At 40.7% G+C, this 144,179-nt stretch overlaps 5 protein-coding genes, 1 long non-coding RNA gene and 2 pseudogenes across 8 annotated transcripts; 5 read left to right on the top strand and 3 right to left on the bottom strand.

The window, feature by feature from the left end:
- Nucleotides 1–4,328: 4,328 nt before the first annotated feature.
- Nucleotides 4,329–13,985, bottom strand: LOC139450939 (acyl-coenzyme A thioesterase 8-like). The gene is made up of 6 exons (XM_071232767.1): nucleotides 13,864–13,985; nucleotides 12,601–12,740; nucleotides 9,713–9,938; nucleotides 8,153–8,310; nucleotides 7,234–7,422; nucleotides 4,329–5,557 (listed from the first exon to the last, which is right to left on the bottom strand). The coding sequence occupies exons 1-6, from the start codon at nucleotides 13,983–13,985 to the stop codon at nucleotides 5,448–5,450; spliced, it is 945 nt and encodes a 314-aa protein (XP_071088868.1). The 3' UTR covers nucleotides 4,329–5,447.
- Nucleotides 13,986–17,843: 3,858 nt separating this feature from the next.
- On the top strand, nucleotides 17,844–23,046 carry LOC139450928 (uvrABC system protein C-like). Its single transcript, XM_071232756.1, has 3 exons — nucleotides 17,844–17,851; nucleotides 20,595–20,610; nucleotides 22,595–23,046. The coding sequence occupies exons 1-3, from the start codon at nucleotides 17,847–17,849 to the stop codon at nucleotides 22,943–22,945; spliced, it is 372 nt and encodes a 123-aa protein (XP_071088857.1). The 5' UTR covers nucleotides 17,844–17,846; the 3' UTR covers nucleotides 22,946–23,046.
- A 4,044-nt stretch (nucleotides 23,047–27,090) lies between these two features.
- LOC139453834 (IgGFc-binding protein-like) lies at nucleotides 27,091–36,110 on the top strand (annotated as a pseudogene).
- A 624-nt stretch (nucleotides 36,111–36,734) lies between these two features.
- On the top strand, nucleotides 36,735–46,401 carry LOC139453832 (uncharacterized). Its single transcript, XM_071235288.1, has 5 exons — nucleotides 36,735–36,750; nucleotides 38,442–39,695; nucleotides 40,334–40,530; nucleotides 43,243–43,646; nucleotides 45,987–46,401. The coding sequence occupies exons 1-5, from the start codon at nucleotides 36,735–36,737 to the stop codon at nucleotides 46,168–46,170; spliced, it is 2,055 nt and encodes a 684-aa protein (XP_071091389.1). The 3' UTR covers nucleotides 46,171–46,401.
- A 5,818-nt stretch (nucleotides 46,402–52,219) lies between these two features.
- Nucleotides 52,220–57,020, top strand: LOC139453831 (uncharacterized; annotated as a pseudogene).
- Nucleotides 57,021–75,386: 18,366 nt separating this feature from the next.
- On the bottom strand, nucleotides 75,387–83,701 carry LOC139450917 (acyl-coenzyme A thioesterase 8-like). The gene is made up of 6 exons (XM_071232745.1): nucleotides 83,607–83,701; nucleotides 82,708–82,847; nucleotides 80,678–80,903; nucleotides 79,946–80,103; nucleotides 79,105–79,305; nucleotides 75,387–77,375 (listed from the first exon to the last, which is right to left on the bottom strand). The coding sequence occupies exons 1-6, from the start codon at nucleotides 83,696–83,698 to the stop codon at nucleotides 77,269–77,271; spliced, it is 924 nt and encodes a 307-aa protein (XP_071088846.1). The 5' UTR covers nucleotides 83,699–83,701; the 3' UTR covers nucleotides 75,387–77,268.
- Nucleotides 83,702–87,391: 3,690 nt separating this feature from the next.
- LOC139454401 (uncharacterized) lies at nucleotides 87,392–96,156 on the bottom strand. 2 transcript variants are annotated; one of them, XR_011652454.1, is made up of 3 exons: nucleotides 96,096–96,156; nucleotides 87,741–87,842; nucleotides 87,392–87,452 (listed from the first exon to the last, which is right to left on the bottom strand). It is a non-coding gene; the product is annotated as an uncharacterized lncRNA (long non-coding RNA). The 2 variants fall into 2 exon arrangements; XR_011652455.1 differs by lacking the exon at nucleotides 96,096–96,156 and adding an exon at nucleotides 92,624–92,703.
- Nucleotides 95,745–135,638, top strand: LOC139454400 (docking protein 5-like). 2 transcript variants are annotated; one of them, XM_071236076.1, is made up of 14 exons: nucleotides 95,745–95,911; nucleotides 118,754–118,871; nucleotides 119,980–120,202; nucleotides 120,854–120,910; nucleotides 121,647–121,833; nucleotides 124,341–124,453; nucleotides 125,477–125,515; nucleotides 126,319–126,477; nucleotides 128,497–128,583; nucleotides 128,912–128,986; nucleotides 129,643–129,696; nucleotides 132,181–132,196; nucleotides 134,105–134,146; nucleotides 134,719–134,767. In XM_071236076.1, exons 2-13 carry the CDS (start codon nucleotides 118,800–118,802, stop codon nucleotides 134,106–134,108), a joined length of 1,086 nt encoding a protein of 361 aa, XP_071092177.1. In that variant the 5' UTR covers nucleotides 95,745–95,911; nucleotides 118,754–118,799; the 3' UTR covers nucleotides 134,109–134,146; nucleotides 134,719–134,767. The 2 variants fall into 2 exon arrangements, with proteins under 2 accessions (XP_071092177.1, XP_071092176.1); XM_071236075.1 differs by lacking the exon at nucleotides 132,181–132,196 and having other exon boundaries at nucleotides 134,719–135,638.
- The last annotated feature ends 8,541 nt before the right edge of the window (nucleotides 135,639–144,179 follow it).

Genomic DNA, 144,179 nt, shown 5'->3' with positions numbered 1-144,179 from the left:
GTTGCACAAATAGAAGTGACTGGAATTGTATGTGTTGTAACACGTGAATGTAGACTTTAAGAAATAATGGTCATATAACAGAGGTTATGAAACTGGGAATACAAAACACCAGACTTTCTGATGCTCTTCTTTATTTGGTTTATTTAGAAATCTAAGATTCTGACAATACTCATTGTTGGTTAATCCCTGCATGGGCGGATACAGAGGGGGTGGGCACCACCCCTTTTTATTTCGAACAAAATCTGTATTTCTGTATAAATTACCAAAGACAATAAATAGATCTTAATTATGCACCCCCCTTTTAAAAAAAGCTGTATCTGCCCATGCCCTATGCCAAGTATTTGGCTATGCTGTCTTCTGTCTTTCTTCAGTGCCACTAATTTTTGCACATATTAAAGATAAGAATTGTTTCGGGGATAAGTAGAGTAATAATGGGCATTGGGTACTTTCTAATATGTATTCTTTACATAGGTATGCTCAATCTGCAACCACAGCCACAAGTCCCTATACCAAGTCGCTTAAAATCTCATGCCTAGTTAATCCTTTAGTTGGTATGTCTAATAATAGCTAATAGAACTCTACAGTCTACTGAAAGTGACGCCAAAGGTTTTGACTCAAAGGTTTTGGCAAAGAGGAAATGAATGTAATGAAGGCAGATGGGCAATACAACTGTACACATTGCTGACTGACTGACTGTTATATGCCTGGATTCACAATGCAAGACTATGAAGAAATGTTCTGTGGATATTTAGTACTGTGTCACGTACCAGCTGGCTATTTGTAAGTGTTGTTGTCATCTGTGGTTGAATATAGATGCCCGTTTCCTCTTATTGGGTTACACTAGGGCAGCATAGTCAGCTGTGATATATATATATATGGCGTTATTACTGCTTCTAAAATAAAATATAAGTTTGAATGTGACTTGTTCATGTGAATATTGTAATCCTGTTTTCTACAGATGCATTATTGCATCTCCAATTGATATATTGTTTAGTATGACAGATTGGTTCCCCATGAGCCCTGAGCCAGTGAACTTGCTGCAGTTCCCCAACCGTTTAATAAACATGAATTATAACATTAACTTTGTTTATCCTTTGTGAATGTATTGCAAGGGCAACTGTTTACAGTACCTTTATTGTCCGATGTGAAAATATTTGGAAGGAATTATAATGCAGAGTTTAAAAGTAGAGATTCTATTTGCCTTCAACTTGTTTGATGTTTAAGGTGGGATAGCGACCTAGGGTCAAAGATCATGGTTTGCAAATAGCCCTTTCTTGTGTCCCCATGTAATGATGAGGCTGGAATATTGTCAACATGGCTTTAACCGGCATAAAAACATACTCACTCACATATTCATATCAGTTTCCCCAAATTGTTAACACAAGTTCCATCTCTGTTCCTTGTGTTAAGCATAGAGATCCAAGCAATATTTACATCCTGACTCATGAAAGTTAAACATAACCATCTATTGAAACGTGTCATTGATACACAAAGCTTGGGGTGCGGTTGGGTAGCCTAGTGGTTAAAAGGTTTGCTCGTCACGCCGAAGATCCGGGTTCGCTTCCCGACATGGGTACAATGTGTGAAGCCCATTTCTGGTGTCCCCTGCTGTGATATTGCTGGAATATTGCTAAAAGCGGCGTAAAACCATACTCACTCACTCACTCACTCACTACACAAAGCTTGGACTGTAATATTCATTTTCCAGAAGATGATGATGATGCACGTAATCAGATTGAATGCATGCAAATTAAGAATTTACAAATAGTAATTGTCTGTCCACAGAGCAGAAAAAAAATATATACCATACATGGTATGCAACAAGTTATGGATATTAATTATGAAGTTTGTACAATGAATGGAAACGTGTTCGTGCTATTTCTTGGTTTCTGATACCAATTTTTCCTTTTTGAAACATGTAAAATGTATGTTCACCATTTATCAAATCTATTTATTTGTGATGTGTACATAAACATGTATTGTATATTAGCAAGTTATGGTGCAAATTTGGGTGCATTCTTCATGGATATTCCCTTTGTCGAGATAATTAGCTCACTATTCACGCAGTGTTTGAAAATCTTATATTCTAAGGAGTCTGGAAACTATTCATGCCAATTCCTAAAAATAATTTTATAGAAATATTACTGGTGCAGGCTATTTTTCCACACTCATGCTTATGCAATTCAGGACAATCGTTTGAGGCGATTGCGAGGTGAAATGGTTTGGAACATTGTTCAAGATTATTGCACTCATAAAGAGACGAGCATGTATGTGGGTGTGGCTGCTTGTTCTAGTGGTTTTAAAGTGCTAGCCCACTGAGATACCATGCCAGAGTTTAAAAAAGATCCCCTACTCATACATGGTCTACTGACCTTGTGGTAACCAGTCTTTGTTTTGTACCCTTAATGCTGAACGTCGGGGCAGGGTAACAACATTACCATGTTTTAACATCTTTTGGTAGGACTTGTCCAGGGTGTCAAACCACTGACCTCCCACTCTACAAATGCTCTATCCACTACACCATGGAGGCGATCCCCAGCTTAATTGAACTTTTATGTATAAATCTTGCTAAATCTTACTACAAAATGTAAATTTTATTTGAAGATGTTTTATCTCAAATTTAAGTCTTAGTATGAACTGTTAGACAGAGCCTGTTTTAAGAATAGCCCAGCAAGTATATAGATGGACAGCATGGTGAGTTTGACTGATGTAAATGCTGTTGTAAATTACTACTCGATTTGTGATTCCTTCATTAATGTCCATAGATAAGTAACATGTGCAATAAACTGTGAAGCTCTAGTTGATTTAATAATGTCACAATACATAGACAGCTGTGTAATATTAGATATGTCTTGTGTACACACTGTGGAACCTTGATAATCCAGACCATTGTGATGCAGGCAGATTCCATCTTAGCATCTGGGGGGCATGGGTGGCCCAGTCGTCTAAGGTACCGCGATTCGTGGTGCAGAGTTGCGTCCCTTGGGCACACCAGAAACCTATGATTGTGGGTTTGAATCCTGGTTCGCCCGGATTATGTTTCTAGGTTTGTCATCTCCATACCAGTGCTTGTGGATTTCACCGAAGTGGTAAACGTCTGAGACCTGCAACACTTTGGGCTTTCCTCCCACATTAAGCTGACACACTGTGATATAACTGGAATACTGTTTAAAGCGGTGTTAAACCCAACTCACTCACTCACTCACTCTTAGCATCTGTATATGTACAGATTATTTCTCAAGTCTATCTGCTCACTCAGCTGACTGCTTTTACAGGCATGTGATTGGCTGTTGGGAAATTAGTTTTTGATTTGTTTAGTAAGAACTAGCAGTATTCAAAATGATTATCATATTCCATGTATTGATGACAATTATCTTTCCTTCATGAATTAATTTGGTTTGGCCCTTACCAAGATCAAGACTTGAAACTAATTTTAATTAACTTGTATAGGAGGGATGGGTATTGGAGGTGTGAAGTGTATCACAATATTTAACGATGCACAAGAGCGAATTGCAATATGTATCGTGATATACTGTATGATTCAAAATTTTGAATTCAGAGGCAATTTGAAACATTGGTGTATGAATTGAATTTTATAAATGGAACAAAACAAGATGCTGGTACAACATAATGTTTACTCTGTTATTAAATACGCATGGATGCACGCTCCGGGTACTTGGCAAGTGTATAACACTAAACACATGATAAAAATCGCTATTTGAAATCACCCATTATACCGAGCATTGAAAAATGATATTGTGATACGTATCATGCAAAAGAACGAAGCTCAATTTACCGATATACCATGCAACCTTATTGTATTGTGTAAGTTAGTATGTATTTGTTCATTGTATAATGATGCATTGAGCAGGTTATTCAATATGACATGGTCTGTTATAAGCATGTCTTGATCAGACAAACCTATGATTGATATGAACAGGTACTGTCAGGGTACATGGACATGTCGACCAAGTCACCGAGTCTGACCACCCAATCCTTCGTCACCTCATATGACAAGCATAGTTTGTTGGAAACCTGGAATCCTCCTGGAAGATCGAAGTTAATAATGTTCCAAAGTGTAAACATACACAAGGTGGTATTCCTGAAATAGTGTGGTCTGGATTCGTCATGTTCCACAGTAGCTGTCGATTACATTTTTCATCATATGCATGTTATGACTGTTTTGTATATAATAATGAAGCAACCTTTTTACTTTGTATTTTGCAAAGTAGTATCAATAAATCATTTTCAAAATCTGTTGTGTAAATTGTTTCTTGGATTTTTCTTTTATTAAGCCGCAGTCAGCAATATTCAAGCTGTATGACAGCGGGCTGTAATCAATCAAGGTTGTACAAGAAACTGACATCAGTAATTGAACAGTGCATGGTAGTTGCACCTGAAATAGTTCTTGTTAAGATTAGGGTACAGGTGGCCAAGCCGTTTAAGGCGCTGCAGTTCGTTATGCAGAGTTGCATCCCTTGAGCATCCCAGAAACCAATGATGATTTGATCCCGATTATGTTTCTGGGCTTATCAGCACCATACCTGCCTTGTAGGTTTCACCAGAGGCCTACATCATTTCGGGCTTGGCTCTCACATTAAGCTGACATGCCATGATATAACTGGAATAATGGTCAAAGCGGTAAAAAAATCAACTCTTTCAGTCACTCTTGTCATGATAAACCTTGTTTATATCTAAAAATTATGGTGTTTTTACTTTTGAAAATCCCTCAATTTTTGTAACTAGTGTCAATATCTTTTATTTATGTCAATACATATATATTCCAAACTACATAAAAAACATAACCGTATTTCATCATAATCCCTTTACTTGATATTATAGTATAAAGTTTCTGTGTATCCCTGTCATAAGTTACCGGTGGTATAGATGGTGTGTATCAGTATGATGGAAATGTGAAAACTAACTTTGCCATGTCATGATTGTGTCTGGAGAATGTACGCATGTTTTATTCTGTTGTTGAGTTTAACCGTGTACTAATTTTACAAGAAGCTGAGCTAGTGTGTTGTAAATCAGTATTTTCTAGATCATGGTACAACAATTTTGGATTGCATTGTTGAATTTGACAAGAAAAGTATAAATATACATATCATTACGGTACAGTTAACATAATTCTTGACCCTTATGGAGATGTGTTACAGAAACCAACATCTCTGGCTTCACATGATGTAAATTATTTTGTGAAGGAGGTTACAAACAATTCTCAAATTAAATGAAAAGCACATCTATGTTCTGTTCTCCATATGTTTATATATACATGTATATGTATGTACAAAAAAATATAACTGATAAATTCCGATACCAAAGGACAGGCACCTGCTTGAAATGTGACCATGATACCTTTCACTATGACCTTAGATTTGACCTTTAACAGTCTTGAAAACCAAGAAACGAAAATCTTGTACATTGATGGCACATCCTGAGGTCAGTCAGAGTTTGGAATCTACAACTGTCCTGATTACTCCTTCCTGGGATATAGACATGGCCAACACCCCGTCAGACCTCCACAGTCGGCCCAGGGACAGCGATCGTCCAGAACCTGAGGAACAAACAGCCATGTAATGCTGGATGATGTGGAGAAGGAACTATCATTGTTCACATGGGAAGGGTTTTACGCAATGCACAAATGTTCATCCAGTACTCACAAATGTAGAGAATGGATGCAGAAAGAATACATGCTGCATCCCCAGGGATGCACAGTAATATTGGTTGTACCTACAGCACAGTTAAGGGTGTCTCTTAATTCATCCATCAATCATGACCACTGTCCATATGATCATTGATTCATTCCAGGCTCTAAAGTAATTATCTAAATGTACAGTACACTACATCATTTCAATACTTTACAGAACCCTCATATTGCCTGAGCCCGCCTTCATATAGCTGGACTATTGCTGAGTGCGGCATTAAACAAACAAGCAAAGAAACAAATCATATTGCCTGCAAGGCACATTCAAATTACCGTATTCGACGTAATAAGCGCCCAGGGGGGGCGAATAGGGGGCACTTATTGGAATATTATTTTGGTGGAAAAAAAAACAGAGTTGAAAGATACATTTCGTGGTTTATGCTGACGGCCTGAACTGTTTATATACGACAGATATATTTTTCCAAAATTTAATTGCCCATAATAAGGGGCACATGAAACACACGAGTACGTATGATACACGAATAAATAAGTCTTGTGTACATTGATCAATCTGAAGGAGTGATAATTGGGATTGTTCACTTGCCAATATATTAGCAAATATCGCCGTGGGCGCTTATTAGAGTGGGGCGCTTATTACATCGAATCTGGTATTATTTGGGGTCCCATTTTTTTAAGTCAAGGTACATTAACCCTGCATGTACAACCGACACTGGTACAAAATGCACTTGGTCTTTAATTTCTTAAGTGATCTGGTTAACAAAATAACTCAAAATACCTGTCAAACAATGGCATCATTCTTATGAAAAATGTCAACCTGCAACTAATTTTAATCTGAAATGAACCATCTCGGTAACAGCCGTGGTTCCTGCAAAGATTCATGACCGTAGTTTTATGACTATATAAAGCCAAGTTTGGGTAGAATGGCTATGAAAACCCCCCTCATCTTTCTAATGACTATTAATAATTATAGAATAATGTGTGTTGAAGTGTTTGAGACAAATCCCCAGAACTGAACCCAATCATTGTGTTAAAGGGTCGAAAATAGAAGGATATTTTCAGAAATAATCTAAGGCTAAAAAAATTATAGTCTTGGTTCTCAGGCACCACCCGCATCATCATTAAGTTTGCCGCACCTTTTGTTTTCATTTCCATTTTAAAAAATATATAAAAATCCTAATACTTAAACACGATGCACAAAAAAAATTGAAAATGGAAATGTAGCGGCCATTAAATTTCCGAGTCCCGTGATGGGATTCGAACCAAGGACTTCTGATCTGAGGTCAGACGCCTTGTCCACATGACCAAAGAGGTTAACCCCATCAGCAAGATGACAAGGTAAGGATGTCATCTGTGGGATGACTCTACGCCCTGCTACAGAAACAAAAACGAAACATGCAATGAACTTTATGATGATGTGGGCAGTGCCTGAGAACCAAGACTATTTTTTTTTTAGCCTAAAATTTGTGGAATAGGTTATCATTAACCCACTACAAATGTATAGGTGGATTTGGAGACTGCCTTCCTTGAGCCTACTGACAAGTGTAAACCACCTTGTCCAGACTTACCACAGTGAGGACTCTCCATTTCATACAGCATCCATTCATTGGCATGAAAGGGGTTGTGGAACCACATGGAGTGATCAAGGGAGGTAATGCTGAACGACGTTCCCGTCTCCGCGGGCATCAGGGCAACATCTAGCAACATGAGGTCCGACATGTAGGCAGCAGCACACTTGTGCATGTTGATGTCATCACCTGGAATAAACAGAAATATATTGATGTCACTGGACAGAACAAAGAAATTATTTACAGTGAGACATTATCTGTCCTCACCTATATGTCTGCACACACCCATCCAGACCTCTCTGTGAGAGCATGGATGATATTCTTGTCTGTCCTTACCCTTGCATCCAGACTTTTCTGTGAGAGCATGGATGATATTCTTGTCTGTCCTTACCCTTGCATCCAGACTTTTCTGTGAGAGCATGGATGATATTCTTGTCTGTCCTTACCCTTGCATCCAGACTTTTCTGTGAGAGCATGGATGATATTCTTGTCTGTCCTTACCCTTGCATCCAGACTTTTCTGTGAGAGCATGGATGATAGTCTTGTCTGTCCTTACCTATATGTCCACACACTCTCATCCAGACCTTTCTGTGAGGAGCATGGATGTCTTGTCTGTCCTTACCCTCGCATCCAGACCTTTCTGTGAGAGCATGGATGATAGTCTTGTCTGTCCTTACCTATATGTCCACACACTCTCATCCAGACCTTTCTGTGAGGAGCATGGATGTCTTGTCTGTCCTTACCCTCGCATCCAGACCTTTCTGTGAGAGCATGGATGATAGTCTTGTCTGTCCTTACCTATATGTCCACACACTCTCATCCAGACCTTTCTGTGAGGAGCATGGATGTCTTGTCTGTCCTTACCCTCGCATCCAGACCTTTCTGTGAGAGCATGGATGATAGTCTTGTCTGTCCTTACCTATATGTCCACAAGCTCGCATCCAGACCTTTCTGTGAGGAGCATGAGGCTTGACCCTGGCCAGGTGCATCGGGTTGATGGGTCTGACCTCCACATTCATCGGCTCATCAAGAAACATGCCAAGCATTGTTTTCCTTTTTTCAGGCAAATTTCTGCTCCTGAAGAAAACAATGGATAGATTTAAAAACACTAGATCAATGATATCCCATCCCCACTGATAGTGCTATGTGGCAGAACCATGACAAAATCTAACACTCAGTTTGTACAAATATTTCAGTGGGAGATGGGGAGAGCTTCTCCTCAATATTTGAACATAACCTATCAATCTTTGGGTAGAGTACGTGGAAAATGAAGGTCTTGCCACAAGGGTAGCTTCAGAAACTTGTTAAGAAAAATATTGGTGTGAAAGTTCCATATCACAGCAGTTACTCAAAAGAATCATCATCCCTACCAACCTGAGATGGACAAAATGTTCACACCTTTTAGTGCTAGCGCCATGGGGCACATGGGTAACCCACTGGTCTACGGTGTCACTATACACTCTGCAGAGTTGTTTCTCCTGGGCATGGGTTTGAATCTCTGTCAGTCTCCACAAAACTTATGCTCATGAGTTAACAAAGTTATAAATATCCAACTTGTGTCAGGTCAGGCTTTCCTCCCACATTAAGTTGTGACATAATCCAGTTCAAGATTCAGGCACTGCACATTTTCCAGAGGCAAAATAACTGACTATGAAAGTCCAGTTTCCACCTTTGCCGAGCTTGGCTGGAATTTGTGGATTCGATTGTAGCTCCACCAGTGGCTATTACAAGTTATGTCCCTTCTATGTCCCTCTTATTGACCAATCAGGTTCCACCTCTGATATCACTTGCATTTGCTTCAAAGAAAATGGTGGCTCCCAGTGACGATGATCAGATCGATAATCAAGATCTATATTGTAAAAAAACGGGTCTTATTTAACGAGATTTGAAAGATTACCTGTTAACACAAAGTTGACGGTACACATGCTTTGCAAATCATGCAATTGACTAAAATCTGCACGACAGTTTACGAACCGATGTTGATTTTGTTACATGATTTTGATTGGACTATGCACAGAGTTGTTAGTTGAACCAAAACATAACTCCAGCCCAGTTCAGCAAGGGTGGAAAGTCAGTTAACTCATTGTCTCGGGAAGATGGGCACAGCATGCACTAGCATCCAAATATATCAGCAACCTCATAACAGAGCACATTCTAATCATGAAGATCATGTAGCCAGCATGTGTTGTCCACGCCAAAATCACACACCAGCACCTTTGGGGATGAAGCCTTTGCCAAAGCTGGACCAGTACTGGGGAACAATCTTCCAAATCATCTCTGATGTATTCAAGAACTATCTTCCTTTGAAGCTCTGCTGAAGACTGACTTCTTAAGACAGACATACTTGAACGACATGTTAGAGCTGTTCTTTCCTTAGCGCCTTTCAGTAGTTATCACTAAGTGACACTAACTGGAGACAGGTGCTCCACAAATAATGATCATTATGAGTTAAATAGTGGTTCTGCTTAATGGCACTTACTCTAGTGCTATCTTGGCCAAGTCCATTGTGTTGAGGAGGTTGTCGGGTCCTACAGTCTTGGGCATCTTGAACTGATGTTGATAGGGGTCAGTTTCTTCCTTCTTGAAAGAGGTCTGCATCGTCAGCACGGCCTTCCCCCTCTGGATGGCCTTGACTGTGCGGCTGCAATATGTCTTGCCATCCCGTGTACGGTCCACATAGTACACAACAGGGCGATCACCACTACCTACAGTCAATCAAAACTTTACATCAGCTGGATAAGACCATGCTTTCTTTATTAACTGTTTGATTGGCATTCTAGAAGTTGATGAGTAAGTCAGTAAGTTTTTAACAGTATTCCAGTTATATCACAGCATGTCAGCATAATGCATGAGGAAAGCCCGAAGTGATGCAGGTCTCAGACGTTTACCACTTTGGTGAAGCCCACAAGCATATGTATGGTGCTGACAAACCTAGAAACATAATGGGGGCGAACCAGGATTCGAACCCACGACCATAGGTTTCTGGCGTGCCCAAGGGACGCAACAATGCACAGCAAATAGCAGTGCCTTAGACGAATGGGCCACCTGTGCCCCCCAGAAGTTGAGGAGTAACTTAGAATACCTACAACTTGATTGATAACAACTTCTGGTTTATTGCATATAGCGACATTTCGATGTAGAATCTTGCACCATTAAGCTAGAATGGATAATGAAGAAACTACAATGAAATGGTACGTTTTCTTACTTTCTTTATTAGTTGCTTTACATATTTTGTAGGTATGTCACCAAATATCATGATGTTGATAAATAAAACTTAATGTCAGTACTGTATCGATACAAATGTAAAAATATTGATTCTAAATAAATATTTCACTGCCACAGATTATAAGATTACCATGGTGATGAGAAGGAAGAAAATTCAATCTTCAACATTTATTGGATCAGCTTATTTAACATGAACTTCATTAATTTAGGTCTACATAGGTAATTTTTATCTCGACACATGTATACGAAATAAGTAACTTTATCATATAATGGGTAGGTTTCTCGGCAGGATAAAGCCAACGGATAAAAACGATATCCGTTGGGGTCATATGCGGATAGAGATGCAAATATCAAAGGTCAAGTAGGGACTACTTTCAGTGTTTATAAACAAACATGGCGTCGCACTTGTCATTCGGCGATCGAGTCAGAATTAACCATCGTGAATCCGGATAAACTACAGGTATAATTGATACAATTATTAAAAAAAACAGTCTTATATACTGAAAGTCAGTGTCGAACTGCGACGTAACTAAGGCATTTTATAAGTTTGGGCAACTTTGGAGATATAAATTTCGAAACAATTTTGCGAGGGCACTAGGCCTAGCCAAGCGGGATCAGTAGCCATATCTGTGCTTGTAGGCCTCTGCGGCTTGAAACCTTTTCCACAAATAAAAATAGTTGGGTTTAGGCGAAATATGTATGAATTGTTACCTTGTTTCGTTTTGGCGCTGTGTATACTTCTTAACGTTATGACAGACCAGGCCGACTGTGAACAATCACTGGCCGTGATGTCTCATAGACTAGGGTTAGAGTAGCTTCCCTTTGACAAAGGGCAGTTACTCTAGCGGACAGACCGATGGATTGTCGCGAAAGGCAAGTAAAAACAATTGTTGTTTTGCGTATATGTTGCTTCGCCACTGTATAAGAAACAGATTTCAGTTTGAACTATATTGGCTACTGTCACTGTCCGACTGACACATCACCTACCCTGTGACGTAATAAATATTAATGCGCGCATTCCAGGAAAACTCGCAATGTTTAGGTAATGTTTGTGAGTGAGGGGAAGCGATTTTCAAGCACAGAATTGAAGAATGACATTATATGATAAAGAGGTTATCACGCTTGTGTGTTTAGGGATGGTAAATATCCTGTATTAGGAATAAACACTATGTATTTAGCTCGCCAAGGCTCGCTAAATACAATGTTTATTCCTAATGCAGGATATTTACCCTCCCCAAACACACTCGCGTGATAACCTCTATTTATTATTAATCGATGTTGTGATATATTGTGACACTTTTGAGCCGAACACTGTCAACACTAAAATGTTCAAATCTATGATACTGCTAGTTGGTGGGGACCTAATCTAAAACTGAATACAGCGAGTGTTTCAGCTATGTGATGGTGGCCTATAGATGATCAAGTCTGGACCCCCAAAAACAATGACAGATACCATGAGCACAGTGTTTGATCAACTATGCCCCCCAGCCTGACCCGTGTGTGTGTGTGTGTGTCTCTGTGTGTGTGTGTGTGTGTCTGTGTGTCTATGTGTGTGTGTGTGTCTATGTGTGTGTGTGTGTGTCTATGTGTGTGTGTCTGTGTGTGTGTGTCTGTCTATGTGTGCGTCTATGTGTGTGTGTGTGTCTCTGTGTGTGTGTGTGTGTCTCTGTGTGTGTGTGTCTGTCTATGTGTGTGTGTATATGTGTGTGTTTGTCTCTGTGTGTGTGTCTATGTGTGTGTGTGTCTCTGTGTGTGTGTGTCTCTGTGTGTGTGTGTGTCTATGTCTGTGTGTGTGTGTCTCTGTGTGTGTGTGTCTGTCTATGTGTGTGTGTCTATGTGTGTGTGTGTGTGTGTGTGTGTGTATGTGTGTGTGTCTGTGTCTATGTGTGTGTGTGCGTGCGTACATGCGTGTGTGTTGTTTAACATCACACTCAGCTACAGCAGTCTGTTAATAATCAAGTCTGAACCAGTCATTCCAGTGGTGGTATTGTGAGAAACCCCAGTCCCCCAGTGAGGTACACTGACATGTTATCAGCCAAGTCACTGAGTCTGACCACCCAATCAAAAGTCCCTAAGTCCCCTCTTATGACCAGCATAGCTTGCTGGGGGCCGCTTCTGACCCCGAATCACCATGGCCTTTACCTCCTTGCAGAAAATAGCAGTGTAGGCTGTGTGCAAACTGGGACTCCGGAACTGTCTTAGCAGCCGCTACCAACGCTTGACCAATCAGCTGACCACCGAACACCGACTTTGTGTACTTGGGGTGCAACAGATACGTACTCCTGTTGAAGATAATCAAGGAATCATTGTGAGTTAATGTTGTCAATAATGTCACAGCAGTGCACAAACAAGAAAAAAATGGATCCAGCAAAGACTTTTGATAATGTGAGGCAGAATGGTTGTACGCTGCTTTTAGAAATATGGCAAGGGACACCAGAAATGGGCTTCACACACTGAGCAGGTAGCTTGTTCATTCTCGACCTGGGTACTGCCAAATTGAAGGGTACAATTAGATAAATAAACAATTCCTGTTCAGTCCACATCACGTGACTGGATGTCATCCATATCATTGTCTGGACTGAAAATGAATTGTAACAAAACAGTGAGCCTTTGTAATAAAAGAGAGAACCTGGCATTAAAATGTACAAACATACAGATCTGGGTACAATTCATAATATGAAAGGATCCAGCTGGGCCCACTTAATTGCACCAAGTGATCTTAGCTCTACGACTATTGTAAGCCTATGTTAAAGTATGGGAGTTACGATCATCTTAGCGCTAAGATCACTTTGTCCAAGTGGGCCCTGAATATTGGTGGTACCCTGGCCAGGAACGACCAGATCACCATTAATGAATGTGAAAGGGATAATTAATTTTATCAAATAATGGACACAGCCTCTACTAGAGACCTGCCTATAAAAGAGCCCCAGGTTCTTTTTAATGGACGAAATGTATGATCTGAATTCAATATTTGAGTCGTGTAGTTGAAATCCAGGGCACTGTTCCTCACAACGATCTTAGCGCTACGATGATCGTAAGCCAATGTTAGAGTATGGACTTACGATCACCTTAGCGCGAAGATCGCTTTGAGGAACGGGACCCTGGGCGTCTAATCGAGGAAATACGGTATCTACTGAAAACAACAGCTCAAGCACCACACACCCACACCTCCCCTCACCCCACCCACCAATCATACTTAGTCACTGCACTTCTATCCTGGGTTGTTTACAGCTGAGGTTGATACATCGCCTATTAATCACTGATTATATATTATACCGGTTACTTCGTAAATTATATAAGATGGACGGCCTGATTTCCAGGTAGGTTATCCGACAATGACATCCGATATAAAACGTACCCCCAAGATAGCAAATCGTAAGAGCTGCGTAGCTTTTAAAAACAAACCTGTATATATTTTCGTCAATCTTATCCAAGTTCAGAAATGATTTCTTTAAGAAATCGTCTAAATCGGGTTCAGAGTCCTCCATTCTGCTATCAAGGGCAAGTAACTCTAATTTACGGGACATGACATTAACATTCTGGTAGAGAACCCGTCCCAGTTTGTTACATGGTATGATACAGTGGGAATGGCTCAATACCGCTGCGCGGCATAGATACCGGAAAATGTAAAATGTTACATGTATTTTGGGGTCAGCAAATTATGATACAGTCCCAAGACCAGTCTCACCCCACCGAAAATAACCAGTCCCTTCTACTTTCATTCCGGCCGTCAACCATCATGTTGGGTCCCGGTTTTTCACAACTATTTTCCATTAAACACAATCACGTGACAAAAGTTGGTTGTTATGGAAAAATAATCAGTAACCGATCTAAAAATACCAAGTTTTGTCATATTTAATGTCCGATTAAAAAAATGTTCTCCATTGTTACCATGTAATGTTGTGACCTTGACATGATCCTGGAGTAGAACGTATAATGTAAGTACAGAAGATTCAACGTCTCACAGCAGTGACATGGTTGCTGCATGCATGACACCTCCAAGGTCACCCTATATACTTACCGTATTCGACGTAATAAGCGCCCCGCTCTAATAAGCGCCCACGGCGATATTTTCCAATATATTGGCTAGTGAACAATCCCAATTAGAACCCTTCCGACTGATCAATGTACACAATACGTGTACATTTATTCGTGTATAATACGCACTCGTGTGTTATATGCACCCTTAATTACGGGCAATTAAATTCTGGAAAAATATATCTGTCGTGTAAAATACGCAAAGACTTTTCTTTTGTATCATTTAAGGCTGTCAGCAGAAACCATAAAATTTACGATCTTTTCGACTCTTTCACCCAAATTATATTCTAATAAGAGCCCCCTATTTCCAATTTCGAGAGCACCCTGGGCGCTTATTACGTCGAATCCGGTATACCAACAGTGCCGGGACAGGCGAGAAATCTTTTGTTACGTGGAGATGTGTTGTCACAGTATATGCGCGTTGTATCATTCGTTAGGTACATTGTTTTCTTAAACGTGAATCATATAGAAAAACACCCCCTATATCTCTTCGTTCTTACACAATATACGGTAATGAAAACGCCGATAAAGCAGCTAAACTATCCCTCAAAATCCCAGAAATAAGCTTTAACTTACCCATCTCAAAATCAGAAATTAAAAGTGTAAACAAACAAAAAATCACAAAAAATGGCATAACCTATATCTAAACTCAAATAGCCAAATCAAAAGAGTGCTCAGTAAACCACTAACCAAACCAAAAATTCTCCATCCATCAAAAAAAATCGACAGAGTAATCACTAAACTCCAAACAGGACACACCAACCTAAATAACCACCTAAAAAAATTTAAAAAGCACACTACAGGTAACTGCCCACACTGCAAACAACCAGAAACCCCAGAACACGCACTCATCCACTGCACACACTACCTAACACATCGAACCGCATTACAAACCACCCTCAATCTAAACAAGGCTCTCACTCTAGAAGCAATACTAAACCCACAAAATAAACTAGAAAACTTCAAGGCCTTAGGCGTATTCTTAATCAAAACGGAACTAATAAAACGCATCTAAAACCATAATAACCTACCAAATCAAATTCACATAAACAAACAATCATCCACCATACCCAGCTCCCTTAGTTCTCCTCTCCAACCCCATCGGCATCTATTCCAAATCTCAAATTCCCAAATTCTATAAAAGCAACCCCTAAAGCCCCCTCTTGGGTTGCACAGACCACCCTCGCCCCTTTCGGAAACACATTAAATGGCCTGGCCGGGCCCGTGTGCGAAATACGCATCAGTCGGAAAGCGCACGTTAAATCTCCAAAGTAAGTAAGTAAGTAAGTAAGTAAGTAAGTAAGTAAGTAAGTAAGCAAAGAGAGTTGCATGCAACTAACAGATCTCAGAGGACTTAGTTCCGACTTCGCGCCTCTGATAAGCGTTTAAAACCTGCAGATGGCTAACCAAATGGGGCCTTCTCCAAACCCCAAAAGAGAAAAGCTAGACAGTTTTGACAAGCGGTTATTGATGGATGTCATTACACCTATCGTTATTGATGTAAATACATATACTACAATGAAACGGGCATTGAACTCGAATTTTTCGATGACTACGATCTTAGTTAATGTCCCGACTTTCAGCTATTTGGAAAGTGTTTAGTCAATAATTCTAGTAGATTCTATAATATTATAAATTTTTATATACTGAGGATGTTTAAATCATATTTCACGTCATGAAACGTTGAATCGTTCATTCTTACACCAGACAAAAGGCTACGACAACAGAGTGAGAGGAGCCACACTACAGACTGGAGACCGCAAGCATACATGAATGAATGTATGTATGATAAGGTGAGTGATTATTGTAAGTACATAAAAATGTTTACATATTATGTAATATTTTACATTATTCTGACATTATGCATATTAATGTTCAATTATATACAAATAGCTCAGTGTCGCATACATTTGAGGGCTATTTCCTATATTTTATTGTATATATTCTTGTTGTTATAAACACAAATAATGTACCATGGATACATGTAATTATCACCACTATATAGAACTTACGTTTGTCAACTGACATTACATAACCCCGGCGTACCATCAACTCATCAAAGACCCCAATCAGCCATAATCCCGTTGTTTATATTACTGGCTTCATCCTTTGTTTATGTCACTGACTTCACCGATGATTGTCATCACTACCCTTGTGTGTACATATTTGTATTTGTAGGTATATTGCATAGCCTAACTGTGCATTTATTTCCACAGGGCCTTTCGCCTGTCTTTAAAACTCCAACCTGCGTTTGTGTTTACTTCAATAAACCACTGGTTACATTTAAGCAAATAAAAGAGGAGTGATATATTATTAGAGATTATTTGGGTTTTTATGCCTGAAGAAATAAGGCAGGAGGAGCCCATTGTCCCATGACCTACGTCATGACCAGCGAACAATTAGTTTTTCGTGTAAACCCCGAGACCACCACCCCCCCCCCCCCCCCCCCCCCCTGCCCTCTCCAGAATATCAATAGCTCACCGGTTAGTACTCTATGTGCATAATTCATAATTCATGCTTCTAATTTAAAACGTTGCCTACATATCTTCATAGTCATTAACGTCCAATGGCTGTCTCTTATATCAGTATGTGGACAATACACCTAAACCATTGAATATAGAGAGATAACATGTCAGGTCGCTATGACCTTCGTATTGGTCCTTGAATTTCCCAGGTTAATTTCATGACTCCTACCCCAAAATAACCTGGAAAAAACACGAATAAGTAATTGCCTAAAATATCTACCAATCACGAAGAAGTATATATCAGTATTTTTCTAAACCATTGAATATAGAGAGATAACATGTCAGGTCGCTGTGACCTTCGTATTGGCCCTGGAATTTCCCAGGTTAATTTCATGACTCCTACCCCAAAATAACCTGGAAAAAACACGATTAAGTAATTGCCTAAAATATCTACCAATCACGAAGAAGTATATATCAGTATTTTTCTAAACCATTGAATATAGAGAGATAACATGTCAGGTCGCTATGACCTTCGTATTGGCCCTGGAATTTCCCAGGTTAATTTCATGACTCCTACTCCAAAATAACCTGGAAAAAACACGATTAAGTAATTGCCTAAAATATCTACCAATCACGAAGAAGTATATATCAGTATTTTTCTAAACCATTGAATATAGAGAGATAACATGTCAGGTCGCTGTGACCTTCGTGTAGGTCCTGGAATTTCCCAGGTTATTTTCATGACTCCTACTCCAAAATAACCTGGTAAACCCATGATTAAGAAATTGCCTAAAATATCTACCAATCACGAAGAAGTATATATCAGTATTTTATAAATACTGAAGGGTATCGAGAATCCGTTACATTTGCATCAGACAGGAAAGTATGGGGTAAGCATTGATTTACGCTGTAAGCAGGGACTATTCAAAAACACTGGAATAGTTTCATGTAACGACTATATGTTATGCGTTTCAATGGCATTACATTTCTTAATTCATTTTTGGTATCATCACAATTTGATGTATTAACAGGTGCTCATGATATACTCTTCAAAAAAAGAAACGCAAAGCCAGATGTGTGTGAGGTAGGACAATACATGTATACGAGGAACTGTAAAAGGTATTCAGCCAAAATGTTGTGGAGAAAATACTTGGTGATTGTAGTCGTCTCAGTTATCGTTAAATAGGAAAAGTACAAGGTGAAGGTCAGCTACCATCAATAACGCTTACATGTACGTCCCCTGTTGGAGTCGATAGCGGCCTGACATCTCCTGCCAATGGAAGAGACGGCTATGCGAATCACATCCTGGGGAATGGTAGCCCACTCGGCCTGCAACGCAAATGCCAAATGCTGCAACGTCTGGGGTTGTGGTTGACGTCGGCGTGGCCATCTATCCAATTCATCCCACAGGTGCTCTATCAGGTTCAAATCCGGGGATCTGGAGGGCCTGGGGAGAACATGAACGTTGTTGTTGTGCAGACAGTTTCTTGTGATCCGTGCTGTATGCGGTCGAGCGTTGTCCCGCTGAATACACCGTTGTCGTTGACTGTAATTGGGAGGACGTGTGGTAGGAGAATTTCGTTGATGTATCGTTTAGCCGTAAGATTGCCCTGGATATGGATCAAACCTGTCATGCCATGATGAGGGATAGCCGTCCACGTCATAACGCTACCCCTACTTCCTATGCGCAGTTTCCGGCGTAACGTTCTCCCCGACGTCTGTAGACCCGTGCTCTTCCATCCCCTCGACGGAGGAGAAATCTTGATTCTTCGCTGAACCAGACATCTCTCGATCGCAATTGAGGCCATACCCTGTGTTGACGACATCAATGCAGTCGTTGTTGACGATGTTGTCGACTCAATATGACGCGTCGAACAGGACGTCTTGCTCGGAGATCTGTTCCTCTTAAACGGTTTCGTACGGTCTGGTAGGAGATTCTGCGCAGTCCGGGTATTTGGAATGCGGTTGAGATGGCTTTGGTCGTCCTTTTATGTAGGTGGCACAGTCGGATGTAGCGATCTTGGGCGGGGGTGGTTACTCTTGGTCGTCCCGACCATGGCCGATCACGTGTTGACCTATGCTGTTGAAACCAATCCCATAGCCTTGTGATGGTGCTGGGCGCTACATTGAAAACCCTGGCTACAGCTGATCGGGATTTTCCTGCCTGCAACCGGCCTATGACGTTGTTTTTTTGTACTTCTGTTAATCTTGGCATGTTGTTGAGCTGTCACTGTTCGATTGACGCAGATACCAGGTAATCAAAAAACCCTCATTTTAATACCGTTCATAGTGCTGCTGCACGTGCACTACGTGCAGCTCCAGGGCCCTTTTGTTAATGCACCGGGTGCGTTTTTCCGAATCGTACGTGTTTCCCGACTGATGGTTTGCATATCCTTGTTATTATAAGTTTGTTCCGGAAAATTTGTCACACAATAAGACATTAAACCTCTTCATTTATACCTCTTGGTCCGCTAATTTTGCTTTTATGGCCAAAAATATCCGTATTGCGTTTCTTTTTTTTGTGAAGAGTATGTATAGTAGGAACTCTGCTTTGTAGTTTTGTAGCAGAGATTTCTTATGTTCCTGAATTGTATTTGTCGATTTATCGCTTTTTATTGTTATGAAATCATTTCTATCATTGAATTCTGTCCCGTTTTACCCGAATCTGATTGAGACGATTCAGGAAAAAACATGTCAAATATGCGAACTTTCATTTGGAAATGTCTGTTGACAGACTTTGGGAGAGTACCCGGGTTTGTTACCAGGAATACAGCCCTTCTGATAATCTGGATAATGCAGAAGGCTGCATAGTTGGGGAGTGTTCACAATCTCCTGAACACATTTTCAGTGGATGCCCAGCTTTGGCACAAACACAGTATCATAAACAACATGATGGCGTGGCTCGATCATTTTATTACCGCCTTCGCCATGCCTGTGGTTTTAACACAGAGGTCCATCCATGGTACGACCCGGAATATGTAGAGGACGTCATCGAAAATGATAAATTCAAAATTCTTTGGAATAGGCCCGTTTCCAGCCTCAGACGTATCCACACCAACACACATGATCTTGTCCTTTTTTATAGATCCTATGAAATCATTCAAATCATTGAATTGTCTGTCCCTTTTGACACTAATAAGACTTACAAGATTCGGGAAAAACAGGGCAAATATGCGGACCTCGCATTCGTAATGTCACGCTTGCATCCCAAGTACCAAGTTGTCCGACTCCCCATTGTTCTCGGTGCCTTAGGTTTGGTACCTCCCAATCTGTTGACAGACATTGGGAGAGTACCCGGGTTTGCTACCAGCCCTTCTGACAATCTGGGTAATGCAGAAGGCTGCAGTGTTGGGGAGTCTTCACATTCTCCAAAAAGTTCTGGGTGGGTTTGACTAGGCAGCCCTTCCTGGGAGAAGTCCCACTCGCTGTCTGGGCTGCGTGTAGAGAGGGCAAGGGCCCTGAGCTGATGATGAGCCTAAGAAGCCTGACTGTGCCAGGATCACTATCATGCATTATTTTATTTTTATCTGTACATAATAATAATATTAATAATAATAATAATAATAATAATAATAATAATAATAATAATAATAATTCAAGATGATTTATGAGCTGCTTTCATTATTTCAACAGGAAAACAAGTTGTCCGGTAAGTTTTAATTTTAAAACATTTCATTTTCTTACAGCGATGTTTGAGTAATATAGAAATATGTGAGTGAGTTAAATTTAACGTCGCATCATCATTATTTCAGCCATATAGCGACAAGAAATATGTAATATATAAATAACGAAATAGTAATTGCTTTTATAATACATCATTTCTGGCTTGATGTAATTGCTTGAAGTTCGCTATACTGCCTAACAATCTTGAATAGAAAATTATGTATTATGCAAATAATATTATTGATCCTGCAATCCTAGAATTAAATATTTCAGAAACAGTTATTCGTAAATATGTTATGCTGTTGATAATTCTTTTACAAAATGAAAGTGAAAGAAAAATGTTTTATGTAACTTTATATACATGCTGCGGTAATTATTTCTTGGTATCTTCATTTTTATGAAGGTCATTGTTTGGCAATATTTTGTAGATTATAGTATATTAAAGTCACTTCGGTTTGAAGTATGTGCCACTGGGGGTGGTTAAGTAGCCTTAGTGGTAGACAAACAGACAGTTTTGTATTTTGTGCCACTGGCCAATATTACTATGTATAAGATAGCTACGCGATAAATCGCATAGAACAATGAAGAACGAAGCGTGGTTTATTTCACGATAAAACATTGTTCTATCATGACGTCAGTGCTGAAGATTCGAACTTGCATTCGAAAGTTGATGACGTCATAAATTGGACGATGTTGTTTTTGAGAGGGAAATATCTTGCGAGTTGTTCCCTCGACGGCGCAGATGAACGCAATGGCGGCACCAAAATGTGGGAGACAATCTGTATGGGGAGAAAAGGTGCAGATAATCGACGTGAAAATTGGGAGACTACCCCCCGTACATAAAATGGAGTTGTCCGACATTGTCGAGGTCGGATTCTATTCAGAAACATGTTGCATGTATTGGGTGAATGAAAACATGTTACGCAAAATATGATACAGTGCTAAAAGCACCCCTCCATGATAAATGGTCATCGTATCCCAATTGCGTGGATCGACGCTCATTATGTCAATCACTGGATTATTTACAGACTGCCGTCATATAGCTGGAATATTGCTTAGTGCGGCGTTAAAACAAACAATCAAACATACATAATATATGGCAGTTTGGTGGGAATGTGATGGAAGAGTTCTGCGGTTTGAAACCAAAACTGTATTCACTTTTATATTATGTGTAAGATAAACACACAGCTGCGGGAGTGTCAAAAACTGTCAGTGAAAGGCAACTGATACATTCAATGTACAAGCAATGCTTTGCACTGGTACTTCTCCGTCATAACATGAAACGAATTCGTAGTTTTGATTATCAGTGGTTCAGTTTCAGGATGAGCAAACTCAGTCCTAATGTATAGGACAAAACACGTCTCCGGCTTTTCCCAAGCTCAAGGTTTTACATTTTCACCCAAAACGAGGAGGCGTGTTTTATCCAACTTATGAAACGTCTAAATGCAAACATATGATACCAGAAAATACAAGAAAACATCGGGATACCTTATAGTGAAACAATACAGTGTGTCGCGGTATAAAAACACGTGCAGCATGGACCAGCTGGAGTCATGACATGAAAAAGTGAACAACTTGTCATCACCTGTCCCTGTAGCTCAGTGGGAATACAGTGGGTTACAAAACTTAACATCATATGTGAGGTTGCAGGTTCGATTCACATCATGAAAATGTGACTTTTAACCAGTCATCAAACACATGTCAAGAGGCAAGTTTATAAAACGTAAATGGTAAAACCTTGTTTCAGAAGTGACCCATTTTCAAAACCCAGGTTTGGAGGAGATCGTTTCAAAACCTGGGTTTGGAAGATCCAGCTAGTTACTAGGTTCACACTCTCTCTCTCTCTCTCTCTCTCTCTCTCTCTCTCTCTCTCTCTCTCTCTCTCTCTCTCACACACACACACACACAGTCATTTTGGTTTATTGTTTCATGCATCAACTGTTTAATGAAAATGCATATATTTGTTGTAGATAAACATTCTGCTAGGAAGCATAATGCTGCTGGAGAAATCTTTGCCATGGACATCTCGACCCCCTCCTGGTGTGCCGGGTATCTATGCCATTAAGAAGGGCAAAAAAGTCATATATGTCGGAAGATCCAAAAACATTCGCAAACGCCTGACACAGCACTTCTCGGGCAAGTCCCAACCTGTTGACAAGTTCCTTAGAGGGAAGACGAAACGATACAAGAATCAACACATTAAATTGGCCTGGCTGAAAGACAAGAAACAGAGATGCAATGAACATTGCTACATTAAGGGTGTAAAACAACTGCAGAAAAAGCACCCTGTGTACAATATGAAACCTGGAAGTTCATGCTAAAGTTAAGAAAAACAGAACTAACAATCAAAAACTGTTCATGAATTCATTGTTCTTAAGTATAATTAACATTATGTGATTACTTCTGTGTCTAGTTATTATTCGTTAACAAAAATAATGCTTGAATTACATACAAGATGTTTAAATGAAGTAAACTTATATAACTAGTCAATTTTGTGTTCTGCTTTTCTCTAAGAATTACCGCCTTTGGCACTTTTATGGACACGCCTCCTGTTTGGAACTATAAATAACTCGGATCCATAACCATAGATTAGAACTTCAAAGTGTCCAGGATGTGCGCCCTGTTGTTAATACGGTCTTATATTTGCACAGCTGTAGTTCACGTACGGACAATAATATTTCTGAACTCAAAACAGTGTTGTGTATGTGTTTTATAGATAACACTTATCTTAGATTAGGGGGATGGGACATTTAGGGAAGATGTAGGCATCCTCATGGCCACCAACTGCCTTTTCCTTCTGCTGATTTGTATCTTTCTGTATTTGAATATGAATGACGTTTAACTTAGCTTTCTATATCGATGATCTGACATAATTCAATAATTGTCAAATAGCCAATTCCCTTCCACTCATTTACCCACCTTGCCTGGAAATAAAAGACACCATTTAAACCGAGTCATTTTTCATATTTAAACCTGTGCATAAAATTAACGATAAATTATCAATAAGACTGTATGGCAAGAGGGATGTCTTGAACTTACAAATAGTCAACTTTCCCTCTGTGTCGAGCAATATTAAAGCAGCCCCGGCCTTTGGTACAATCGAGCATACCCTTTCTACAAAGATTTTACAGACTGTCATACGACTCCAGCTCAAACTTTGTCATATCAATACAGTAAACTACGTTAATGACGAACACGCTTATAACGAATATAAATAACTGTTTCTTGGTCCTGTCCAGGTGCTTTATATATGACGTACATATGCTTACAACAAACTACGGTTATAACAAATTAAAATTGGTGGTCCCTTTGAGTTCGTTATAACCATAGTTTACTGTAAATCAATTTATAATGCGCCTAATACCCAATTACCAAGTGTTCTCCCATGGTGCTACGTCTATACACAAGTGCACTTAGTCATGTGCAGTGCAGATGTGGTTCGCTTTGAGTGAGGTTTATTAGGTTAATCAGGACTGACAAGTAGATCACTGAGATGAAAAACAGAGTGAGTGAGTGAGTGAGTGAGTGAGTGAGTGAGTGAGTTGGTTTTAACGCCGCTTTTAACAGTATTCCAGTTATATCGCGGCGTGTCAGCTTAATGTGGGAGGAAAGCCCGAAGTGATGCAGGTCTCAGACGTTTACCACTTCGGTGAAACCCACGAGCACGGGTATGGTGCTGACAAACCTAGAAACATATCTGGGGCGAACCAGGATTCGAGCCCACAATCATAGGTTTCTGGCGAGCCCAAGGGACGCAACTCTGCACAGCGAATCGCGGCGCCTTAGACGAGAGGGCCACCCGTGCCCCCGGTTCGCTTTGGACACACTTATAACCAGACGGCAGATTAAAGCATGGTACTAAAACTATGAGGGTCTGTAGCAGTTGGTTTGGTGTAGAAAGTAATGTTGTGCGATTCATCATGTGTTGACCAGGTACATGGGTGTGGACCTAAGGAGGAGTATTCCAACACTTCACAAGTGCCAAGTCCCTGTCAATAGACATCTTCATCATAGCTTTGCCACCATGACAGCTGCCCCGGCTTTCCCCGTTTCATTTTGGATGATAAGGCAAAGAGTATATTCAAATGCAAATGCTTCATACTCACGGGAGGCCCATTCGTCTAAGGCGCTGCAATTCGCAGTGCAAGGTTGCATCCCTTAGGCACGCCAGAAACCTATGATTGTGGATTCGAATCGTGGTTCGCCCGATTATGTTTCTAGGCTTGTCAGCACCGTACCCGTGCTCGTGGGTTTTATAGAAGTGGTAAACGTCTAAGACCTGTATCAGTTCGAGCTTTCCCCCCACACGCCGGGATATAACTGGAATACTGTTAAAAGCGGCGTTAAACCCAACTCACTCACTCACTCACTCATAGTCTTTACTGATAAATTAGGGTCCATTGTCTGTGTGGCAGACTCTAGGTATGCGATAACTGGCAAAGTGAGCCTTTGATTTATCTGTCACAGTCAGTGGAAAGTGTCCTCTAACTGATCGATTTACATCAATCTGAAAAATCACACACAGTCACCAGGTAGTTGTGTTCCAAGGTAAACTAGTCCCGCTAATCAGCTGCCACGGCGTCGTGGGCATTTGGGTGCCTCCTTCTCATTATGTGCACATGTTCCACATGCACTGCACATATATTGTATAGACTTTCTCAAACCGTGCCAATAAAGTTTGTTGTTTAACGCCGCACTCAGTAATATTCCAGCTATATGACGGCGGTCTGTAAATAATCGAGTCTGGACAACACAATCCAGTGATTGACATCATGAGCATCGAACCATGCAATTGGGATATAATGACATCCATCAACCAAGTCAGCGACCCTGACCACCTGATCCCGTTAGTCGCCGCTTACGACAAGCATAGTCGCCTTTTACGGCAAACATGGGTTGCTAAAAACATATGTAGGCGATCTTCCACAATGATATATATTTAGTTCCAATGATGAATTTAGTTCTCTTCTGCACAATATTGTTCATGAAGCGTGGCAGTATCTGTGTCGATTATAACGCTGTCTCTTCAGATACATCAAAATCGACACATCAACGTCAGAAAATACTCAATCTTGATTTTCTGCCCAATCAGATTCTATAGGGTGTAAAATAGTGAAATATTATAAGAATGGATCATTTAAAATTTGTGATGACGTAAGGTCATCTGGTCAAACGCTGGCCTTGTAGGAGATTTCCGAGAAAAATGTTTGCTGTTTTGTCTCTCATGAAATTGTGTTGGGGATTTACCATGTAAGCTGCAGCAAACACAAATTGATAGTTGCTCAACTCTTTTTGAATGAGTAAAAGATGCAAATACTTATCATTACTGTCTTTATAATTCTTTGCGGCTCGTTATCGGATACTTCGAAACCGTTGAATTAACATTTGCAGTTTAGCACTTCAAAACCTTTCAACTGTCTGAAAAAGAATGTCTGATTTTCAAAGAAGGATTTTAAGTTGGTGTGGCTGAGTGAGCTGGGTTTAATCCAGTCAGAACAACAATTCAGTGTTCTCCTGCGTGTCAGCATAATATGTGAGGAAAACCTGAAATAGGTGTTGACCAATGTGGCGGATGTAATGCAAAGTTTGGTTTGTTTGTTGTTTAACGCCGCACTCAGCAATATTTCAGCTTTATGACGGCTGTCTATAATTAATCAAATCTGGACCCGACAATCCAATGACATCATAAGCATCGATCTTTGCAATTGGGATACGATGACATGAATCAACCAAGTCAGCGAGCCTGACCACCCGATCCCGTTAATCGCCTGTTAAGCATAGGTTTCAGAAGACAAGTTCTATCCCGGATCTGCACGGGACTGGTAGCAGCCCCAAGCGTCGTTACCACGACAAAGAAGTAAAATCCATAAAGTTTTATGCCCAAATGCCCTTACCCGAGCATGTGTATCATCATCCACTGATGACAGTGACAGTCTGTTTCTCAGTGGTTGTAGGTTATGGAGCAAGGGACAAAGTTGATGGATGTTGGAATGATCAGGTTGAGATCAGGCTCCAACCGTTCCTGATAATTCTTCTTCATCGTGAAGTCAGAAGAAAACGTGCATGGGCATCGTTATCTACCATGGTGTTGACCATATCAGTGCAGAATGCAAGGAAAATGACTGAACATTTCACATGTTCTCTATACACTTCATGATCTTCACTCCGGCAGAAAAGAGGTTGGTTATGAATATTTGGCGAATTCACCGTACTGCATTAGGACAGCTAATATTTGCAGTTCAAACAGTGGATCCACATAATTTTACGAAATTATGCCACATGAAGACAACTTTTACATTTCCATTTGTGATAACCTATGCACCTGGAACTGCATAGACGAATACAGCGTTCTCGTTTTCTCATGTGCTCATACCATATGTGTCCCGATAAGAATGTTGAGAAAATAGAAATTATTCTTGTGGGATTGTACAGTTGTCACTTAATCGTCTCGCCAGAGGACTTGGCTATGTTGGTATCACTTTTGCTGACGTTTGGGGCTTTTGGGGTACCTTCAGGTGAGAGTCTACTGTACTGTGAATGAAGTGATATCCCCAAAGAGAATACAGCATAACCTACATTCTTAAATCGAAAGTTTTATTGAAGTACATTTATTACGGGGTCATCCACAGTCGGGTGTGATCTGTCGGGGTAGTTTAATTGCTTTTCTACAACATATTTGACATATTGATCGGCCTGTGCATATATGCAAAAAATTCCAATGAATGGCATTTGTTAAAGACTATATTTTACTGTGTTTAAAAAGGTGCAAGCTTCTGAATACTTCATTACGAATAGAAGCAACAACACAGGACGAAAATTACATCCTCTAAATATCTTTTTTAAAAAGATAATGAATCTGTATTCTTATTGGAGAAGGTCAATAGGCCAAGTAAACTGACGTCCAAAAGAAACTTTACCAGAGTTGGAAATCACTCTTGCTCAAAAACAACAAAACATACATGCATGAGACCCTGGAGCACCATTGGAGCGCCACCAGAGCGCCACCAGAGCGCCATCGGAGCGCAATCGCAGCGCCAATGCATCTTCGAGGAGCGCCATCAGATCGCCATGGAGCGCCGAAGATCGGTAGGCCAGCTGTTGTGGCGATCGGCGGCGCTCTATGGCGACCTTGCCGATCAAGTAGCGCTCCGATGGCGATCTAGGCGATCAATTAGCGCTCCGATGGCGATCTAGGCGATCAATTAGCGATCTGATGGCGCTCTGGGCGGAGCGCCACAGATCTTTGTGCAGGGGAGTCAACCGGCGGCGACCTTGGCGATCATGGAGATCAGTTAGCTATCTGTTAGCGATCCGTTAGCGATTTTGGCGATCTTGGCGCTCTATATGGCGCTCTATGGCGCCCTCACGGAGCGCCGTGGATCGCCGTGGATCGCCGCTTAGTGGAATGGGGGTATTAGATTTCATTTTTGAGAAGATTACAAGAAAACTGCATTGACCTAAATGACATGACCAATTTCTAAACTAACCCTTCCCTTCTCTCACAATGTAATAACGTTCATAAAAAAATATAACAAATGAGAATTGAACAGCAGTGATAACTTACCTGATGCAGACCTCATTAATGAACTCGACCGGAGAGAGGAAGGTCGGGGGTTCAATCCTCGGCCTTGTCATACCAAAAGACGTTAACAGATAGCCCTTGTTGTTACCCTGCCTGGCTATTGTTATGTTAGTGTAATCATCTTGAACGCGACGTTAAACCCCATTTTACCTCACCCCATTGATGAAATTGCAAAGAAACAACAGAACTCTTGTCAGCCAGTGCTGAGACCTATCCTCATGCTGCTGCCAGGTTATTGTGCTAACAATAGCTTTGTAGCCACTACTAGCCCGCAACTCATTCCACAATAGTATTATTATTATAATTGTGTTGATGCATCTATATATGATTGTTGCATTGAAAGCTGAATGTTTGATTAATTCTTTCTTTTCCTATCAAGGCGGAGGGCAATTTGAAGGTACATCCTTCTTGCTGAGTTACACCCCAGCTTCATCAAAAGAACTGGAAAAAGGGAATATATATATGGTAGCCAATCACAATGGCACAAGCTGCAACGTGACATCTGGCAGAGGATCAAGCACACTATTGGTTGACAGTACTTGGTACCGTTATATACTGCGTGAAACAAACAACGTTAGTACAGCTGGTATAGACAGGGAAAGTGCAGTTGACATTAGTTGTACAGGTTTTGTATAACTGTATATATTGTTCAAGACTGTAGGAGGGGGTCTTACAGACGCCTTTGGTGTAATGCCGGTGTCATCACTGTCCACTGATTACATCGTGCCCTCTGTGACTCTTAACCCCACTCTGTCCATAGCTGCAGCCTCTCACAACACGACCATGACAGTGCTCTTCTCACCCAACTGTTCCTTCAGTTATGAGAACAACATATATGCTAATAGAGACAACATTTTAGTATTGTTAAACAATCATTGCACCCGATGGACCCTTCCCAAACGCTAATTCAAGCAATCTCTGTGATTATCATGGAACACGTGTCCTAAGTACAAGTCCGGTGGCTGTATGTTCTGGCTCGGGTGTCCTTGGTTATCGTAAAAAACATGGTGACAAGGTATTAGACCAAGTACCGCCTGTAAGTTTTCTAGGAAATGATTATGTAATTCCTCCACTTGATCACACCGACTCGTATCAGGTTCGAATAACTGCGCCAGTGAGTAACACATCCATTACTCTGACTGATGGTAACATTAGTTATTTATTCTCACTACAATCTGGACAGACACATGTCACAGACTATCATGCTGATGCTGTAGTTGTCCTAACAAGTTCACAGCCTATTATTGTACAAAGAATCTGATTCACCTTATACAGTTTTCTCTTCAATAGTACCACTCATCAATAGATACGGACATGCATATACAATTCCAGATGTCCAAGGTTATAATGGCGCCTTCGTCCGCTACCTGAGTATTATAATAGACAGCAACTGTACAAATCAAATTAGCATTAACAGGGGCTGGTGGAACATATCTGTTGGTGGTCATCAGTATTCGGTTACAACATTAATGGCTCCAGCTTCTCTGAATACTACACCTGAGTGCAGGTTCGCCATCCAGGTGTATGGACTCGGGTCATCTGAAGGCTATGGCTATTTTGCTGTCCCAATATCAGGTGGTACCTCTAATGAAAACAGTAAGTGAATAAATCCTGTAACCAATTCATTTCTTTTTCAAATATTTATAGCAATGGCGTACAAATAACGACGACAGCCCAAAAGTCCACACAGTGGTTTAAATGAATGATGTATATGGTAGATAACATATATGGCAAATAGAAAAGTTTTATTCAGCCTGGAACAATAGATATAAAATAGCCCACAACCCAAAATCCTAGTCCTGATTCGGATTCTGGGTTTGAATAGAACCCCAGTTAATCTATGCTGGTCTTAAGAGGACAGATAAAGAATCAGGTTGCTACTTCCGGTTTGGCAACGGCGGCGTGAGGACGCAATCGCCGGGGGCTCTAGTCAAAATCTGACATTATCCAAAACATCATGGCCTCTAAGGGCAAATCAAAGAAGGGATCACCAAAAACTAAGAGTGAAGAATCTGTTGGGGGCACTATTGGCAAGTATTTACAGTCAGCAAGTCCGGAAGGCCAAGACACTGTTTCGATGCCAGCTTCAGCTCCATCATCGCCCACACCACGTGTAGATAACGAATGGAAGGATTTCTTTCGAAGTGAACTGAAACTCGTTATGGATAAAATATGCTGTAGAGTTGATACCGTCAGAGCGGAATCGAAAAGAGTTGATGGTGTGGAATCGGCGACAGATTTTCATTCAAAATGCATCGATGACTTCGCACAACAAATCGACTCGACAGAAGTTAATATGAAACACCAAATCAACATGCTGAAAAGGAAACTTTTAGAAGCAAAAATTTACTCGAGAAAATCTAATCTTCTAGTCTATGGAGTGCCAAATACAATCACTACACTAGATTCGCATTGTCGGGGGATATTCAAAGATAAACTAGACTTGGATGAACAGACTAGAAAACATGAAGTTTGTGAACATACATCATCTACCGAGATTCCACGAAAGTGACAAACCAAATCCATATCATTATTAAGTTTGTTCTTATGCAGGATCGGGAAGCTATTATCAAGGCTACTTTCGCCAGAGGAAAACGCCTATCAGAGGCTGGCCTTTCGATCAGAACGCATCTACCGTTAGACTTGAAGAAACTGCGAGGAAGATTACTACAAAAATCAGCGATCATTCGTAAAAACTACAATCTACAGACTCGTTCGCGAGAAGGGGACGGATGTTATTCTTTACTACAGAAAAGATATCAGGTCAGATTGGAAAACTCAGGGGAAGATCAGGATCCTGTTCTCATATGAACGTTAACACAACATGCCTGCCGAATGAATATTAATCTATGGGACTTTTTGGATTCTAAGAATATTCAGTGATTGCGAAAATGGTGTAATGTGTTATTCTATTTGACCTACATTCCACTCGTTCAAAAGAATCTTCTTCATCTACTTTCACATAGTATGAATGGTTCGTACGGATTATGTCTTATGTTTCATTCAAGAACAATTTCGGGGAATTCATATGTTATTGGGTAAGTGCGCCAATAATGACTTTATTGTAACTATTTCTTATGATCTACCCATGTTTATCGACAGACCACGAGAAACTTTAGCGACATCATATCACGTGACACATCATGTGGCGCATTATGTGCTTCAAAATGGCGGACATATGTTTATTTCCTCGTGTTTACATGTTAGGACTCGGATTTCATGACCTGATGACTAATTGCATCTCTGTAAGATGTTAAAATTCTGACAAAGGATATGTGGATATATCAGATACATTTCACCACCGAGACTAAATGTCAAAGAATCCACTGATCAGCTGCTGATTCTTTTTTATTTCATTGATTGGTCGATATTTGGTCGAATATGTCTTTTTTGTTTTTTTTTGTGATGAAACTTTTATCACCCTCTTCATGCACACTAAGCACATGTTTAAAGACTGAAACAGAGCCCCCAGAATGTGAGGGGAATTTGCCTTACCTGAAGTATACAACTGTGTGCATGGCGAATTGCAAAGAACCTTTTTTAACCTTTTTCGTTATTTTTATGTAGTTTGTGTGTTTCAGAATTTTTAGTGAAATACTGTCACTGGTCCTGATGATATGGAAATAAGTGTTTCCCTTCAATAATGGCTAGTATTGGTTTTAGTTGCTGTTCTGTTAATTGTAGAGGACTACAGGAGACTGAGAAAAGAAAAGATGTCTTAATTTTTTTACGATCAAAATTATATTCACTGTATCTTTTACAAGATACACCTTTTTCCAAAGAGCAAGAAAATATTATTAGAGCACAGTGGGGTTATGCCTGTATTTTTAACTCTAAAAATAGTCAATCTAGAGTAGTGGCATTTTTATTCAATAGAAATATGGCATTTAGATATTACAATTTGTGATAGACGTTTAACATTAGTGAATATGTATGGCCCAAATACAGATTATTGGAGACTTAAATTAAATGTCTGGCGAGATTTCAACCCTGACAGTAAGAAAATTACTTGGCGCAAAATGTCACCACTAAAGCAAGCAAGATTGGATTATTATTTTATTTCTGAAACTTTATACCCTTTTATAACAAATGCTAGGATTAAACCAGGATGTAGAACTGATCACTCTATTATTGATATTGATATTTCATTCAAAGATAAAAACAAAAACAACGTTCTACTTATTGGAAATTTAATACATTGTTACTGACGGGCAAAAACTATGTAAAGAAAGTCAAAGAAACTATTTTGAAAATAAAAACTCAATATGCTCTGGACTATCAAGATGATATTGTTGATATAGAAAACCACTTACTTCAATTTAACATTAATGATCAATTATCTTTTTAAACATTTTTAATTGAATTGCGAGGTAAAACAATTTCCTATTCAACTTTCAAGAAAAAGGAAAGAACTGAAAAAGAAAAGAATTTATTAGAGGAAATTGAATCTGTTGAGAACTCGCACACTATTACCTATGAATTGTTAGAGGAAAAAAGAAATGAGTTAGAAGAAATAAGGAAACATAAAATGGCAGGTATAGCTATTAGATCTAGAACTAAATGGATAATGGAAGGTGAAAAAATTAGTAGTTATTTTTGTAATTTGGAAAATAAGGAATTTTGTAAGCAAATCAATGACTAATCTGGAACTAAAAATTGGCTCTACTATTACGGATAGTACTGAAATAATTATGGAAGCTGCAAACTTTTATGAAAATTTATATAGTAGCAGAGAAGATTGCATACATGATCTTGATCTAGACTCTATTCTTGACAAAAATACTTTACCAATTTTAGACAAATTGGCTAATAAAGATTTGGAGAATATGATTACTTTAGAAGAATTAGCTATAGCATTAAAAAACATGCCAAATAAAAAAGCCCAGGTTCAGATGGATTTCCTTCAGAATTCTTCAAGTTCTTTTGGAAAGATATAGGACAATTTTTTATTGAGATCTCTAAATTATGGCTTAAAGACAGAATTGTCAGTTACTCAAAAACAGGGGGTCGTTGTTTGTTTCCCAAAGGGTGACAAACCAAAACGTTTCTTGACAAATTAGAGACCTATTTCATAACTTAATGTTTCTTATAAATTAGCCTCATCATGTATTGCAAATAGAATTAAAGCAAAACTTCCATTTATTATTAATGAAGACCAAACTGGCTTTATGTCTGGCCGATATATTGGGGATAACATTCGATTGATATACCTGGCTTACTTCTTTTGATTGACTTTGAAAAAGTCTTTGATTCTATTGCTTGGTCTTTCATTGATAATTTAAGAAAATATATTTCTACTTTTTATGTTGATATTAAGAGTGCTATGTCTATAAATGGTAACATGTCCTCTTGGTTTAATATTCAGAGAGGTTGCAGACAGTGTGACCCATTGTCTCCTTAATATTTATTTTATGTGCAGAAATATTGTCGAATTTGATTGGCTCTAATGCTAATATCAAAGGTATTTTTATTGAAGACAAAGAATTTTTGATGTATCAATATGCTGATGATACTGAATTACTTAATTCTGAAAATTAATTATGATAAATCTCAGGCAATTTGGATTGGTTCCAAAAGAGGTTGTAAAGATAAGTACATGGAGAATTGTCCAATAAGCTGGAACCCAGAGGTATTTAGAATTTTAGGTATTAAATTCTCAGTTGATTTGAAAAAAATGTCAGACTTAAATTTTAAAGATAACGTGTATGAATTGAAAGTAATAATTCAGAAACGGATGAAAAGAATTATTACACCAATTGGCAGAATTGTAGTTATAAAATCTCTAATTGTATCCAAGCTTACCTATTTGTTATCATCATTCCCAGATCCCTCCCAAGAATTTCTCAAAACATTAAATGACATGCTATTTAAGTTTCTGTGGAACGGAAAGACTGATAAAGTTAAAAGACTAAAAGTCTGTCAACCTGTTGAACAGGGAGGGTTAGGTATGATTAATATATTTTTGTACACAAAATCTATTATGATTACTTATAATATATTTTGGAAAAACTGTTATGAAGCTTTTGTAGATTTAAGAAGGCTGTACCAGATACTTTCAGTAGTATTTTAGCTGAACCTATTTTTCTCAATCGCAACATCAAAGTTAATAAATTACCAATATTCTTGAAAGATTGGGTTGATAAAGGTATCACCCAAATAGCAGACATTGTAAATCATAATCATGAATTCATAACTTTTGAAGAATTCAAAGACATGTACAAGATATAATCATCTTTCTTGGCTTTTTATGGTATTGTTTGTTGTATTAAGTGAGTGAGTAAGTGAGTGAGTTGGGTTTAACGCCGCTTTTAACAGTATTCCAGTCACATCATGGCGTGTCAGCTTAATGTGGGAGGAAAGCCCGAAGTGATGCAGGTCTCAGACGTTTACCACTTCGGTGAAACCCACGAGCACAGGTATGGTGCTGACAAACCTAGAAACATAATCGGGGCGAACCGGGTTCGAACCCACAACCATAGGTTTTTTGGTATTAAGAGATATTTGAGCAGTTTGAATTTGACTTAACTCCCTGCTGACTCTGTAGAAGAACATCGCTGTGCTATTAAAAAGATCTTCTCTAAGAGTAGAGGCTCTAAACATATTTATAATATTCTTGTATTTGTTGATATGAAAACAAGAGACCAGGAACAGTGTGAGTGCGTTGGTTTCAGTATCGAATCATACATAGGATACTTGAAACTAATTCTTTGATGTTTAAAATGAATATTTCTGATACCACGCTTTGTTCTTTTTGCAAATGTTATGATGAAACTATGGTACACCTTTTTTGGGAATGGAAAACCTTCTTAGATTGGATAAATAAATGTAACCATGTACATCATATGAAATTAAGTGCTGAACTTGTATTATTTGGAGTTAAAGAAAATATTGTTTCTGACAAAGTTTTTGATCTTCTTATTCTAATAGCTAAATCTTTTATATATTTCTGTAGATTAAAAAAACACTAAATCTTTGCTTTGCAATATTTCAAAAGATGTTTGTCTGAGATACAAAATTGAGAAGAATATAGTCTTTACAAATGGTAATGTAGCAACATTTTATAAATCATGGATCTTTTATCACATATTGTTTGAAGAAGCAGAACAGCAATAATATATGTATTTCTTTCTCATATTTGTTTCTTGCCAGGATCAGTGTTTGAATAATATTTTAAATGCTTGACTGTGTTTTTTTTTGTTATATTTCTTAAAAATCACCTTGGCACCATTTCCAATACTTGTATTTAATTTTTCCCAAATGTATACATACAGAATTGATATTAGACGATGATTTATCTCAACGTGCTATGGATTGTTTTCTTTTCACAAAGAAGTTCAAGCTTGCCATATTCATTTGCAGTTTAATTATGCCAGGTCATGTCATAGAGAAATTGAACGACTATCCGCCATCTTGGCAAATATATCACACTGAAAAGTGAAAACAGTATTGCACTACACCCGAAATACACTTCCCTGTTCCGTGCCATCGGAATTCCGTGAGATGTGCAGCATGTGCTGTATCTTCAGTTCGTAGGTCGAAGAAGTCTTAATAAGCAATCTCAAGAAATTAATTAACTCAGAGGGACAGAATACCGTTCTGCACCAAAGTTACTGTTGCTTGTGTCAGGTGCGCGCCACTTTGATATATATTTCCTTCAGATGAAGAAGTTAAGCTTCTTGGTCGCCGAAATGGCGATGCCACAGGCGTCACCCAAGGGGACTAAGGCCAAGGGAAGGCACATTATGGAACCAAAGGTGGACAGTCGACTCACGAGACCCGAGACCCACGGCCACACTCTTGGTCGACGCCTACCAGTGTCTGCTATAAAGGATCTGTCCACAATACGACTCATGTTTGATCCCATTTTGCCAGTCTGTGGCCTTGTTACGCCTTTACTTCCTTGACATGAAGTCATCCCTGATGTCTTGGGGATAGTTTTTTGCAACGCTGAATCTTTATGCATAGATCTAAAAATAAAGCCGAATGTTTGCTTGAGACATCAAACTGTCAGCTTTAACCATAAATATTAGTTTGATTGTTTGTGTGTTTGTTGTTTAACGCCGCACTGATCATCATTATCCAGCTGTATCCGTCTGTACATAATCGAGTCTAAATCAGAAAATACAGTGATCGAGCATCGATCCACGCAATTGTATCTGATGACTTGTATCAACATGCCTGACCACCTGATCTCGTTAGTCACCTCTTATGATAAGCATGGGTTGCTGAAGATATATTCTAGCGCGGATTTTCACGGGTGATCACCATCAATGAAAAGAAATAACCGTTCACGGACATAAAAACTCGCAAATATCTTTGAAACTGATTCTGATGAAGTAATTTGTGTTACCATGGTCAAGGTCACACCCATTGTGACGTTTTGATTGACAGACATGCTTCCAGGTTTGATTGCTACTTTGGCAATGGTATTTCGGACTGCTGGTTTTATAGCTGTAGCTGAAACGTTATTAAACCTCGATAAAAAACACCAGCCCGCACACCCGAATATCAAACGGCTGGTCCCTGAAATGGAGAATGACTTAGGTACGTTTTTAGCCCTAATTAACATTGCACTAGGGGATATGTCTTAACGATTACCAGTTGGAACTATCTCATTAAATAGCATCATTGAAGAGCTCAATTTCACTCAAGCAAATTGTCAACTAGGTAATATATTTGAAAATCAATCAATATATATATTGAAGTGAATTAGAAAAGTGTCTGGTAACCTTTTCACCGATACTGCTTCATCCATCGTGAAGTCAGAAGATAAGATCACGGGCATGGGGCACAGGAACCGTTATCTACCATACTATTGGTCACATCAGTTTTGAATGCAAAGAATTCGACATATTATTGCTATATTTCACGTGCTGACTATACACACCACGATCATTCACTCTGCCAAAAGAAATGACTGGTTATGAAGAGTTTGCGAATTCACTGTAGAGAAGAAGGCAGGTAGTATTTGCAGCCCAAGCAGTGGGTACACGATCCTTTAAAAGTGAGTTTCTACAGCTTTCCGAACTATGGTTAACAATTTACAAATTTTCAGCACGTGTATATATAGAAATCTTGACGATGCTTTTCGTGATAACCTTTGCACCAAAAAGTGCTTAGATGCTCATTTTCTAATGTGACAATAACATATGTGTTCTGATAAGAATTTTAATCAAATAGAAATGTTTGGTGCGGAGGTGTAGAGCTGCCACTAAGTCTGTCTCGCCAGAGGACGTAGCCATGTTGGTATCACTTTTGCTTACGTTTGGGGCTTTTGGGGTAACATCAGGTGAGTGTCTACTGTACCTCAAAGGTGAGGTGAGGTGAAATGGGGTTTAACGTCGCGTCCAAGATTATTGCACTTATATAGCGACGTGCATCTACGTGTGTGTGTGTGTGTTTGTGTGGCTGCTTGTACTAGTCCGGACTGATGCCGATTGATAGTGCTAGCTCACTGAGATACAATGCCGCAGTTTAACATGAATACCCTACTCAGACACAGTATACTGACTCCGAGCCGACCAGTCCTTGTTTTAGCCCCTTTAATGCCGAGCGCCAGACAGGGCAACAACAAGTACTTTTGGTATGACGCGGTCGGGGTTCGAACCCCGTCCAGGCGGACGCTCTACCAATAGACCACGGAGTCGGTCTAACCTCAAAGGCGTAATTAAATAACTTAGACTCTTAAATTTAAATATTTAATGTTTTATTGACGTGTATGTATTAACGAGGTCATCCAAAGGTTAATAAGGGAATATTGTGTATTGTGTGATCGCAGAGTGAATGAGTTGTGTTTAACGCCGCTTTTAACAGTATTCCAGTCACATCACGGCGTGTCAGCTTAATGTGGGAGGAAAGCCCGAAGTGATGCAGGTCTCAGACGTTTACCACTTCGGTGAAACACACGAGCACGAGTATGGTGCTGACAAACCTAGAAACACAATCAGGGCAAACCGGGATTCGAACCCACAATCATACTGACGTGCCCAGGGAACGCAACTCTGCAGACCGAATCTCGGCGCCTTAGACGACTGGGCCACCCGTGCCCCCTGTGATTGTAGAACTAGAACCGTATGCATATTAAATTTGAACAAAGTATAAAAATATATGATTTGAGACCACACGTGTTTTAAAATAAATAAAAGGCAATCGGGTTTCAAACGGAATCGGTATGCGTTAATGCATCATTATATAATTGTTTCATGTAACGTACTGACTACTTTGTTCCGTTTTAGGCTCAAGACAATTTGAAGGAACAACCTTTTTGCTGAGTTACACTCCAGTTCAGTCTAATCCTGCAACAGGACTGGAAAGAGGGTATCTATATGTGACGGCCAATCATAATGGCACTAGCTGCAACGTGACATCTGGCACAAGTTCAAGTACCATACTGGTTGATATTAGCTGGGCCCGTTATATATTACCCGAAACAAACAACGTTAGTACAGCTGGGATCAAACAGAAAAGTGCAGTTGAAATTAGTTGTACAGGTTTTGTTCAACTGTATGTATTGTTCAAGACAGAAAGTGGTTATTCAGAAGCTTTTGGTGTCAGGCCGGTGTCATCACTGTCCACTGACTACATCGTGCCCTCTGTGACTCTTAACCCCACTCTGTCCATAGCTGCAGCCTCTGACAACACGGCCGTGACAGTGCTCTTCTCATCCAACTGTTTCTTCAGTTATGAGAACAACATATATGCTGATACAGACAACATTTCAGTATTGTTAAACAAGCGGGATGTCTTTCACATTGCACCCGATGGAGCCTTCCCAAACGCTAATTCAAGCAATCTCTGTGATTATCATGGAACACGTGTCCTAAGTACAAGTCCGGTGGCTGTATTTTCCGGCTCGGGTACCCTTGGTTATCCTAAAACCCATGGTGACAAGATATTAGACCAAGTACCGCCTGTAAGTTCTCTAGGAAATGATTATGTAATTCCTCCACTTGATCACACCGACTCGTATCAGGTTCGAATAATTGCGCCAGTGAGTAACACATCCATTACTCTGACTGATGGCAGCAGCAGTTATTTATTCTCACTACAATCTGGACAGACACATGTCACATACTATAATCCTGATGCTGTAGTTGTCCTAACAAGTTCACAGCCTATTATTGTACAAAGAATCACAGGATCTGATGCAACTTATACAGTTTTCTCTTCGATAGTACCACCCATCAATAGATACGGACATGCATATACAATTCCAGATGTCCAAGGTTATAATGGCGCCTTCGTCCGCTACCTGAGTATTATAATAGACAGCAACTGTACAAATCAAATTAGCATTAACAGTGGCTGGCGGAACATATCTGTTCGTGGTCATCAGTATTCGGTTACAACATTACGGGCTCCGGCTTCTCTGAACCGTCTGAATACTACACCTGAGTGCAGGTTCGCCGTCCAGGTATATGGACTCGGGTCAGCTGAAGGCTATGGATATTTTGCTGTCCCAATATCAGATGGTACCTCTAATGAAAACAGTAAGTGAATACATCCTGTAACCAATTCATTTCTTTATAAAATATTTATAGCAATGGCGTACAAATAACGACGACAGCCCAAAAGTTCACACAGTGGTTTAAATGAATGATGTATATGGTAGATAGCATATATGGCAGATAGAAAAGTGTTTCTCGTAGCTTATGCGCAAGTATTTCATTGGATTTTCTGTTCCAAACTCGATTATCTACAGGCAGGCCGTCATATAGATGGAATATTACTGAATGTGGTGTTAAACGCCAAACAAAAACCCCATATATGACAAAGTATAACTTGACAACACATACTTTTTTATTAAGAATTCATGAATAAAGTCATAAATGATATCACAAATTCAAATACGCATATCATTAAACAAGAAGAGATATAAACTATATGATGATAGTACAAATTCTGTTTTTAGATATGTAAACCAATTTGTGATATACTTATTCTAAAATTCTGTTGTGGCTGCTACAGGTGCATATCCGATTATATAATTTTAAATTATTCTTGCTACTTCAAATCTTGATCCGATTTCCCCCGATTTTTTTATTATAACTGTCACATATTTGGGTACAATCTTCTTAATAATTAATACCCCTTTAACAAACAAAGACCTGTCTTGTATCTCATCTAGATCTACTGGATGCGTTTACTTTGGTCTGCGAGACGAACAACTGGGTGGTGGAAGTGAACAAGGACACATTTGTTGACAAGTTTAACAGACACTCGTTCTCAAACATCTATGTGTCTACTGAAATCTGTCATGGTGTATCCAGAGGCAATAGTCTGGTGTTCAACTACACCTACACTGATTGTAATACGCATATGCAGGTGAGTGTGTTAGCGTTGGGAGTAACATGCAGGTATCTTGGGTGTTTGGAGTACTATAGAGCTATGTTGTGGGTGTTTGTGTGGGGAGTAATGTACAGGTATTATGTGGATGTTTGTGTGTAGAGTAATATACAGGTATGATGTGGGTGTTTGTGTGGGGAGTAATGTACAGGTATGATGTGGATGTTCGTGTGGGGTGTAATATGCAGGTATCTTGAGTGTTGGGAGTACTATAGAGCTATGTTGTGAGTGTTTGTTAGGGGGAGAAATATACAGGTATGATGTGGATGTTTGTGTGGGGAGTAACTTGCAGATATCTTGAGTCTTGGGAGTACTATAGAGCTATATTGTGGGTGTTAGTGTGGGCTGTAATATAGAGGTATGATGTGGATGTTCGTGTGGGGAGTAATATACAGGTATGATGTTGGTGTTTGTGTGGGGAGTAATATACAGGTGTTATGTGGATGTTTGTGTTTGGAGTAATATACAGGTATGATGTGGATGTTTGTGTGGGGAGTAATTTACAGGGATGATGTGGATGTTTGTGTGGGGAGTAATGTGCAGGTATGATGTGGTGTTTATGTGGGGAGTAATGTACAGTTATGTTGTGGGTGTTTGTGTGGGGAGTAATGTACAGGTATGATGTGGATGTTTGTGTGAGGAGTAATATACAGGTATGTTGTGTGTGTTTGTGTGGGGAGTAATGTACAGTTATGTTGTGGGTGTTTGTGTGGGGAGTAATATACAGGTATGTTGTGTGTGTTTGTGTGGGGAGTAATGTACAGGTATGATGTGGATGTTTGCATGGGGAGTAATATACATGTGTGATGTGGATGTTTGTGTGAGGAGTACTTTACAGGTATGATGTGGATGTTTGTGTGGGATTAATATACAGGTATCTCAAACTATACCTCTTGTGTCATACAAAACGGCCACTTGTCATCACTTTTCGACGAGAGAGGATGTAGACAAGGGGATCCGATTTCCCCAGATTTGTTTCATTTTGTTGCAGAAATACTTGGGATAATGATAAGAAATATTACAAATATAAAAGGTAGAGTTCCTGGAGAAAGTGAGCACGGAATAGGTCAATATGCAGAGGACACCGAACTATTTCTAGACGGCCCAGCAACGTCTCCAATGAAGCAGTAAGCAGTGGCATTAATAGGGAAAATAACTGTAATGAAAACTTTAGCTTTATAAGAAAACGAAAGAAAAACAAAATAAAAAGAATATACCTTCTTTTTACCATCTTTTTGGCTTTCTCTTAAAATATATTTTCCGTTTGGACGTTAATATTAAAAAAAATTCCATATCACCAACCCATTTTGGAAAGACACATTAGACGATTTGAACACATTAATAAAAACCTACGTAATAAACCTAACGACCTTAATGACAGTTTAATGGAAACTTTGTGGTACAATCATCAATGTAACTTTCCGGATTTTATTATTAGTAATTGGTATACAAGGGGTATTTGCCATGAAAAAGATTAATGTGACTCGAAAGGCTTTATTCCATTTCCTAAGCTAAAAGTAACGTGTTGCATTCAAGGAACTTTACTGGACAAGAACCGTTTGCTCTTAAACATCACTAGGCCATGGAAACACATTGTGCAGGATGCTAAAATTCTGAACACAATGCAGTTAAACTTTTCTCCTCCATGGTATGATTTACTTAAAGACAAGCAAAGGTTCAAGGATATTTCATGATAACCTTGTTTCATCATCTAATCTTCCAGAAATTTGTTAGAAGTAGGAACGAGAATTTAACAATCAAGTTTATTGGAAATATGCATTTTTACAATATAGAAAATCGACAATAGATACAATTTTATTAGAATTTCTTTCAAATTCCTACACAAAATTATATTCACTAAAAAAGGAGTGTTAAAGTTGAACTTGATTGACAGCAACTTATGTTCTTTTACTGTTTTTTTAAATGTTATTTTCGGACATGTTATTATTACAAAACAACATATCTATTTTGGAGGTAGAAACAACTGCTTGATTAATCACTTATTGATATAAGCAAAAAGACGCATTTACACATATTAAAGGAATATAACCACGTTTTAAATCATATAGAAATATACTGAAAGACATTTACAATGTCGGTTTGTTCCTTGCAAGAAGAAAGTGAACCATGATTTCTTTTACTAAGAAGTGGAGTTGAATGGAGAAAACCAGGCAGCAGTACATAAAACGTACATCGGAATATGATGTTACTGTAATGTTACACGCCGTTAATATTTTCTCATATTTACCATGTAATTTGATGCCTCTTATCATACGATGACTATGAACACAATGCTATATATTAAATAATTAATTTTTAAAAGGAAATATACGGGTATGTTGTGAATGTTTTGTGTGGGGTAGTGTCGTGTGTCTCTTTGTGTTTGGGGGGTAATATACTGGTAGTTTTGTTTATTTATTACTTGAAATGATTACAATGGAGGTATATTATTCATTGTGTCATTTTTTTAAATCAATGGTACAGGTGTGTTACGGGTGTTCATGTGGGGAATAGTATACACCCTTTTTTGAATTTAGTCTTTACAATTTACAGAAAAAACTAATTGATCAGAAAACACTATACATCAGTCTATATCTATTATAGACAATAGCATCACCTATTGATTCTTGGAGGACACAGTTTGTGTCACCCATATTCCTGGATTAAAGTTGTTCGGTATTTTTGTCACAGGAAAATGACACCGATTACATTTTCACGAACTATCTTGTTGAGTACCACATCGATCCTCTAACACACCTCGCTGACGGAGTCCTGTGGCGCTACGATATCCAGTGTCTTCGTCCTCGACACGAGGTGGACTTCGTAACCATCTCCCCAGTTGACGTCAGCAATGCCATCCACGTTCAGTCTTCAAGCAAGGTCAGCGGTCAGCAAGCGGAGATCAGATTATTCACAGATAGCAGTTTCACCAATCAGATGACAGGGGACCGCCTGACTGTAAACGTGGGGGCCCGTGTTTACGTTCAAGTACAAACTAAAGGTACTGCAAGTGTTAAACTGCTGGTCGACAACTGTCACGTTAGCCCTGACAACAAGAGAGATATCTCCACCATGGTTTCTCTTATCCAAGACAGGTGAGAAAAGACCTTCTTCTCATGGACAAGTTAGCATTGACGTATTAAGGGATCAACTGCCCCACCTTATTATCCCGGTTCGCCCCAATTATGTTTGTCAGCACCATACACTCGTGGATTTCACCGAAGTGGTAAACGCCTGAGACCTGAATCATTTCGGGCTTTCCTCCCACATTAAGCCGACACGCCGTGATAGCATTGATGTAATAAGGGATCGACTCCCCACCACCAACATGCCACACACACTAACCCATCCCCAGAATATCGGTCCCTAAGTATGAGTGAGTGAGTTGACATTTTAAGTCACATCGGCAATATATCAGCCATATCGTGAGTATCAAGGGTTAAATCTAATAAATATAATTAAACTTGTATAAAAACCAAGGACATTAAAAATACTAGAATTTTTTTTTAAAACTAGCCTGGAATCATAAAATTGATAACACTTATACCTAACAATAACATGATAAAAAAACGGCTATAGATCGCCAGCCACTGAAAGGAGATCACCATACTGGGGACCATGGGGACTTAGAGTACCTTTGCTACCTGCATGGACCCCAGCAGGATTTACATCATCCCCTCAGGTGTTGGCGATTATTGGCAGAGTTAGCCTAACATCTTAAAATGACACATATTCTACGATTAAAAACATGGTAGTTCTAAATTTACCTTGAAAGAAGTGACATACCCTCTCACGAGGACAATAATATTACAGTACTTTAACCACCCCTCGAGGATACAGCCTCTAACAATCTCTAATTTAATCTACCAATCATAAAACATTTATATCTTTCAAGACACAATCAAAATTTTGCAAACAATTCTATTTCCTTAAAAAAAAACAATGATTAAACGAGAATTGATACTGTTAGAAAGATCCTTAATAGATGACGATTTGAAATATTTATGCCTTGTAATGGCAAAATCAATACAGTCAAGCAGGATATGCTTGACTGTGATTCTCTCATCACAAGGGATACAAAATGGAAGGTCTTCACCTTTCAATAAATATTCATTTGTATACCTGCAGTAGATATGTAGATATCCTTTTGATTTTAACATTGATCACGTACTTGCCCGTAGATGACCTTAAGCAATGTATAATGTCCATAGTGTTTTGTGTAAAAGGGAGCAACGGGTGGTCCTGTCTAAGGCGCCGCGATTTGCTGTGCAGAGTTGTGTCCCTTGAGCACACCAGGAACCTATGATTGTGGGATCGAATCCCGGTTGGCCCCGATTATGTTTCTAGGTTTGTCAGCACCATACCCGTGCTCGTGGGTTTCACCGAAGTGGTAAACGTCTGAGACCTGCATCATTTGGGGCTTTCCTCCCACATTTAGCTGATACGCTGATATATAACTGGAATACTGTTAAAAGCGGCGTTAAACCCAACTCACTATGTGTAAAAGATTATTTCTGATGACTGTTTGTGACAGCAGATTGTAATCTGGCCCTTAGAGGTCGAGCGTGTATGGGTAACACCACAAAAACCTCATCGACACGATTGTAATTTCTATCTGTACTTTTTTTTTTGTCATAATGGACTTTCATTTTGTCCTGCGATCATTTCATATTTTCTATGGAAACTTCAATTGCCTTCAGAAGTCTCCTCACTCTTACAATAAAATGATATGCCCCAAATTGTCAAAATCACCACTGTTTAATTTGTAAATAACCACACAAGCTAAATGGTCAAACAAAAATTTATATTGAAACACAAGCTGGTGAGCTGAAGGTCGGTCAGGATGAGGTTTACAGTTTATGCATAAAAGGCAATATAATGGGTGATATGTGTGGCAGCAACAATAGTTAACAGGTCCTATAACATAATGGCCACACGTTGTCACAGACGGATGTATTGAATCAGTGTTTGGCGTAGGTGTTTTCAGATAGGTACCCCACTGGGTAAGTAGATAAGTCGCAAGTCAGATCGTAGAAGATCTTGAATCTGTCTCGTCCTGCTCTTATATGGATACAGTGGCCTTCCAGAAACTGTTTCCTCACGAAACATCTTGCAGAGCGTAGTCTATCCTAGTGTCGATACACAAAGGCTGATTATTCTCAATACTCTGGTTGTCTCAATAAATGTAGAAACACCAACAATTTTCGATTTTTTAATCTGCTGCCACAAACAATTATCAGACATAGACTTACTATATCCACTGCCACATAGCACTGTGGATGAGTGGGGCATCCGTGTGGAATCTCACTTGGCTAGCACTTTAAAGCTTGCATTAGTCCGCATTAGTACAAGTGAAACAATCTTGAATGCGACGTTAAACCCCATTTCACCCTCTCGCATTGTGACTTCACGAATCTCACCATTGCCTGTTTTAGATGCGAGTCGAATCATTTTGTGCACATCCTGGGATCTGCCGACAAGGTCACCCGCTTCTATTTCGACATGTTCGAGATTCCTCACACCAACGACTTTGTCTACGTTACATGTGACGTCAGCTTCTGCGATGTGATGGATTTCTCAAACGAGTGTCAACACGGTTGTCTCCAAACAAAGCCATGAGTCGGAAACGAAATATTCATTGCTCTGGAATTCTTTTGTTCAAATGGTTATGGGTTTCCAAGAGATTCAATGATGACGTTTTAACTCCACTTTCCGTATTACAGTTATATCACAGTATGTAGGCTTAATATAGAAGAAAAGTCAAAGTTATTCTGGTCGTAGACGTTGAGCACTGTAATGGCGAATGTGAGCTGTGCCGCTGTAGACAAGTGTGTCATTGGTACATGGACACAGTGCTTCATCAAGGTCACTCGGGATATACTAGTCGTCAAAACAGCTTGTTCATTTGAGTATTTAAGATTGGAATTTTACGATAGATACTTTTTCCTGACGTCCACGTAAACGTCAAGATCACCGGAGGTTGTATTATGGAACATGGCTCAAATTTTAGGAAATTGAAGCATGATAAGGAAACCCAAAGCATTTTCAAATCAGTTATGAAAGATTATAACCAACTAGATACTTGTCAAATGTCATATCCATGTTTAAGGTTTTTCACTCATGAAATGTCTAGTAAATAGTTTCTTTTAGAGGGTATTGTCAGAATCGTATCTGTACTTCGTATTAGTGATACAACCTAATTTGCCTCAAATAATGTTTTGGATGACATTGAAGTTGAAGGACACTCAGCATGAATGAACTGACAAAAATGTTTGTTTACACTTTGAGTATCTATAACTGAAATTCATTGAAACTGAAGACACATTGGTCTCTAGGGCAGAATGCTTCAGTAACTGTACTATTCGCCACAAATTGATTTCATTTTTAATCTTCTGGCAGCTCCACATTGACATTGAATGTCAAGTTCATCAATCTGGAAGTGCTTATAACTTTCTTATTCGGGTAACTAAAATCATGGCACTTTCAGTTTCAAGTTGTACTGCATGTGGCTTATGTTCTTCCAAACCGCAACTCGAATGATGATGTCTCAAACTGGAAGTGCTTTCAACACTGACATTAAGGTGGTACCGGCAAATTGTTTCAAATTGTACTGCGTTGGTCATGTGTTTTCCTAAATGCGGAAGTGATGGCATCAAGCTGGAAGTGCTGAGGCATCGGACTAGTACCTTGTTCTGCATTAGGCAACATAAGGAATCAAAGATGAAGATAGATATTGTTTGGGTGGGCTGTCGTCTCAGTTTAGTAAGGAAAAACAATTTCATGTTTCTTCCGGAAAAAGGTGGGAATTGGGTTGGCTGTGTTTGTACGTATAATACGAACACGTTTCTAGCTGGAATACAGATAGTAAAGGGGTTCATAATGTTTCTGTTGGTGTACCTAAAGTCAGAGCGGATGATTCCAGCAGTTTTGCTGTTGGTTTACCTTGTTAGCCCTCGGTCACACCGGGAGACTCCAGCAGTTTTGCTGTTGGTTTAACGGTGTTGGCCTTCAGTCATAACGGGAGACTCCAGCAGTTTTGCTGTTGGTTTAACGGTGTTGGCCTTCAGTCACACCGGGAGACTCCAGCAGTTTTGCTGTTGGTTTAACGGTGTTGGCCTTCAGTCATAACGGGAGACTCCAGCAGTTTTGCTGTTGGTTTAACGGTGTTGGCCTTCAGTCATAACGGGAGACTCCAGCAGTTTTGCTGTTGGTTTAACGGTGTTGGCCTTCAGTCATAACGGGAGACTCCAGCAGTTTTGCTGTTGGTTTAACGGTGTTGGCCTTCAGTCATAACGGGACACTCCAGCAGTTTTGCTGTTGGTTTAACGGTGTTGGCCTTCAGTCACACCGGGAGACTCCAGCAGTTTTGCTGTTGGTTTAACGGTGTTGGCCTTCAGTCACACCGGGAGACTCCAGCAGTTTTGCTGTTGGTTTAACGGTGTTGGCCTTCAGTCATAACGGGAGACTCCAGCAGTTTTGCTGTTGGTTTAACGGTGTTGGCCTTCAGTCATAACGGGAGACTCCAGCAGTTTTGCTGTTGGTTTAACGGTGTTGGCCTTCAGTCACACCGGGAGACTCCAGCAGTTTTGCTGTTGGTTTAACGGTGTTGGCCTTCAGTCACACCGGGAGACTCCAGCAGTTTTGCTGTTGGTTTAACGGTGTTGGCCTTCAGTCATAACGGGAGACTCCAGCAGTTTTGCTGTTGGTTTAACGGTGTTGGCCTTCAGTCATAACGGGAGACTCCAGCAGTTTTGCTGTTGGTTTAACGGTGTTGGCCTTCAGTCATAACGGGAAACTCCAGCAGTTTTGCTGTTGGTTTAACGGTGTTGGCCTTCAGTCATAACGGGAGACTCCAGAAATGTTGCTGTTGGTTAACGGTGTTGGCCTTCAGTCACAACAGCAGACTCCAGCAGTGTTGCTGTACATGTACCGTGTTGGCTCCAGTCACAACGGGAGATTACAGCAGTGTTGCTGTATATGTACCGTGTTGGCTCCAGTCACAACGAGAGACTACAGCAGTGTTGCTGTACATTTACCGTGTTGGCTCCAGTCACAACGGGAGACTCTAGCAGTGTTGCTGTAGGTTTATTTACCTTGTTTGCTCCAGTCAAAACGGGTGATTCCAGCAGTGTTGCTATACGTGTACCTTCTTGTCCTTTAGTCACAACGAGAGACTCCAGCAGTGTTTATGTAGGTATACCTTGTTGTCCTTTAGTCACAACGGGAGACTTCAGAAGTGTTGCTGTTGGTTTAACGGTGTTGGCCTTCTGTCACAACGGAAGACTCCAGCAGTGTTTATGTAGGTATACCTTGTTGTCCTTTAGTCAAAACGGGAGACTCCAGTAGGGCAGGACATGCTCACCCGTTTGTATGCACCTGAAGGCATTATCATAATATTACAAATGTATTGTGTCTTGTCATTTTTTTTCGCCTTTGGTTTGGAATCTACTTTGTTTCTTTCAGTGGCGTGATTGGTATGGAGTTAAACGCTCTTTTTAAGAGTACTTTAATTAATATCACGGCGGGTCATACATATGATAGAGGATACCCTTAAGTCAGACGTTGAGTAGGGTATAGTCCAAGGATCATGATCGAACACACGACCAGCGGATACTGGTATATAAACGTTGTTAATTTAATGTCAAATTGTCTGAATATTGATATGTAATTCGTAACTGTCGATATTTGTAAACGACTTTGGTTGGTTGGTTGGTTATTTTACGCCGCACTCAGCAATATTCCAGCTATATGACGGCGGTCTGTAAATAATCGAATCTGGACCAGACAATCCAGTGACTGATATGATGAACCTCGATCGATGACGTGCATCAACCAAGTCAGCGAGTAAACGACGTGGGATGTACATACTCTGATTGTCATTATTGCATTTATATATGTCGGTGATCGGTGGAAATCGGTTTGAACCATAGCATGTCTTGGCAAAGTAAACAGGTGATAGATATTGGTTGAGGAATATCTGGTGGTTTGTTACACGAGGATAAACACAATAAACTAGTACATATTGCTTATTTTTCTACCCTTTATGCGTATTTGTGTCGATGTTATTGGTACATTCGTGCTAGAATAACTGCTTACCCTCTATTTAACCTATTTGCCTTTTACATATATACATGCACTTGTATAGACCTATTTAAAGACCCGTGAAGATCCGGGGTAGAATAGGTCTTCAGCAACCCATGCTTGCCGTAAAAGGCGACTATGCTTGTTGTAAGAGACGATTAACGGGATCGGGTGGACAGGCTGGCTGACATGGCTGATGCATGTCATCGTGTCCCATTTGCGTGGATCGATGCTTATGATGTCAATCACTGGATTGTCTGGTCCAGACTCGATTATTTACAGACCGCCGTCATACAGCTTGAATATTGCTAAGTGCGGCGTTAAACAACAAACAAACAAACAAACCAAATCAGGTGGTCCTGTACACTGCTCAGAACCGACCCCCTTTGAAGTCTGAGTCTCTATTACGATATATATCAACGTTTCAAACAATTGCCATTTATTAAACAAAAATAAACAACAAACAACATGGCGGGGTCATAGTCTAACGCAGACACCCACAAAGAGCATGGTGAGGTGATGGTCTAACGCAGACACCCACAAACAGCATGGTGAGGTCATAGTCTAACTCATACATCCATAAACAACATGGCGGGGTCATAGTCTAACGCAGACACCCACAAATAGCATGGTGAGGTCATAGTCTAACTCAGACATCCATAAACAACATGGCGGGGTCATAGTCTAACGCAGACACCCACAAATAGCATGGTGAGGTCATAGTCTAACTCAGACATCCATAAACTGCATGGTGAGGTCATAGTCTAACTCAGACATCCATAAACAACATGGCGGGGTCACAATCTAACGCAGACATCCATAAACAGCATGGTGAGGTCACAATCTAACTCAGACATCCATAAACAGCATGGTGAGGTCACAGTCTAACTCAGACATCCATAAACAGCATGGTGAGGTCACAATCTAACTCAGACATCACTTAACAGCATGGTGAGGTCATTGTCTAACTCAGACACCCACAAACAACATGGCGGGGTCATAGTCTAACTCAGACATCCATAAACAGCATGGTGAGGTCACAATCTAACTCAGACATCCATAAACAGCATGGTGAGGTCACAGTCTAACTCAGACATCCATAAACAGCATGGTGAGGTCACAATCTAACTCAGACATCCATTAACAGCATGGTGAGGTCATTGTCTAACTCAGACACCCACAAACAACATGGTGAGGTCATAGTCTAACTCAGACATCCATAAACAGCATGGTGAGGTCATAGTCTAACTCAGACATCCACAAACAGCATGGTGAGGTCATAGTCTAACTCAGACATCCATAAACAGCATGGTGAGGTCATAGTCTAACGCAGACATCCATAAATAACATGGTTAGGTCATAGTCTAACTCAGACACCTACAAATAGCATGGTGAGGTCATAGTCTAACTCAGACATCAACTAACAACAATTCCGTCAGATGCACGCATGCGTTGTATCATCAGTTCGCGTGAGCTGTTCGTCAGTTGAAGAAGTCTTAATTAGTCATCTAAAAATATGTAACAGTATCCAGTGTGGCAAGAGGCTGTGTAGACTGGGGGGCTTATTGTGAACATCAGAGGAAAACAGTTCTTGATCCATGGAAAAAGGAAAGAAGACTCCCTCCATGCGTTCTTGTAATTTATGACCAGGTGATGGTTATAGACCAGGCAGTTCTGATCAGGTGCTTCCAGCTTATTGTACCACGAACTTGTTTTGACGACGCATAAGAACACGAGCCAACGGCCAACAGCTAACAGTCAAGTCATCGCTCAGAAGGCCAGCACACTGGGACGAGCTCTAGTCACACTTGGTCACGCCTGAAACAGCCCAAAGCCCCTCTCACAGTCACGCCCTTGTTAAGTGTTCGTAGTACCAGCGTATAAAAGAGTACTTATTATTAAAGCTCCAGAAACCAGAGACCGTTTTTGTCTGTTGTGCTACATATAGAGCACGTTGGGGTTCTTCTTTGGTGCCGTGACCCAGATCCCTCTCAAAACCAAGGAACAGCCTAAAACAAGTGAAGACTGACGCTCTGACCAACTTTGGTAAGTAGCTCAGATTTCCTGTTTCATTTTTCGTTATGGCTGGCCAGGGATAGCAGGACAAATAACGGGGCTGTTAGCTAATCTGTCGACAACTTTAGGAGCGCAGGGAATAGCGCAGGTTATTAAAACTTTTGAGGGGGAACCTACGAAATTTAAGGAATGGCTGAAAAGCATAGAAAAATACGCGGTACTAACAAATGCAGATCAGGAAAGAATAAAACTGGTGGCCTATCAGTCAAGTTCAGGGGCAGTTACCGATTTTATCCATAGATATCTACAAGGTCATGATCAAGCAACATGGCAGGAATTAAAGCATGAATTAACGAGGAGATTTGATGAAATAACGGACCCACAAAGTGCGTTCATGTTGTTGAGGGCCGTAAAACAGAAATGTGGTGAAATCGTGCAGCTGTTCGCAAAACGGCTGCTGAATCTTGCCGAAGAGGCATATACAGGTTTAGGCAGGGAAGGGAATGCTGCCGCGATAGAGCACCAATTAGTTGGATTTTTTATGGATGGTTTGGCCTATGATTACTTAAAAATGAAAGTGATGAGGGAAAACCCACCAAACCTAGCCACGGCCGTGACATGCGCAACGCATGAACAGAACTTACGTGCTAGATTTAACCTGGGACTAGAAAAGGGAAGTAGGTCAATGGACCACCAACGTATGGAAGAGCCTATGGAGGTCGATCATTATCGTCCTAAGGCTAAATGCTTTAAAGGCAATCGAACAGGTGACAGAGCAAGGGACTGCAGGTTAGACGAAAGGACTAGGTCAAGTAATAGGCCCAGCGTCAACGCAGTGACAAATGATAGGGGAGGGACTCCCGATAGACCGCTGGCTATGCTGTGTTGGGTGTGCAATCAACCAGGTCATTTCAAAAGAGACTGTCCAAACAGAGCCAGGAATTATGGGGTGAACTATGGAACACACAGGGGGCAACATAACAAAAGTTTAAAGACTCCTTCTCATAATGAAACCGCTGGGAAGGAGGAGGAGGGGACAATAGATAGTATAAATTTAGCTGGTAGCCCGAGTTCATGTACAATTAGGATAGGAAAACAACAATACAGGTGTTTAATTGATTCTGGAGCTGAAGTTTCCATTATCCATAGAAGGGTTTTTCATAAGCTAAAAGGGCTCTATGAATTAGGTAAGAAAAAGGTTTCACTGCAATCTGTCAATGGGAATGACTTAGAAGTAGATGGTTTTGTAAACATAACATTTAAGATGAGAGGTGTGACGTTAAGTCATCAATTTTATGTTGTAAGCAACATGAATAGGAACATCATTTTGGCGAGGGATTGGCTGAAACAAAATGATGTCAGGCTCTACTACGACCTTGGTAGCTTTGGAAGAAGACCTGCACATTGCCTTCATTATTCGCCTGGCTGGGGACACCATAGTAAAGCCTCAAAGTAGAAGCCTATGCAAGGCAAAAGTTAAGCAAGGGCCATATTTTTCTGACACTACTCTCTACCAAGTGCCAGCTATAGGTACTGGCTACTTGTCAAGTGAACCCGGACTAATGATCACTAACTCATTAGCGTGGATGAATAAAGATAGGAACGTACCAATCATGATTGTGAACACTACAAACAAAACGTTTAGGTTAAGGAGAGGGTGCACAGTAGGAAGGCTAGAGAATGTGCCTGAGACAAACCTAGTGCAATACATATTTTCCTACAGAAGCTTGACCATTACTTGCATAATGCAGAGTTTGTGATCAAAACTGATCATAAACCATAAAAGTACCTATTGGAGTCCCCAATGCAAAATAAGAAGGTACAACTCTGGGCCCTGGGAAAAGCAGGCTATAACTGCCAGGTGCAGTACATTGCAGGCACAGAAAATACCTGTGCAGATATACTGTCCAGAGTCCCATCTGATGGAAATACACCTCGAGCAGGAAAACGAAGAAAGTGAGCATGCCGCGAATGACAACAGTCTGGAGATGAATGTGTTTATGTCATCGAAGTTTGATCCCAAGACGTATGCTCGTTGCCAAGGTCCAGAACCAGAAGATCCTGCTGAGACAATGCCACAGGATCCCAGTCTAGATATAAATACGGAACAGGCAAAGGATAAAGAGATACAGAAGATAAAAACCTCACTGGAAAAGGGACAGGGAGGGCGCCATAGCCTCAAGAAATTCCTTGTAATGGATGGTCTCCTATACTACATCACGGATGTTGATGATGAGCCAGTCACCAGATGTACCTGTATCATTGAAAGGCCAACATATCAATCAATACCATGATGAGAATGGGCATATGGGGATTGACAAGACGTTTGATGTCCTGAAGACAAAGTATTACTGGCCAAATATGTACAAGGACTTATACGAGTACATTTCCAGTTGTGTAACTTGTCAAGCACGGTCTCTACACAAGCAAAGACCTCTGCTCCAGGAAACTGATGTGCCACCCTACCCCTTTGCGAAGATAAGCATGGATCTCTCAGGACCATACCCAACTACTCTAAAAGGTAACAAGTACATTGTCGGTTTTGTAGATCTCTACAGTGGTTGGCCTGAGGCTTTTGCTGTACCAGACAAAACTGCCCAAACCATCACTCACCTGTTAATAGAGGAGATCTTCCCTCGATACGGCTCCCCACTAGAGATTGTCACTGACAACGGAACAGAGAATGTGAATCGTGTAGTAAGAGAAACCCTCGCATCATTAGGCACTCATCATGTGACGACCTCCTTTTACCAACCACAGGCTAATGTTAGGGTGGAGCGTTTCCACAGGACATTACACGATATTCTGTCGAAGAAACTTGATGACAACATAACTACATGGGATTTACATCTGAACCAGACATTAGCAGCGATTTGGTTCAACATCTGTGAGTAATCCAAGTTCTCGCCTTTCTTCCTCTTGTACAACAGAGATGTAGTACTACCATTAGACACTCTTCTAAAACCAAGGAAGAAGTATCATGGGGAAGGGGAGCGTAAGATTGCCTTACAACAACATTACAAGTCATTTGTGTTAGTACACAGGCATGTGAGGAGGGCAAAGAAAAGACAACCCAAGTATGCTGACAGGACCAGCAAGCCAAATGAGATTAAGGTTGGTGATCCTGTTTACTATAAACATCACCAGCGGAAGAGCAAATTACAATCCAAATGAAAGCCTTTCTACAGAGTCATCGAGCAGACATCCCACGTCACTTTCACAATCCAGCCAGCTAGACGGCACTGTGACAAAAGCACATGCCAAACATTCGCGAATAGCAAAACTAGATGACTGGGAAATTCGGAAGGACACAACGGACAGGCCCAGGAGGAAGGCCTAGAGACTCATGTCCAGAAAACGCTGACCCCATATTTCAGATGACTAAACGAATCCGCAATGAGAGATCAGACTTGGAAGAAGATTACATACCAGTGGCGGATTTACAAAAGAGACTAAGAACCAGGAACTGGTCCTCTGAGACGGATCAGGATAATGACCTGGAGGCAGCCGAAACTTATGGAAAGGGTGACAAGCAAGTAGAATCCCAAAGCTCCGTTGAGGATAGCGACAAAGAAAACATGTGGATAGAATCGACTGAACTAAAACGAACTAGGGCCTCTACTGAAAACGCACATTCCAACAAAAGTAAAAAGGTGAAACAGTTGCTCATTATATGGCTGGTTTATTATAAATGTTATAGGGTTTGGGAGTAGAACCAGTGTATATGATTATTTACTCTTATGTTTCAGAGTAGGTCGAAATGGCTAGTAACCTTCGTTATTGATTTAGACCCATATAGTCAGTTTATTGGGAAGTGTAGGTATAATATTGATCAAGTCGTGATGATGGTTAGACAGTTCTTGAGCCACTACCACTCCGATAAATCAACAGACATCTTAAGCATGTATATCAAATTAGACGAAGAAATTACAAGACTGAATACAACCTTAAATAGCCTAGCAGACAATTTTTTCGAATATGGAAGGTTTCGCACACGACCCAAGCGTTCGCTATTGCCCTTTGTTGGAAGTGCCTTGAACTTCTTATTTGGCACTGTGTCTGACGCTGACTTAAGCGCTATTAGGTGAAATGTACGTAGGCTTGCAGAGAATCAAGCAGGTATGGCACATATCATTCAAGAAGGGCTCTCTATTATTAATACGACAAGAATTCAAGTATCGGAGAATCGACATGCCATTAATGAAGTCATTAACCGTCTGGATATAGTGGGACAAGTAATTGCTAATGTTTCCAGTACAAAGACCTATTTGCAAGTTGAATTAGTAATCGAAAATATTCGAAGCATGGAACAAACCTTTTTGTCATATTTAGATCACCTCCAGCTGCAAATGAATATGTTGGCTTTGGGTCATTTGTCACCCAGCAACATAACACCAAGTCAGTTATTGACTATTTAATGACATAAAAATCCACCTACCTATTAGATTCTGGTTAGCCAATAATCCAGAAGACAATTGATGGGGCTTCTATAAGACTTTACTGTGTACCACCGTCCTATTTGATGATAGGATATTAGTAATCAATCTTAGCCAACTATGTGTAATTGCTCTGTTTATGAAAGATGAGACAAAGGTCCGACAGACATGTCACACAGAAGTCCAACCAAATGCTATATTGCCTAGGGCAGAATACCTTACTGCGGGATGCTGGGTATTGACAACAAATAAGAGGTTGGATATTGTAGTGGTATGTGATACGGATAACAAGTTTTCATACACCATAGTGGTCTTACCTCCATTGGCAATAGTTAAACTGAACGCTTCATGTTCAGCATCTAATGATCATTTGACCTTACTCCCTTATTATCATAATGAAAGTCAGTATGAAATGGAAGATAATTTTCTACAGTTAGTCCATAGCCCGAATATTTCAAACATGTTGCTCTGGAAACCTTTCATGAAAATTGCCATAAAACTGAACTTGACTAGGTTACCTGATGAACTCACGAGTATCGAGAATATTCCCATGAATCATCTTATTGATCAGCTTAATGATTTACATGCCATGGTACCAGATGAGGAGACGTCAGATTGGAAATCTTTCTTGGGAGTAACCTTACTGAAATGGGAATTCTTGTGGGGATTTTCCTGTATGTATGATTCATTAGACCCTGGCTAGCCAAGCGAGGAATGAGTAGGAGGAATGTCTTGACTACAACCGAGTTTAAGATGGCGCCAATTGACACTGGGAGCACAGGTCGCGCCGACAGAGGAAACCTACCCTCTGCGCCACTCTTGACACAAAGGGACTCAGCAGAAGCAGTTCGACAAACTCCCGCCATACAGAGCATCTACCCGACGCTGGATAACCCACGAGTACTGACATCAGAGAACTACCAAGCCGATCCATGAACTGTTGTCGTCACATACGGTCAGAGCGCCATACTACAGAACTTTACAAGTTTACAGTGGAAAAAAGAAAGAAATATACACAACGCATGAAAGACGATCTAACATTTTGCAGCTGTTTTGCACTTCGGTTCTTGGTGTGCAAAGATGAACTGCACCCTGTTTCAGAACATGTTATATTTTGTGGGGCTGTGGGGTAGCTTAGTGGTTAAAGCGTTCGCTCGTCACGCCGAAGACCCGGGTTCAATTCCCGACATGGGTATAATGTGGGAAGCCCATTTTGTGAGTCCTCTGCCGTGATATTGCTGGAATATTGCTAAAACGGCGTAAAACCAAACTCACTCACTCACTCACTGTTATATTTTGTGAATTTATATATTTATGCATATTAACTATAGTCTAATTGACAACGGTTTGTTGTGGTTTGTGCATACATTTGAGGTATTCGTATCAATTATATGCTAATGAAATGGACAACGGATTGTTGTGGATTGTACATATATTTTAAGGTATTCATGTATATACGGAATGTCTTGATTATTTTAAGAAATTTTATGCTGAAAATTTCTCAATAAGAAATGGGCAAATATAACACTATCCAGTGTGGCCAGAGGCTGTGTAGACAGATGGGAAACAGTTCTTGATCTATGGTTATAGGAAAGAAGACACCCTCCATGCGTTCTTGTATTTAATGACCAGGTGATGGTTATAGACCAGGCAGTTCTGACCAGGTGCTTCCAGCTTATTGTACCACGAACTTGTTTTGACACAGGCACAGAATGAACATAACTCGTAAAAGCATCCTGGTGGCGCTACGATCGAGCCCAGGAATTCCAGGCTAGCTCGGCAAGGGTGGAAACTCGACTTGTAAAGTCAGTTAACGCTCTTGCCTCTGGAAGATGAGATCGGGCAGTTCTGACCAGGTGTTTCCAGCTTATTCTACCACGAACTTGTTTTGACCCCCCTTAAAGATTTGAGGGTCACTAATGGCCCATTTAGCGACTGGCAGTAATACCGGTTGATTAAGCTGGAGGCTTGTTGTGGCACTCTGAGAACTTGATGGCCCATTAACCGACTGGTGGTAGTGCCGGTTGATTTAGCTGGACGGTTGTTGTCACCACCTGGTGGAGAACCTGCTGGGACAGGGTCGCAGCTATCCAGCTGGGAAACCCCTATATAAACAGCACCGTCAGTAAAGTCGGCAGGGAGGTAGAGAAGGACGCTGAACACTGAATAGGACCAGACCGACAGAGCAGTCCAGAAGAAACGGCATAAGAACAACATCCAACGGCCAACAGCTAACAGTAAAGTCATCGCTCAGAAGGCCAGCACACTGGGACGAGCTCTAGTCAAACTTGGTCACGCCTGAAACAGCCCATAGCCTCTCTCATAGTCTCTGCCACGCCCTTGTTACGTAGTACCAGCGTATAAAAGAGTACTTATTATTAAAGCTGCTGAAACCAGAGACCGTTTTTGTCTGTTGTGCTACAAAAAAACTAATTAACTTGGAGGGACAGAACGCCGTTCTGCACCAAGTTCCGTCAGTTGCGCACCAACATGTTTTTTTAAATAGATATGTGGATATCAGCAGCTCACTGCCCGGGGTGAGCAACACAGAGACTGACTGGCAATACTGTACTGTTTATTCACGATGTAAGAGGACGACTTGTGAATAAATATTTTGTAATGTGATATCTAATGCCTCTGTTTTGTTTTTATTTGAAGTGTTTACCTCGTGGGGTATGTTTGGGGTGGTTCAGCCATATTAGAATATCGCCTTCGTGCAGTCGAGTATTGTATAGAGCTTTAAATAGGCAGCACGACGCGATGTATTTTTTATACAGATATTGTTTGGTAGAATATCACTGTCTTACAGTCTTGTATTGTAGAGAGCTTTACATAGACAGGGCATATGATTCTTTTTTTTTTTGAGTGTCTAAATACGGGTCAACTGCAGTATTTGGGTCCCCACTTCGGGGGTTTCCGTAAGGCAACCGCTGCCTTCGGCAGTTTCAGTACGGAAGCTGCCGAAGGCAGCTTCGCTTATATATAAGCGCGCACGCGCAAGCGTGCCGAAATCCGTTAGGAGGCATTTTTTAGCAAAAAGGACCCCAAAAATGAGCTTGACGTGAAAAGTATGGTCTAAAACTCCGCCCCTGTAGGGGTCGAGAGTTTTACGATAGAAAGTGAAGCCGAATTATTGTACTGTCAACTTCTTGTTGTTTGTGGGCGGGACATAAATGACGTAAGACGTCACGTGTCTGATCATGTGACTTTCCTTACATGGACTCGTTACTACGAAAGCAACTTCGCTCATAACTTGTAAATTCATAAAGTGTGGCTTGTACAAATAAAACAGAGTCGACTTGGCGTACAGTGAAGACATCTTTGCATAGGTATGGGGCGAATGTGGGAATGTATGACAATTATTTTGTTCAAAACATTATCAGAAAAGAAATATTTCAGTTGTTCAATTGATCAGTTTCTAAGTTCACCGGCCATGTTTACATTTATTAAACTTACGAAGCAAAATGATCGTTTAAGAAAAAGATGAAAAAGAAGCAGAAAAAGAAATTGAATTAGGTCCAGATGGATCCACAGACTTAGGTCCTAGAATCTCTATGACAGTCAAAACGAATTCAACGTTTCAAATGATTTGTTTGAATGAGAAAGTATCTATTGATGATCATTTTCCTATGAAAATTCACATGCTTTCATGAATGAAGTTATACCATATTGCGATTTATTTGAAAAAGGGGGATCCCCTTTACCCCCCGTATTTTTCTTTAAAAATGTTATAAAGGTGGGGTTGTACCTGCCTTGAACCCCGCTGTGTTGTCCGCCCAACAATATATTGTTCAAGTAACAGAATGAACTTACTGTCGTGCGATTTATTTGAATAAAAGGGGGTGTAACCCCCCTTTAACTCCCATTTTTACTTTAATATTTCGACCCCCCGTGTGTTATCTGTGTAAGAAAATACTGAACTGCAGACAGCGTTCGGTAGAAAAATGGCGGCCAATAAATCCTCTCGCTTCGACCGTAAATAACGAACTGCGCATGCGTGGAACGTTTTTCATTCGACAACTTCCGTAAACACGTAAAAACGTTCCTTCCGAAGTGGGGACCCAAATACTGCAGTCTACCCGAATTTGTCTTACGGTCTTGTATTGTAGAGAGCTTTACATAGACAGTACGACATTTACAGACCTCCTTCAAAACAGTTTATTCATTGCTTGCCTTCTGGGTATTTATGATACAAGGTGAACAACGCGACTCAACACACCATAATACTACTCTTACTGATTTACCGTTTTCTACCTCCCATGATATGTGTTTTCATTCCGGTAGAATACCGCCGTCTTACAGCCTTGTATTGTAGAGAGCTTTACTCGGCCAGGACGACCTGCGGTTTTTTTGGGGTGTTTCTTTTGGAGTGTCTAGATACATTTGTCTTGCGGTCTACAGACTGTAGTAAGGTAGAGCTTCAAAATTTGTTATGCTATAACGTTTGCCTATTGCGCATTTATGAGGTAAAAAACGAGACTGACGGTAATAGAGAATACAACACTCGCTAGTTTATTCATTGATTCGCCGATACTCACCAAACTTTAGATGTACCCCAACCCACTGCCAGTGTTTACATTCGTAACCGCTTCCGGTATATAGAGTTATGTCCCTTTGGTCGTAAGAGCTGGTCGCAAACACACGAAACCACGGTTATGATCGCTGTGTTGTGACGTCACACACACCCGTAGGGAAAGGTCACGCGATGTTACAACCGTTACCCCACGATGCTATGACGATACGAACAAAAACACGAAAACACGCTTATGATCGTCGTGTTGTGACGTCACGAGTAGAATGCGTTGTACGACGTCACACAAACCCGTAGTGAAAGGTCACGCGATGTTTCACACGTAACTCCACGATGCTACGACGACACGCTAATGATCACCGCTTTGTGACGTCACGAGTAGAATGTGTTATACGACCACACACACCTGTAGTGAAAGGTCACGCGATGTTACACACGTAACTCCACGATGCTCTGACGATACGAACAAACACACGAAAACACGCTTATGATCGTCGTGTTGTGACGTCACGAGTAGAATGCGTTGTACGACGTCACACACACACACGCGCACATCCTTAGGGAACGGTCACGCGATGTTACACCCACGATACTATGACGTCACACACAACACCGACTCCTATTATGAATGATCACACGACGTTACACCTGCGATACTATGACGTCACACGACCCCATGAAAAATGGCTTTCACCATAGTACACCCGCGATACTATGACGTCACACGCTCCTCACGCCGAAGACCCGGGTTCGATTCTCGACATGGGTACAAGGTGTAAAGCCCATTTCTGGTGTCCCCTGCCGTTATATTGCTGGAATGTTGCTAAAAGTGGCGTTAAACCATACTCACTCACTTATCAGTTGTGAAGCAGCATAATTGAAAAGCTCAATTTCATTCAAGCAAATTGTAAACTGTGTAATTTATGTGAAAACACATATAAATATATCATGAGGTAAATCAGAAAAAGTGTCTGATATATACAACATACCGGCAGACCATACTAAGTAGTCTGCAATATAAAGTTTCAAGTACAATTACATAGACACATTTGTTCCTGAAAGAGATATACCATGATATTATTAGTAAAGTTGAACTAATTGGCAACATAAACAGAAACTACTTCACTATTCAATCAATATTTAGTATCATCCAAGACAGCTTTAATATCTTCATCATGGGCAAATCTGTTAAGCCTCCTGAAGAAATACTTCGTAGTACTATTACCATTATTATTCATATAGGGCACATCCGAGATTAAGTGTTCCCGAATAAAATGGCTGTTCACGAACAGCAGTTTCGGTTACCTAATCATTTATTCATGAAAATAAAACTAAATATGTATTGCTCCCCCACAGGCTGTGCAAGTAGTTCGATGTCTGTCGTACTGTGTTATGTATACTGATAGTTGAAAGTCTGGTCTTTGGGATCTAGCTGGAATGGCCACAACTGTTTCGGCTACTCTGTGGGTATTATTGTTTGTGCAGTGTGGCAGTACCTGTGTCGATTATAACGCTGCAGTCACTGAAGGTGTCTCTATGGACCTGAAGGACAGTCGTATCCTCCCCGACATGTCAGTGTACGACTGTACGGCTGCATGCCTCACACTGACCGGCTGTATTGCGATCTCCCTGGACACTGAAACACACACCTGTTACCTCAGCAGCGCCACTACTGACCAGACTGACGTCATCCCTCAACCTGGGTTTCTTTTCAGTTACATCAAACACTGGCCTTGGGTAAGATAAGCATGAATCAGTTGCCTTAATTGCGGTTTTGACAGTCTGTCTACAATACATGGAATGAGTGAGTGAGTGAGTGAGTAAGTTGGGTTTAACGCCGCTTTTAACAGTATTCCAGTTATATCGCGGCGTGTTAGCTTAATGTGGGAGGAAAGCCCGAAGTGATGCAGGTCTCAGACGTTTACCACTTCGGTGAAACCCACGAGCACGAGTATGGTGCTGACAAACCTAGAAGTAAATCGGGGCGAACCGGGATTCGAACCCTCAATCATAGGTTCCTGGCGTGCCCAAGGGACGCAACTCTGCTTAGCGAATCGCGGCGCCTTAGACGACTGGGCCACCTGTGCCCCCATACATGGAATGAAAGCCCGAATGGCATCGGGCGAAGTCGTTTACGAATTGAGTGACCATACGTGCACGGTTTAGTACTCATCGACCAAATGTGGATTCGAACCCACGCTTGTTGAATATGCTTATAAACTGTTACCATTTATGTTAAGACTTTAGCCGGGGCATGTTCCAACATCTCATGTCCTTCGGGCTCCTCCTGCGAGATAGGCAGACACCAGAAGCCATTTTGCAACACAGAACACCTACCTGGTAAGAATATTTGTAATCGACATATTATTTGAGTTCGTGATTCTATTGTTACTGAATATATATGAACTACACTTTACTGCTCTTCTATATCGCTAATGACTGTTGTTCTGAGAGAAACAGTAAAGCAAAGGAAGGGTTTTCAATCATGCAATGTACATCAATAACACTTTGGTCCCTTTGTTAAGTACATGTATGCTACGCATATTCACTTACACGGATTCCACAAATTTGGAATAAAAATTGAATTTTGAGAACAGTCCGTTTTTCTTCCTGACAATTACTTTCGGGAAGGAACAATATATATTCTATGGGATTATAAGTAAGCTGATGACGTACCGAATGTTTATACTTTATTTTTCTTCATTTCACACGACCAATCTTTTTTTGTTGAAAACATAATTAATTCAAAATGATGAAAACAAAATTAATTCAAAATGATATATTCATATCATTTTGAATTATTTTTCTTTTCAAGAAAAAAAGATTGGTCGTGTGAAATGAAGAAAAATAAAGTACTAGGTTGGTATTATAAAATAACTTCATAGTCAGTAAGTTTTATTCCTGTTTTCTGTATTTACAGTTTTGTTTCAATTTTGTTTTATCATTGACATTTGACAGTATCGTCTTCAATTTCTTCCAGAGTGTGGCCTACCCAAGCCTGTGGATGGAGCATCCGTGACCTATGACGGTCGCTCCCAGAGTTCAGTAGCAAGGTACAAGTGCAAAGATGGCTATGTTCAGCGCCACCAAAACGCCACCAGTGTCTGTCAGGAATCAGGCCAGTGGGGTGAGGTAGGGGCTGGAATGTGCCAACAGTCGCGATGGACAAATCCGGTAGGTTTGAATGAAGTTATTTTCTTATAAGCACTCGTCCCTTTACGGAGTGATACGGATGATCACGAATGTCCGAATTTGCCTTTGAACTCCCTTGGGAGTAGGAAATATGTATAAACATGATAAAACCCTTTCTTTATTTTTTTTATTCATAAGCAACTCTGCTGAAAGCTGAGTCCATTGTACGATTCCGACTACATTATTAGCATGTGTTTGTGTTTGTTTGTTTGTTGTTTAACGCCGCATTTATCAATATTCCAGCTATATGACGACAGTCTGTAAATAATCAAGTCTGGACAAGACAATCCAGTGATTGATATCATAGTGACGTCCTGTGACAAGCATAGTCACCTTTTAAGGCAACCATGGGTTGCTGAAGACCTATATTACCCCGTATCCTCACGGATATAGGAAGTTGTGAAAACGTAGAAACCAAAGGTTGAGGCTGCTGAAATACTGCTTCATGCACTCTTGTGGAGAGCGTTTTATCACTCTTAATCTTTATGCATAGATCTAAATAAACTGACGGCCAACAGATACTTTACTACTTTCAAAGTAAAAGTGCACAAATTTAAAAACACAAGTTCAAACTACAATATAGTTACGAGCAGCGATGTCGGGCTCTATGTTTTCTCATACCACTGAGTTATTTAGTTCCAGCCTACTTGAGTGAGTGAGTATTGTTTTACGCCGCTTTTAGCAATATTCCATTAACATCACGGCGGGGAACACCAGAAATGGGCTTCACTGCTTGTACCCATGTCGGGAATCGAACCCAGGTCTTCGGCGTGAGGAGCGAACGCTTTAACCACTAGGATACCCGACCGCCCCCCAGCCTACGTGAATCCAATCGAGTACACACGAGTATTTTATAATGTAATTAATAATATGATATTTCACTGTTCCTTTTTGACTAAATTGGTGGGTGCCGGAGCTTCCTCGGGAGTTCGTAACTAACCCATTTCAGTGCTCGTTCATATTCCAATCCTCAAATGGTTTGCTTGTAGCAATGCCATAAAAAAGTTAAGGCACCGCTTGCAGCATATCACCGCTTCTTAAATGGCGTGTGCAGGAGTGTCCCAGGGTGTTCTCAACCCATGTCAGCCTAAGACCATGTTCGAATCCTCAAATGGTTTGCTTGTACGAACGGGTCAAAGGTTTAGCACTGGTTGTGACATATCACTGCTACAACATTGGCATGTTCCGGAGTATCCCAGGGAGTTCTAGGCACATTTCCGACCTCGACCATGTTCAAATCCTCACATGGTTTGCTTGTACCAACGCCGTCAAAAGATAGTCACCGCTTGCAGAACATGTCACTACGAAATTGGCATGTGCCGGAGTGTCAGAGGGCCACTTAACTCATTTCCGACCTCGACCATGTTCGAATTCTCAAAGCGTTTGCTTGTACCAACTCCACCAAAAGCTACTCACCGCTTGCAGGACATCATCGCTATAAATTTGCAATGTCTCGGGGTGTCCAAGGACGTTTTAAACCCATTTCCGACTTAGACCATGTTCGAATCCTCAAAGGGTTTGCTTGTACCAACACTTTCTAATGTAGGCAACGCTTGTGGAACATCGCTGCTACGAAACTGGTGTGTTCCAGGGTGTACCAGGATTTTCTAAACCCATTTCCGACCTCGACCATGTTTGAATTTTCAAAGGAATTGCATGTACCAACTCCGTCAAAAGATAGGCACTGCTTGCAGGAAACTGTCGCTTTCATTTCGAAATCGACCTTGTTCGAATTCTCATATGGTTTTCTTCTACCAACTCCCATAAAACATCGGTCACCGTTTGCGCGACATCGCCGCTACGCAATTAGCATATGCAAGAGTGTCCGTGGCTGTTCTAAACCCATTTCCGATTTAGACCATGTTCGAATCCTCAAAGGTTTGCTTGTAAAGCAAAGACAGTGGCCAGGCGACAGAAGGCCGTGTCGTATGGTGGAGGGGATGTTATGGTGTGGGGAGCAATTCGTGTGCAGGAGAGAACACCACTTGTCATCGCTAACGGAAATTCTACAACTAAGCGTTACATGGATGACATTCATCATCAGTTTGTCCTACCGTGTGTACTACAGCTGCCACTTAATGTCCTTTATCAGCATGACATGCAGCCCGAATCGCACAGAACCTCCTTGAGACAACAACGTTAACGTGTTGCCGTGGCCTGCACGCTCCTACCTCTGGGAAGTCTTTGATCGTCGTGTTCGAACGCGAACACATCGTCCAGCCACCCGACAAGAACTTATCCAGGCCCCCCAAGAAGAATGGCGACGTATCCCACGTGACGTCATAATACGACTGATTCTTTTCTGTGTGTCGTAGAGTTTTTGCGTGTGTTAAAGCAGGGGGTGATCATACAAGCTATCAAGGTGACGGGTCATTGAACTCGATTGTAGATATGTGTGCCCTTGTCCATTTCGTTGAAAGCTTGTTTTTGCTACTCAACAGTGCAAGAGAATTGGCTATTTAACCATTATTGGATCATCATTAGATCATCGTTATACCAGGGTCTTTATCGGAAACAAAATTGCCCCAGGAAATGCTTGTCAATCCGAGCTGAAATTCGTATTCATATGCATATGGAAACAGATCAACAAGAAGGGGCACACAATTGGTGATATGAGAATCATTGTTATAAACAAGAATCGAGGCACATTGTTACCAAAACTGTTCCGAGACATATTTACCCTGATCATTCTATGTAAAAAAAATGAATGCATCTTTCTATCAAGATTTCAAAGAGCGTCAAACGACTCTTTCTCAAAACGTCTTAGATCAGGGTTTCAATAAAGATCTCAAATAGTCTTATTGGCATGTGTTTGTGACGGGCGAGGCAGGATACACTCACCTTGTCGCGGAGACCTGGTATCTTCACTGCGTGATAGTGGTTCATAAGCACATGCTCGTGAAGAAGTCGGAGTCGGACAATGTACACTGCTTTTAGAGATTTCTTATGATTATGGAAATGTTTTGGTCAGCATTATTTTTATTCTGATAACAGAAGCAAAGAAATTAACAGCCAGTATGTAGATACAGTAAACTACGGTTATAACGAACTCAAAGGGACCCTGTCTGGCGCTCGGCATTAAAGGGCTAAACAAGGACTGGTCGGCTCGGAGTCAGTATACTGTGTCTGAGTAGGGTATTCATGTTAAACTGTGGCATGGTATCTCAGTGAGCTAGCACTATAAATCGGCATCAGTCCGGACTAGTACAAGCAGCCACACACACACAAAACACGTGCATGCACGTCGCTATATAAGTGCAACCAATAATCTTGGACGCAACGTTAAACCTAACCTCACCATTGTATGTTGCTATACAAACTAATTCTACTGATTCTCAAATATCAAAATCTATATAGGTTGGACATGCTTTTGTTGTGTTTTATTAATTAACTTCTGCCTAATCAGATTTAATGTATCTGTTCTAGGGCCTGCCTTTCAAGGAAATCTCTCCTTGTCATGGCAACACAAACGTTCGAGTGTTCATCCAAGGCATTCCTCTTCGAAGACAACGGTGAGAAACGTGCTATTTCAGTCCATCAATATACAGGATATCTTTTTCTTATATTTTTATTTGTCCTATCATTATTAAAGATAATGTGAAAAGCCACAAATATGCAGGTGTGAACTCGAATACAGCTCTATTGCTATAAGAGTATGAAGTTTCAAGAACTGTTTCCCAATCTTCTAGGTTCTCAATCAATCTGGAAAACGGAGCCCATACTTTGTGTCATGTAAAATCAATGTTTAACAGGCAATTGATAATGAACACAAAATATGGTCTTTGGGGGAAGGAAGTAAGTTCTCGAGTGTTTCCACTCAATGTTGGCGACGCATTCAACATGGAGCTGTCGTTCGGAAACGGGGTTTGCGAGGTGAGTATGTTCAAAGTTCATATATCAGTGCCATATCTCACTGAAACGTTAGGTGGAATTGGTTGCGTAGTGTGAGTGGTGTGTTGGATCGGTGTGTGGGGGGCGGTGTGTGTGTGTGTGTGTGTGTGTGTGTGTGTGTGTGTGTGTGTGTGTGTGTGTGTGTGTGTGTGTGTGTGTGTGTGTGTGTGTGTGTGTGTGTTGCATAGTTTCTATTTCGCGTTTAACGCCGCACTCAGCAATGTTTTATGGGTGTCTCTACCCAAAACAATACATTTGTTTACAATATACATTTGAACAATATTGGAGAACAGGTGTTGTATGTAATCTTTGTTCATGATCCAAAACCTGACCATTATTCAGTGACACGCTGTAACATAAAGAAAAGATCAGTTGGATAAGGCAATCAGGTATGATTGTACAAATAAATTTGTTGTATTTTGTGGCTGAATGTCAAATATGAGCAACGTCCCAAACCGTCTGGATACAGGCCACCAAGTGACCGAACCTGACCACACCATGTATCTGGTCGCCTCTAACGATAAGCATAGTTTAATGAGGACACATTCCAACCCAGAAACTCAACAGTCTGTCACTGACATTAGTCCTGCTACATCACGCTGGTAGGTATCTACATTATCAGTAGACAGTCTTAAATGCCGATGGTGCTGTCTTTCACTGCTTCATCAGTATCGTGGAAGACACTAGTGGCTCAGTGGTCAAATGCGAAGAAATTCCTTTTGCACAGTTGTATCCCGTAGTCACAGTCCGATTGTCGTGTATTCCAACCCCTATTCGCTGGAAGTGTCACTCCATAATATGTGTGATCCATTCAAATAATTTTCATACTATTAAGCCTTTTCGCTCAATGGAATCTGGGGGGGCACGGGTGTCCCAGTCGTCTAAGGCGCCGCGATTCGCTGTGCAGAGTTGCGTCCCTTGGGCACGCCGGAAACCTATAATTGTGGGTTCGAATCACGGTTCGCCCCGATTATGTTTCTAGGTTTGTCAGCACCATACCCGTGCTCGTGGGTTTCACCAAAGTGGTAAACGTCTGAGACCTGCATCACTTCGGGCTTTCCTCCCACATTGAGCTGACACGCCGTGATATAACTGGAATACTGTTAAAAGCGGCGTTAAAGCCAACTCACTCACACTCAATGGAATCTGTTTCGTTGGATGACCGAGACTGGTTATTCACTGGGGTTTACGTTTTACAAGTACTTCGTGACAGGCCGTGTTATGAGTGTGCGTGTGTTGGGTTTAACAATTTGAAGAGTCCATATCAAAGCAAAAGCAACGCCCCACGCGGCTGGGGTACCATGACACGCTATCAACCAAGTCACCGAGGCTAACCACCCCCTCCATTTGGTCGCCTCGAACGATTAGCATAGGTTGCTAGGGACTTATTCTAACCCGAAACCCCCGATGTATTTATATCATGTGTTATTGTATGTCTTCCAGCCGCTGGTGAACACTCGATGCCTTCCATTAACAGGGTATATTACTGACACATCGCTTTTATTTTCCAATAGGTCATGATCAACAACATCAACATTTTCGCTACGAATAGAGCCCGAACAGGGGATAAGGTTCGTGTCGTCGGTGTAGGCGGTGACGTCCAGCTACAGAAAGTGGAAATCAACTGTGAAAAATGAGATTTGCACATGGAATTATGAAGATTGTTTGTTGTTAACGTATAAGTAGTCTCAAACGTTCAGCTTAATATACTGAACCGCAAAAGAAACGTCACGCCAAGTAACATTGCATGAAAAGATGTCATTTAAATATCTGGGTAATTTTGTCAAAATTTCTAAATTTTAACATTACCTTGTCCGGAAAAATGAAATTTGATGATAAAAAAACAAAGCAGATGACAATAAAACCGATCTCCCAAACGCATCACGGCAACGGCCATGGTAACGCGATGCATGTGAGTTCCCTGCAAATTGAAATGCACAAGCGTTCCCCCATTACTTGCCCTATAAAAATCCACCCAGATCGGATAACATTCATTCGTTATTGAATTGCTACCACATGCCATGACTGACAAGAAATCAGCGACGCCCAAGCCCTTGGATGATTGCAAGCGCTGGACAAACCGCCCGGCAAGTAGCCAATGCATTTCAAGTCCACGTAAGGACCATATACAGGCTCCAGTAACGGTACCAGACCACCAACACTACAGATGACCGACCACGTAGTTGAAGACCTAAGGTCACCATCCGACGTCAGGATCGTCAGATTGTGCGACAGCATCTTCAAAATTGCTTTGTTACTGCTGCGGAAACTGCTCGACAGACCATGGGAACACACCAGTGACACATTATAGCTGACACCGTGCGTCGACGATTGGCGAGCAGAAACCTCCACTGTCACAGGCCACACCGAGGACCAATTCTGACACCACGTCATCGCCGGGGTCGTCTTCAGTGGGAAACACAGCACCAGCATTGGCGCCACCAGCAGTGGAGAAGAGTTCTCTTCTCAAGCGAGAGCCGTCACTGTATCTCAACAGCAGATTCAGAGAGAGCGTATGGCGACGCCGTGGGGAACATTATTCGGATGCTTGTTGTTGAGAGACTCGTGGGGTGGTCCGAGCATCATGGTGTGGGGTGGAATTGGTCTTGCACAGAGGGTCGGCCCTGTGGTCTTCCAGAACACCGGTCCAGGAAGAGGCAATGGTGTCACAGCAGCTCGGTACATTGATCAAGTCGTGAGACCACACGCCATACCTCATTTGGCACGTCGCCGCAACCACGTGTTTCAGAATGATAACGCCCGTGCCCACACTGCGAGAGCAACAAGAGACTTACTCCAGGAGAATGGCATCAGAACCATACAGCGGCTTGCCCTCAGTCCCGATTTAAATCCCATTGAGCATCTGTGGGACGAGTTTCAAAGACGGCTGAATGACGTCCGACCAAGGCCGACAACTGCAGCTGAACTGCGTCAGGCGTTCCTCAGAGTGTGGGCTCATGTGCCTATGGCCTTCATCAACCGCCTCATCCATTCCATGTATCGACGTTGCACGGCAAGCATCAATGCACATGGCGGACACACGAGATACTGACTTGTGATGCCATTTTCTCAGAGACTAGTGTTGTGTTTCACTTCAAGAACATTTGACACTCTAATTTCAACCTTGATGATCAGTTTTGCAAAGTTGTATCTTTTTAATATGTCTCAAAGTATGTTTACAGTGTTTGGACAAATAAGGTTTCTCATATATCTATCCGTGGTGACGTTTCTTTTGCAGTTCAGTATATGATTCGTTGTTGTCTGCCCATTTGGATGACAGTCTACCATGATGACACCCTCGGCATTCCAGAACACGGAAGTCATCACTTAAACTGATGGGACCGCCTTTGCCCTCCTCTTTGGTGGTGGTGATGTCAAATGCTTTCACTGTTTTCATTGCGGTTTGAACTCATGCTTGTGAACCCAGGTTTCATCCAGTCACAAATAAATGCAAGAACCTTTCTGGTTCAGCTTCAAAGTGAGCTAGCTTATCACGAGACATATTGTGCCTGGTGCGTTTTTGATAAGATGTCAGAATCTTAGGAACACAGTGTACTGAAACTTTCCACTTGCTAAAGTTACTGTGATCATGGCATGTACTCTCTCTAGGGAAATGACTACTGACCTAGCAATAGTCCCGGGTCGCTTATCAACATATCGTTGGTTCTCTGGATCGTTTTTCTGGTGTTGCTGACCTGACAGGCTTTCCAAGATAGGGGCGGCTTCAAGTTTGAACTATGCTGTCCACCTCTTTAGGCTGGCATAGGAAGGGGCATCCTTTCCTAGTGTTGGACTCATATCTTTATTGATGGCTTTTGGCGTCAAGCCGTTATTCTGCAAGTACTTAAACACTGCACGTTTCTCAAGTTTGTCCAATTTCCAAAGATCACACGCCCGTGCTTATTTTACTGACTTGTCACAACGAAAGAAATTTGCTCAGTTGACTCAAGTGTTTGTGGGTATACCTCTATGACATATGTTTGTTTGTTTGTTGTTTAACGCCGCACTCAGCAATATTCCAGCTATATGATGGCGGTATGTAAATAATCCAGGCTGGACAAGACAATCAAGTGATTGATATCATGAGCATCGATCCACGCAATTGGGATCGATGCCATGCATCAAACCAAGTCAGCGAGCCTGACCACTCGATCCCGTTAGTCGGGTCGGGTAATAGAGTGGTGGGTACCCGGTAGTAAATTTGGACTCGTCCCAGCCCTAACTTCAAACAATATGTCACTAACTACTGAAGCAACCCTTGTAATGAAACATATGGGCATTTCAATGAGTTCCCTTCCTTTATAATGTATACAATCGTAAGCAATAGTTTTTCCAGATATTATTGTGATTGAGAACATGTAATCATTTCATGCCCAATATTTTCTTCGTTCATGCGTCTCTTTTCACCAACAGTCAATTTCTTTGACCTACCCGCTCACCGTTTGTGCTCAATTCCATCTGCACTCTCAATATTTTTCAAAACTCGGTACAGAGTTGACAGTGGAATGTCTGTGCATTTTTGAACGACCTGTTCTGATCTGATTCCTTGATTGTACAATATTCAGAAATAATCGTTTGGGGGTTTTTTCAAAGCTGCCATTTCCGCAGCACATTGATCTGCTAGCTGTCTGCTAGCTTGTCAAGCTCCTGGCATCGATACCCCGAGAGTGTAACGAAGGTGTCACGCGCTGTGAAGGAGCTTGCTAACTTGTTTACCATGGGAGACAACTAACACTTTTACAAATATGACATGCGGAGTAGCCTCCCTTGAATCAAAGTCCGAACAAGCTGAACATGCACCTTTTGATATAGTACCTGTTGATGGCCAAAATGGTACAAGATAACAGTACTTTGATACAGAGGAACAACACGGCGCAAAGACATTTAAATCATGCCTACCCATTGATGCAAGTACTTATACTTTAATAAAGCGCTCATTCGTAACCCAGTAGGCGAACCTAATCGTAATTTGCATATGCTACCTTCAGAATCAGGAATGAGAACTCAACATGACACTTCACATCTGAGTTTAAATACTCTAACTTGTAATATAAAAGTAGAAAACAAAACGAGTAATATGTTTACATCAATGACATTTGAAACACAAACACAAACGTGTTTTGTGGAATAATTTACAGTTAGGAATGTTATAAAAAAATATCTCCCATGATGTTTTCTGCATTTTGTACGTTCGCATATCATTATACATGTACGAGACAAATATAAGGTTTCTTTTAAAAATGTGTTTACATCTATCTAAAATCTACTCATATCATCGAGTTCGCTCCCTTCGATCATTGTGGCCGATGTCCCGAATATGTGTAGTGTAATAATTTACAGTTAAGAATGTTTTAAAAAATATTTTCAGAAATATTTTCCATGATTACACATATCATAATACATGTGCGAGATGAAGATGAGATTTCTGTTAAAAGTTTGTTCACATCTTACCTCACTATTACTCATCCCCATGTAACTTTCTGAAAAAAATAAAGCACGGCCAACTATCAACTGACGTTTTGTTCTGTTTAGCTACAACAGTTATCTCCCATTGTAACACTCTAAAAATAGCGCTTGGTTGGGTGACATTGCGAACGACCGTAACTTAAACGGATTATATATAAATTACTACAATTATTAACATAATAACGATAGTATAAGACTATGATTAACGCTACAACAATATTTTAAACAACCGATCTAATAGATTATACAAATATGACTGACGCGTGACATAGTTTTGGTGATTTTTCTGACGTTGACATTGAAGCAGTGACCATTCAACATCAAGCAATATCTCAGAAATACAGGTATTAACTTCCAGTCCAATAAAACTAAATCATTCCCGGAAGTTTTAGGCAAATAAACTACTCAATTTTTATTACAAACAACATCCTTGTTAAAATCGTCTCACCTGAAATCAACAAGAGACGTCAAGGCGTCTAATGTTTTACTTTGGTAACATGGCGAACAGCTCAAACAATCAGCCAATCATCGGCTAGCATTTCAGCATGCGGCCCACTCTCCTACCCAGAGATCCATGCGGCCGGCAGCCAGCTAGCATAGTTATGCTGAGTCACCACTTCGACGGAGTGTGCATGCGGCCCACTCTCCTACGCAGAGCTCCATGCGGCCGGTAGCCAGCCATATAGTATGCTGAGTCACCACTGCGCCGGAGTGTGCATGCGGCCTTATGAGAGAGGCTGATAAGAGTAGTCTCCCTTACACTTTGGTTGTCCAAGCTCCTCACAGTGATAGCCCGTTCGCGGAGAGTAACAAAGGTGTCACGCGCTGGGAAGGAGCTTGATGGTTGTCGGACACGTAATTGACATCGCCATCTTTTACCTACATCCTTACCGAAGCTGAATTTTCTTTTTCTTCAAGATAGGGCGGTCGGGTATCCTAGTGGTTAAAGGCGTTAGCTCGTCACGCCGAAGACCCGTGTTCGAATCCCGACATCGGTACAATGTATGAAGGTCATTTTTGGTGTCCCCCGCGGTGATATTGCTGGAATATTGATAAAAGCAGCGTAAAAACCACACTCACTCACTCACTCAATCAAGATTTCTTCTTTTTGTCAACTGTTTGGAGCATACTTGTGTGTGTTTTTTTCAGGCATGTTTTAGCCATTTTCCCAAATAAAAGTCTTAAATCCTAAAGGTGAGTGAAGGCAAAGAGCAGGTCCTTGACTACATTTTGTCTCCAAATTTAGCTACATTTATATTTTATTCAAGCGACTGCAAAAGGAATATATTTTCATTCCAATACTGCCCATCTTTCTGACAGGCGGAACAATGGAGGTTTCTCAAAGCACACGAGGCATTCACACAAGCCTTCTATAAACATCTTCGGATAAGGTGTCACTTTACATTAATTCATACAGCAATATCAGGAATTCTTCACAACAGACAGACAGACATGTTTATTCAGTAAAAGGCCAATGGCCCAAAATACAGACATGTGAGCATGACATTTACAGGGCACAGAATTTATCATTAATTATTTTGTGAGCATAATATAAGAATTTACAAACTAGAAATAATGTTTGCTAATTATAATTACTAAGAATATTTATTACATGAGAATTACTGTAATGAGTAGGCATAGGAAGATTAACAAGGTATTTTTGTCTTAGGGCAGAATATAAATTACAATTAAAGAGTACATGGAATTCATCCTCAATGACATTAACTCCCTTACTACTACAATAGTTACAGAATCTGAGTGAACGGTCTGTTTTACTATATCTGCCAGTTTCTAAAGCTATTTTAAAATTTGAACATCTGAATTTAGTAAAAACAATTGGTGATGTTCACAACAAAAGGTGATGTGAGGTGAAATGTGGTTTAACGTAGAGTTCAAGATTTTTGCACATATGTGTGTGTGTGTGTTTGCTTGTATTAGTCTAGACTAAAGCTGGTTTCATAGCGCTAGTCCACTGAGGTACCATGCCACAGAATAACATGAATATCCCACTCAGACACAGTATACTGACTCCAAGCAGACAAGTCCTTGTTTTATCACCTTATTGACAAATGCCAGGCAAGTAACAACAAATCTCATCTTGTGACATCTTTCGGTATGACGCGGCTGGGATTGAAACACTGACCTTCCACTCTCCATGCAGACCCACTATCCATCAGTCCACAAAGGCGATCCCAATAAAAAAAGCACATCAACCATTTTATCATTTATTTCAGTAAATGGTTACATCTGATTATCTGTTGTCTCTTTTGTCTTTCTCTAGACTTAATCATTATTGCAGTATTTCATGCCTATTATCACAGCCATGTTAATACAATGACAAGCTTAGTTTGTTTGTTTGTTGTCCAACACCGCACTCAGCAATATTTCAGCTTTATGAAGGCAGTCTGTAAATAATCCAGTCTGGACCACACAATCTAGTGATTGACATCATGAGCATCAATCCTCACAATTTGGACCCAATGACATGCATCAACCAAGTCAGCGAGCCTGACCAACCGATCTCGTTAGTCGCCTCTTATGACAAACATAATCGTCTTTTACAGCAAGCATCTTACAATGATGTAAATATATTTATTTCTTACTGCTGAAAACATATACAAGCATAAAAGCATATAAAACTCATACATGCATCCATAGAACGCAACATGGCCGAACTAGTATGTCTCGGTCCCTGAACCATATTATTTTCCTGTCAGTAAAGCCATTAGTCGTTTTATAGTATGGTCTTACATGAAGCAAGTCTATATTTTCCACTGAATCTCCAATCTCACCGGGGCTCCTTATCAATTGAAATTTTTTCTATCAATTTCACATTTTCAGAGACTAAGCATTAGACTACCAATCAAGGGCTGTGTGAGATTAAACTCAAAGTGCAATCTAGCCATGAAAAAAATATTCTTTCATTGATTGCCAGACGACATTGAATTTGTATGTTTTACGAAGATGCCAAATGCACTTTCACTCCTGGGCCCCGTCCCACAAAACGATCGTAAAACTAAGATGATCGTAACTCCCATACTTTAACATAGAGCTGTGATCAGTTTGGGGGACAGAGACCATGCAAGCAAAATTCATGTAAAAAAACAAAACAAAAAACATTGCAGGACTCCTGAAACTAAAATGTCCAGTTCATCATCTATGTATACCTATTTTCACACTTGGATACTGGATAATATAGAGCAGAAACTACTTTCTACTATAGAAGTACGAAAAGTGCTGGACAACGCTTGAACGCCACTTAGAGTATCTGTAGAGTGATTGAATTTCAAGAAAAAATCAGATCCAGATATATACTGGGTAAATTATATGAATAACTTGTGAAGATTGTCAGAGTTGATCAGTATTCCAGTAAGACCACAGATGGTCGAGGAAAGCCCTGCATGACTCCAAGAAAATTTAAAGATCTCTGAAAAGCGCTTGAATTTTGACCCCTGATATCTACCTAAATCATCATGAAGTGTATATAATCGTCAGTGACTGACACTAAAAGCTGATGTCACAAAGAAGTAATCCTAGTTGAGTGAGTGAGTTGATCAGTATTCCAGTTACCGTATTCGACATAATAAGCGCCTAGGGCGCTCTCAAAATTAGAAATAGAGGGCTCTTATTGGAATATTATTTTGGTGAAAAACAACAGAGTTGAAAGATCGTAAATTTTGTGGTTTATGCTGACAGCCTGAAATGTTTTAAAATACATGACAGATATATATTTCCAGAATTTAATTTCCCATAATTAAGGATGCATATACACGAATAAATAAGTCTTGTGTACATTGATCAATCGGAAGGGCTGCTCATTGTGATTGTTCACTAGCCAATATATTAGCAAATGTCGCCGTAGGCACTTATTAGAGCAGGACGCTTATTACATCAAATACGGTTATCACAGGTGGTCGAGGAAAGCCCTGCCTGACTCAGGGACTCAGATCAATTTTGGGTGAAATCCATCAAAGCGGGATGGTGTTGACACCAAGGATCATTGTGTGTCATTTTAGATCACAATCAGCATATCCTGGCACTGTTAAGTGACACGGGGTCTGGATTAACAGTTTCACTGTTCCCTTTTCCTGTCGTATATGTGTATCATAAACTCGACTTGAAGGTCCTGACGACGCCCTCTTGGGCTACGGACATAGCTAGCGTGCCGTCCCTCTTCCACAGTCGACCCTGGGTCATTGCCCGCCCATCTCCTGGGAAAAGTATAGTGTCAGAAGCTTATTTAAATACTGAGTGAGAGAGTGAATATTATTCCATGCTACAGTCACTTATATTTCAGCCATACCAAATTAATACAAGAAGCGGACACGGTGCAATAACCACTGACTAAAAATATTGCAATGATCAATGCCATGATGTTACATAAATATTGACTGAGTGATTGAATGAATGTTGATTAATGCCACAGTCATCCACATTTCAGCGACCAGCAGTAACTAAAGTGATGAGCAATGATCAACACCATTGGGGTACAATGACACATAATCAACAACACTACGTGATCTTTTCGTCCAAAGTCAGAATTCCTTCGTTACGATCTCCACGACCTCCCCCGCCACAGCTCCGCCTTGGACCAGGCTGAGGCTTGCGGCTGCAAACCCCGGCTTTTCAGACTTTTCAGATGACCTTGTATCACAAAGCTGCACCTAGTCACGTGACCACCTGATCTAATTAGTTCGCAACTCATGACAATCCATAGAGAAATGAGAACCTATTTTTAATAAATCATAAATACGTCTAAAATGTATCGAAATAAAAAAAGAACCTTCAAACTGTCTTGCATCCTTTGTTATCCAGTGTATTACATCTCCATTCTGTTATCATAAATACCCGGGATCGTTCACCACCAAGAGCCGTCACTCCATCCTTTGCTCCAACGTTTAACTTAACACTGAACTGCTCAAAAGAGTAACTTGTTTGGATAACTAACTATGTATAACAATGTGCCATTTAAATAAAGCTCAATAGAAGATATGGTAACTATTTGATACAGAGTACATAACAGTGGAATGGAGACCCGTGAAGATCCAGGGTAGAATATAGATCTTCAACAACCTATGCTTGCCATAAAAGGTGACTATGCTTGTCGTAAGAGGCAGCTAACAGGAACGGATGGTCGGGCTCGCTGACTTGGTCAATGCTTGTCATCGTATCCCAATTGTAAGGATCAATGCTCATGATGTCAATCACCGGATTGTCTGGTCCAGACTTGATTATTTACAAACTGCTGCCATATCACTGGAATATTGCTGAGTGTGGTGTTAAACAACAAACAAACAAAACAAGAGTTTGCCACTAACATGGCTATATCTCCCGCCCCTGTTGCAGAATTTATGACATAATTAAATCTTAACAAACCCTAACCTTTATTAACCGAGGTGGAGCTTGTCATGGAAATTGTAAAAAAAAGAAGAGTTTGGAACCTAAGTCCATCTTGCTGCCATGGAAACGTAAAAAATTTAAAAAATTCTAAAGAGCAAAAGGCACCAGTTCAGCATGTACCTTACAGACCTGCAAAGTTTGATGAAAAAATATTGAACGGTTTATGAGTTATGCTCCGGAAACGAACCCTACCCTCACAGAACCTAAGTCCATCTTGTTGCCATGGAAACGTAAACAATAAAAATTTCTAAAATTTCTAAATAGCAAAAGGCACTAGTTCAGCATGTACCTGACAGACCTGCAAAGTTTGATGAAAAAATATTGAACGGTGTATGAGTTATGCTCCGGAAACAAAACGTGACAGCCGGACGGACGGACGGAGCCCGTTTCTATATCCCCCGCCAACTTTGTTGGGTGGCGGATAAAAAACAAAAGGTATAATACTCTGGACACTCTTGGATGACTGGCCTGGTTAATACCACTGTTACTTGATCGTGTGAATGTCAGGACCATATAAATATCTCATGATGCTGGACTTACCACAATGTGGACTCTCCTTCTCATAAAGCATCCACTCATCGATACGGAAGGGATTGTGAAACCACACAGAGTGATCCAGGGACGTCATGAACATTATCTGGCTACTGTTCTTTCCATAGACCCCAGCAGGGAGGAGAGAGACGTCCAGGATAGAGTCCGACAGATAAACAGCTACACACTCGTGCATCTTTGAGTCATCACCTGGTGACAAGACAGATACACACTCATAACACACAGCTACACACTCAAAACAGACAGCTACACACTGGTGCATCTTCGAGTCATCACCTGGTGACAAGACGGATACACAGCTATGAATGACACACAGCTACACACTCATGACACACAGCTACACACTCATGACTGACATCTACACACTCATGACAGACAGCAACACACTCATGACACACAGCTACACACTCATGACACACAGATACACACTCATGACACACAGATACACACTCATGACAGAAAGCTTCACACTCATGACACACAGCTACACACTCATGACAGACACCTAGACACTCATGACACAGCTACACACTCATGACACACAGTTACACACTCATGACACACAGCTACACACTCATGACACACAGCTACACACTCATGACAGACATCTACACACTCATGACAGACACCTACACACTCATGACAGACACCTAGACACTCATGACAGATAGCTACACACTCATGACACACAGCTACACACTCATGACAGACATCTACACACTCATGACAGGCATCTACACACTCATGACACATAGCTACACACTCATGACACACAGCTAAACACACTCTGCACAGAAGGAAGTACAGGTGAGGTGTTCTCAATCAGTACCTATATGTCCAAGAGCTCTGACCCAGTTGTAGGAGACAGCTTCCAGCGGTTCCTCTCTGTAAGAATACTGCTCATTCACGGGGCGGTTTTCGTATGTCACACTTTCTGTCAGTTTCTTCTTTATGTATCGTTTCCTTCCGGCTGACACACTGTCGGTCCTGTAAACAATGTCCATTCACTGTAAACAGACCTCTATCCCTGCAGAGAAGTATACATGTAGTCTGTCTACCAGATAACTGCAGTATCAGGAAAAGAAGAGAGTCTCTGAGCTCCTTTTTATTATATTTTTATTACAGTAATTTAACAACTGTTTTTTCTTTAAGATACGTTCATTTCAGAGACTAGATGTGAGTCTAATAAACATGGTACAGGGATGGGTACGGCAGATTCCCTGACAACATACAAGTTTATCATTATCCATTGACGCTACATGTAGCTGTGTATCTGAAAACCTTAAAGAGTGCCATCAGGAAAGAAGTAACCCTTTCGGTGTCACTTTTCAAACTATTTTCATGTAAAAATTTGCTTATTTCAGATTGACAGTACCTCAACATGTCACCTTAAGAGAGACCTCAAACATTATTTCATTTTAATATCTTCCACTGACGAAACAGCTTTTGAAAATTAATCCATATACAAGTAATGTAAATAAATAAATAAATAAATAAATAAATAAATAAATAAATAAATAAATAAATAAATAAATAAATAAAAAAAAGAGGTTTAACTGACTTCAACTGCCTCTCCATGATCTCAACACTAGACAGCAGTCCCTCTGGCCCAGGCACCTTTGGCATAGAGTACTGGTGGGTATACGGGTCAGTCTCCACTCTCTTGAAGGACGCCTGCATGGTGAAGATTGGTGCTCCATCTTGTATGGCCTTGACATTGCGGTTGCAGTATGTCCGCCCCTCACGGGTGTGGTCCACATGGTACAGGATGGGCGTGTCTGCACTTCCTAATATAGATGAACAAGCATTAAATACTCATATCCCTCGCCAAGGCTAAAACAAGAATAGTCTTGGTTCTCCGGCACTGCCCGCATCATCATAAAGTCTGCCGCACGTTTTGTTTTTATTTCCATTTTCAAAAAAGAATTCAAATACTACCGGGTAATACTTTAAAAAATGTGATCCAATATAGCACACAGTTACTTCCCTTTACATGCACACTGCTTAACTGTGCATCTCTGTGCATGGTCATGGCGGCAATAGGAGTTTGTATGCTTGATTATGTAGGGAGGCCCTTTTTCAGGTTGATGGTAAACAACTGTTTATTTGGTCACACACTGGTTTAAACAAGCAAAAAAAGACCCCAAAAAATACCGCCCGCCCACACTATATTTTCAAAAGTCATTGCCTGAGAACCAATTCTTTAAGTTTCTTAAGCCCAATATAATATGTCCAGGTGTGTGCAAGGTAAGAAATATTGTACGGTTTTCAAGATCTGCAAAATCCCAAACTATCAAAAGGCACCCGTTTACCACTAGACCTATCTATGTGCCAAGTTTGGTGAAGAATATTGTACAGTTTTCAAAAACTGCTCAGGAAACGAACACTACAGCTCGTTGAAAAATAATTTTTCAAAAATCCCAAACTATCAAACGGCATCAGTTTACCACTAGATTTATCTATGTGCCAAGTACGGCCAAGACATCTCTCATGATCTTTTAGTTCTGCTCTGGAAACAAGACATGAGACGGATGGACAGATGGACAGACGGACAGTATCCATTCCTATAATAAACCACTACAGACCATTTATTAACCAATCTCATTAAAATCAGACCTTAGTCCTCGCTATTGCTAAACAAAGATCTGAGGACATCCCATTCGGGGTCACGTCAGAACGACCTTTCATCCGACCAATCAGAGCGTCTCTTACCAGATCATGAAAGTGACAGTCAGAATGTGAATTCTAATCATACAACCTCGAAAAACTTTAACACGGGGTATTTCGAACGATAGTTACGGGTTTAACGACTGAATGCATACAATCAAGACCATCTATTAGCCATTCCAGAATGTTCTTTTGTTTAGGTTTCAAATTTGTAATCGAGAATTTGTCAAGATATAATTCGAAGTGTAGTCGCCAATTTGAAATTAGTGCCGTAAAGCACGAGAAAGGTGCCTTCCGATTGGTCATTCCATTGGTCGGTCAAAGTTCTCGCAACGTCAGTCTGACGTGACCCGTAATGGGATGTCCTCAGATCTTTGTTTAGCGGTAGCGAGAACTAAAATCTGATTTTAATGAGATTGTTGATTAACTCAAGTCTACTTCACTTTATTCCCATTGATTAAGAAATCTTTCTCACGGCATGATAAGTGTTGATGTTTCATGTGTCAATTCTTCATGTGTAGTATTGTGGCCTTACCATACACTTTTTATTTGTATTGTATCCCAACAAAGTGCATAACTAAAGTCTCAGTAGAAATTAATGGAAATTTGCAAGTTTTCCTACATATCAACATCCATGCAGGCTTTATATCAGGACTCGCAACAATGCTTGTCGTAAAAGGCGGCTAACGGGATTGGGTGGTCAGGCTCGCTGACTTGCTTGATGCATGTCATCGATCCCAGTTGCGTGGATCGATGCTAATGATATTAATCACTGGATTGTCTGGTCCAGACTCGATTATGTAAGGACCGACGTCATATAGCTGGAATCTTGATGAGTGCAGCGTTAAACAACCAACCAATCATAAGGACTCATGAATACTATGAGTTTCGACTCTCGGTTATTGTGCGTTGTGACCCACTTACCTCCCTTCAGGAAGTAGCAGTGTACACTATGTGCATGGTGCTGGACTGGTACAGTTGTGTATGCTGCTCGCAGGGCATGAGCTACGACTTGACCTCCATACACTGACCTTGACCCAATGGGATGGAACAAATTTGCACCCCTAGAACACAAGGATATATACTTGTAAAAGATCAGGATAAGCCTAAATACTAAATTATGAAAGTGGTTCCTTAATAATCACCGTAAAGTCAAGTGACTTAAAATGAGTCTATTCCATGTTTCTAAATGTTTCTATTTCAAACCATTTCTGATCCATGATCAATGGTTATTAATATAGACAATTTGCTTGAATGACAAGAAAAAGAACATATCTGTTTTGACAGGGTGTATTTACTCTCACAAAGGCCCCTCCAAACTTTTCAACCCTGACAAAAGTAACAGTGATTGAGTATGGTTTTACACTGCTGTTAGCAATATTCCAGCAATATCACACCGGGGGACATCAGAAATTCTCACATTCTCACCCGGACATTAGTCATGACGAGCTAACGCATTAATCAAGTAACAATGAAAATATACCAACACGGTCAAAGTTCACCCTAGTCCTAGAACTTGAATTTTACCAACAAAACAGTTCCTATGTTCAACCATTAAAAATTCCTACAGGCAGCAAACCTTTCAAAACATAATCAATTACAAACAAAAGAATGTCACTGCATTTGTATAATGTGCCATTCACAGAACTCAGAGACCACATACTGCTGTGCTTCCAGTATTCAAATGCCAGGGCGGAGACTGGTCATTTTATGTCCGCTTCATATACTACGTTCTTAGCGAAAATGTTCAATCTACAGGAGGGATGTTGGTCATTCGTTAGATTCAAAACACTTAGACGGGTCATCTTCATTACTGGAACTACCTGTATAGATTCACGTCTATTTCTTCCAAATGGAGGAAAGATTCTGTTAAAATATTTTCATTACTACTCGCTTCCGAATCGGAGTCGGCCATCTTTAGACGATCCAAGAAAAGATAACTCTAAACTACGCACCTTGGTAAAGATGACACGTTTGTGCAACAACATGAAACGTAAGTGTTCGAAACCGCTGAACAAATTATTATTTTTCTTTAAGGAAACAAAAGTATCAAAAAGTTCTGATTGACTAGATACTATGTGACATGGCGTGATGTTGGAGACACTGATTCAGACCAAAAATTATTATATAATGGCTTTACCACTTCGGTGAAACCTACGAGCAAGGGTATGGTGCTGACAAACCTAGAAACAATCGGGGCGAACCGGGATTCGAACCCACAGTCATAGGTTTCTGTCGTGCCCAAGGGACGCAACTCTGCACAGCGAATCGCGGCGCCTTAGACGACTGGGCCACCCATGCCCCCCGTCCAGCAGCGAAGGCAGAACCCAGCTAACAATTTCACGTTGTGACAACCTCGTGACAACGTGGTGATGACGTTGTATTTTACGTTGTGACAACGTCGTGACAACGTTGTGTTTACGTTGTGGCAACGTTGCAGATATTACGTCCATATAACGTTATTCTGTGGACTCCCATTTATGTTGTCACAACGTCATGGCCTAACGTTGTGTTACGTCATATTCACGTCGTCACAACGTTGTGATGACGTTGTATTTGACGTTGTGTGAATGTTGTATTTTTACGTTGAGGGAACGTTGTATTTGACGTTGTGGTTATGTTGTATTTTACGTTGTGGCAATGTTATAATAATGCGTCCCTACAACGTTATTCTGTGTACTACCATGGACGTTGTCACAACGAAGTGAAATAACTTTGTGTTACAAGGATGAAATACGGTTGTGACCATTCCACACTAAAATGTTGTAAAAACAACCCCAAAACTTGTTCCGGAAATGTTTTAGAATATGCTTTAGTCACGTGAATGTGTATGATTCGAGATACTTTTTACCAATATTTTAAAACCAGGGCGTCGAATAGCCCGGTTAACAGTGAGTTAGATCGTGTTTTGCTAACAATGTTCAAAATGTAAAAACACCACTGAGCTGTTAACTAGATACATGATTTGACTATAACAAAGTCAGACACCATTACCCTTTAGGCTTGTACTGAAAGAAACAAAAAAAAGAATGGCAGACATTGTAAGGGGTTGACCATGTGATATTTTCTGGGGAGGGTCGGGTCCTGGAATATTATCGAAAAAATATATTGTCACCGAAAATTCTTGACAAAAATAATTACGGTTCAGACATAGATCTAGATGCAAGGTGCTTATCTTCAGGCTCATAGAGTTAAAGAAAATCATATATCTGCTTTTGTAGCTGTGACCGAAAACATGTAATCTCCATAGAAAAGTTCCAGGTCCCCACCTCCTTGAATATTAAGTGGTCGGTCTCTAATCAAGTCCATATAGTATACTTCAACTTTCAGTCATGCGAAGTCACCATTCAACAAAGAACTCCAAGACACATTTGCGTTGACATTTTATTATTTTTAGATTATAGAAAATGTATACACTTTTCGAAATTATTGAATGCCAGAATCTTCTTTCTTTGGTGTTCACTTCCACTTCCCTGAAATACAAACAGCTTAATAAATCTCGAGCAGGTATATGAAAGATTTCATATGACGAGAAACATTCATTTGGAGATAAGGTTTTATCAATATTCAAACTATAATGTATAATTCAAGTGACTGATGGAAACAAATTTTAACATTCATTCAGAGACATCAAGAATCAGGTTGAATACAAAACGTGGTACGAGCATAGATTTATATAAATAGATCTACATTAAAAAAAAACAACCACCAATTAACATGGATATAGTAAATGGAATGTAACCGTAAACAATTGTACTTACGTTAACATAATTCACAGCCCAGGGTGTATTTGGTGTGTTCCTCAATGATTCAACATTCTTGATTTTATCTCCTGGAATGGTCGTGTAACATTTTCCCCCTTGCTGCAACGAAACCATATTAAAAAAGTCAAAACTAAAACTATATTCAATAAGCATACATTTAGATCTGTAGTCTAAACAAAAAGATAACATACATTGTATAATTGCCTAAAATTTAGGAAAACCGTAAATCTAAAGTCTTCATGTATAAGGTCCGATCGGAAATAAACTCAGGCTACATATATAAGTAACAAAATTATGAGTACCATCATAAAAAAAAACACTTAATGTAATTTGGTTTTACATATACACCGGTCTGACAAACCAGTGATTGTTATAGTGAGCCACGTCTCACAACCTCTGTCAGAGTACAATGACACACAATCATGTCAGTACAAACATGGTTTGTTGGGGACCTTTTCTAAACCGGAATCCAAACGGGAACAGATATATTTGACAGGCATTGTAGCTAATTACGACTCACATCTTCATCGCAGCGCTGTTTATATAGATCTAGCTACAGTACGATTTCGTAGCTAGCACTGGAATTTACTCGTTCAATTTTCGATCACAATTTTAACGTTGTGTTACGTCATATTCACGTCGTCACAACGTTGTGATGACGTTGTATTTTACGTTGTGGGAACGTTGTGATAACGTCGTGTTTACGTTGTGGTAACGTTGCGGATGTTACGTCCATATAACGTTATTCTGTGGACTCCCATTTATGTTGTCACAACGTCATGGCCTAACGTTGTGTTACGTCATATTCACGTCGTCACAACGTTGTGGGAACGTTGTGATAACGTCGTGTTTACGTTGTGGTAACGTTGCGGATGTTACGTCCATATAACGTTATTCTGTGGACTCCCATTTATGTTGTCACAACGTCATGGCCTAACGTTGTGTTACGTCATATTCACGTCGTCACAACGTTGTGATGACGTTGTATTTGACGTTGTGTGAATGTTGTATTTTTACGTTGAGGGAACGTTGTATTTGACGTTGTGGTTATGTTGTATTTTACGTTGTGGCAATGTTATAATAATGCGTCCCTACAACGTTATTCTGTGTACTACCATGGACGTTGTCACAACGAAGTGAAATAACTTTGTGTTACAAGGATGAAATACGGTTGTGACCATTCCACACTAAAATGTTGTAAAAACAACCCCAAAACTTGTTCCGGAAATGTTTTAGAATATGCTTTAGTCACGTGAATGTGTATGATTCGAGATACTTTTTACCAATATTTTAAAACCAGGGCGTCGAATAGCCCGGTTAACAGTGAGTTAGATCGTGTTTTGCTAACAATGTTCAAAATGTAAAAACACCACTGAGCTGTTAACTAGATACATGATTTGACTATAACAAAGTCAGACACCATTACCCTTTAGGCTTGTACTGAAAGAAACAAAAAAAAGAATGGCAGACATTGTAAGGGGTTGACCATGTGATATTTTCTGGGGAGGGTCGGGTCCTGGAATATTATCGAAAAAATATATTGTCACCGAAAATTCTTGACAAAAATAATTACGGTTCAGACATAGATCTAGATGCAAGGTGCTTATCTTCAGGCTCATAGAGTTAAAGAAAATCATATATCTGCTTTTGTAGCTGTGACCGAAAACATGTAATCTCCATAGAAAAGTTCCAGGTCCCCACCTCCTTGAATATTAAGTGGTCGGTCTCTAATCAAGTCCATATAGTATACTTCAACTTTCAGTCATGCGAAGTCACCATTCAACAAAGAACTCCAAGACACATTTGCGTTGACATTTTATTATTTTTAGATTATAGAAAATGTATACACTTTTCGAAATTATTGAATGCCAGAATCTTCTTTCTTTGGTGTTCACTTCCACTTCCCTGAAATACAAACAGCTTAATAAATCTCGAGCAGGTATATGAAAGATTTCATATGACGAGAAACATTCATTTGGAGATAAGGTTTTATCAATATTCAAACTATAATGTATAATTCAAGTGACTGATGGAAACAAATTTTAACATTCATTCAGAGACATCAAGAATCAGGTTGAATACAAAACGTGGTACGAGCATAGATTTATATAAATAGATCTACATTAAAAAAAAACAACCACCAATTAACATGGATATAGTAAATGGAATGTAACCGTAAACAATTGTACTTACGTTAACATAATTCACAGCCCAGGGTTTATTTGGTGTGTTCCTCAATGATTCAACATTCTTGATTTTATCTCCTGGAATGGTCGTGTAACATTTTCCCCCTTGCTGCAACGAAAACATATTAAAAAAGTCATACTAAAACTATATTCAATAAGCATACATTTAGATCTGTAGTCTAAACAAAAAGATAACATACATTGTATAATTGCCTAAAATTGAGGAAAACCGTAAATCTAAAGTCTTCATGTATAAGGTCCGATCGGAAATAAACTCAGGCTACAGATATAAGTAACAAAATTATGAGTACCATCATAAAAAAAAACACTTAATGTAATTTGGTTTTACATATACACCGGTCTGACAAACCAGTGATTGTTATAGTGAGCCACGTCTCACAACCTCTGTCAGAGTACAATGACACACAATCATGTTAGTACAAATATGGTTTGTTGGGGACCTTTTCTAAACCGGAATCCAAACGGGAACAGATATATTTGACAGGCATTGTAGCTAATTACGACTCACATCTTCATCGCAGCGCTGTTTATATAGATCTAGCTACAGTACGATTTCGTAGCTAGCACTGGAACTTACTCGTTAAATTTTCGATCACAATTTTATTCTCTCTCATTGCCAAAACGTTTCAGAGAACCAAGTATCATATACATACTACGTTTATTAACATAATACAGTTCAATATCGTTAAATATAATTCTGTAGTATGGTAGCCTACCTGGCAACATACGGAGATCGAAAACCGAACGAATATGGTTGCTATCAATTCCATTGTATTTTTCATTGGTGCACATTGACTAGATCTACACCTATCTCACCTTAATAAGCAACAAACGATGACCAAATCACTGACAATATATGGTGATATTTAACTTTTGACTATCGACTAGCTTATCACCAGCGAGAACAATACCGCAAACACCCCGTTATAGCGCGCGACGAGACTCGTTCTACTTTTGCTCGTTTTCATTAGAAGGGGGTCGGACATAGATCTAGTTATCGGAAAATGATGAATTGATTCTTTTTTGGGGAAGTATTAAAAATACACATGATAAGCGCCTTGCTCAAATAAACTTTATAGACAGCACCAACAACCATATGATCCACATTTAAGCTACTTCAGTCAGTGTTAATTGGGCCTTTTCGGGAACAAGTATGTTTCTGTCTCTTCCCGAAAATACAATTTTTCATAACATCATTGAGCGCTTTAGACCAGGGCCATAACTAGCAGCCTACAGAGAGTCGATCTGAAAATACTTCCATTGTTTTGATTCCCTCTCTGTATAAGAGAAATCTACTCAACCTTTCCCATGGCCTGAATGAGCCACATTGTTTCACAAAAATCAAAGTCAGAATATTAGAACATGTAAACTTTCAGATTTCAGAAATAACACGGAAGAAATGGCGATAACTGTCAGTGGTCAGTAGGCGATGCATACGTTAGGCCTATTTAGGCCTACAGACCTTATACCCTTACGATCGAAACCCGAACATAATATGACGACCGCAAAACGCCGCCAGACTGAATTCTGGTCAAACATATGATATACCTACTGCTTGCCCTTGGTAATTACCCTTGGTATCCATAAAATAATAATATGGTAAAAAGTCATGGGCTTCCTTCACCTCTATATACATAACGTTCTGTGTATCAAATATTACTATCAACACTGACGCTCAGCTCATTGAAAGTGACCGGCAAACTGCATTCTAAACCCCGCCACTTCTGAATAATACGATACATTTAAATCATTTGACTATCTGCATGTACAGAAACATATGAACAAGCGGAGACTGCTTTTGAAAAATAACTTACCTTATCCGAATTCACAGATCATCAGTCCAGTTCCCGTTGCTGCACAATCACTTGGTTGTAATATATCCAGAGAGAGTTTGAACTAAGATGGCTGGTGACAACAAATCTTCCGCGACAATGTGACGTCATTTTGACGTCACTTCACGAGGCAACAGGCTAAACTTTTCAGCAGTCGCTCTCACGCCGCAAAAAATGCGCGCCAAAGTGGTTTTTTTACTGTAATTTTGCTTTAGACAACATTTAGTAGATAGATAACTTCGTTCTTATGTTTAAAAAAAAATAAAACTACGAGATGGTAGATCTACAAGTGGTTTCCTAAACATCATTTACGAAAAGTGTTGTAATGTCCAAAGCATAACGTTATCACAACGTTAATTTGCAACGTTGTTGTTACGTTGTGGAATAACGTTACAATGTAACGTAATACTAACGTTGTAATAGAGTTCGCAATTACGTTCTGGAAATTTTAGTATTAAGAGATGAAAATTCAAATGCCGAATATACAGAAAGGTAATGCATTACTGCCTTGATATTCTGACAAATTCATGTTGATTTTGATAAAGCAGTTCTATTCCTTTATGACTATCAAGAAGCAAACTTTATAACGTTTCACCGACGTTTCAGAAACGTAGTTACGAAACGTTGTGCGATGTCTGATGCACAACGTTTTCACAACGTGAATGTGCAACGTTGTTATAACGTTGTGAAATAACGTTGCACGTTGACGTTATGTTAACGTTGTGACAACGTTATTTCACGACGTTACCAATCCACAACCTTTCCACAACGTTGTGACAACGTCGTGTGTTAGCTGGGAAGCTCCACACATGCGGGCAGTGTTCTACATCTCAATGAACTATTGAGATTACGCTGATAGGTGGAGGTGGTGGTGGGGTGGTAAAATAATTTACCGCCCCCATTTTATGTACAGTTATGTACGGTTATAACGAACTCAAAGGGACCACTAATTTTGGTTCGTTTTAACCGTAGTTCGTTATAAGCAGCATATATACAGCAAATATACAGCAAATGGACGGGATCAAACACATTTCGTTAGATCAGTCAGTTCGTTATAAGCGTGTTCGTTATAAACGAAGTATACGGTACCATTTTTTTCATGAGACCTTCCGCTCTCAGTACAGACGCTCTATCCACTATATGATATAAATCGGGCGGTTAACTCAAACATTGTATTTACACGCGGTTTCCAAAGCTATTTCATTCGGTGAAAATACGTCTAAGACATCCATTATTGTGATACAGAGATGATTACCCTCGCGTGTTTCCGTATCGTAAATAGCACATGTTAGGACAAAATTTGTATTATTTGGCGAGAATAATACGTATTTTATATTCCTAATATAACTATTATGTTATTTACGATACGGAACCACATGTATTTATATTATGACGTGGTGTGACATGAAATGGCAATGTGTCAGAGAGTGATTAATGCATGTCTGGTGTGGTATTCTAAAGATCAATCAAAGCCTGAAACGGAGAACAAAATTAAGCCTTTCATAGTCAGGCTCCACGGCATTGTCAGATTGTCTGTCCAGATCAGGAAGTAAGAAATAGAATAAGAACACAATAAAATGTCATGTTATAAATAAATCTAAACCATCATAAATGTCCTTATAAACATTACTCGCAAACAATGGTATTAACGAGTAAACGTTTGAGTGAGCGAGGGACTTAGGGTTTAACGTCTATTGGACAGTGCTCTGGTTACATCACAGCGTGTCAGCTGGATCTGGGAGGACAGACCGAAGAGAAGCCTCAAACGTTTACCACTTTGCATTGGGGTTTCATAGTTAGATCTACCATAATGCAAAAAGGGTCAGAGTGTCAAGAACCTATCTACATACAGAATACTAAAAGAGCTCCCGTGTAATACTAATTTTATTAAACTCGTGAAGTGTTCTAGTATCTGAATCGCCTTTGCTCGTCAAATACCAGAACTATTTACTCGTTTCCCAAAATTGGTATTGCACGTACGGGAGCTCGTTTAGTATTTTGTTTATTTCTTGCCATTTATAACTAATTTTTAGAATTTCACTGTCGTGTATGAATCGGCAGACGCCTACACGATCCACAACGTAATCCAATTGAGTTTAACAGAATAAAACTTCAAATACGTCAAACGTTGATACATGTTAATTTAATACCATACAACGGCCCACCTTTAGAATCCACAAAGTTATCGTAGCGTTAAGGTTATCTTAACTCACATACTTTAACAGAAACTTACGACTGTCGTTGCGCTACAATACGATTGCCCTGTGGAACGAGACCTATGACGTGGTTTGTGGAATTGTGTTGCAAGATCCACCACCGGTGAAACAATGCAATGTGACGTAAGCCTAGCAGCGGGGTTGCTGGGGTCGTTGAGTGTGCATAAGCTCCTCTCAGTGATCTATCATCTCCTCCCGCAATGTCGTTGAATAAGCCAAGGGATGTTGAGAGCTTTCTATGTTTATTAGTGTTACTTGTCCACGCAGGACATAAGCATGCTTTTTGGTATTACACAATGTGTAACACAGCTGTATGTTTATTAAACAGGTGATCTCTTCACGGGCAAGTGATAAAAAGCATTGTGATGCAATTTCATTGCAGCGATATCCACAATGTTGATATTGATTGATCTCATCCAAGCGACATCTCCTGCGGGAGCCAGTTATGGGTGGTAAAAGACTGTATCAGAAGAGGGATGACTTAAACTATAGTCAACATTTTCGAGCAATATTACCGTAGCTCCATCCCGTGGTGTCCACGCTTCACAACTTTTGATAAACAATCGAGCATGTCTACAACCTGTCTATACGAAGATTTAATAGTGCGGCAAAAGACTCTTGCTCAAAAGTTGTTTGATCAAGGTTACAACATTCAAGGCACCCGTAAAGCTTTCAAAAGGTATTATGGTAGACACGTGGAGGACATTTCCATATTTGAAGCATCAGTGACAAGAATGATGTCAGATGCGATTCCCTATTGTAACTTTAACAATATATCAGGTGAAAAAGTTACTTGCCTTTGTGGGGGAGGATATGCTCACCTTTTCTCGAACACCTAGCATCATCTCTCTTTGATAATGATTCATGCTATTGATATGGTCGAGATCGTATTATGGTCCGTTTAGAGACTTCGTTTTATGGACATTTTTGGTATCTTATCTGACCTACAAACATATAAGTATAAAGAGGTGAGATTTCACCAGTGGATTTAACAACCAGGAAGACCTCTCCCTGAAGATAAAACTGTAATATGAAGGAGGACAATTCGTGTCGTGTGAATGTTTCGTGAATTTATATTTGTGTGAATATTTGTGAATATATATGTAATCCCCAAATTCCCCACTCCTTTCCCAAAACGTTGTTGCCGCTCTGGACGTGTTGGTGGAGGAAAAAACACGCAGTCAATTAGCTCAGAACGAAACAAGGGAACAGTTCGTCGCTTGACCTTAACATCAGACCAAGGCCTTTTCAGGACGGACATTAACATCTGAGCACGTGACCAGACACAACCGGCAGACGACAAAATGAACATCCGGTATTTGTTGCTTCTCGGGTTACCCCGATTTAACAGTTTCCTCGTTCGAGGCAATAATGCGATAAGATGCACTCAGAATTTGAAATTGGTTTGTACTCCCGGAATGCCAGTTGTATTTACATGTAAAAAACGGATTCATTGATAGGTGGATGGTACGTGCAGCCACTCATGACCACCCCACCCCACCCCACCCCACCCCACCCCCCTACACACACGCACAAGCACACACACACACACACACACACACACACACACTCACACACGCACGCACGCACGCACGCACACACACACACACACACACACCTTATCACGAACTCCGGACAACTCGATGTGTTTTCTGGGGTTCCAATCACTTCGATTGATCGAGTTTTTATCGTAAACTCGATGAACTGGGAGCCATTGGGTGTATCATCCAACTCGACACAGCCAGAGAATGAAATATCAGTGCCGACATATATTCTACCGGGACTCGAATTAAAGGATATATCGACATATGCATATGTGATACTGCTGAACATATGGTGCCTGAGTTTGTTTGACTGTATGAGAACACATGCATATGCATATACACTCTCTGGGATCCTGTCGGGGCCGTCGGGTAGCCTAGTGGTTAAAGCGTTCGCTCGTCACGCCGAAGACCCGGGTTCGATTCCCAACATGGGTACAATGTGTGAAGACCATTTCTGGTGTCCCCCGCCGTGATATTGCTGGAATATTGCTAAAAGCGGCGTAAAACCATACTCACTCACTCTGGTATTCCGTGTATTACACCCGCTCCATGTTAATAAATACCCTTGATACATTTGCTATCATACTTTCGATGAAGCCATCTAATGAAATCACCCTCACGAGAGAGAGAGAAATCCTCTACTGTGTTAAGGGTACAATCGGCGGACGGGGGAAGTTACTTAACACCTGATGTCTTCACTGATTTTCACTGGTCCATTCATTGTATTTGCCTTTTACGTCTAAATGGAATCTGTTTCGGCTCCTAATCGAGCCCGGTTATTTTATTCCGGCGTTGAGGTTGACTATTTCCGAGACAAAGCTAGGGTGAGTAATGGTATTCATTATTATCGAGATATAATTCCCTGGATAAACGAGGATGATATATTCCCTTTTCCATGCGTATCGCGAGGGCGACGATGAGGAAAATATAGCTCGGTCACGACGCCATGAATATGGGATTAGTATTACTTGTATTATCACATCCGGATTGGATACCCTGCTTTTCCCAGTGGCATGGTGCCCGTGTGTCCAATGCATATCTAATCATTGTTTAGACGTTTGTTTGTCTTAAACGTTTACCAGTTCAGTGAAACCCACATTATCGGGGCGAACAGGGATTCGAACTCATAATCATAGATTTCTGGCGTGGCCAAGTGACGCAACTCTGCACAGCGAATCACGGCGCCTTAGACGACTGGGCCACCCGTGCCCCTTTTTAATGATTTAAAGCATGATACAATGTTATATAATAACAATTTGATTTCATCATAAATGAGAAAAGTACATGGGGAATGTCTTGTACGTTTACCCTCCTGTCAGACGTTTGGGTAGACCAGTGGTTAAAGTGTCACGCCGATGTCCCGGGTTCGATTTCCCACATGGCGTGTAGCCTATTTCTGGTATCCCCCGCCTTGAAGTTGCAAGTGTATTCAACAACGGCATAAAACAAACCTTCTTCACTCACTTCTAGCATTAGGTGCGGTTTTGATCATAACAAGTTGTCATTTTATCCAATTCATTATAATCATTGTTCTGTAAAGGCGTGCGCTAGTACCCAAGGAAGCGTATCACCGCTCCTAGTTCCCACAATACAACAATGAACTGATACTGAAGTGCTAGGGTGCAATAGTCATCAAAAGCATTTCTCCTAATGATACCAATAAACTATCCACAAAGGATCCACTATATCAACTATCAAATTCCAGCTATACACAAAAGACATAAGAGATAAGCTTGATATCATGTTGATATTAAAAATCTTGGTTTACTGACATTAATATTTATTACTTGTTTTATAATAGCATAGTTACCTATATCATAGCATATATTTTTGTGTTAAGTCCTCACATAATGTACAGATAAACATGGGAGATGCTCATTAGTAGTGAAAGCCACTTTTCACCATGCACAAAATAAGTAATTTCTGCCAATACCTTCGCAATCCGCAAATTCTGAGAAATATTATACGAAGGCTATTTTGTATCGAGCTTCAGCTGCAAAAAAGGGATTTTTTTTACTTAAAACTTTGAGCCTGATTTTTTTAAACACCTTGCAACAATGTAATTTTTGTGGCAGGCACAATTATTTTTTTTCAAGAATTCCAAAAACCACACACGCATATATGAATGGACGGTGCCATTATTCAAGCCTGGCATCAACAGAATAGAAAAGATCGATAGTTTAGCAGCCTCCTATTAACATCTGGCGTTGTTCTTAATTATCACAAGCCACTGGAATTGCAACCATGCACCAGCGATAGAAACAGTGTTTAACATTAATGAAATAGATCAGGTAGAAATTGGAACATATCTATCCCTGAGCTTTAATAAACCAGAGATTGAATCGAGTCTAGACTAAATATACTACACAGGCTGCTTCGGAGCAGACAAGGAAGTGAAATGCTATTTAGGTCACACTGCAGTCAGGACAGCATTTGATCGAGACCTGTCAAACGGGACACTGTGAGAAACTATATGCCATGTGTTAACTCCTCAATATGTATGTGTGTGTGTCACTGTCTGTCAGTCTCATTCTCAAGGATACTTGTCTTCACTAAGCGCTGCAGGTAAGTCAACACTTATTCTCGTAACACATACAAACCACCCGGTAAACAGCCCATTGCCACCCGGTAAACAGCCCATTGCAAGGATATCTTCTTTGGCCTCCTCTATTATGAGGGTATGCACAAACCGTTATCTACTCATGTGGATAGGAATAGTTTTACTGTATCATCGACACGAAATACTCACTGTTGATAAGGGTTACTGAATCCACATGAACGGTTAACACCTCAACTATATGAACGGAAAGTGTCGGACACAACTCGGTGGACCTTCTCGATGCCCATTTCTGGCAACTTATATGTACACCTGTATTTCAATGTTCACATTTACGTTTAACTTAGATCACAGTTCATGGGTTGTATGTGAGAGCTCAGTAGTGGTATTCAGTGCGGGTTGTCATGTGCTGCCGACACTGACGTATGTATAGGTTGGACACAGGGTCATAGTCGTTGGTTCGTGTCCTACATTCGCGCCGATTATAATCTTTGGCGCTTCATACCAATACTCGTGAGCTTCACCAAGCTTATATGCAGCTTTATACTTTCAACAACTAAAGAGACGCTGAAGCAATCTTACTCATATCGTGTTGTACATAAAGACAGCTCAACCATGTCATGTATAGAAGCCTTGTCACTTACAGCTTATTTATATCGTCAAGAGTGTAAACAAGTTTATTAGACACTATAGTTGAGGGCGTTTCAAAGCACATTACATACACATTATTGGAGGAAACATGACTTCCACGTTCTACTTGAATAAATTTGCTTCCAAGTGGATATTAAACAATATATTCCCCTGATAAACGGCATTACTGTGGATTTTACATTCCATACTGAATGGCAGCTTGTCAAAGGTTCGGTACAGCAATTTTGTGTTACATTGATGAAACTTTGACGCGTTATTTATTTATTGATAAAATCATCATTTGACAGAACATTACGGAGTGAGTGAGTATGGTTTTACGCCGCTTTTAGCAATGTTCCAGCAATGTCACGGCGGGGGACACCAGAAATGGGCTTCACACATTGTACCCATGTTGGGAATCGAACCCGGGTCTTCGGCGTGACGAGCTAACGCTTTAACCACTAGGCTACCCGACCGCCCCTGAACATTACGGAAGGTCTACTACAAGAACACATGACAACGTGCGAGAGCTGGACGTGATCCTAGCAATAGCACGTGCTAAACAAAAGACGTGCGATACGTAAGATATAACATTCCACTAAGGCCGAGAGGATTAGCTGTGGATCACGTGAACAGCTGTGTCATCGTGGTGTGCACAGGGCAACACAGGAAGTAGTGCAGGGGAACTATAAGTCTTGTGAATAGGGTGTGAGGAGAATTTGCTACTGATAATGGGATCATAGGGTTGAAATATTCACTGAAACAGGGTAAGTTACCCAAATTGAAAGGGGGCAGATATGGGAGCATACTTAATACGGGTAGACCAGAATACCAAGAAACGTAATAAAGGAAGTAGGGTTATTTAAGAGGACCCACAGCTTGTGATCAGTGTTCAATAGTCTGATCAGTATCTTCTGATCATTGGTCAATAGTCTGATCAGTAGCTTGTGATCAGTGTTCAATAGTCTGATCAGTATCTTCTGATCATTGGTCAATAGTCTGATCAGTAGCTTCTGATCACTGGTCAATAGTCTGATCAGTTTTTTCCTCCACCAACACGTCCAGAGCGGCAACAACGTTTTGGGAAAGGAGTGGGGAATTTGGGGATTACATATATATTCACAAATATTCACACAAATATAAATTCACGAAACATTCACACGACACGAATTGTCCTCCTTCATATTACAGTTTTATCTTCAGGGAGAGGTCTTCCTGGTTGTTAAATCCACTGGTGAAATCTCACCTCTTTATACTTATATGTTTGTAGGTCAGATAAGATACCAAAAATGTCCATAAAACGAAATCTCTTCTGAAAACGGTCCATAATACGATCTCGACCATATCAATAGCATGAATCATTATCAAAGAGAGATGATGCTAGGTGTTCGAGAAAAGGTGAGCATATTCTCCCCCACAAAGGCAAGTAACTTTTTCACCTGATATATTGTTAAAGTTACAATAGGGAATCGCATCTGACATCATTCTTGTCACTGATACTTCAAATATGGAAATGTCCTCCACGTGTCTACCATAAAACCTTTTGAAAGCTTTACGGGTGCCTTGAATGTTGTAACCTTGATCAAACAACTTTTGAGCAAGAGTCTTTTGCCGCACTATTAAATCTTCGTATAGACAGGTTGTAGACATGCTCGATTGTTTATCAAAAGTTGTGAAGCGTGGAAACCACGGGATGGAGCTACGGTAATATTGCTCGAAAATGTTGACTATAGTTTAAGTCATCCCTCTTCTGATACAGTCTTTTACCACCCATAACTGGCTCCCGCAGGAGATGTCGCTTGGATGAGATCAATCAATATCAACATTGTGGATATCGCTGCAATGAAATTGCATCACAATGCTTTTTATCACTTGCCCGTGAAGAGATCACCTGTTTAATAAACATACAGCTGTGTTACACATTGTGTAATACCAAAAAGCATGCTTATGTCCTGCGTGGACAAGTAACACTAATAAACAGAAAGTTTCTGCACCACCCCAGACCTTCCGCACACCGGGCAGACACTCCGACCACTAGACCACGGAGGCGGTCATATCTTTTTTGGACATGTTTATAACGTTATGTCACACAATAAGCAACGCTGCTTCAGCAACCCATGCTTTAATAATCGCAAACGGGATGGGGTGATCAGGCTCGCTGACTTGATGTATGTCATCGTTACCCCGATCCGTATATCCAAGCTCATGGTATCAATCACTGGATTGTCTGGGATCCTTGGGGATCCAGGGTAGAATAGGTCTTCAGCAACCCATGCTTCCCGTAAAGGCGACTATGCTAGTCGTAAGAGGCTCGCCGACTTGGTTGATGCATGTTATCGTACTGCGTGGATGGATGCTCATGATGTCAATCACTGGATTGTCTGGTCAAGACCCAATTAATTACAGACCGCCGTCATATAGCTCGAATATTGCTGAGTGCGACGTAAAACAACAAACAAACAAACAAACTTGCATTGACTCTCCATCGCATCCCTGAACCTAGCTCGGAAATGTCAGAAGTAGGCCTTGTCACGTGTTGAATGAAGCCAGGAAGTCGACATCATGGGAGGGTAAATATTATTCATCACAGCATCGCAATAGACGTGCAGCTGACGCAGGGACTGTTGCTATCGCACTATTTATAATTATTGTAATACAGTGCCCTAAATAGTCATCCTGATGTATCACCAACTATTGACAGCATACCAGTCAAACACCACGGTGACAACGCTGATAACGAACCTGATAAAAAAATATCTTATCAGATAAATAGTTCAAAGTCTGGTTGAAATGTTATCAAAACACTGAAATGCCCCTTTTTAGCAGTTTCCCACATATCATTTGGATGTTATGAAGCAACGAACCACAGGTCATCTTCCTTGTCGACCCGGCCATTGTCGTCGACTACAGGAGCGTGTAAGTATCCTTGTTCCGCCAATAGTCCCCCTGCACCAACTCGTTGAGCTCAGCTGTACAGTCACATATAATTGCAAAGTTGACCAGAGTAAAAGCTCCGCGGCGGAATTCATTTAGAATCAAAACGACAAAACCCTTTCCATATTCATAAGAAATATCTGCCCAAAGCAGAGTCGATTGTCCGATTCCGACTGCATCATGAGCATGTGTTTATGAATCACCATCAAATAGTGATGATACAGGTGTTCGCGAAAAGGTGTTTCATGATCATGTACTCGTACAAGCATTGTATAACATAAACATTCTTGTGACTGAGTTACGATCATACCTACCCAAACGGACTTGCACAATTGTAACCTGATCCTGCTATAACATTGCAAAGGTTTTAAACGAATTCATTGCAAAGCTATACCCGTACAACCTACGACCTCGAAGGTTTGAATGGCCATGGCATAAATTAAACCACCCGTTAAAAACTTATTGCTTACTAAATGTTACATACATTGCACTCAGAACACTGAGGGGGTTTTATTGGAACAGAGAGACACACCAGGGTGCAGCTAAATGTCTTCAAAATTCCAGGCATATCTTCCTTCTTGTTACATCCAAATGATGTTATGAGCTCCACCTTCTACTGTTACGTTCTCAAAGAATCGGAAACCTGAGATGAGTACTGTATGATAAAATCTTTTAATGTATCGGGTTACAAGAATTCCTCTCCGTGGTCGACATATCCGGTGACAATATACTTAACATTAACCGTGTTTACAAGTGACAGAGCGCCTCCGCGGTCTAGTGGTAGAGCGTCCGCCCGGAGTCGGAAGGTCTGGGGTCCGATCCCCGACCGCGTCATACCAAAAGACGTTAAAAGATGGTGCTTTTTGTTACCCGGTCTGGCGCTCGGTATCAAGAGGCTAAAACAAGGAATGGTCGGCTTGGAGTCAGTATACTGTCAGTGGGGTATTCAAGTTAAAGTAAACTGCGGCATGGTATCTCAGTGAGCTAGCACTATAGATCGGCATCAGTCCGGACTAGTACAAGCAGCCACACAAACACACACATGTACATGCACGTCTCTATATAAGTGCAATAATCTTGGACGCGACGTTAAACGCCATTTCACCCCACAAGTGACAGTCATACAGTGCCTCAGCATTCCCTCGTTAATTCGAATTACAGTATTTTGATATACGATATATGCTCTATGCCATGTTTTTGTCGAACTACGTACTACTTGAAACACAATAAATGGTGTTTTCCTGAACTAAACAATTAGTGTTTTGGTGAATTATTCGTTTGCAAAATATATTTTGACTACACATCTTCTGTGAGGTAACTTAACAACTTGATGACGCAGCGTTCTTCATTGCTGCAGCTCAATATGCACATTTGTGACCTTAAGTTATGTTATGTATTTGTTCTAGATACCTCGTCTTGATTCAAAAGGCTGGTTTCAGAACCACACCCCGTTGTCCAGTTAGAATAGGTCTTCTAAGAGGCGACTATGCTTGTCGTAAGAGGCGACTAACGGGATCGGATGGTCAGACGGATGGTCAGTGAGTTGGTTGATACATGTCATCGTATCCCAATCGATACTCATGATATCAATGACTAGATTGTCTGGTCAAGACCAGATTAATTACAGACCGCCGTCATATAGCTGGAATATTGCGGCGTAAAACAACAAACAAACGTTTCGCCGAATCGGGAAGCGTCTTCAACATACTCCCTTTCAGCAACATCACAAACGCTCACTCACTCATCCCGTCAGAAGCATGGATGTGTAACGATGGGATTATCCAACCGTAAAATGAAGCCTTGAGGCAAGGCTATGTGAGTATGCACCTCCCGTGTTATATGATATGTAACACGGTAGGTGCACAAGACAGATAGAATATCATTCTGACTGACTTGCGCGTTAGGTTACACCTGGCGTGTGTTTATTTTTTATCCCTGTCATAAAGTGGTAACTGTTCTGGAACACTGCAGATTTGAAATGAGGAAGTAGTGAGTCCTTTCACCGCTAGTATTATAGATAACGATACTTAGTATGATAGATAATAATACTTTTCATCAAAAGGTTTTCCCGTGGGATGTGTATTTACAGTGTTCATTGTGAGTGGGTGAACTATAGAAGCGTATTGGTGCCATAGTCTAAAAAATATCATCTACGTAGAAGAGTCTTTCATCTACAGATGATAAAGTATCATCTACGTAGAAGTGTCATAAACGTAGATGGAAGTATCATCTACGTAGATGTAATTATTATCTTAGTAGATGTAATTATCATCTTAGTAGATGTAAGTATCATCTTATTAGATGTAAGTATCATCTTAGTAGATGTAAGTATCATCTGAGTAGCTGTAAGTATCATCTTAGTAGATGTAAGTATCATCTACGTAGATGTAAGTATCATCCTACTAGATGTAATTATTATCTTAGTAGATGTAATTATCATCTTAGTAGATGTAAGTATCATCTTAGTAGATGTAAGTATCATCTGAGTAGCTGTAAGTATCATCTTAGTAGATGTAAGTATCATCTACGTAGATGTAAGTATCATCCTACTAGATGTAAGTATCATCTTAGTAGATGTAAGTATCGTCCTACTAGATGTAAGTATCATCTTAGTAGATGTAAGTATCATCTTACTAGATGTAAGTATCATCTGAGTAGATGTAAGTATCATCTGAGTAGATGTAAGTATCATATTAGTAGATGTAAGTATCAAGTGAGTAGATGTAAGTATCATCTTAGTAGATGTAAGTATCATCTTAGTAGATGTAAGTATCAAGTGAGTAGATGTAAGTACCATCTTACTAGATGTAAGTATCATCTTAGTAGATGTAAGTATCATCAACGTAGATTATAAAATAAATTTAGATTGTGGCACTAATACGCTTCCATAGTGAACAGTTTATGGAGGTGTAAACGTAAAAACGGATGTGCATACTGTGTAAATCCGCGTACATTTACACAAAGTCTGCACACCTGTTTTACGTCTATAACGCCATAAACGCAAATAATATTGAAATTAATTCATATACGTAAATACGTCAACAATAATAATTCACAGACTGTTTACTTGTTTATTAACATACCAAACAATTGCGAAAATAATACGATATCAGTGACATCGTTCAACACAATCCCGCCCACTCCAATATCACCCAGTCATGAAACAGTAGCCCTTTAGTAGGCCTGGCCTAAGTTTTTTCTCAGTTTATTGAAACATAAATGTAAAAATAATTGCTTGTTTAGCCTCGGAATCACTTGCAATTTATTAATTTAAGGACTGACTCTCACCGTGTGTGCGTTCATTTGAATATGAACCTTCATGGAATGAGGGCCAAGCTGTATGGCTGCATTGTCTGGTCCAGACTCGATTGATTACATGCACCCCACCATGTGCTGGGCTACTTGGTATATTTGTATATCTGACAAAGGTCTGGCTTACTTCTACCTTTTCAGCTTCGATAACGATTATTAATACATTATTGCATAATTCGTTATACACTCAATTAAGGTGTAAGGTATGGAATATTGTTAGGGACATTCTCGCGATTCTCGCATTTTCGCGATCTCAACCTATGGAAACGAGCTAACTATGCCCAAACTTTGGCCAAATCTCGCGATCTCGCATTCTCGTGTTTTGGGCATATTTAGCTCGTTTCCAAAGGTCGAGATTGCGAGAATGCGAGGTTCGATTCCCGATTCGCGAAAATGTCCCCTACAGTATTCCATAGTGAGGAACTGTTTCTTTAAGCGTTTTCCCCCGTTTACCTTGTGGTTAATGACCTTTATGTTATGATTTTGTCAATATTCCAGGGAAAAGGCAGGTTACAGATCATGAACTACAGATTATGACAGATATTACCAACAACGTATCTCCCATGTCGGGAATCGAACCCGGGTCTTCGGCGTGACGAGCGAACGCTTTAACCACTGGACTACCCGACCACCCCTACTAATGGAAGATTGTTCGAATATATACTTTTCTATTGGAGACTGTTCCTGCTTTCATTATTGGCATTCGAAACCAGTGCATGTGGTACAAACGAAGTGCCACAAGACCTATCATTGTCAAGTCAGTTCATGTTACAAGTCAACCGCCTCCGTGGTCTAGTGGTAGAGCGTCCACCCGGAGAGCGGAAGGTCCGGGGTTCGATCCCCGGCCGCGTCATATTTAAACCAAAAGACGTTAAAAGATGGTGCTTGTTGTTACCCTGTCTGGCACTCGGCATTAAGGGGCTAAAACAAGGACTGGTCGGCTCGGAGTCAGTATACTGTGTCTGAGTGGGGTATTCATGTTAAACTGCGGCATGGTATCTCACTGAGCTAGCACTATAAATCGGCATCAGTCCGGACTAGTACAAGCAGCCACACAAACACACACACGTACATGCACGTCGCTATATAAGTGCAATAATCTTGGACGCGACGTTAAACCCCATTTCACCTCACCACCTCATGTTACAAGTCATGTTGACACTACAACCAAGCCTTTTTTGGAGGCTGCTCATGTGCGGTGGCTATGCCTGAAGGTACTATCCTTACGATATGTAGAACCTGTTTGTGGTGTCGCTGTCACTGCAGCCTTCAAGGGAGATATGACAAGAAAGATATCACTATAGAGGCTGTTGTATTGGTCGATATATAGATCGTCCAGGTGATGGCTTTTTGTCCCCTCGGCTGTAAAACATATGATTTAGTTGTTATTACTTTTGTTTAGCGAGCTTTGATTGACTGCGTTGGTGGATTTGTTTGCTAATTAATTTATAACATAATCCCCTGCGAGACCCACACACAACGATGCCGTAATGCCTGGGTCCCAATGGTGTAAAAGGCTCCCTCCTGGTAGTGTAAATAATTATCCACAGAAGAAATGACGTGATCATCATTTGCATAATGCTTGCCAGATGTTTTAATCTGACGGTACCATATCAGATGAATACTGAGAACGTTCAAAGAGTTCAAAGCCATAGTCACGCATTGCAACCTTGGCAACAACAAACTTGGTCCCATGTGTATTGCCCTGGTCACATTTTCAAAGGCGTTTAGCGTGGATATTTTCAAGCAGTTGCCATATGATCATAATATTGGCCATTAATGCTCTGATCTGTCGGGAGGTAGTCAACTGTAGGATTTCTTTGGAATCCAGGGAAACCGAAGCCATCACATTGCCAGCTGATGGACCAGACTTTACCATCTTCGCCAGGGGAGAAGTTGGATGTATCCGCCGTTTTGACTGTTGTTTGGTCTCTGGTTAATTCTATACTCATCCATGGTTACAAATCGCTCAACAAAATCAGCTGGGTCTGCCTCAAAACGACATAAATATTCACGAGCAATTATGAATCTGGATCGTTTATGATCAGGCGCCAGAAGTCTTTGAACCCAGCGTACTGAAACCTTTGTCATGCCCAGTTCATTCCTCAGATTGTTCTCAAGTCTCTCATGAGAGATGCCTATTGTATTGGCTGTGACGTGTGATAAGTCGTAGATCATCCTTAATCATATCCTGTATTTTACCAACATTTTCCTCGGTGGTGACAGCTGAAGGTCTTCCTTATATTGGATCATCTTCGGGGCTCTCTCTGCCCTCTTGAGCTCTGCTGCCCATCTAACAGCGGCAAAGGAAGGAGCACAATACCATGAAGTGACACCATGTCATCATGATGGCTGGTGGATTTAGCCCTACTGTACTTACTACATGCAAACTGTTATGGGTGTACTATAAATCCTACATTAGTTTCTAGTATACAATATCCTACTCGTTCGAAAATAACGGCGTAGGTAATGGATTGTTCAAACTTGGCACACATCATTTTCATTGACCCAGGTTCCATAAGGCACACACGGAACAGTAGATTTTCAAGGTAAAGACAAAAGTTAAGACAAAAGAGTCCAACACTGACTGGCAACGTCGTCTCTTGGAAGCAGGACCAGGATGTGGTGAGACCTGAAAAGGCTGTGGTCGGTCTTGCCGTGTAAGGTCGGGCGTTGACTTGTTGGAAAATGACGTTCGCTAGTTGTATAATGGAAAGTACGTGTGGTCGAAGAATCTCATCCGTGTAACGTTGTGCCGTGAAAACCCTGGCGACGACCAAAGATGATTCTCCTGTTTGCAGTCGGCCGATGGCGTTGTTGAGTTGGGCATCCGTCATTCGTGGCATCTTTCCGGTGTTCACTTGCTTTGTGATTGTAATCGCATGCAAATGAAAACCAAATGCAACAAGTGATGTTGCACGTGCTTGTCATGTTGGTGTGTTTTGGAGCCAGGCTCACACGTGGTTGTGTTTTTGCGATTTTCCCATCCTTTCGCAACTTTCTGCAGTACCTCCATCTTTCCACACAAATCAATTCCAATCCATGCAGAAATGATGAATTCCTTTTCGGTATTAATTATGCATGGATGTCGGCACTGTCAGATATTTACGAGTTTACTACTTTTGCGTTTCTTTTTTTTGCAGAGTATATAATTGCTTATGGTGAAATATGTTTTTTTGGTAATTGAGTATTTTTTTAGTTAAACATGATTGTGTCTATTGAACCATCACAAATTCCAGCAACACTTTGTAAAAAGTAATTTTTGGCTTGGTAATTTTCTGCAAAACATATCGGTGAAGACTGGGGTAAGAATTGAATCGTCAACCACATGACCCCTACCATGTTTGAGGGGCTGTCGGGTAGCCTAGTGGTTAAAGTGTTCGCTCGTCACGCCGAAGACCCGGGTTCGATTCCCGACATGGGTACAATGTGTGAAGCCCATTTCTGGTGTCCCCCGACGTGATATTGCTTGAATATTGCTAAAAGCGGCGTAAAACCATACTCACTCACTCACTCACTCACTACCATGTTTGAAATGTTACAAATGTGTGCCGATGCAGGAAACTGAATTTTAAAGATGACATGTCTAAGATACCCACCCAATAGCAGTTGTGTATTATGCGAATTATATATTTTCTAAAAGTTTTAAATCCAATTATATTTTAAAAAGTGAAAAATGTAGAAGTATTCTTTAAGTGATGACGGAGCGCAATTACAGCTGTTATTTTTGTATATAATATCGCTAACTTAACATATTTTCAATTGAAAATCAAACATATAAAATCTTCTGAGGGGTGGAGTTTCTTTTGTCCCTGAGTTTGAAAACATCGTTTTCGAAAAAATATGACGCATGTAGGAACTCGTTTCTTGCAAAGCTCGCGTTTGAAAAGGCAAATTACCAAAGCAATAATGCTTCTCCAGCTATAGGAATTATTTTCTGAATAGCCAAACTCAATGGTCATAATGCATGTTTGATATCTGCACAAGATATATGCTCCCACAAGCTCTCGCTAGGTGTTTATTTAGTGCACGCCGACGTCCTTCACACAACGATATAGAAAGGCACACAATATTCCAATACGCTGAATAGGAATTGAATATGTCACATGCCCTTTCTCATCGTAACAACAAATCTTAAGTTCGTTTAACAAGACTAAGATGTTTAGTTATTTGAAAAGCTGATTACATGGGGGCCGGCCATTTGATATTCTGGGGGGCTTTTTATCGAAGAAAAATAAATGTCCCTGAAAATACTTAAAAAGGAAGTATACTTCAGACCTTAACAAAATTGCATGCCACAAACATTACATTGCCGCAACGTGTTTTTCTTTTTAAAAATATCTTATCTCGATACAAATTCCCAGGCGAAATGTCAGGCGAACATTTGACTTGCCTGTGCATGTGTTTGTGACGGGTGAGATCTATGGTGATACACTTACCTTTTCGCAATAACAACTTGTATTTTGGCTATTTGATAGCGGGTCCTAAACACATGCTTGTGATATAGTCGGAATCGTACAATGGACTCTGCTTTTAGGAGAGATTTATTATCATTTTGGAGATTTTGTAGCGTTTATGTAAGGCATCACCATTGCTGTGGTCGCTGCGGTCGCTAACTAGGTGTTCCAACCCAGATTCGCACAGATTATGGTTCTTGGTTTGCAAGCATTGTGCACGTGCTCGTGCGCCTTCCTCCCACGCTAAGCTGACGCGCCATGATAGAATTGATTGAGTGAGTGAGTTGGGTTTAACACCGCTTTTCACAGTAAGAAAGCCCGAAGTGATTCAGGTCTCAGACGTTTACCACTTCGGTGAAACCCACGAGCACGGGTATGGTGCTGACATACCTAGAAACATAATCGGGGCGAACCGGGATTCGAACCCACAATCATAGGTTTCTGTCGTGTCCCAGTGGACGCACATTGCACAGCGAATCGCGGCGCCTTAGACGACTGGGCCACCCGTGCCCCCTGATAGAATTGAAATACTGAAACCCAACTCATCCATTAACTATTGAGATACAGGTTTGCGTGCTAGTGAGGACGTAACCGTGCATAGATTTCAACTATTATGTTATAGCTATCCATTCTACAGTGTTACCGCCTTCGACCGAGTGAGCGAGTGAGTCAGCCAGTCGTGTCTATCGCCGCTTTGAGCAGGATACGGCTTGTCAACTTGTGCGTGAGGAAAGTGACGTTATTAGACGTTTAGTACTTTGGTGAAACCCTCGAGCACGGGTATGGCGCTGACAAACCTAGAAATATAATCAGTACGAATCTTAAATTCGAACACGCGATCATTGGTTCTCGGTGCGCTTAAGGGACGGAACCCAGATCGGCGACATTTAGGGCTGGGACGAGTCCAAATTTACTATTTACTACCCGGGTACCCCCCCCCCCCCCCCCCCTTTTACCCGACCCTACCCGGGTACCCGCTGTTGGTCTCAAAAGATAGGTACAAACTGTCCGATTGGGAAAAGTTTGACCGTAGCTCTGGTAAAAAGTGTTTAGATACATGTATAAAACGATCTTGAAGTTTTAGTTTTATTCAAACATTTAAAAGTCAGAAGGAATGGGCGTAGTAGTCAGGAAGAACTGCGAACATGAGTGACTTGTAGTTTAAACATAGAGTTTTAGATACTTTTTGTCAATGATCAATATGTCACGTGGCTGGCCATGGGTACGGGTTATCCTGTGGGTAACCAGGTCCTACTCAATACCCACCCGACCCGAGTACCCGAGTTACCCGTCCCAGCCCTAGCGACAGGGCCACCTGTGCATCCATACCACTGTCGACTGTGATCTGGTCTGGAACGGACAAAGCAGCTTCGATACAGTTATTTGGCTGTAGGTTCTCACACTGGGCATGCGCCCGGGGTTAAGATTGATAGCATCTTTACTAAAGTTCTTCCATGATTAAACAAGATCGCTGCGAGCAACAACGTCCCATGTGGACAGCAACTACACATGAAATAATCAAGATTTGCTCAAGGCTAAAGATGAGTTACTTTCATAGTAATGACCTGTGACAAGAAAGTTTAGACGAAGGGCAAATAATAAGATCGTAAAAAAATACCAAAATTGGCTGCTCATGTCAAAGAAATTTTTGGAAATTTCGAAATACTCACATGGTCAATCAAAACAATCATAAGTTTGCTACATCGCTCTACAAACAAGTGGCCTCGACTGCACCTACTCTCCGATTATTTAGTAGTAGTAGTAGTAGTAGTAGTAGTAGTAGTAGTAGTAGTAGTAGTAGTAGTAGTAGTAGTAGTAGTAGTAGTAGTAGTAGTGGTGGTGTGGTGGTGGTGGTAGTGGTAGGGTATTTCTGGACAGTCAATCCAGATCCTATATTTTCCTGATTCAACACAAAACACCATTCAGCGCAAATCTTTATAACAACACACATATCGTTTTTCGTTGCGATATCGCTTGGATAAATTTAGTTACGCATGAGTGAGCGAGTGGGTTAGTGAGTGAGTGAGTAAGACAATCTTCCAGTAATATCATGGCGGTGAACGCATTAACCACTAGGCTTCCCACCGCCCGAATGTTATTGAAGGCACGTCTGTGGTGTAACAGTAAAACACAAACGGAAATACATATGCACTACAATACAATTACGTTGTAAGGATGTTTAAGCGTTATCGGCCGTAGGTAGTTACTGACAATATTACAAGTTATCACCTGCATGTAACACGCACGTTATTGACACTGAGTAATAGGACCGCTGTGGTTTGGCCCAATATCTTTATTTCACTATCAGTTTTCCAATCCCCTCTTGTTATATTATCAGATAACACTGACCCACTTTAGGGTAACCTTTAAGCATAAGGTTCCTGATTGTCCTCCAAAATACCTTCAACAAAGCAATGAACCACTAGTCTTCCCCTCCTCCCCTGTAGGGATGCGGTAACTTAAGCCGGATATATTGCCAAGGTGTGGTGAGGTGAAATTGGGTTTAACGTCGCGTCCAAGATTATTGCACTTATAGCGACGTGCATGCACGTGTGTGTGTTTGTGTGTCTGCTTGTACTAGTCCGGACTGATGCCGATTTAAAGTGCTAGCCCACTGAGATACCATGCCGCAGTTTAACATGAATACCCCACTCAGACACAGTATACTGACTCCGAGCCGACCCGTCCTTGGTTTAAACCCTTAATGCCGAGCGCCAGACAGGGTAACAACAAGTACCATCTTTTAACTTCTTTTGGTATGACGCGGCCGTGGATCGAACCCCGGACCTTCCGCTCTCCGGGCGGACGCTCTACCACTAGACCACGGAGGCGGTCATATATTGCCAAGACTGAACATGCGCTATATAACGACTCCATGAACCTGGGTCTTTGGTGGGACAAGCGAACGCCTTAACCACAGGGCTACCCAATCATCCTGTAATCACAAAAGGGGGACACGGGTGGCCCAGTTGTCTAAGGCGCCGCAATTCGCTGTGCAGAGTTGCGTCCCTTGAGCACGACAGAAACCTATGATTGTGGTTTCGAATCCCGGTTGACTCCGATTATGTTTCTAGGTATGTCAGCGCCATAACCGTGCTCGTGGGTTTCACCGAAACCTGGATCACTTCGGGCTTTCCTCCCACATTAATCTGACACGCCGCGATATAAACCCAATTCACTTGCTCACTCAATGTAATCACATGAGCGGGAATCCAGTGGCTGTGAAACACACAATTTACTTGACCTTTTAATGTCGCAAATCAAGGATAGTCAGCAGTGCGGGTAGATTTTATCGTGCAGTCAAAAAGCTCATATATTACCGCGATAGCTTAGAAGCAAGTACTTCAAAGGCATTTGCCCAGTGGATAAAGTCCACACATTTGAATAATTTTGAACTGAATTCCCGTGTTGCGCTCTGTCAACAGTATCATTGAGAGATATACTGACATTAATTATAACCCCCTTTCACACCCTGCCAGGATTTCCAAATATATGTAGCATGGGTTATCAGAGTCACTATAGACAACTTACAAAAAACGTGTTTAGTTTATCGATATTGTCGACACCTCATGGTGATTCTGGGTCAGAATATGCTTATCGTTAAAACAGAAAGAAAATGACGATTGGGTGGTCGTGACTAGGAGTGAGTGAGTGAGTATAATTTTATGCCGGTTTTAGCGTTATTCCAGCAATATCTCGAACTGAAATGGATTTCACACCTTAAATTGGCTTCAAACAAATTTACCCAATCGAGCCGGGTCTTCGGTGTGACGAGCTAACGTTTTAACCATCGCCAAGGTGGTCAAGGATGATTTTTTTTGTCATCGTTCCCGACGGCGTGTATTCTGTCCAATTGGCTCATTCCAATACTTCCATTCTATCTCAGGTAGTAATGGAACGGTGGTACTGCTTGATTGCACTGTAAACCACTGTAACGCCCATCCCGCGGTATGTCGTTCACGAGGACAGTGTTTAAAGAGGTCATGCGGTGCTTACAAGAGATTAGCTATACACTTAGATTTGAAGACAGATGCAAACGGAGAGAATTTGAACATTTATATTCGGTTCACGACTGTCGCTAGGTTTTGTTGCGTCATATTATAGTCATGTGCTAGAATCTAGTTTCAATATGGATTCCTGTAAGCGCTGGCAGAGGTTCTGAGGGATTACGTTTTTGTTTGTTTGTTTTTAAAGCCGCAATCAATAATATTGCTCCTATTTGAAGACGGCCTGTAAATAATCGATTTCAGAGATTGTTAAATGTCAAACGAACGAGCTCGTCTGAAAACAATAGCCACGTTGTAGCATCATTCTAGACCAAATCAAAAGATCAGAAACATGAATCGTTTGGGTTAACTCCTTGCTACCCTACACAATGCAAGGGAAGCAATACGTATGTTTAAAAGCGCGTAACTAAAGTTAACCCACCTAAAAAAAAAACGTCAACAAAGACGGCATAGTTGTGAAAGTGGAACGCCAGGTCTTAGTGAATTTGAACAATTGATATCCACGGTTGAACACCTCGAAAGAAACTGTATGCCTCATATGCGCTTTAGTAAGATTTATTTTGTTTGCTTGTTTGTTGTTTAACGCTGCAACCAGCAATATCCCAGCTATATGACGGCGGTCTGTAAATAATCGTGTCTGGACCAGACAATAAGTGATTGATATCATCGACATCGATCCACGCAATTGGGATCGATGATATGTATCAACCAAGTCAGCGAGTCTGACCACCCGATCCCGTTAGTCACCTCTTACCAAAACCATGGGTTGCTGAAGACCTATTCTACCCCGGATCTTCACGGGTCGCTTTAGTAAGAGAAAGTATGTATGTAAAATGAATGTATCCTTTTGACTTTTGTCACACACGTCTACATTTGTGCAGCCACTGTGCAGACATATCATACTACACCACCGACCAATATAATGGGAGTTCGTCCCAGATAAGTGCTTATTGCCTACAGTTTTGCAAGTAACTGCGTTCCAAAGCCCTGTTCCATAAAACGATCGTAGAGCTAACACGATCGTAACCCAAATACTTTAACACAGAATAACGACAGTTGTAGCGCTACGATCGCCTTGTGGGACGGGGCCCAAAACCTGTCTGTTCGGGAGAACGGACGAGTGACTGCCGTTTCATGAATGAGGACGAGGTGATGTTTTCACGAGTCGACGGTTTTTTGTATGTTCTGTAACTTAAACTACAACCCTATTTTCTCAAACTTAATTACTTGTGGAAAAGGATTGAAAAACATCCCGGCGTCTGTGAGAGGTCCCGTGTCTATGAAATGAATATAAATACAGCACTGCAACGAAGAATATGGTAATGCATTGAATTTGTTTGTTGTTGGCCACTCACAATGGCCTGTGTTATACAAACACTGGATCATGCGATATGTTTATTGATTTATTCTACTCTTTTGTCTGCTATATGTATGTGGTGTTACCCGATCTAGGAAGTAATGGCGGTGAGATATACGTCAACATGTTCTATGCACTTTGTAAATACCCCTAATGGTTTGTAAACGTGCATGCTCCAATGACGTGGGAATGGCACAAATATATAATGCATTTCAGAATAAATACAGACAGCACACAGTTTATACTATTGTAATTGTGTTTACACGTGAATATTTAATCATCGAAATCCGGATGTTTACAAGTTTCATTATTCGTGGTTAAATAACAAATTGAATGCTATCTTGAAAAATCCACTGGACCTTGAATAATATCGCCATTTTGAAACGGAAGCTTTTCTTCTATTCGTGAAACGTTCCTGTTCGGGTTTTAGCCTACATGTTGCTATGCATCCACTAGTCTTATACTAACCGCAGCGGTCGGGTAGCCTAGTGGTTGAAGCGTTCGCTCGTAAAGCCGAAGACCCGGGTTCGATTCCCGACATGGGTACAATGTGTGAAGCCCATTTCTGGGGTCCCCCGCCGTGATATTGCTGGAATATTGGTAAAAGCGGCGTAAAACCATACTCACTCACGCTTATAGTAACCATGACAGTTGTCAATACTGTGTGTACTGAACACTATACTTTCATGAGTGAGTGAGTGGAGTTTTACGCCGCCTTGAAAAATATTCTAGTTACTAGTATATCTAGGTGTGTCAGCTACACATTCATAAAGGTCGTCTGCGCTGCTAGTAGTTACCAGCGTAGAATACTATTGCAGGTACACATATATATTACCAACCAAAGATAAGGAACAGGTGAACTCGTGAAACGGGCGTGGAGATTAATATCTGGTGTTTCCACATGTTGGACATGCACTACACCTTTCTGGTGAACTGGTGTTAAACTTGCGTATGGTGCCCATGGTATTTGAGCGCCCGCCTGAACAGCTAGGTAGCAGCCTGAAGAGTTGGTTGGTGTTGGGTCCCTGGCGTCTATACACTCTCCCACAGATGCTCTATTGGGACATGTCCAATGTCCGTATGCCTTTTCGTCGGAGATAATCGGTGACGAGCTGGGCACAATACGGTCTGGTACTGTCATCTTGCAGTTCAAAAGTTCTGCCGATAATTCTATAGAATGGAACGGCAGAACGCACATTATCGTCATCCTGTCGTTGGCTAGTGAAATCTGCACTCACAATAACCAAATCAATTCGCCTGTCATGTGTGACCACGCCCCACACCATGACACACCTACCCCATACAGACCCTGGTCAAGAATTGTTGCCCTGGCATACGGCTCGCCGTTACATCGCCAGCATCGTTTTCTCCATCTGTGAATCGGAGTTTGAAATTAGGGAATTCTCTATTGATTACAGGGGCAGATTTGAATCTATTGCGTAGTTCAATTACTGTAATGAGACGATCTTTTCTAGGTGTCGTTTTTAGGCCTGCCAAGCCAAGATTTGATTTGCCAAAGTTGCACACTTTGGCTTCTGTGTGCACGTGCACCACGTGCTCCTCATGCGAGCTGTATACGTTGTGTTTGTTTGTTTGTTTGTTGTTTAATGCCGCACTCGGCTATATTCAAGCTATATGACGGCGGTCTGTAAAATAATCGAGTCTGGACGAGACAATCCAGTGATTTACATCATGAGCATCGATCCACGCAATTGAGATGGATGACATGTATCAACCTAGTCAGCGAGACTGACCACCCGATCCCGTTAGTCGCCTTTTACGACAAGCATAGTCACCTTTTACGGCAAGTATGTGTTGCTGAAGACCTGTTCTATCCCGGAATCTTCACGGGTATGCACACGTTGTGCACCCCAAAACACGATAGCTTCATTCAAATCATTAGTTTTCCTTTCGTATCATCTTCCCGAGACAAGGGCGTTAACTGACTATAAAAGTCCAGTTCCCACCCTGGCCGAACAAGCCTGGAAGTTCTGGGTTTCTATCGTAGAGTCACCAGTGGCTATTACGAATTATGTCCCTTCTATGTCCTTCCTATTGACCAATCAGATTCCATAACTCGTGTCACTTGTATTTTCATTAAGCAAAATGGCGGCGCCCTGTCAAAATGATCTGATCTATAATCAAGATCTACATTGTAATAAAACGGGTCTTACCCCTTGAGCACATTGATTATAAACATGAAAAGATTTGCAAAATATCTGTCGACGCCCAGCTGGCGGTACACATGCTTTTCAATTCCTGCAGTCGCCCTTGCCCTCGGGAAGGTATAGTTATATATACATCTGCACATTGTGCACACGAGCAAGTGTTGGACAAAGATAGTGAGTCACGTCTAATTGGATACGGTATAGATTACAGTATGTACGAGATGAATGATGGGCCCCGACTCTATAGAGGTTATCACGCGAGTGTGTTTGCATATTCCCGTGGCAAGGGCATTAACTGACTCTAAAAGTGCAGTTTTCACCCTTGCCGAACTAGGCTGGAATTTCGGAGTGACATTTTAGACTAACGGACAGACAGACATTCTTTATTTCCTCCAATAATTGAAGAGTACATATGAAAGCAAATTTGTTGACAAGCTGTGAAAAATATTTTCAAACATGCCGCTAAATACAACAGTAAAGACTTCCTTAGTGCAGATCTCCCATCCAGGCCCAATGCTTGAGTTTGGTATGAGGTGATAGTCTGTCCACAGCAGCAGGTTCAGCAAACAGTTGGTCTTTGTCAAGTGAGTGTGGTGGCCAGCGCCCTTCCCCAAACGAAGGAGGGAAGGGGTGCACTTAAACTACATAAACAAATAAATGGAAAAAATTAGGTAAATAATTTGAGTCTGTTACCCAAATAATAGTCAACTTACAGTTTGTTTTTCAAAAGATCTAAATAAATGATTATATAGTTATAAATTTTATACGTCATGATTGGCGCCCACCACGACCTAGGCCTGATAGTGTATTGTCATTGCTATCAGGAAGACATTCCTACCCAGAGCGGAGCATCTCTTTCCTTTCCATACGGCAGTAATCAAGTGTTTGTTATTGCCAGTTCCTTTCAAAACGACATTCACCTTGGCTCAAGGACAGTCATATCTACTTGACTCTTTGAGTGCAAATGATAAATAACAATAAATCATATCGCACTATCGTGCATACGCGCTTCCTGGAGTTCCACATATAGGGGCACAGGTGGTCTATAGGCAGACACCATACAGACAAACAGACGTCAAACAGACAGGTAGGCAGACGTCAGTCAGATAAGCAGACCTCAAACAGATAGGGAAACGTCATGCAGACAAACAGACGTCAAACAGACAGGTAGGCAGACGTCAGTCAGATAAGCAGACCTCAAACGGATAGGGAGACGCCATGCAGACAAACAGACGTCAAACAGACAGGTAGGCAGACGTCAGTCAGATAAGCAGACCTCAAACAGATAGGGAGACGCCATGCAGACAAACAGACGTCAAACAGACAGGTATGCATACGTCAGACAGATAAGCAGACCTCAGACTGATAAGGAGACGACATACAGGCAGACAGACAGAAGTAAACAGACAGATAATCAAAATATGTTATACAGGCACATAGACATGTCATACAGACACATAGACATGTCATACAGGCACATAGACATGTCATACAGACACATAGACATGTCATACAGACACATAGACATGTCATACAGACACATAGACATGTCATACAGACACATAGACATGTCATACAGACATATAGACATGTCATACAGACACATACACATGTCATACAGACACATACACACGTCATACAGACACATAGACATGTCGTATAGACATGTCATACAGGCACATAGACATGTCATACAGACACATAGACATGTCATACAGACACATAGACATGTCATACAGACACATAGACATGTCATACAGACACATAGACATGTCATACAGACACATAGACATGTCGTATAGACATGTCATACAGGCACATAGACATGTCATACAGACACATAGACATGTCATACAGGCACATAGACATGTCATACAGACACATACACATGTCATACAGACACATAGACATGTCGTATAGACATGTCATACAGGCACATAGACATGTCATACAGACACATAGACATGTCATACAGACACATAGACATGTCATACAGGCACATAGACATGTCATACAGACACATAGACATGTCATACAGACACATAGACATGTCATACAGACACATAGACATGTCATAAGGACACATAGACATGTCGTTCAGACACAAAGACATGTCATACAGACACATAGACATATCATACAGACACATAGACATATCATACAGACACATAGACATATCATACAGACACATAGACATGTCATACAGACACATAGACATGTCATACAGACACATACACATATCATACAGACACATAGACATGTCATACAGACACATAGACATGTCATACAGACACATAGACATGTCATACAGACACATAGACATGTCATACAGACACATACACATATCATACAGACACATAGACATGTCATACAGACACATAGACATGTCATACAGACACATAGACATGTCATACAGACACATAGACATGTCATACAGACACATACACATGTCATAAAGACACATACACATGTCATACAGACAGATACACATATCATACAGACAGATACACATGTCATACAGACATATAGACATGTCATACAGACACATAGACATGTCATACAGACAGATATGTAGACAGACGCCATGCAGACAGGTAGACAGACGTCATAAAGGCAGGTAGACAAATGTAATGTATACAGACAGATAGACAGCCGCCTTACAAACATATGGGCAGACGTCATTCAGACAGACGTCATGATTCAGTAGACATTATCTTCCCGAGGCAAGAGAGTTAACTGACCCTTGCCGAACCAGGCTGGTATTATGGAGTTACATTTTGGCTGGACTAACGAGTCTATGCATAGTCCAATCAAAATCTCGCAACGAAATCGAAATCCGGTTCGTAAACTGTCGTGCAGATTTCGGTCGATTGCAGGATTTGCAAAGCATGTGCAACGCCAACTCGTTGTCATCAGATATTTTCCAAACCTTTTCAAGTCCAGTTTCCACCCTTGCCTTATATAGTCAGTTAACTTTCTTGCCTCGGGAAGATGTATGGACATTGAGATACCACGTTGTTTGTTGAATTGACTATCCAGTTCTTCTACAAATATGTTTTACCTCTAGACAAATACGATTCAACTTTAGAAAAAACCTAAACGTCTCAGATGGCAATGATCGCGGGTGTACTGTTACATTGAAGCTTCAAAAAGAGATATACCCTACTTTGTCACAAAGGACCAGGGCGCGGGAAAGCCTTGAAAGGGACGCGGCGACCTGATTGCAGCCATGATCGCTTGTGTTGTGTTTCGTTCCTACATTACAGCTGAATAGAGACAGTTACACAGCTTTGTCATAAACCCACAGGCCGAGGACAAGAACAGAGACCTATTTTAATGGTCATCTTAACTCGAAACAAACTCATGTATAAGTGTGCTTAACAAAGTTGAAATCGCCTATTTTTGGCCATGGCTGAGTCAAGGACCGTGTTTACATTCTTATTTGTTTGAATATAAAGTTGACGGTAATCTGCCCCAGATTTTATTACGTCGTGCCTGGCCAGGTCACCTGTCCTTGATTTTACACCAGCATCACTGCTTCAGCAGGTCCCATCTTCCACACTCCACCAATAATTCTCATCTTGGTTTCAGCTGTGTACAGTGAAAACCCGATAGCACGGACCCCGTTACTATGTAAACCTAAACTGGTTCCACTGTTGGTGCGCGCCGCAAACTAAGCGCTAGTAGCTAAGGTAGACAGGAACCCAGTCTACAGAAAACCCTCCCTTCAAAACGCTGAAAGTTACAAAAAAAATACATTTAAAAAAAGGATGTTATTGACATCTGCGTACACGATTACAGTTATACGCACTTAACAGGCAGCGCGAACAAACAGTGGAATCAGTTTAGGGACAATTCTTCATGCGCGTAAATCGTTAAATCGTTCAGTTGTTAATCTGGACAATTTTACAGGTAAAGGTACGTCATGGATTGATGAGGTTTCGCTGAATACTTATTCAGATGTTGCTGTTGTTTTTTTTTTCAGACGCTGACAAAGTGACCTTTAATCTTAGGAGGCAAGATGCACCTGAATGGCGTCGCTAAATGAAGTATCTGATATTGTCAAAGTCGGCTATGTACATTCCCAAAGCAGACACCTCAAGGTACTGTGCTGTTGCCAGGCTAAATTTGATTCAGGAGTTATAAAATACCATTTTAAACATAAACTTCTGGGCAAAAGAAAGCATTCACTTGAAATTTGCTAAATTGGGAAAATTCATGTTTTAGTAACCCAGAATAGGCAGGCGTTTGTATCTATTCATTTATTTAAGGATTGACTGTGTCTTTATTTCGGTTCATTGAGGTATGTATTAAAAAACTGATGTTGTTTGCTTTTGGCCCCGGTAAGTTTCCGTAGACAGAGAACGTTTCTATATATTTTGATATGTGTTGAGAATGGTCCCTAAATAGTACAAGGTATACATATCAAAACACCGTGTTATTCATTTTGTATCAATGCAAATGCATATAGGATTATGCTTACATGACAATTTACACGTTTCATGTCTGTTACATAACGGTAACATGTTCAGCGTTGAATACTAGTAGTTTGGGGACATGTCCAATGTCCGTATGCCTTTTCGTCGGAGATAATCGGTGACGAGCTGGGCACAATGTGGTCTGGTACTGTCATCTTGCATCTTCTACTGAACTGAACGGCAGGGCGCACATGACGTCATCATGTCGCTGTCCAGTCAAATGTCCACTAGTTTAATAGTCGGACCAGTGAAGATCCGGGATAGAATAGGTCTTCAGCAAGCCATGCTTGCCGTAAAAGGCGATTATGTTTGTCGTAAGAGGCGACTAACGGGATCGGGTAGTCAGGCTCGCTGACTTGGTTGATGCATGTCATCGATCTCAATTGCGTGGATCGATGCTCATGATGTTAATCACTGTATTGTCCGGTCCAGACTCGATTATTTACAGCCTGCCGTCATATAGCTGGAATATTGCTGAGTGCGGCGTTAAACAACAAACAAACAAACAAAAGTTTAATAGCCCTCATTCATATTCTAAATTAACATCATTGTTTTATTGTGCGTGAAATAACCGATTGGGCGTCGAGTGTCGTTCATGAAAATCCTCCTTCATATTCTGAATCAATGTTATTATTTCATTGTGCGTGAAATAACCGATTCGGCGTCAAATATCGCCATAATAAACGCTCATCTGGTGATACAGATATTTAGAACAGTAGCTCTTTGCTGGCAGAAATGGTCGAAGCGATGGTTTGTGCTTCGCGAGAACACAACGAGATCTCCCGCCCGCCTTATTAAATACTTGGACGAGAAGGAAGCAACGAAAGGGAAGCCGCGACATGAGTACTACATCAACGACATTCTAAATGTCGAGCGACTGCCAGGAAGACCGAAAGGCGTTCATATCGCCCTCAGGACTGAACTATGTAAGGAAATCAACTTCACCTGTGATTCGGGTAAGTTTGTTTGTTTGTTTTTTCGTGGTTTACGCCGCACTCAGCAATGTTCACGCTATATGACGGCGGTCTGTCAATAATCGAATCTGGACCAGACAATCCGGTGATTGACATCATAAGCACCGATCAAAAGCAGTTGGGATACGATGACATGCATCAACCAAGCATAGTCGCCTTTAAAGGCAAGCATGTGTTGCTGAAGACCTATTCTACCCCGGATCTTCACGGGTAGACTCAAGTAAGTATGACTATATACATACAACAATAGGGCACTGTGATTCGGGTAAGTACATAATTTTATTTAAATATGTTTTCAACAAAAAAATATCAGTTTTCAAGTTCAGTTCAGTTTTAAATAATAAAAAGATATATCTAAAATAAAATTTTCCATAGATACAGCAATTATTGTTTAATTTCAATGGAATCAATTTAAATAAAAACATATTTTGGCCATTTTTGCTCAATATCCTGACTTAATATTATCACATGTGTCTGGTATGCAGTTGTGTTTCATTTAAATCTCGTACTTCACATCGTTTTTATTTTTAGCCTGTTGTATCTTTTTAAAAAAAATTGTTTTATCTAATGACGATGTTAATTAGATTTTACATAAATGCATGTGTCTGTACTCACATGTATATACATTCACAGAGGCGGGTGCCAAAGAATGGCTGTCGTGTCTACAGAAAGAAGTTAAGAAAAAGATTGGTAAGTTTCTATCGCCCGTCATTACTGGGGTCTCGCCAAAACCTAACGAAATCTAACGAGCCTAAGAATACTCCACTTCGTTATGCCTGTGTCAAGATACCTTTAATAGATTGCAGTTAGGTAAAATCATCATTATCATCGTCGTCGTCGTCGTCGTCATCATCATCGTTGTCGTCGTCGTCGTCCTCGCCATCATCATAATCGTCATAATCATCATTAGTAGTAGTAGTAGTAGTAGTAGTAGTTATGGTAGTTTTGTTTTTTGTTTGTTGTTTAACGCCACAGTCAAGAATATTTCAGTTATAAAACGGAGGTCTGTAAGTAATCGAGACTGGACCAGACAATCAAGACTTAGTGATTGACATTATGAGCATCGATCCACGGAATTGGAATACGATGACATGCATCAACCAAGTCAGCGAGCCTGACCACCCGATCTCGTTAGTCGCCTCTAACGACGAGCATAGTCGCCTCATACGACCAGCATAGGTTGCTGAAGACCTATTCTACCCAGGATCTTCACGGGTTAGTAGTAGTAGTAGTAGAAGTAGTAGTAGTAGTAGTACTAGTAGTAGTAGTAGTAGTAGTAGTAGTAGTAGTAGTAGTAGTAGTAGTAGTACCTGTTACTGGTGTTAGTATTATTATCGACTTTCATCATTAATATCGTTATCTTTATCATTATTATCGTCATTATCGTCCTCATCACCCCAACCTCAACCGTTACATATTTTTACAGACATGTTTCCAGCATGCATCATCAATGCACCGCACACCAACTTTCACGGCGAGGTCAATCTTTACATCGCCGATGGTCACCTGACAATTATCCAGGGAGACGAAATCCTGTCTAAAATACCTCTGACGACAATCCGCAAATACAAACAGGAAGACAGAGATTTGATGTTCTGGATTGAAACCGGGAGGTGGGTACAGATGTACAGAGTCTTATCTGTACTTGTCTCATAGGTGCTCATAGGTGTTATTTAACATACTAGTCAGCTTACGATTAATCAATCAACTTTTCGTAAGAAACTTTCGTCAAATGTGAGCAGTCTGTGGGCGGTTTATTATTATTCTAAATGAAATCACCGCTGATATTTTTTATAAGATCGTTTTCTTTTATTATCTGCAAAAGAGGCAGATTATTCATCACGTCATTTACTATGGAGACCTGTTTAAAACGTTGATGTTAACACTGCTTGTGAACGTTGGTAGGGGGTTGGCGTTGGGATGGAGTGAGGTGGGGTGGAGTGAGTTTGTGGCATAGACATCCTGTGGTGTAGATACTCTGTATAATAGTCCGTAGTATTGATACCCTGTAGTATATGGTGTAAATAGTACTAGATACTCTGTTGTCTGTGGTGTAGGCACCCTGTAGTGTAGATACTCTGTATAATAGTCCGTAGTATTGATACCCGTAGTATATGGTGTAAATAGTACTAGATACTCTGTTGTCTGTGGTGTTGGCATCCTGTAGTGTAGATACTCTGTATAATAGTCCGTAGTATTGATACCCTGTAGTATATGGTGTAAATAGTACTAGATGCTCTGTTGTCTGTGGTGTTGGTACCCTGTAGTGTGGACACCCTATAATGTAGATACCCTGTATTTTAGACACCATTTAATGTAGATACCCTGTAGTGTGGACACCCTGTATTGTAGATAATCTGTATAATAGTCCGTAGTATTGATACCCTGTAGTATATGGTTTAAATAGTACTAGATGCTCTGTTGTCTGTGGTGTTGGCACCCTGTAGTGTGGACACCCTATAATGTAGATACCCTGTATTTTAGACACCATTTAATGTAGATACTCTGTAGTGTGGACACCCTGTAGTGTAGATACTCTGTATAATAGTCCGTAGTATTGATACCCTGTAGTATATGGTGTAAATAGTACTAGATTCTCTGTTGCCTGTGGTGTTGGCACCCTGTAGCGTAGATACTCTGTATAATAGTCCGTAGTATTGATAACCTGTAGTATATGGTGTTAATAGTACTAGATGCTCTGTTGTCTGTGGTGTAGGCACCCTGTAGCGTAGATTCTCTGTATAATAGTCCGTAGTATTGATACCCTGTAGTATATGGTTTAAATAGTACTAGATGCTCTGTTGTCTGTGGTGTTTGCACCCTGTAGTGTAGATACTCTGTATACTAGTCCGTAGTATTGATACCCTGTAGTATATGGTGTAAATAGTACTAGATGCTCTGTTGTCTGTGGTGTTGGCACCCTGTAGCGTAGATACTCTGTATAATAGTCCGTAGTATTGATACCCTGTAGTATATGGTGTAAATAGTACCAGATGCTTTGTTGTCTGTGGTGTTGGCACCCTGTAGTTTGTGGCGTAGAAACCCTGCAGTGTAGGCACCCTGTAGTGTGGACACCCTATAATTTAGATACCCTGTATTTTAGACACCATGTAATGTAGATACCCTGTAGTGTGGACACCCTGTAGTGTAGACATCATGTAATGTGGATACCCTGTAGTGTAGACACCCTGTAGTGTAGATACCCTGTAATGTAGATAACCTGTAGTGTTGACACCCTGTGTTGACACCCTGTAGTGTGGACACCCTGTAGTGTAGACATCTTGTAATGTGGATACCCTGTAATGTAGACACCCTGTAATGTAGATAACCTGTAGTGTTGACACCCTGTAGTGTGGAAACCCTGTAGTGTAGACATCTTGTAGTGTGGACACTCTGTAGTTTAGACACCCTGTAATGTAGATAACCTGTAGTGTTGACACCCTGTAGTGAGGACACCCTGTAGTGTAGACACCATGTAATACAGATACCCTGTAGTGTGGATACCCTGTAGTGTAGACACCCTGTAGTGTAGATAACCTGTAGTTTTGACACCCTGTGTTGACACCCTGTAGTGTGGACACCCTGTAGTGTAGACATCTTGTAATGTGGATACCCTGTAGTGTAGACACCCTGTAGTGTGGAAACTGTAGTTTAGACACCCTGTAATGTAAATACCGTGTAGTTTAGACACCCTGTAGTGTGGACACCCTGTAGTGTAGACACCATGTAATGTAGATACCCTATAGTGTGGATACCCTGTAGAATAGGCACCCTGTAGTGTAGATACCCAGTAGTGGGGGCACCATGTAGTATAGACGCCATGTAATGTGGACACCCTGTAGTGAAGACACTCTGTTGTGTAGATGTAGACACTCTGTAGTGTAGATACCCTGAAGTGTAGAAACCCTGTAGTGTGGGCACCCTGTAGTACGGACACCCGGTAGTGTAAACAAGCTGTAGTATGGACACCCTGTAGTGTGGAAACCCTGTTGTGCAAACACTCTGTAGTATGGACACCCTGTACTGTGGATACCCTGTAGTGTATACACCCGGTAGTGTGGACACCCTGTAGAGTGGACACCTTGTTGGAGTAACGCACTTGTTGTGTATGTTGCTACAGGAGCAGCCCGGTGGGGGAGGGATTCATCATGTGTCAGTCGGCCCACTCCTACAACATCCTCACTAAGCTCGACGACCAGGCCAGGGGCATGAGCAACACCTTATCCAGGCGAGGTAGGTGGTCGGTCATGAATATAGTTTTGGGGAATATACGATTCTGATCGGTCAGTCAGATGTGTCAATTCAAATTCAGTATGTATGGTTTGTATCGTTGGGTGTGAAGTTAGGATGTGGACTAACAGTGTGGAGTCATTGAGTCGAGTCAGTCAGTATGTAGAGCAAGGGTGTAGAGCCATTAGGTCAAGTCAGTCAGGATGTAGAGCAAGGGTGTGGAGTCATTAGGTCAAGTCAGTCAGGATGTAGAGCAAGGATGTGGAGTCATTGAGTCGAGTCAGTCAGGATGTAGAGCAAGGGTGTGGAGGCATTGAGTCGAGTCAGTCAGGATGTAGAGCAAGGGTGTCGAGTCATTGAGTGGAGTCAGTCAGGATGTAGAGCAAGGATGTGGAGTCATTGAGTCGAGTCAGTCAGGATGTAGAGGAAGGGTGTGGAGTCATTGAGTCGAGTCAGTCAGGATGTAGAGCAAGGGTGTGGAGTCATTGTGTCGAGTCAGTCAGGATGTAGAGCAAGGATGTGGAGTCATTGAGTCGAGTCAGTCAGGATGTAGAGGAAGGGTGTGGAGTCATTGAGTCGAGTCAGTCAGGATGTAGAGCAAGGGTGTGGAGTCATCGAGTCGAGTCAGTCAGTATGTAGAGCAAGGGTGTGGAGGCATTGAGTCGAGTCAGTCAGGATGTAGAGCAAGGGTGTGGAGTCATTGAGTCGAGTCAGTCAGGATGTAGAGCAAGGGTGTCGGGTCATTGAGTCGAGTCAGTCAGGATGTAGAGGAAGGGTGTGGAGGCATTGAGTCGAGTCAGTCAGGATGTAGAGCAAGGGTGTCGGGTCATTGAGTGGAGTCAGTCAGGAGTTAGAGGAAGGGTGTGGGGTCATTGAGTCGAGTCAGTCAGGATGTAGAGCAAGGGTGTGGAGTCATTGAGTCGAATCAGTCAGGAGGTGGAATCGGTCAGAACGTTGTGACAGGCAGGATGTGGAGTCAGTTAGTGTGTGGAGGAGTCTCAGCTGTTTCGACATTGTGTTTTTCAGGTGGCAGTGATCCTTCTGCGAACAATCTCTACTCTCCAGGTACGTATATAGTAGCAAGTGAAATTTTAGCTCACCTGAACTTCAAGCGACCTTCTTATTTTTTGGCGCTTTTTCCGCCGCCGCCCAATCCGTTTGAACTAAACGTTCACATGTTCGACATAATCCCTAAACACTAATGAATTCGAAAATAAAACCTGGATAAATCTTTATTCCATTTGAAACATGGTCGCCGGATCAGCCAAACGACGCTGTCCTGCCATTCCCTACAATTATCCTAGTGAACAGAGCGTCTTCCCGGAGAGCGGAAGGTCTTTGGTTGGATGGTTCACTCGGCTTTGAGGAGATAAAACAAGGACTGCTTCTGCTCTGAGCCAATATAATGTGGCTGAGTGGGGACTCCATGTTGAACTGTGACTCAGTGGGCTGGTTCTATAAAACAGACATTGGTCCGGAATTGTACAAACACACACACACACACGCACGCACGCACGCACGCACGCACACACGAACACACACACGTCGTTATCTAATTGCAACATAAGTGCAATAAGCCCTTACAAATGTAAATGTAATACCCCGTTATTTATATATGTATTTTTCCAATGCAGTATCCATGTCGTTCTGTAACTTTTGTAGAAATCTCAATTTTTGTTATGTTCGCATATTCTAGTTTGACAATGCATTATTGCAATTTTTCAATCACGACTTAAGTGAAGTACAGACCAAGGTGGCTCTATTTGTCTCCTTATTCTTAAAGTATCATCACTGCTACCAACCCCGTGCTGTTGTTGATAGTGAATACATTTCATGAGGACACACTGACACTCTTGTTTCATTTTAAGGGCCTATGCAACCGCCTACCCATCCCCGACAGCGGTTCATGTCTGAACCGTCACTCCCACCATATTTGCCGGAGAGAAACACCTTAACCAGAGGACAGTCCACCAATGGCCGCGATCTTCCTCAACGCAGAGCCAGCCAGGACTTCATCCACTCACGTGGTAAGCAGTTTACAACATAATAATGGGGGTTACATAGTGGATAATTTGACAAAACATAGTGAGTGAGTGAGTTTGGTTTAACGCCCCTTTTAACAGTATTCCAGTTATATCGCGGCGTGTTAGCTTAATGTGGGAGGAAAGCCCGAAGTGATGCAGGTCTCAGACGTTTACCACTTCGGTGAAACTCAAGAGCACGGGTATGGTGCTGACAAACCTAGAAACATTATCCTGGTGAACCGGGATTCGAACCACCAATTATAGGTTTCTGGCGTGTCCAAGGGACGCACCTCTGCACAGGTAACTGCGGCGCCTTAGACGACAGGGCCACCCGTACAAAATATAAAAATAAATTCGAGGGTAGTGTTCAATCTCATTAAAATCAGATTTAAGTTCTCGTTGTCGCTAAACAAAGATCTGAGGACATTCCATTACCGGTCACGTCAGACCGTCCTTCCGCGAACTTTGACCGACCATTGAAATGACTGACAAGAAGTCGACATCAGCCACTTAGAAAAAAGCTTTCTCGAGCTTTACGACACTCGTTTCAACCTGGCGATATCTATAATAATTCTTTATTCATGTACATGTGTAGGCCAGCGGCCCATGGTACAATATTCGGTCCATCATTAACATTTATAGGGTTAGTGTTTGGAGTCTAACATTCATAGCATGGTATATAAAAGTTGCAACATTTCTAATTACAGTTTCATTGTTTACCGCCATAAGCATATTGAATTTAGCAAGAGTAGGATGTACTAAATACTTCTGTGGTGAATACTGAAGACGAAGTTCATCATAAGCGTTACAAATTAATAAAAAATGATATTCATTCTCGACATATCTTTGGTTGCAACTATTGCACAATCTCTGCTCTCGTGGAGTATTAACGTATCTACCAGTCTCAATATGGAGAGTGTTGGAGCTACAGCGGAACTGGGTTAGTGCAACACGAAATTTGTTGATAGTGATAGCAGACAAATACAACTCTAGACTGAATGAATTTTTGAAAAGTGTATAATGGAACATTTTAGAACATCCATTTCAGACTACGCATGAAAAATAAGTTGACATAGTTCTCGATTAAGTTTTGAAAACTGAACAAACAAACATTCCGGAAGGTCTAATATATGGTTGAGATTGCATGGCAGTTCTTCCCACGTACTGTGCCTCCTCCGTTCAAATGGTCACCCACGGAAGCGAGAGATAGACGAGAATTTCGAGGGAATCAGTCGTACGGGCCAAACTGTCAGCGATAGCGAGAACTAAGATCTGATTTTAATGAGATTGATGTAGTGTCACAAATGTATACGGAAGTATCGTAGGGTTGTCGTCTGAGGCGCCGTGATTCCCAGTGCAGATATTGGTTCAAATCCCAGATTTGACCTGATTATGTTTCGAAGTTTGTCAGCACCATTCCCCTGTTCGTGGGTTTCAACAAAGTGGTAAATGATTCATCCCTGTATCACTTCGGGGCTTCCTCTCACATCAAGCTGACCCGCCGTGATATAACTCAAATAATGTTCACAGCACCGCAAACCCCAGCTCACTCACTCACTAATATATGTGTGTAGGCGTTCCTAGCGGTAACTGTCCGGAGTAACAAAGTCCGGACTCAGTTAAGTCCGGTGTAATGAATTTTTTTTTTGTTAAAACAATTCAGGTTCATAGTTTTAAATAAAAAAATGATCGGGTTTTTTTAACTGAAAAGATGTCTAATCTCGATACAAGTTCCCAGAATATGAAATGGTCGGTCCCGTAGGTCCGGAATAACGGGATGTCGCAGGAAGGAGAAAATTATGTAACTGGGCAAATATGCGATGAGGAAATAAAAGCGATACAAAAATGATAAAATTGAACGTGACATTTTAAATCTAAGCGATTATGACAATCTAATATTTTTTTCTGATTGTCGAAGGATGAAGATTGTTAAGTTACCGCTAATGACACCTACTAATAAGGATGACACACATTATATGCCATGCAATATATAATGTATTAACACAAAGCATTATGTTTCAGGTGTGGTTCGCTGTGACAGTCGTCGACCTTCCGAGCCTGCCTTGACGGAGCAGAGTAGAAACCCCTACTTACCTATGAGTAACCCGGGTAGGTAAAGTGGGTCCTCAGGGACCGACCATTTGGTAATCTGGGAGGTGTGAGTGTGTGTGTATTTATATATTTAGAGCTAATATTGTTTTTTTTATAGAAAAAAACACCTTGCAACAATATATGTTTTTTGGCCGACAATTTCTTTTTTTTCAACAGTTTGAAGCATATATTTTTATTCATATTTTTTTTCGATAAGGCCATTCCAGAACAGAATTTGTTTTATAAATCGCTAACCACATAATAGCTAATTTCTCCCAAACAATGCGCAACCTGTCACGAGAATAATTCCAAGAGAAGCTCGCATTTTGAAATCGTCTCATTGCAGTGACCAGCGGCCCCCAGCCCCCTCTCCATCCTCCTCCTGATGAGGGGATGCCCTACACGGATATGGCCAGAGAAGGTGATTGTGAATGGTGTACCTGGTAGCGTCAGCGCAGCATACCCAGGGAACCAAGCTGATAATGTGCTGGCAATCCGATGGCCTGATATGATGATATCCCATGCCATCCCGATGCTACCTATGCTATGTCCTGAACACGGCTTTCACACGTCCTTGGGGGCACGGATGGCCCAGTTGTCTAAGGCTCCGCGATTCGCTGTACAGAGTTGCGTCCCTTGGGCACGTCAGAAACCTAGGATTGTGGGTTCGAATCCCGGTTCGCCCCGATTATGTTTCTAGGTTTGTCAGCACCATACCCGTGCTCGTGGGTTTCACCGAAGTGGTAAACGTCTGAGACTTGCATCACTTCGGGCTTTCCTCCCACATTAAGCTGATACGCCGTGATATAACTGTAATACTGGTAAAAGCGGCGTTAAACCAAACTCACTCACTCACTCACTTATGGGTGATAAGGTAGGGCAGGACATGCTTACTCTTCTCACGAAAACCTAGTGTTATCACTGATTTTCAGTAATCCCTTCATTTTCATCGCTGTTTTGCATTTTACGCCCAATGGAACAATCGGCGGATGATGGAGAATAGTTATACTCTGGCGCTGACGTATATTTATTAACATTAATTATTCAATTGTGTTTTCTTTCATTTTCTTAAAACAGCAGACTACCTAAGCCCTGTGCAGGCCAGACAAGGCTACACCTCGCCCTACTCAGGTGAGCTACAATTAATGTAACCTTTCTTAAGTAAAAGGTGTATTGAACGTCCATACACACCTCTACTCTAGCCAATGATGGCTGGTTAGTTGGATTGTCAACGCATAGGTAATTCTCCAGGTACACCAGCAAAAAAAATGGTATTTAGATATGTCCTTAAACATGTCTTAATCTTATGCATATCTAATGTTTTTTTCATGGCAACCATCAAGTGTTTACTATGTCCGAAGTTTATCAGAGGAAACAGCACTCACAGAGAATCGGGACCCTATTACCGTAGTTACTGTACGATGATGGAAATTACAAAACATGAGAACACATAAACTGCCGGGCAAAGGAAAGTAGACACCCATGTTTGATGGTGGCTGAAATTAAACAATCAAGAAATGGTTATCGGTGGTGGTGTATTTGATTCGGGTATAATAGTCGTAGTTTGGGTCTAAATTTGCAATGCTTCGTGGACTGTTTTCAGCCTAGTAACGTTTTGATATTTTTAGTAATTTTTTGTCAAATCCAATTTTCAAGTGTATACTTTCTTTTGCCCGGCACTAAATAATATGGACACGTGGTAAATAGCGTACATGAACTACTGTTACGTAAAAGAAGATAAACAATTGGTTTTATGTATGCACGCGACGCTGTAGCATTAAAGATGCCGTGCAAACGATATGTGCCTTGAAGTACAAAAGAAAGTGCACATCATGACTTTGTCTTTACAAATAAAAAACAACAAAACGTTTTCAGCTGATATCAGCTGTTTATCAATACCGACCATTTAGAGCTCTTTGTGCCATAAACCAACTCTGAAGCTTCAGTATTACAAGAGTGAGCAATCATTCACACATTGGTCATGAAACAGATTAACACTGAAACAGGGATCACGATAAAGTCAGCAGTGTATCACAGCCGTCGATGGCAGCAGAAAGAGTACTTGGTATTACCCCGATTAGGATGGATGCAAGCAAGTACCCGTCTTTTGATGGATGCAAGCCAGTACCCGCCTTCTCATGGATGCAAGCCAGATCCCGCCTTCTCGTGGATGCAAGCCAGATCCCGCCTTCTCATGGATGCAAGCCAGATCCCGCCTTCTCGTGGATGCAAGCCAGATCCCGCCTTCTCATGGATGCAAGCCAGATCCACGCCTTCTCGTGGATGCAAGCAAGTACCCGCCTTCTCGTGGATGCAAGCCAGTACCCGCCTTCTCGTGGATGCAAGCAAGTACCCGCCTTCTGATGGATGCAAGCCAGTACCTGCCTTCTCATGGATGCAAGCCAGTACCCGCCTTCTCATGGATGCAAGCCAGTACCCGCTTTCTGATGGATGCAAGTCATTACCTGCCTTCTCATGGATGCAAGCAAGTACCTGCCTTCTCATGGATGCAAGCAAGTACCCGCCTTCTCGTGGATGCAAGTCATTACCTGCCTTCTCATGGATGCAAGCAAGTACCTGCCTTCTCGTGGATGCAAGCCAGTACCCGCCTTCTCGTGGATGCAAGTCATTACCTGCCTTCTCATGGATGCAAGCAAGTACCTGCCTTCTCGTGGATGCAAGCAAGTACCCGCCTTCTCATGGATGCAAGCCAGTACCCGCCTTCTCATGGATGCAAGCAAGTACCCGCCTTCTCATGGATGCAAGCCAGTACCCGCCTTCTCGTGGAAAACGTAAACCGCCGGGTGGCGCATCAAAAAGGATCCGTCTTCAGCTGCTGGACGTTGTCTGGCTGTTGTTGTCGACGTCTGAGTTGTCGCCCGAGATGGTCCCAGAGATGTCCTATGTGGATAAGTCAGGACAGCGTGCCGCCATGGCAATACGCCAATAGCAATGATGATTGTGGCAGTAATTGGACTGTCACCGTTGTAAGAAAGGGGGGCCAACTGGCTGCAAGACACATGCAGTTGCAGAAAATCATGATTTTCGCAACAATCACAATAATAACCAGTAGGAAAGCATTCTTTGTGGGGTTCTGGTGACACAAATACGATGGTTGCGTTTCATTCTTCACTTTTACACAATATTTATGTATACAATTTGGAAATATTTACTAAAATATCAAGTGTGTAGTCTGTGATAGGCATTTATAAGTTGCAAGAACATGAATATGACCCTTTTTATGAATACGTTCTGTATTCTTTGTAATGACGGTTCTGGGATTCTTCTTGTCCCTTCATCAAACTGCTACTGATGAAGGGACAAGAATTAGCATTGAAACGTGTTTACAAAGAATAAAGAAGTTGTTATCCATATAGAGTGTCATCTATTCATTAGGTGATTACTTCCTTTCGTACTTCAGTTAAGTGTAACTGTAACATTAAAGTATTTTGTGAGACCTGACTCACTCACTGACTGACAGACACATGGTACATTGTGGACACACCCCACTGTAACATTAAGGGGCATGGATGCATATTGTTGTCCTCACATTATTGAAAGAATATGATGTACTCGTGTTATTTACGAGCTAATCCATATTTTCGTCATGTTTAGGGCCGATCGCTGAGCAGTATGTATATATTATTTTGCATGTTTCTATTTAAATACATCACACAGTGCGTGTGGTCACTGTTAGACTAAATGTGACAATCACCAACACTAACAATTGCAACTAACAGTTGGGAAGGCAAAAAATCTAATCAAAGGACGCAGCTATTACTTTGCAGAGTTGCGTCCCTTGGGCGCACCAGAAACCTATGATCGTGGGTTCAAATCCCTTTTCGACCCGATTTTGTTTCTAGGTCTGTCGGCACCATATGCGTGCTCGTTGGTTTCACCAAAGCGTTAAACATCTTAGACCTCCATCACTTCGGGCTTTCCTCCCACATTTTAGCTTACGAGCAGTGATGTTACTGGAATACTGTTCAAAGCGACGTTAAACCCAACTCACTCACTCATCACCAGAATCAGAGGTTTTTATTAAAATAATGGAATTTTACCTCTCCTTACTTTCAAACATCCTATATGTACTAGTATATAAATTCACTAGGGGCGAAATGTGACGATCACAGAGGAGTATAAATACCACCCCCGGCTATTGTGTCGTATTCCAATGACCCCGTGGGATTCCGAGTTAGAACTGTCCCCTGCTATCTATGTTGGTCGTTAGAGGAGACTTCATGAATTAGGTGGTCGATTTTTTATGGAATATTGTGGCTTTAAACAACTATTAAATAACAACTGATATCTCAGGGATTCCTGGAAATCGCGTACAACATTCACAAAACCACGGGCACAAATCAATTTAAGTCCGTAACACCATTTCCCTCGAGCATGTCACGTGACGCCCTGCACGGGGCACCGTTCTACAACTAAAAGCAATCATAGCGTCACGACAGTTGTAAGTATATGTTAAAGTGTGGGAGTTGCGATAGGGAGTGGCGCTACGATCGCTTTGTGAAAGGGACCCCAGGTTTACATTTGTATGCGTAGCCCTGGGATACATGCTATGCATGTCGCAATGTATGAACAGCTCCGATCTATTCACCCTTCTAATCCACACAATAACTCTCTACGAGAGGTATATGGGTCGATGCACAGTAAAAACAGTTCCCGTATTCAATTTGGACCACAATGATCTGATCATCTGTTCGTCGGAATAGCCTCTTGCTCTTCGTGAATTGGGAAGAACTTACTCTCGGGCGATGTTCATGATTATAAACTGCTAACATTCTTCGTCCATGGCGACCCACTGTCGAACTCAGTGGTATCAGACGAACAAATGATCAACTGGTTGTGGCCTCACCAAATTGCTTGTAACATTTTCTTTATTAGTCTCCATTGAGCCATGCTTATATTTAGATTTTTTCAGGTGGCAGGTAATTACGTATGTTTTCAATTATTGAATATATATTATTTACCCTTGTAAGCAAGAAGGTAAATGCTTTTATGAAAAAAATGCAGACTGAGTCCTTCACCATTTAAAAAAGCACGAGTACCATGATGATATTATTCAGTAATAAACGCAATCTCGAGACACTCGTGCAATAACAGACTACATCTTTCGCTGGGTATTGTATCTATACAAACTAAGGGCGGTCGGGTAGACTAGTGGTTAAAGCGTTCGCTCGTCACGCTGAAGAACCGGGTTAGATTCCCGACATGGGTACAATGTGGGAAGCCCATTTCTGGTGCCCCCCGCCGTGATATTGCTGGAATATTGTTAAAAGCGGCGTAAAACCATACTCACTCACTCACTAAGGGTCCGGTTGGGTAGCCCAGTGGGTAAAGCATTGGCTCATCACACTGGGGTTCGTTACACCAGGGCCTCATGTGTACAATGTGAGATGCCCATTTGTGGTGTCCCTCTGCCCTGATACGGCTGTTTTATTGCTAAATATGGCGTAAAACCCTACCCACTCACTCAATCAATTATGTCTTACAACGTAACGTAATTCTGACTTTGTTGTATTTTCAGATAGACCACCTGAAGAATCAAACGACGACTGGGACTACCTATGTAAGACCGATTGTAAAGCAGGTGGCATATGACGTAAACTATATATTACACAAGCAATGCAACATTTGGTATTTCAAAAGCTAACTTGTCATCTTCTCGGCTACCCAAATAGCGACAGACCAGCTAGTCAGCTGTGTGTTGTCAACATGAATAATATAACCTCAGTAGGCTTGGTCAGTATTTATCTGACCCGTGAAGATCCGGGATAGAATAGATCTTCAGCAACCCATTCTTGCCGTAAAAGGCGACTATGCTTGTCGTAAGAGACGACTAACGGGATCGGGTGGTCAGGCTCGCTGACTTGGTTGATGCATGTCATCGTATTCCAATTGCGTGGATCGATGCTCATGATGTCAATCACTAGATTGTCAGGTCCAGACTCGATTATTCACAGACCGACGTCAGACAGCTGGAACATTTAACCAACCAACACACATCTGGTGTAGCCCTCCGTGATGTCGTCACTCTTTGTGGAGCTCTCGTCGACATGATCCATTAGCTCTTACCAAAATGATGTCTTCGATCAGCATCCCTATGGGCGGCTTAAACCAAACTCTGCCTCTCTCTTTCAGCCCCACTTCATCAAGATCATCCCCAGTACTGGCGGAAGACTGACCTTTGTGACCAATTCCGGGTTTTGCCGAAGTGACAACGCTTAAAGTTCGAGTTATGTGATACACGAAAGAGAGTTCAGATTGGACTGTTACTCCTTCGATGGATGCCGCTTCTGGTTCACAATAGTGCTTCATTTATTCGTTTATCTTATTGTGGAGACGTGAATGAACACGGACAGTTTCAGTCTCTCACACAAGGCAATATTTGGTTATAATGTTTTTGTCGTATTCCTCTGCAATTCAGCATTAGCAATTCAGTAGTTGCATGTAGGAAGAGGCTCCGCGCATCGGTTTGCGCAAGTCGGGATTCCTGTTTTTCAAAAAGGTCTATTAAGTCACCATCATGTAAAAATGACAGAATATCTCAAACGCGGTAAACGCTTGTATAAATAATTTGGAACTTTTTCCCAGCTGTGGATTTAAAGAAAAAGGAGACATATTTGTCTCATACACATAACCAAGATTTTGTAAAGAAAGTTCATTTACATACAAATGAATAACAGATTAAAAACCGTTTTTCAAGTGATATTTAGAATTTACTTGAGAATATTTCAAAATTTATACGATAACACGGCCTATGCAGGTGAAACCAACCAAATGCTGTCACATGTATTGATCGTCATCAAGGGTTTGTAGCATCGATCCCATTTTGACTAACTCGTGTTATTCCGGGACAAGCTTCTTGCAGGTTACGGAGAGGGGCGAGTGGTGACGAATGCATCTATCCAACACCTGCAGCCCGACATGCACAATCCGGTGTTCGAATTTGGAGGGGAACTGTACACTTGTTCAACTATTTTATTTGCAGAAAATTTGATAAATATTCTTTGATATACTCTCATATAAGCCTAATAGTATTATTGTTTATGGAGAAAGAACAGCAATAGTAAAACGCTTGTACATACATTCCGTCGTTGTTTTATTTGAGTCACAAGACAAGAAGATCTGGATAAAAGAAAATGTGTTCTCAACACATTTGTACAGTATAAATATGTAGACAGGTTGAATTTATTTTTAGACTTTCTATCGATTTCCAAACCAATCGATCCTAAATTCACAATTGTACTAAATTAAACAAAGACTATAAATAAATAGTATGTTTGTGGGGCTGTTATTCTTAATAAATAATGTAGCGCATTGTTGGTCGTCTGGACGATCTACCTGAAAACACCGTGGGGGCTCCGGTAGGGAATATAGGTCCCCAGGGACCGATGATTGGCGTAAGAGCACAAAGGGATTGGCATTTCTGGCTTGGTGACTTGATTGATTTCGTGTCATCGTATCCCAACTGAGTGGATGGATGTTTACTATATCAGTTGGCTACCTGTGAAGATCCGGGTTAGAATCGGTCTTCAGCTGCCCATGCTTGCCGTACGTTTGTTTGTTTGTTTGTTGTTTAACGCCGCACTCAGCAATATACCAGCTATAAGACAGCGGTCTGTGAACAATCGAATCTGGACCAGACAATCCAGTAACTGACATCACGAGCATCGATCTACGCTATTGGGATACGAGGACGTGCATCAGCCAAGTCAGCGAACCTGACCACCCGATCCCGTTAGTCGCCTTTTGCATGCATAGTCGCATGTGACGGTAAGCATAGGTTCTATTCTATTCTATTCTATTCTATTCTATTCTATTCTATTCTATTCTATTCTATTCTATTCTATTCTATTCTATTCTATTCTATTCTATTCTATTCTATTCTATTCTATTAACCCGGATCTTCACGGGTAGCTTGTGGTAAGAGGCGACTGACCGTATCGGATGGTTTGGGGATCTTAAAAAAAATCAGTTGAGTTAGGTAACAATGAGCAATCAATCAAAGCATTATCGGCTTATCCTTTCAACAAAGTATGTTGTTTTTACATAGGCACTTCACGCCAAGATATGTTAACACTTGCTTTTGACAAATCCACTGTGCAATATCAAATTACTTCGGAACTTTGGAGGTATCAACTGACGGGTGACACGTGATGCGTTAATACACAGCATTTGGGTCTCCGAGATGGCCCAGCTGTGAACGCCGGAAACCTATGATTATGGGTTCGAATCCTGGTTCTCCGCGATTATGTTTCTAGGTTTGTCAGGTCCATACACGTTTTCGTAGGTTTCACCAAAGTGGTAAACCTCTGAGACCTGTATCACTTCGGGCTTTCCTCCAATATTAAACTGACACGCCGTGATATAACTGGAATACTGCTTAAAGGGGCGTTAAACTTAACCCACCTAGGTCAAAAGAGTGCATCACCGAAACTCTTGCTTCTTCCATAAAATATACAAAAATAAATCCACACCAATATATTGGTGGGGCATTTATCGAAACAATGAAAGATAGACTTTGTTTTCGAGGTACAGAAATGATAAGCAATCGGACATGCAGATCTGAAAAATTCGCTCATTGATAGGGAGAGTTTAGACGCCAGGGCCCTGATTGGCTCAATAGAATAGAGTCCATTGTCCCGTTTGTGTTTATGAATCACTATCAAATAGTGAAGATACCAGGTGTTCACGAAAAGGTGACGTTAGCCTGACGTGACCTCAGATCTTCATTCAAAGAGGTATCGTAAGGAGTGAAAACCTTGCTCCTAAATGAGACTGCCACCAAACAACATAAGACTTCTTCATCAATATCGTTTATTCATATTGTCCACAGTTCCATTGAAATGCAAAGTCAGTACATGAAAAAGATGGAATAAAACATGCACTTATTCCAGCTCTGCAGGGAGCCGTTACAGTAAGCACATGTAAATTCAAGGTTATGTTCAAGGTCGAACACAGAACAGCAGTGGCCAGTGTACCTACGCACGTCCATTCTCATCACGAGCACCTGACACTGTGGATATAATGCAGAGGACGTGTCCTACCCACTGGAGGTATTATTATGATGGCACCCCAACCATGTACACACACACATCTTCCTGTTCTACTGTCCACGGCCATGTTGCACAAAGCTATCATAGTGCTAAGATCGTCCTAACTCCCATACTTTAACCTTTACTTAGGATCGTTTTAGCGCTACGATTGCCTACGGAGGCCAGTTTATTATATCCAAGTTATCAAATGTGTTATTTTTAGATTTTGAACATGTTTTCCTTTTGCAAAATACACCAAACATTATATGAGGAAAACATGATCTACACACATCTGGGCCACCATTGGTTGATGTTTCACAATGCACCAATGATGTTCCTAGGTTTTTATGCTCAATCTCTGATATAAGGGATGACCCATTTAGTATTCTGAGGGTGTGTGGGACTTTGTTTGAAAAACAAAATGCATTCCAGAAAGAGCTGGAGCGAAATTATTTCGCCTCAGATTTTACAAAAGCTGTTCCCTGGACACACAGGATGAATTAAACGAAAAATAACCTTATCTAGAATCACTGACCAAAAACATTTTGTCTCAAACAAAAAAGCAGACACCTCCTGAATATTAAATGGTCAGTCCCTAAGTATGGTTATTCCCATTGGTCAATAGGTCAAAATAAGGCCAAACCCATTTTCATGGTTTTACAGAGAGTTCTTTTTCTTCCAAAGGACAAAAATACATCCTGTGTGTGTGATTGAAAACATACATATTTCTGCCCTCTCCTGGTTAATAGCTCATTACAATTACATGTCTTTAAACAACCAGGCAATAAGCATAGTATTGTAATTCCCCATCATTGAAATCTGTCCCCTATATTCTTTCCCCTGAATCTGGACATATTGGCATGTGAAATCCATGGAACAAGAACTAACATTGCTCTGGCCTTGTATTTCTCACTTGCATCCTACATGGAACTGAAGGTAAATTCTTGGCAAAGAAAATAATCTCAAAATTGCTTAAAATGTTCAACAAAAAAGAAGCGGACAAAAGGCCTATGTTGTAAATATATTGAAATCATCATATGTCAACATTACCACAATATTTCATTAACATACACAGTATTGGTAATCACCTACCTAAAACAGAGGAGAGTGGTTTTATAGCTTCCAAAAAATTCATAAATTCACATTTTCGAAAGACAATAAAAGAAAATAATGCACTGCAGCTCACTTGGATATGTTGTGAAACAGTTAAAATGTCAACAAAGACAGCTACCTCAATGAAGCAGCTTTCTGCATTGCTATTCAAATAAGTTCTACATAAATACGAAAGTACTAACAAACAAGTAACTAACTATCCACAATGGTTCCTAATATGCAAGAATAAACGTGCTATCATTGAACATTGTTGAAATAAACAACTATTCAAAGTTACTTTTCAGTGTCAACTCTGAGTCTCAAAAGCCTTCCAAGGACAATTAAAAAATTCTGATTCCATACATTTTTTTCCAATTGTTTCACAAAAAACACATTAAAATTCTAATCAATCAAACAAATTATGATGTCATCCTAATGAAAACCATAAATGCCAAAGTTCAGTAGCCTCAGTCTGGAAATTTTAGAGATGTTGACAGAGTCACAACCAAATTTCAGTACACTTTCAGCTGAAATGGCTGAGAAGCGACACAAACATCTTGAACAAATTGAGTGTCATCATTCATAGGAACACGTATATGAAGTTTTAGTTTCATTGGGCAAGTAGTTTCTAAGGACATAATGTTGATTTTGATCAAACTTGCAACTACCCAGGTACTCAATGTGAGTTTGGGTTTTTGCTTCTTCACGTTTTTGGCAAGATATTTTCTTGTTTTTAATCAAAGATGGCTTCCTGGTAGCCATATTGAAAGTTCAATAGTGATGCCTTGAATAAGTTTATCGACACTAATGATGGACAAAAGACAACTTGTGAAAAGCCGAGGCAAATTGAGCTAAAATTAAAATACAGTATTCACTTATTACACAAATTATTTTAACTTTCTTGTGATCCTCATTCCAAAAAGAAATCTAAGTGGTACGACTATTTAAGGTTTGAATGTTGAATGCAAATATAGGAGTTGCGATCATCTTCGTTCAATTTGTGGAACACAGCCCTGGTTGAATTTATTTTCATGTTAACATAAATAAAACTGAAAAAGAAATATAAATAGATAAATGAAAATGGCGGAAAGAAATTTTTACTTATGCAGAGTGAGTAATTATTGTTCAACAATCTTGCAGCTATTCGCAACAATTACTTATGTTGAAACATCCAAACCATACTGTCATAAATGTCATTCTAATGACAACAATTGAATGAAATCTATAAAACTGCCCTCCTCTGGTCTGCATTTTGACACTGAACACAATCATGAATACCAACACCTAACATCCATCAGGTTAGTGTTGAGGGAAATACAATTGTCAACACAAACTGAACCAGAAAGCACTCAAAGACTTTCTTCAGCCTTCGTACACAAGAAGCTCACAAGCAATCTGTCCTGGTTACACATACAAATCTGAAAGACTTTGACATGACTTGCTTGTCTGGAATATCTCTAGACAGACTCCAATACAGGGGTTCCGCTACATCCACAAGATCATCGGCAACAGAACAGGTGCCTACCTCTAGAAGTGTTAATCTCATTCAGGTTAGTTACACGAAACTTCATGTGGTACATGATATTGAACCAGCGAGTTTGTCTTAAGCTGATTTAAAAATATTTTCAACAGGGAACAAAAAAGATTAGTTCTTAAACATGATGAGTCACCAATTTGCTGACTTGACTATCTCAGAACCCAATATATAGGGTCATACATTCAAACAGTAAGTCCTGGCATGAGAGATCAACTATAGTAATATGAAAGAGTCTCGTAGGCCTCAACTACTTTTGATTACCGTATACGACGAAATAAGCACCCAGAGCGCTCTCAAAATTAAAAATAGGGGGCTCTTATTAGAATATTATTTTGCTGGAAAAAACAGAGTTGAAAGATAAATTTCGTTGTTTATGCTGACAGCCTGAAATGTTATATACAAGAGATACATTTTTTCCAGAATTTAATTGCCCATAATTAAGGGTGCATATAACATATAGTGCGTATTATACTTGAATAAATAAGTCTTGTATACACTGATCAATCGGAAGGGGTGCCAATTGGGATTGTTCAATATCCAATATATTAGCAATTTTCCCCAGGGGCGCTTATTACGCCGAATACGGTAGTATAGTTTTAATCACAAAAGGTGATTTCACTGTAACAGGTTTATATGGAACTCCTTCAAACAATGTGAAGATGTATACTCTGGCAGTGACACAAGGACCAATAATGCTGTCCCTGCAAGAACACTGAGGGAATTTAATGTCATTCTTGCTTAATGCCGTTCTCAACAATTTCCAGCTTAATGGCGGTGGCTGGGAAATAACAGAGTCTGGACCAGACAAATCAGTGATTGATGTTATGAGCAACGTTCCTTGGTGCACAGGTACCGCGACACGCAATCAGTGAACCTGACCACCATGTGAAAACCTGCTATGACAAGCATAGTTTGATGGGGAATAACAATACTGGTACCAATTTGGGTCATATTTTCATTTTTTCATCCGACCGCAGTTTCCCTCGTACACAAATCAGGGACCCAAAGTGAAATAAAAGTTTTGTAATATTGATAAGCTTATGATCCACTAGACATTAAATATAAGATTTAACATGTTCAAATTCTTGGTGATTTTGGTCTTCCTATTCTGTGTATTCGAGTGTAACATATAATCAACTTCGAGATTGAGAACATCGACTTTGAAATAATATATTAATGTGAAAAAATAATTGTGTAATATTGCACATAGAGAGGTGTAATCTTAAAAAAAAGGTCAAAATTATTTCTGCATGTTGTCAAAATCATGTACCATATGAACACAAATCGTAACTGATGCTGAATCGTGACGCCAGCGTATTATTCCACCTCTACTAAATATTAAATACATATCTATATATAAAGTTATTATCACCAAATCTACTTGTGGAGTAAGACAGAGTGCTGTGACACAAACTGAAAGCATTGGATTCGTAACCATGGTAACAGTACATATCATGAACTAGTATCCTTTCACTACAAAATACATTATCTCAACAAAATGCACAACTTATAAATGGTGTTGCATATATACATGACTATTATACATTAGTATACATCCAGTGATGTACTGACTCACACACTCACATCGTCCTCTTGATTCAGGGGCATATTTCTCAGACACCTGCCCTTATAAACCCTGCAGATCATAATTTCATAATTTTACAAACATTGGGTTAAAAGGCATGACCACTTGAGATGTTGGATCTATTAAACAAGTGGTTTTAACAAGAACCATGTATTTCACTGTACATATATTCAATGCTTCTTTAAAAGGATTTCAGGTGAAATAGGTGGACTGCATACACAATGAAAAACACAAAGGATGAATATATAAACAAAACAGAATTATCCTTACAAAAATCAAATTGTGACCAGCATAATCATGAACAAACGAATACCTGTAGTTCATTTGTGTTGATAATTAAAGCATAAATGCATGACTCAATTATCACTTCCATTCAAAATTTAAGGGGGCGGTCGGGTAGCCGAGTGGTTCGATTCCTGACATGGGTATGAAGCCCATTTCTGGTGTCCCCTGCCGTGATATTGCTGGAATATTGCTAAAAGCGACGTAAAGCCAAAACTCACTCACTCACTCAAAATTTAAGACACAAGATTAGTTGATATAACCTGCAGTAACAAATGGAAACATCTCATGATGCACTTAAACCCAATAAAAAAGCTGTTGTCATTTTCTGATCAGTGCAAAGTAATGCAAAACTGTGAAATTCTTGTGAAAACAATGAAAATATATGTCCCCAAAGAATCAAAATTATGACAAAAACTTTGAAATTGTTGCAGTGAGATGAATTTATTTGTCACCAACAAACATAATTCAAACTGAAATGTAAGTCTTACAGGCAAGCAGTGATGAATAAAAATATCTTTCAAATGATTGTGATCATGACAAAGACAAGCATAAAATGTCAAAGTACCACCATGAGTTACCTCCCTTTGACTACACTGACGCTGTTTGAATAGTTTAAAAAATAATCATTTTAAAAATACATGTTGATTGATGTAAAAATGGATCTCTGAATGGTCTTCCATAAACTTGTCACAATGAATAGGTAAAAAGTGTTCAACACTTGCACTATGTCTCCAGGCCTGTCTTGTCATGACATCATACTAACAGCCTTTGCAAAACAATCACGAGATGAGGCTGAAGATGGAACTGAATCGTCACATGTATGTTAGAAAATCTGTAATGTGCTTTTTGATTAACAAGATAAACAAATGCAGCTTCAATTCCCCTAAAGAGGCAAATTTGTCCATAATTTCAACCAGCCTCGTTCCTCTTGTTTGAATCCCTATTTGTGAGGTGTTATTTGATCGCAGAGAAAGGTGTGCCACAATTAACACAATATTTGATTTTCCTTTTTGCCTGCAACTTGATTATGATAGAACATTTCTTCAGGTTTGATATATGACCATGCACAATGAAGATACTGAAATTTGAGTTTGATTGATGATACTATACCTACTGTGCATGTTGACATCTCAATAAAATCTCGATAAAACATAGGGGACACAATAGTCAATACCCAGGTAGAAATCATTAAAATGAATTTCACGTCCAACTTCATATAACACAGTTAAAAACATCAGGGTAACCACCATGAGGGAACTAAAAGCATATGTTAAAACTCGTCTTTCAAATTTACAACAGAGGCCCTTGGATAAGGAATTTCTTTTTAAAAAACTAAATCAAATTTCCCTAAATCTGTAAATCAGCCCTGAACAAAACAGAGGCCCTTGGATAAGGAATGTTTTGAAAAAAACTAAATCAAATTTCCCCAAATCTGTAAATCAGCCCTGAACAAAAGAAAACTTATAATTGAAACTTACAATTACCATCCTTGGATTCAACAGAATAAACTGCACTTGGGGATTTTGTCTGTGAAAACAGATTATGTCAGACTGGTGTTAACTTTCTACAGACAAATTAGGGACTAGCAACTTCAGATTTGTAGATTACATCAGTTGTATAAATTAAACATTAGTGACATATTTATTAAAAAAAAAGGAAATAGGAGTTTTATCTATGACTTGAGGAGTCATATCATGGGATATCCCATGATAGGTCTTTACAGATAATTGGTTAAGTAACGGTTAGCTCTTGCCTGGATCTCCCGCTACTTGTTAATGAGCCTCAAGAGTTGGGGTTTGTAAGTCTGATTTTCAAAATGTTTCATTAACCAAAAGAATATAAAGTTCAATAAAGTACAGACAGATTAATGTATTTCGGAATCTTCAGTGGTAAACACTTGTAAATTGACTATTGATTTTGGAATCATATTTTTGCTAACTTGTTTTGAAAGATAGAAAGAAAGAAACATTACTTTTGATAAAAAAAATATTCTTGGGCGACTGTTTTGAAAAAAAACCAGAATTTTATCACGGCTGTTTGTTAGAGATGGTAATTAATATTAACA

The sequence above is a fragment of the Haliotis cracherodii genome, unplaced genomic scaffold (assembly GCF_022045235.1).
Source record: "Haliotis cracherodii isolate W230 unplaced genomic scaffold, xgHalCrac1.p SCAF_10, whole genome shotgun sequence".
NCBI lineage: Eukaryota > Metazoa > Mollusca > Gastropoda > Lepetellida > Haliotidae > Haliotis > Haliotis cracherodii.
This window is presented reverse-complemented; position numbering and strand designations above follow the sequence as displayed.

Bases quoted from the DNA above. Each gene is read 5' to 3' on its own strand.
- LOC139450939 (XM_071232767.1), bottom strand. From the start codon at position 13,985: ATGTCCCGTAAATTAGAGTTACTTGCCCTTGATAGCAGAATGGAGGAC. The intron at 12,741-13,863 runs GTTTGTTTTTAA...TATCTTCAACAG, and splicing joins ATTGACGAAAATATATACAG to GAGTACGTATCTGTTGCACC. The intron at 7,423-8,152 runs GTAAGGACAGAC...TGTTTATTCCAG, and splicing joins GCGAGCTTGTGGACATATAG to GTGATGACATCAACATGCAC.
- LOC139453832 (XM_071235288.1), top strand. The intron at 40,531-43,242 runs GTGAGTGTGTTA...TTTTTGTCACAG, and splicing joins ATTGTAATACGCATATGCAG to GAAAATGACACCGATTACAT. The intron at 43,647-45,986 runs GTGAGAAAAGAC...TGCCTGTTTTAG, and splicing joins GTTTCTCTTATCCAAGACAG to ATGCGAGTCGAATCATTTTG.
- LOC139450917 (XM_071232745.1), bottom strand. From the start codon at position 83,698: ATGGCCGACTCCGATTCGGAAGCGAGTAGTAATGAAAATATTTTAACA. The intron at 80,104-80,677 runs GTCAGTTAAACC...CATTGTTTACAG, and splicing joins ATCATGGAGAGGCAGTTGAA to GACCGACAGTGTGTCAGCCG. The intron at 79,306-79,945 runs GTACTGATTGAG...TCTTGTCACCAG, and splicing joins CAGAGCTCTTGGACATATAG to GTGATGACTCAAAGATGCAC.
- LOC139454400 (XM_071236075.1), top strand. From the start codon at position 118,800: ATGGCGTCGCTAAATGAAGTATCTGATATTGTCAAAGTCGGCTATGTA. The intron at 121,834-124,340 runs GTGGGTACAGAT...ATGTTGCTACAG, and splicing joins TTCTGGATTGAAACCGGGAG to GAGCAGCCCGGTGGGGGAGG. The intron at 128,987-129,642 runs GTGATTGTGAAT...TTCTTAAAACAG, and splicing joins CACGGATATGGCCAGAGAAG to CAGACTACCTAAGCCCTGTG.